Here is a 108,400-nt window from a genome sequence, read left to right as displayed (position 1 = left end):
CAATGTTTTACTACATTTAATTGTCATGTCATGCTCTAGTTTCCCTATTCTTGCCATGCTCCAATAAAAAATAAAGAATAAAAGACTAAAGTAATGTGTTTCTTTATGAAGTAATAATAATAATACAAAGGCAACTAAGTGTAAATACAGATAGGCCAGATGCTATTTACAGTAAGTAGCAACAAAAAGTTTCTTCTTTGCATTAAGTGTGAATAGTGTTAGATATTATTTGCACTCCCAATTAAATACTAACATGCAGTATAGGGGCATCTTTGCAGCATGTTTATTGTGTTTATTTAGAGTCCCATATGCCTTACCCCAAAACCTAACCTTAAACTTACAAAATTAACCATGGATTTACTGCAGCAACCATATATTACCATGGTATTTTGTAGCAAAGTAACCACAAAATTAAACAATGTGTCATGCGACATTGATTTGAAACTTTTTTTAAATTTTTTTCATAATTCTTTGATTTCTTTAAAGAATAGTTGTAAAGCTGACATCTCTTAACATCTCAAAATTATCCGTGTCTTCTAAAAGACATCTCTTCTTTTGTAAAAAAAAAAATTAAAAATTGAAGATTTAAGTTGTATATGTGATAGATAAGTGATGCAGACATGTAAAATTTGTGGTATAAGGCTGTTAGTGCATTAATAATGTATTCCCTTGAACTTTGCTTTGTATTGATTTTTTTTAAGGTTTACACAATAAAAATAAAAAATACAAAAATGTATCTGCTTCATAAAAACAAATCATCACCGTCTTTACACACACTTTGTTATGTACCCACACTGTTACATTATGGTCTGGCATTTTATGTTGTTTCATTCAGTGTTATATGAACCCGAATTTTGTTTTCAGTTTTACAAATGTGATTTCAAATGCAGGGAGGGCTTATCTGCATTTTTAAAATCAAATGTCAGTCGAGTTTTGCCCTTCATTCCAATGGGATACTATATCTTACATGATATAACTGATGCAACAAATAGCCAAATTCAACTCTTTGTGTTTTAATTGATGCAATACTAACATTCCTAAAGTAGGTTAAGCTATAATTATATTAAAACGATCCATTTTGATCTATATAGTAATATAGATGTGGTAAATCCATGTAAAATACCATACATATGTTAAGAGCTGAAAGGTTCTCATGTTTATGCAATGATCAATTTGAATGAAGATATCCCCATCCACATTCTTACTAGTTCCTTTTGTTGTTGGAGATATCTCCAAATTTCAGATACTAGTCCTTATTCTGCTTTTGATATTAACTGTTCACTTCTGACTAGTATGAATTTTGATAGATACTAGTGCTTATTTATTAGATACTAGTACTTATTCATTAGGTACTAGTGCCTATTTATTAGACACTAGTGTCTTTTCTTGTTGTTACTAGTAAAATTTCTTATCTTACTAGTAACAATTGTTTTTTTCCCATCAAATGCAATGACTAGTCAGAATGGCGACTGAAGTGTAGAATTAAAAATCTTACTAGTACAATAAAATATCGTACTAGTAACATTTGGAATAAGTACTAGTATCTATTGAATAAGTACTAGTATCTAATGAATAAGTACTAGTATCTAATGAATAAGTACTAGTATCCATTGAATAAGTACTAGTATCCATTGAATAAGTACTAGTATCTAATGAATAAGTACTAGTATCTATTGAATAAATACTAGTATCTAATGAATAAGTACTAGCATTTATTGAATAAGTACTAGTATCTAATGAATAAGTACTAGTATCTATTGAATAAGTACTAGTATCTATTGAAGTACTAGTACCTAATGAATAAGTACTAGCATTTATTGAATAAGTACTAGTACCTAATGAATAAGCACTAGTACTTACTGAATAAGTACTAGTACCTAATGGATAAGTCTAGTACCTAATGAATAAGTACAAGTATCTATTGAATAAGTACTAGTGCCTAATGAATAAATACTAGTAAATATTGAATAAGTAATAATACCTAATGAATAAGTACTAGTATCTATTGAATAAACACTAGTATCTAATGAATAAGTACTAGTATCTATTGAATAAGTACTAGTATCTATGAAATAAGAACTAGTATCTATTGAATAAGTACTAATACCTAATGAATAAGTACTAGTATCTATTGGATAAGTACTAGTGCCTAATGAATAATACTAGTATCTATTGAATAATACTAGTATTTATTGAATAAGTACTAGTGCCTAATGAATAAGTACTAATACCTAATGAATAAGTACTAGTATCTATTGAATAAGTACTAGTGCCTAATGAATAATACTAGTATCTATTGAATAAGTACTAGTGCCTAATGAATAATACTAGTATCTATTGAATAAGTACTAATACCTAATGAATAAGTACTAGCATCTATTGAATACGTACTAATACCTAATGAATAAGTACTAATACCTAATGAATAAGTACTAGTATCTATTGAATAAGTACTAGTGCCTAATGAATAATACTAGTATCTATTGAATAAGTACTAATACCTAATGAATAATACTAGTATCTATTGAATAAGTACTAATACCTAATGAATAAGTACTAGCATCTATTGAATACGTACTAGTGCCTAATGAATAATACTAGTATCTATTGAATAAGTACTAGTGCCTAATGAATAATACTAGTATCTATTGAATAAGTACTAATACCTAATGAATAATACTAGTATCTATTGAATAAGTACTAATACCTAATGAATAAGTACTAGTATCTATTGAATAAGTACTAGTGCCTAATGATTAATACTAGTATCTATTGAATAAGTACTAGTGCCTAATGAATAATACTAGTATCTATTGAATAAGTACTAATACCTAATGAATAATACTAGTATCTATTGAATAAGTACTAATACCTAATGAATAAGTACTAATACCTAATGAATAAGTACTAATACCTAATGAATAAGTACTAGTATCTATTGAATAAGTACTAGTGCCTAATGAATAAGTACTAATACCTAATGAATATGTACTAGTATCTATTGAATAAGTACTAGTGCCTAATGAATAATACTAGTATCTATTGAATAAGTACTAGTGCCTAATGAATAATACTAGTATCTATTGAATAAGTACTAATACCTAATGAATAATACTAGTATCTATTGAATAAGTACTAATACCTAATGAATAAGTACTAGCATCTGTTGAATACATACTAATACCTAATGAATAAGTACTAGTATGTATTGAATAAGTACTAGTGCCTAATGAATAATACTAGTACTTTTTGAAAAAGTACTAGTACCTAATGAATAAGTACAAGTATTTATTGAATAAGTGCTAGTATCTATTGAATAAGTACTAATACCTAATGAATAAGTACTAGCATCTATTGAATATGTACTAATACCTAATGAATAAGTACTAATACCTAATGAATAAGTACTAGTATCTATTGAATAAGCATTAGTGCCTAATGAATAATACTAGTACTTTTTGAAAAGGTACTAGTACCTAATGAATAAGTACAAGTATTTATTGAATAAGTACTAGTATCTATTGAATAAGTACTAGTATCTATTGAATAAGTACTAGTATCTAATGGAATAGTTACTAATCACTAAAAAATAAGTACTTGTAACATAAAAATAGATTCTAGTAAGTTTTAAGTATTAAATGTCAAAACAGCTTGCCATAATTGGTAAGGTATCCGCAAACGGTGATTTACTGTTGTAACACGTTAGTTGACCGATATGTTCATAGATTTCTATCTGTGGTTATGCTCTCTCCTGTGGTAGAGCCGCAGAGGTTGTTACGCATGTCCTAACTCTGTCAGTTTATTTTGTAAAAGGGAAAATACACTTTAATCTGACAATAATGGCAAAAGGTCCCAATCGCAGTAAACGTTTAAATTGTAATGGAATTGATCTAAAGGGCAAGATAGAAATCTGATGGCATTGTTTCTATGACAAAATGACAGTTAACTTTAAGTAATTTTTCTAGCTTTATCATGTTTTAAGCAATGTTTTAACGCACACGTTGTAATTTGAAGTTTTATTTGTCCCGTTCGAAAGTAAAATAACTTAAAAATGCGCTAAAAAAGAAAAAAAGAAATAACAAGAAAGAAAAAGAAAAGAAAGAAAAAAGGTAGCAACTGAAACTGAAAAGGTTGCAGTACTCTTAACAATCACAAGAAGTCAGTGTCTTCAGAAATGTTTTTTAAAAGTGCACATAACAGAAATTATTTATAATTAAAGGCTAAAGGCTAGATTTGGGGCTAAAGAATGAATTCTATTTAGATCTCTACCTCTAAGATCTTGGGTTATTCTAAAAATAATAATAATTAAAAAAAAATTTTTAAAAAAACTTTTCAACTTACAAATTTTTTGCCCATAAATGCTGAGGGTAAAAATAAAAAAATAACATCTTGACATTATTTTTATTCATACAAGACAACTTGGCTGTTGTTTTTAATTTTATAATTTACCCTGGCTTTACGAATGAAGCCAGGGTTGTAACATCAGTGACAAATTCTCTTAAAATATAAATTTTCTAAGATGGTGTCAATAGCATCACAAAACATATACCACTGATCAGACTAAAATCAATATATCATACCATTAAATCATTTGTTTACATTTTTTCAATTAACATCTTTCACATGAATATTAAACTGTAACACCAATGACATAAAAAAAAAAACATTAGCTGCAAGCAGCAATTTGTAACGTGTGCTGGCTGCTGACAATGATGGCAATGACGAAGATGACGTGAAGATGAAGAACCCAAGTGCAGTTTATTTACAAAAGTGAATGCCCTAACTATACACGTGAACTAAACAAACTTGACATAAACCTGACTTGATATAAACTTGGCTTGACATAAACGTGGCCTGACATCTACGATCACATCCAATACTTGACAACTAGACAATGAAAACACGAGGGCTTAAATACAAGACATGGGAGAACATAAACCAATGAACAAACAGAACTGATAAGATAATTAAACAATAAACCATTGAAAACATGATACATGAACATGGAGGGAAAACAAGACATCACATGACTAGGGAACAGGAACTAAACTTTTCAAAATAAAAAGACATGAATCAACAAAATACACCTGACATATCCCCCCCCCCCCACTAAGGCGTGGCAGAGTCCGTGGAGGGTGGAGCCAAGAGAGGCTTGTAGGGTGGAGCCATGGAAGGCGGAGCCGTGAGAGGTTCGTGGTGCCCGGAGAGTAGCCGAAGACTCGAAAGGCCAGGGTGGAGCCGATGGCAGGGAGGACCAAGGCGATGCTAGAGGCTCGGAGGAGCAAGGCGGAGTTGGGGGATCAGAAGACTGAGGCGGAGCCGGTGGGACTGAGGAACAAGGTGGAGCTGACAGATCGGAGGGACGAGACACAGCCAGAGGATTGGAGAGCCAAAGCGGAGCCAGGTGACCAACAGACCAAGGAGGAGCCGGAGGGACGAGGGACCCCGGCAAAGCCGACAGGCTGAAGGACCGCAGTGGAGCCGAGGGAACGCAGAGCTGAGGCAATGTCGAGGGACTGACAGGCCAAGGCGAAGTCCAGGGCCCGGAGGGTCCAGGCGGTGTCAGAGGGCCGAAAGTTCCCCTTGCCTGCTCAGGAGAACGAAGGATGGGTATAAGGGTGGGAACCATCTCCAGGTCCAAATGGTCAGGTGTTGCTGTGACGTGGCATGAAGCAGGCAGAGGCGTTGCTGTGACGTGGCGTGGAGCAGGCTGAGGCGTTGCTGTGACGTGGCGTGGAGCAGGCTGAGGCGTTGCTGTGACGTGGCGTGGAGCAAAAGATGGTGCTAGCTCAGCGACCATGACTAGGAACTCTGGATTGGCGGCCATGACGTGGACCTCTGGCTCGGCAGCGGCCATGTCATGGACCTCTGGCTCGGCGGCGGCCATTTCGTGGACCTCTGGCTCGGCATCCGCCTCCCCCACAGTGAACGTTGAACCAATGATCTGCAGGGCGAGGTCGATATACTGAGCGAGGGTAAGGGTAATCTTACCGCCTGGCATCAGAATGGAGATTGGCTCTCTCAGTCCAAACCGGAAACAGTCTTTGAGTGCAACCTCATTAAAGTCCACCTGGAAGGCCAGATCGCAACAGTCCTCCACATAGTCCTCCAAGGGACGATTCCCCTGATGTAGGCGCAGAAGCCGAACTGCTGGGTTCATGGTTGGGTCAAGTATTCTGTAACGTGTGCTGGCTGCTGACAATGATGGCAATGACGAAGATGACGTGAAGATGAAGAACCCAAGTGCAGTTTATTTACAAAAGTGAATGCCCTAACTATACACGTGAACTAAACATAAACATAAACATGAACTTGACATAAACCTGACTTGATATAAACTTGGCTTGACATAAACGTGGCCTGACATAAACATCTACGATCACATCCAATACTTGACAACTAGACAATGAAAACACGAGGGCTTAAATACAAGACATGGGAGAACATAAACCAATGAACAAACAGAACTGATAACAAGAAAATTAAACATAAACCAATGAAAACATGACACATGAACATGGAGGGAAAACAAGACATCATATGACTAAGGAACAGGAACTAAACTTTTCAAAATAAAAGACATGAATCAACAAAATACACCTGACACAATTAATGGGTTTCAAGCTATTAAGGTCCTTTAAGATTATATCCAACCAATATTAAGTATTAATTAGACAGTCCATTAGCACCTAAAACAATGATAAAAGTTTTTTTTTTTAAACTGCCCTATTATGACTCGAACATTACTATATTACAGCCTTTTTGGTTGAAGCATAATTTTCTGTAAAGCTGCTTTGAAATGATGTGTGTTGTGAAAAGCGCTATACAAATAAAAATGATGACTTGATAAAGTGTCTTAATTTCTCAGAACCATTGTGTTAGGTAGCACATACATATGGCATTTTTTACATTCATGACTGTTATAGCGCCACCAAGAGGCAGAGGTGCGCAGTTTTCATGGGCCCTCATATTGACGTCCTACATAAATGTCCAAAATTTAGTGAAAATATCTCATTCCGTTCAAGAGTTTTAACCATTTAAGTAAATGTGGCCATGCACACTTTAAACGTTTTGGCGTACCGTTGCAACGATGAATCGAAAGTTCAAACTTTGATATTGGGACTCCAAAGAATCTCTCTTCACTGGTTTGGTTCCGATTGGGTAAACGGCCTAGGACTAGTTAAAAAAAAAAGTAGGTTTTTTTTTAAATAATCTTAAATATTTAACAAATTATTTGATTCACACCAATGCTTCTTGAGGCAAAGCTGTTAAGAATGAGGAAATCTATCATATGTTATGAATACTTTGTGTCTGAGTGAAACACAGCAGTATATTCAACGATGTACACACATGAATAACATGATAGCACCTCCCGGTGGCCAATTTATTTATTTATTTTTTTTTACGATTTTGCACAAACCTCATTGACCAAAAGACAAATAGGCCTACCACGTTTCGTTCTGATCTGCCTTTTCTAACCCTATCTAATAGCTGCTAAAATTTGATTGGTCGATGGCGGCCATGTTTTTCAAGATATGCGACTGTCCTCATAGACATTGATGGCACATTGGACAAAGACACTGTATGCATAATTTCAAGTCGACCTGACCAACGGTTCCATAGTTAGAGCCATTTTTTATTTTTATTTGTTATTATAGCTCCACCAAGAGCCAGAGGTGTGCAGTTTTTTTTTTTTTTTTTTTTGTCCTCAGAATGACCCCATTCCTTTTATGAGTTATAACCATTTTAGTCATAGTGGCCACGCCCACTATGTACATTTTGGCGTACCGTTTGACGATGAATCGAAAGTTAAAAATTCCTTTTATAAGTTTTCATATTGGGACTCTGCTGAATCTTTCTGCACTGGTTTGGTTCCAAGCGGGCGAACGGCCTAGGACTAGTTTGTTTTTATTTTTTTCAAACAAACCAAAATAGCAGGAAAAGATTCGCCATGACGCAAGAAATCACAGAAAAAAACATTTTGTTCCTAGGCTTTACGGTTCAAGAGTTATGGCCAAAAGCATTTTATTTATTTTTATTTTTTCAGTGGCCTAATCAGGTTGTCAGATGTCTTAGGGGCTGTTCACACCAAACGCATTTTGTGTCTGAACATGCTGTTTTTCTTTTCTTTTCTTTTTTTTTCACCCAATTTGGAATGCCCAATTCCCAATGCACTTTTAAGTCCTCGTGGTCGCGTAGTGATTCACCTCAATCCGGGTGGCGGAGGGCGAATCACAGCTGCCTCGCGTCTGAGACCGCCAACCTATGGAAAGCCAAGAGGGTCAGAATTCACATGTTTTGTACCGCCGTATTAAGTTTTGAAACGCTGTTTTCTAAACGCTGTAAGACGTTAGATATTATATAAACGGCGTACACTGTCACGCGTCAAGTTAACGCGCGTTATTTTAGCGCCTCGCGTAACTTAATTAGCGCATTCATTTGCTCATGTACATAATTCCTCCTCTATCGCGTTTGAGGTATCTTCGGCAAGTCAGAGGATTCAAATAATTAACGGCAATGATTCAAAATAAAAAATCAAATCACTTTTATTGTCACACAACCATATACACAAGTGCAATAGTGGGTGAAAGTCTTGGGTGCAGTTCCGAGCAACATAGCAGACGTGACAGTGATGAGACATATACCAATTTACAATAAACTTCAGATTTACACAACACAATTTACACATCTAATATACACATAATTACACACAACACAATATAAAATAATAATATACAATGTACAGTATACAATACACACAATATAGAATACACATTATACAATAAAAATAGTATATATAGTATATATCAAATATACACTAGGTTTTATTGTAAAGTATTGACATTCAGGCTGTCGGTTGATAGTCAGTTGCCAGTGTGTTGTTAAGAGAGAATATAATTTAAGACAGTCCAGTGTGAGATAATAAGATTAATAAAGTGCAGTTCTGATGAATACTGATCGTGAGAGATCAAGAGTTCAGAAGTCTCTATTGAAGTCGGCTGGTGCGGGTCCTAATGCTGCGATATGGCCTGCCTGATGGTAGCAGTGAGAGCAGCCCATGGCTTGGGTGGTTGGAGTCTCTGATGATCCTCTGAGCTTTTTTCACACACCATCTGGTATATATGTCCTGGAGGGAGGGAAGCTCACCTCCGATGATGTGTCTGACAGTTCGCACCACCCTTTGCAGTGCTTTGCGGTTGTGGGCAGTGCTATTGCCGTACCAGGCAGTGATGCAGCCAGTCAGGATGCTCTCTACAGTGCTGGTGTAGAACAGTGTGAGGATGTGGTGGTTCATTCCAAACTTCCTCAGCCATCTCAGGAAGAAGAGGCGCTGATGAGCCTTCTTCACAACGGCCTCAGTGTGGACAGACCATGTGAGTTCCTCAGTGATTTGGACACCAAGGAACTTCACACACTCTCTCCACCGGTGCTCCATTGATGGTGATGGGACTGTGTTCTCTGTCTTTTCTCCTGAAGTCCACCACAAGCTCCTTTGTCTTGCTGACATTGAGGGAGAGGTTGTGCTCCTGACACCATTTACATTTATGCATTTGGCAGACGCTTTTATCCAAAGTGACTTACAGTGCCCTGATTACAGGGACAATCCCCCTGGAGCAACCTGGAGTTAAGTGCCTTGCTCAAGGACACAATGGTGGTGGCTGTGGGGATTGAACAACAACCTTCCGCTTATCAGTTCAGTGCTTTAGTCCACTTCACCACCACCACTCCCAGCGTGTCAGAGTGTGAACCTCCTCTCTGTAGGCCATTTCATCATTGTCAGTGATCAGACCTACCACCGTCGTATCATCAGCAAACTTAATGATGACATTGGAGCTATGTGTTGCCACACAGTCATGCGTGTACAGGGAATACAGGAGTGGGCTGAGAACACAGCCCTGCGGGGCTCCAGTGTTGAGGGTCAGTAATGAGGAGATGTTGCTGCCTATTCTAACCACCTGGCGTCTGCTTGACAGGAAGTCCAGGATCCAGCTGCACAGCGAGCTGTTTAAGCCCAGAGCCCGGAGATTCACATAAAGCTTGGAGGGCACTATGGTGTTGCTGCTGAGCTGTAGTCTACAAACAGCATTCTCACATAAGTGTTCCTTGTTTCCAGGTGGGAGAGTTGCAGTGTGTATTGTAGATGCAATGGCATCATCAGTGGAGCGGTTGTTGCGGTAAGCAAACTGCAATGGGTCCAGTGATGGAGGCAGCACAGAGCAGATGTAATCTCTGATTAGTCTCTCAAAGCATTTGCTGATGATGGGGGTCAGAGCAACAGGACACGAGTCATTTAAGCAAGTGATTTTGGATTGTTTTGGTACAGGCACAATGGTGGACGTTTTAAAGCATGTGGGGACCACAGACAAGGAGTGGGAAAGGTTGAAAATGTCCGTAAAAAACCAGCCAGTTGGTTCGCGCACGCTCTGGTGACCCAGCCCAGAATGCCGTCTGGACCCGCGGCTTTACGGATATTCACCTGTCGGAAGGATCGGGTTACATCTGCTACAGAGACGGAAAGTGAACTAACCTCTGTAGCTTCAGCCGCGAGAGCTCTCTCCATGAGGGCGGTGTTATTTCCCTCGAAACGAGCATAAAAATATTTAGCTCTTCCGGGAGAGTGGCAGCGGTGTTCATGGCGGAGTTTTTATTCCCTTTAAAGTCTGTGATGATATTAATTCCCTGCCACATGCTTCTGGAGTTGGTGGTGTCTTGTCCCTGTACTGGCATTTGGCTGCTCTGATAGTTTTGCGGAGTGCATAACTGGCTTGTTTATGCTCCTCCACGTTCCCGGAATTAAAAGCGGAGGTCCGCGCATCAAGTGCCACGCAAACATCGCTATTTATCCATGGCTTCTGGTTGGGGTAGATCTGTATTGTTTTTGTTGTAACAACATCCTCTATGCACTTTCTGATGAAACACGTTACGCTATCAGCGTAAAGCTCGATGTCGTCATCAGAGGCGGACTGAAACATCTCCCAGTCTGCGTGATCAAAACAGTATTGTAACGTGGAATCTGATTGGTCCGACCAGCACTGGATCGTTCTGAGGGTGGGTACTTCCTGTTTCAGTTTCTGCCTGTAAGCGGGCAGAAGCAGAATGGAAGAGTGGTCTGATTTGCCAAATGGTGGGCGGAGGAGGGATTGTAGCCATCCCAGTAGGGAGAGTAGCAATGGTCCAAAACCCGGTCCCCTCGTGTGTTGAAACTGATGTGTTGGTGGTATTTTGGTGCAACTGATTTAAAATTGGCTTTGTTAAAGTCCCCGGTCACAATGAACGCAGCCTCAGGGTGCGCTGTTTCCTGCTTGCTTATACTCCCTTACAGTTCCTTGAGTGCCTGGTCTGTGTCGGCTTGTGGCGGGATGTACACAGCAGTGATAATGACCGCTGTGAATTCCCTCGGTAGCCAGAATGGTCGACACAGAAGCATGAGAAATTCCAGATCAGGAGAGCAGAAAGACTTGAGAGAATGTACGTTCCTCTGATCACACCAGGATTTGTTGATCATAAAACATACACCACCACCTCTGCTTTTACCTGAGAGGTCTTTCGCTCTGTCTGCTCTGTGATTTATTTTGTTTCACAGTGCAAACGCATATTAAATGACTGCACCTGACTTTTGTTGACACATAATCCACGACCTGATGTCCTTCTGTCATCACTTAATAGGTAAGGATTTTGTCTCCGCTGTCCAAAACTGATAATTCAACTACTCACACAGAATTTGACTCATGGTTTGAGTTCAGGTTTATCAGCTAGGTGACTAACTAAACTAGCTACTGGTTTTCACAAACTTTGCAAGCTAACTAAAATAGCAAATTCTTTCAAAACGTGAAAAAACATTCTTAGTGATTCCAAACTCCTGAAAAGTTGAGTGTGTGTGTTGCAAGTATTGGAAAAGCACTGATGTACTCATTCTCATAACTATTTTTACATTTTCAGAATTGAAACCATGCATAGGAGTCTGGAGTTGACAAGTTTTTATATTTTCAAAATACAAGTTTTCTAATATCAAAAACACCAATCACATGAAATCAATGGATAAACATTCTTTTTAAATGATTTAAGTGATTAATTACTTATTTTGTTTTGCTTTTTTGCACATTTGATAGGCCTTGCAATAGTGCTTGACCTGAGAAAACAAAATAAGTAAAAAGTAAACATAACTGTAAATGTCATAGAAGTGGTGCAACAAGTGAAGGGGTTGAGGGTTTTTTCAAGCAGTTGACTAATTTAAAAATATTTTCAAAACAATAGTCAAGAGTCAGAGCATTTCATATTATTTAATAAAAGGTTAGGTTATAGAAAGATGCCTTTTAAATGGAGTTTCTTGACTATTTTAAATCTTTTTCATGATTAAAACATCAAGGGACATATTTGTCACCATATTTTTTAACGAAATCCATATTCTGTCATCCAGGATGAATTCAGTGATGGTGGTAAACCCATTTAATGCAAGTTATGATTCATGCTTTTCACAGTTTTTCTTATGTCACATTGTCCCTCTTTGTTTTCACTTTCCTTCACCCAAACCGTATTCACGTGGTAACTCAGAATTAGCCAGAATTGTGCCAAGCTTGAGACCTGAATTATTTATTAAATTTTGTTAGGCTGACTGAACAGTGCATCTGCAATTTTTTTTCTGACATTCAAGGCCAGCACCATTACCACCATCCTAGTTTTTAAATATGTGTTTGAAAACTTAAAACTGTAAACATTTTAGGAATAGCACAAGGAGAAATCATTTAAATTTGTTTGTTTTGCTTCTGATAAATCTTTTGGATCCTGCCTGGGTCACCTCAAGAATATATCCACATAATAGATAATATAAAAATAAATAGATAGATAAATAAAATAGTTCCACTTTACAATAAGGTTCCATTTGTTAACATTAGTTAATGCATTAGGTATCATGAACTAACATTGATCAATATATTTTTACAGCATTTATTAATCTTTGTTAAAGGCAGTTAATAAAAATACTATTGCTTTTTGACAGTTCATGTTAGTTCATAGTGCATTTATGTTAACATATACAACTTTTGATTTTAAAAATGCATAATTATATGTTGAAATTAACATTAACCAAGATTAATAAATGCTGAAAAAGTATCGTTCATTGTTAGTTCATGTTAACAAATGGAACCTTATTGTAAAGTGTTACCAATAAAATAAATATAGAAATGAACAACATGATGGCATTAGGTTGACTGACATTAAAAGGTTAAAGGTTGGCTTTAAAATTACTGTCTAATGATAGGCTGTGTAGTTACAAGTAAACAAATCACAAAACAAAGGTTTTGCTTTAATGGTTTTAATAATTTTCATTCAATGCAAGCTCACAACACAAGCACATCACACAGAATAACCACTTGGACATCTGATGGCCCTTTGTTGCTCAATTTACAGGCACTAATGTTAATGGAAAGCATAGCTTGATAGCACCTAGAATGGTGTGTGCACAGCACATGTTTAGGATGACCCAGGAGGAGCACAGAACCAAGAGGCTGTATAATTTCACTGAGAGGGCTCTCACCCCTCTGGAGAGATTGGGACAGAATGATGGTTCACAAACAGATGACAATGATGGGCATGCTTCTGTCTGCATTCAACTCCTACAGTCCCAAAAGATGGACCTCAACTGTATGGTTAGCAGCATTTATCCCATTTCAATCATCAATATTATGTGAAAGGAAAGCAGGCAGTTTTAATTCTCTCTTTACATAAACAGACAGATATGGTACCACATTTGAACGTCGCTTCATTGAGAGCTGAGCAAGCTGAGCGTAAGTATGTTTCGATAGCATAATGCTCTACACGGTAACTATTACACTTCAAGAGAGACCATGCCTCAAATTGTTTAAAAACAGTTATGGCTGCCACTGCTGTTGAAAGAATTTAAAGGTGCTGAAAGTGATTTTAGCCATTGAGACTGAGCCGTTAAATTAGACTTTTCAAAACACCGCCCTCCAAAGATACCGTTGAAACCGTCATCAGAACCATAAAGCAGCATTGCCTCTCTTTACAGTTGTCAAACACAACAGTAGCAAAATTATTATGAATCTGAATATGACATTAAACGTGAATAAACTGCTTCAACAACAACACTATGAGAATGTGCAAAATGATTGACAGGCAGAAAGCACATCTGATTGGCTGATCAAAGAATGTGTCCGCGGCCCGCGGTCACATTTTTGTTTGCTGTTTACAGAGTCTAGTGCTGTCAGAGAGACCGCTGCGATATCTCTGGACACTTATTTCAGTGATATCTTTAAGGGAAAAGGTATATTTTCCACATAGCATTCCATAAAAAAAAAAATCACTTACAGCACCTTTAAATATTAGCTTTAATTTATCTAAATTCTTAAACGTAATACTGGAACTTGGTGCACTTGTTGACTAGTGTGATTCTCTTGATTGCTAATTTGTGGTCTTACATTCTGTCGCACAATCTTTAAACATGCAGTTTGGGAAGTTAAAACTTCTCGTGTTCACTGTAGATTGTATGTGAGGAATACTACATTATATGATCCAAATGTGTGTATTCAACAGTAGTGAAAAAATATGACATCTTAGTGTTTGAGCAATGCTATCGGTGCATCTAATTTGGTGTGATCCATATATTTCAAATGAAGTCCATGTCATGCATGAGACTGCTTGAAAGAAAGGACCATTATTGTTTACAGTAAATAGATTTCAATGCAAAATAAAGCAACAACCTTATCTTATATATAAGGCTTATGGCCATTTGCACAGAGGCAGCATGCAACAAGGTTCCATGAATGATCTTTGACACAGAGAAAGCTATTGATGCATATGGAAAGGGAGCAGAAGCAGGGCAAAAGCAAAAATAGATTCATAATAGACTGGACAGTCAAAGCAAATCAAGCTGACAAGCCTTGATTCACTACAGTAATAAAGTAAGTAAAGACACAGAAGGCAGGGCCATAAGAGTAAGGTAATGAACAAGGGGATAAGAGTCCTCTATTCTGTATCATAGCCTCCCTACCCCCCAACACAAAAGTGCACTTAATCTTTTGACTCAGCTAGTCTGTTGATCATTTCTTTGCTTTTCTTGGTGACCCCTCCCTCTGGCTGTGGCTCCTGGCTGCTCACTGAGGTTTTCTTCTTGGCAGTTTGACTCCCTGCGATTTGCTTCTTTTTTTCTTTTTTTACTGTTTTGCTATGGCTTGTTGTCTTTTTTGGCTTTGAAAGTGATACATTATGCCTCTCCACCTACAGGAACAAAAAAATGAGACATTTTGAAGCATTATTCCAAACTGCAAAACAACACTTTTTAAGCCGTCTTAGTTCCGGAAGTGTTTTTTCCCATTCATTTTTTCCATATGAATTTAATAAAATCCTTCATTAAAGAGTTCTAAGCCATGAACCAAACCAACCAGCTCCGTGGTGAATTACAAGATTACAAACTTTGATTTAAAGCAAAAATAGATTTGTAAATATGACAAAAAGGCGAAGGTACAACACTGTATACTTAAAGGGATAGTTCACCCAAAATAATTTACTCGCCCTCATGCCATTCCAGATGTGTATGACTTACTTTCTTCTGCTGAACACAAACTAAGATTTTTAGAAGAATATTTCAGCTCTGTTGGTCCATACAATGCAAGTGAATGGTGGCCAGAACATTGAAGGTTCAAAAAGCATATAAAGGAAGCATAAAAGTAATCCATAAGACTCCAGTGTTTTAATCCATATCTTCAGAAGCAATATGATAAGTTTGGGTGAGAAACAGATACATTTTTAAGTCCTTTTTTTAGTATAAATATTCACTTTCACATTCTTCTTCTTTTGTTTTAGGCAATTTGCATTATTTGTGCATATCACCACCTACTGGGCAGGGAGGATAATTGACTTAAATATTGATCTGTTTCTCACTCACACCTATCATATCGCTTCTGAAGATATGGATTTAACCACTGAAGTCGTATGGATTATTTTTATGCTGCCTTTATTTGCCTTTAGGAGCTGCAAAGTTCTGGTCACCATTCACTTGCATTGTATGAACCTACAGAGCTGAGATATTCTTCTAAAAATCTTTGTTTGTGTTCAGCAGAAGAAAGAAAGTCATACACATCTGGGATGGCATGAGTGTGAGTAAATGATGAATGTAATGAATTTTTATTTAACGTGAAGCATGAAGCATTGCAAATGACAAAATTATAATGACTGAAATTATAAGTATATATTTCGAGTGTATTGCAAAATATTCTAATATATGCTCACGGTAGGTCTGCCTTTTAAAGTTTATATAGTAGGTTCGTTGATTGGGAAAAATTAATGGGATTTTTACTTCTGGAAACCATCAGTTGTGCTCAATTGAATATTCTCTATTACATATTTAAAGGTGAAGTGTCTAATCACCAAACAGAAATGCAAATACTATCACTGTTTTCAAAGTGTGTCCTGAAAGCTCCCTCCGTTTGTCATTGTTTGCACAAACAGGTAGTCCCAACCTACTAATGCATTACTAAAGCTGTGAGAGAAAGTGCTTTAACATAAAAAAATTAATTACACACACCACCTTTAACTGTTTCTTGTTGATCTTATTCATTATTACTTTTACCATATAGTTTGTCATGTTTTGCTCATTTAAACTCAAACCCATATGGTAAGAAAAAAAATTAAAACAAATGAACAAACAAACAAACAAACTGGAAAATGTGTCATTTACAAACACAATCAGTGGGCCTCCAGTGCACACTGTACAGTTTAAAAAGATCATCAGAATAATTTAGAAAATGTGAATCATGTTATAATTAGTATTGTGGCATCCAAGTTAGTATATGATGACAGAAATTTGTGTTAGGATGTGATATTTGTTCCCTATTGAAAGTCCTAAATACAGATGATATTTTCAACAAAAGAGAAGGTGATTTGTTCTGCATACTCAAAATAAGAGATGCAGGTCATTTTTAGTGACAGCTTTATCTAAGCCAAGTCCTTTAAATCAAGCTAAATTTGATCAAAAATTATATACGTAATGTATAACATATATAATGTGTGTGTGTACCGGTAGCTATGTCTATGCCATTCCACTATTTTATGCACATATAAATTGGGTGTAACTGTATACATGGGTCTAATACCATATTTACCTCTACCTCTAGGCTATGGAGGATTTCTGCTATCTTGCAATGTTAAGGATGCCATGTTCTAGCAACTCTGAGGTTCATTCAAATGCCTTGCACAACAGCTTGATCGCAGTGATCAGTGAAAGGTTAGTTTTGATACTAATGGGGTGATGCCCTATTAGTATCCATTGGCACTTAACCCCTTATGTTCCATGTTTCACAAGATAAGAGTGAATAACCTTGCATAAATCATTTGCATTCCGTTACAATGGAAGCCAATTAGAGCCTCTCTTGATAGTGAAGATACTATATTGTTTCATGCAAAAAAATTATAGTATTCAGCAAATCCTCATTGTAAAGAGGACTTTATCAGAATTGGTCCCAGTGAGGATCTCTGTGATAGTGCAATTATTGTATGGTGAAACACTCTAGATCCATGCTTTCCAAAAAAAAGCACTGAACACACCTGACTACAGAACAGAGCTGCTGTCACTGTCAGAACAGTCCTATGAGAGTGAGAGAGGTAGGGGCTACATCAACACATTACATGCACACATATTATAAAATGTTTCTATGCATGCACACTAACACATCTTGCTGGAGCACTCAGTAATTTTGTATTTATTTATTTGACAAATATGTTTAAAATCCAGTTATTTCTGTAAACTATTAAGAGCTGTTTTATTGTACGTTGAGCGGGTCGCCTCATGACGGCCGCCATGTTGAGATCACATAAACTACAACTCATTTTATCTCGGTAACCATCCTGTTATCGGACACTTTCACTCAAAGAATGAATTAATCGCAGTTGACTATGAATAGTGCTTTTCTACAATAGCATAAATGACTGAAAACTGATGCTTTTGCATGATGCTATACATCGAAGCCCTTAGGTGTCAGTATATGCCCAAGACTGCCATATAGATTTGTGCAACATAAAGGAAAAGATTACTGAGTGCACCTTTAAAAGAGGTGTTATTTATCTCCACTCTTTTACACTGCATTTTTCAACCTAGTCTCATAGAATGAACGTTACTATAACTACATTTCTGCAAACTTGACTTTTATGTGCTGCATTCCATGTTTACACAAATCACGACTGCACTATTACTCACACACTGCTATGTTATGATATCGAAACACTTGTACTCTAAGACATTATTTGAAAAACTATAAATTTGAATGCTTATATTACAGACCCACCTACATTAACACACTAATTTCAGTGTGATTAACTTCTGCGGTAGCTCACCAGATAGAGTGTTGGACTTTGGACTCGGAAGATCGTGGTTTGAGATCAATCAAGCACGCAAACTGACACGTGCTTCAGAAGATGTGCTTTTCATTTCTCATTTTGTTTTTGGACACTATTTTAATCATTGAAACCTTCATCTAATATTCACCTTAAATACCTTGTCTGATTACGACACCATTTCACTCGCTTTTGGTGCCCCCCAGAGGACATTTCACTGGGAAACTGCAGCCAAATGTGTAACAAGGCATGTAATTTCGTTTTGCAAAAATGTTGTCACAGTCACATAGTTTTCATGAGACCAGGCTGGCATTTTTATACCTCGGAATTTATAGTATTTAGGATTAACTCTCCTGTTAGACTGACATAAGATGGAGCTCTGTATTACATAAGGCATTTCAGCAAAAAATGCACTCTTGTGTTGCAATTTTAACACTCACACTTGAATAAAATTTGTATTATCACTGTCATACTTTAAGTTGTTAATACTATTGCTATGGTAATACGATGGGGTACATATATACAGTATATTATATCTTTAGAATCTCACATATTGTGTGATCAGACAATAAAACTGATGATCTGAATGAGCATACTGTACCTTGCTGGATTCTTTGCTAGGTTCACTATACAGGCTTCGTATCCGACGGCGATCCATTAGCTTGTTATCTGTGGCCTGAGGTTTGACCTGCTCTCCTTTATAGGTGGCACTGTAACTGGTCTCCAGGTTGGTTTTTTCCTCTACTAGGAGTTTGTACTGAGATTTTGCTTTGATGGGTTTCACAGGTTTGACATCTGTGTAAGCCTTAAACTCCGTCCTGTGGAAACACACCATGGATTTTGTAAAGAACTCAAATTATAGGCTACTAGCATTATACATAGTGTTGGGCAGGAAACTTCTGAAATATAATCTGGTACTGATTACAAATTACACAACTCTAAATTGGAAACAGTAATGTAATCTTTTAGATTACACTTTTCTAAGGTAATATTTGCGATTTTAGTATTATTGTAATTTGTATGTAATCATGTAATCCACAAGCGGTAATAGTAACTGTAATCTGATTATGCACATTAAAAAATGTAATGTCATCTAATTAATCTGATACAGATTCCAGATTACATGTAATACATTACTACCCAACACTGTATTCATATAGAGAGTGGCAGAGTTATGTTTTGTGGTGCATTAACAAAAGACCTATGCAGACAAAAAAATAACAGATATATGTCAACATCCAAAACTGCTAGGAGAGAGAGAACTGACAACCATGTTGCATTATATTCCTGATTCAGAGTACAGTTCTACATGCTCTGACCTGATTAAAGAGATTACAATCAATACTCACCATTATTACTCAACCAAAACTGACACCTTGTAAAGAAAAAGGACAAACAAATTGGGAAATTGGGGTGCATCTGTTGTTTTACAGCTGTATGCAGAGTGAGTGCACCCAATGGAAATGCTCTGAAAATTCAGGAATGACTCAACATATTTCAGGGTAAAACAAAAAAGGCCACAGAAACCCATAGGTAGGAAATTACTTGATATTTTTCTAAGACTGGATCTAAATCTTAGCTTTTTATCTTGTTCCTACAAAAGTTTATTTATTGCATTTGTGTTGTATTTTATAAGCTACATTAGCTAGAGAGATGTTAAATTTATAACAGGTGCAATTCCTTTTTCCATTTATATAAGTATATACTGAATTTATACTTCTATATATTTTGTCATACAGAAATAAAGGTACACACTTACACACCATTTGGCCAACCATTTAAAAAAAAAAAAAAAAATTTATTCAGGCATCATTAAGAAGAGCTTCAAATGTAATACTAATGAAGGTTTGCTAAAAGGTGTACGGCAAGGGTTTTCAAAGTGGGCTCCAGGCACTCAGGGACATTTCTGAGTATATGAGGTCCCTAACCAAATTTATACTTGGAGCCCCCCTCCCTCCACCCCCTCCTGGATCCAGGCCCACCCAAGAATGACACCACAACAATTTCTTCAACAAATTTTAATATATTAAAGGTGCACTCAGTAATTTTTTCCTCATTAAAAAGTTTAACTTCTAAAGACATGAATTGTAATTTTGCAGTATATGGAGGAAATCATGACCACTCACATTAAAATGAAGACTCCAGTCATTTCAGTAACCTTATAAAAGCTGTTATATTCTACATGGAGAGGGTCTGAGCATGAGGGCTGCCATGTTAGAATCACGTGACCAGCCGGATACTACTCGCTTAATCTCAGTTCCGTCCTGTTATTTGACACTTTCACTCACTGATTAAAGTGATGGCTGACTGTGAATGCAAAATTTCTACAGAGGCATCAGAAACTGAAAACTATTTTAAATGATGCTACATTAAAGCCGCTGGTATCAGTGTATGTCCAAGATGACACAAAGACAAAAGATACTGAGTGCACATTTAAAACTGGAATATATAAATTACACAAAACACAAAAAAAATTAACTATAAATTAACCAAAAAATAACAATAAATTACCAATAAAGAACTATACAAATGAACAATAAATTACTTTAAAAATAAATAAATAATTACATACAAAAAATAAATAAAAAAATAACGACCTTTCTTTTTTGGGGCCCCCTGCTGGCTCGGAATTGCTTTGCGGGCATCCCCAGGGGGCCACAAAGGTGCTGATATTAATATTTGATTCTTCTTTATAAAAACTATAAACACATTTGTACTGAATTGAAAATGTTTGGATTCAGGTTTATACATGTCACATTACTCTAATAGTAGGCAGGAAAAAGATGCATTGTCAAGTAAATACAAAGTAATTATTTTGCATATATTTTAATAATTTCTTTTGGTTTTAGTACAATAACAATCTAAAAGCCTGTAGTTTAACTTTGCAAACACCATGTTGTCTTTATGATATCACACTTACTATTTTTCTCACACAGTATAAAAGGGGTTTAATGCATGAAAATTTAAAGCTGCCTTCATATTTTAGGGAGGGGGTCCCTTGCAAGGGAATCATCAAATCTGGGAGTCCCTGGCATCAGCAAGATGTTTGAAAACCCCTGGTGTATGGGATTGAAATAATTGGACAAAGATTTGTTTTTAGCTTATTGATTATCAATTCTGCTAATATGTATGGGCAACTGCTGAAAGATTAAGTACGTTTTATATATAGCTTTGATGCATACAAATGTGCATGTGACTAGTAAATGTTACTGAATAGATTGCATGCAGTGTGTGTATACAATATGGTAATCAATAAATCAAATGAATTTACAGACCATTTTGGGTGATATTATCTACTCCCATTAGAAATGTATAACATAACTGTATATTTACCTATATGAGCTTCCAGATTTGACTTCCTTGATCTGCCTGTTCAGTGCATCTGCTGCTGACCTCCTCTTTCCTTCCACTACATGGTCTGTTGGCCCTTGCTCCACTTTGACAGCCTCTGGGACCTTTTCTTTCGTATCTAACTTCTTTCTCGGTTCTTTACTCTCTTTTTCATGCAGCTTCTCTTCGATTTCACATTTCTCCATGCCAGTTTCAACGTCAGAAGTGGCCTGCTCTTGTTTTGAGAACTTGCTCTCAGCTTTAACGGATGCAGCAGAAGTGGGAGTGGGTTTGGGAATCCATGGATGGTCTCCCCTTCTCGGAATGGGCCACGGTTTATAATCTTTCTGATACTGAGTTTGATTGTTGAAAGGGGTCTTGGATGGCTGATAATCGTTTCTGGGTTTACAGCTTCTCTCAGGACGCACACTCCATGCTTTGAAATCCTCTCGCATCACAGAAGCGCTTGACCCATCTTGAGATGCTGCTGATGCTGATGCGGCTTTGGCCGACGCCTCCTGATCAGCGCTATGGGCAGGCTGGCTTTCTGTAGTGACCGGTGGCTTCTGTGAAATTAACGTTTTTGGTTGCGGGTGCAGGTGTTGCACCTCGGCCACATCTGAATAATTGGTGAAAACCAAAGGCACTGCAATGTCACCTTTGTCCAGCTCACTCCAGAAGCGGTTGATGCAGCAAGCCCTGGTGATACAGGGCCATGCCATGATCGATAACGACGAGCCGAAGACTTGAATTTGAAGAGAAACGATGCAGAAATGATCAATACAAAGCTTGAAACCTCCTCTTTTGTCAAAACAGCGATGGTCCTCTCCTTATGTGTTTCTTGAGACGCAAAGAAATGCGAGGAATCCTTCGCGATGCTTGAGATTCCCTGAGATTGAGATTCGTTTCACACGCGCTTGCGCACCGCTGTCAGCTGCGACAAAGTATTTTCTATTTAATTGTTTTATCTCAGTTAGAAATATAAGTTAAGTAATTTCCTCAAAAGACACGGTTCAGACAGCTTCATAAAGACCCCGCCCGGCTCTCGTGTATCCTCAGAAAATGCCCGGGGTCTGCGGAGTGAACTATCACCTGCAGGCATCCGCGTCTGGGCAGCATCGGGTGGAGACGCCACTCATTTAACCATTTAAAGACTGTCACGTGTCGCATCACCCCAGTGCATTACAGTTTCTTCGTACTGTCTGCAGTAGCTCATAAATATAGCACGAAGCACGTAATAATGGGCATTATTATATGACACAAGTCCTCTGGAATTCACTGAAATAATAGTGAAGATATTTGCATTCATAGGTCTGTTTGGGTTAAATATGAAAATAGATACTACTGAGGTAGATTACATTTTTTTTTATTTACCATGAGTTAGGGATGCACTGACATGAACATATTTGGCTGATACCGAAAAAAAAAACCAAACAAAAAAATAAAAAACTATAAGCTGATAACTGGAAGTATTTTAACGACGAATGTCTTTAAAAACAAAAGCATGCTGAATTGCACTATTTAAAAAAATAAACACATTGCATTAAGAGTGCTTGCATATTTTAGGGATGCAATAGGCCTATCATATGGTTTTATATTTAAGCTTTGAATATTTTAATTGAAAATATTTCACACAAAATTTTATCATTAAAAATTCTGTAATAAATATTCACCTTCCAAAGTTGAGTCTGAAATATTCAGTGAAGATTGTGCACGGGCACTGGTTTTCCTGCAATGCAACAATGTCCAAGACTGAATTTCCAACGGAATTTTAACCACTGAAATTTTAGATGCGATTTTGCAAAGCGAGATATAATGTACCACACATTACCTGTCAAATAATAAAGATAATTTAAAAAAAAAAATTATTTCCAAAAAAAAATTAATTCCAGCCAGGTCTCCTAAGCAACCAAATTGGCCCTGTTGCTAGGGAGGGTAGAGTCACATGGGGTAACCTCCTCGTGGTCGCTATAATGTGGTTTGTTCTCGGTGGGGCGTGTGGTGAATTGAGCATAGTTGCTGTGGTGGATGGCGTGAAGCCTCCACACGCGCTATGTCTCCGTGGCAACGCGCTCAACAAGCCACGTGATAAGATGCGCGGGTTGACGGTCTCAGACGCGGAGGCAACTGGGATTCATCCTCCGCCACCCGGACTGAAGCGAATCAATACGCGACCACGAGGACTTAGAGCGCATTGGGAACTGGGCATTCCAAATTGGGAGAAAAAGGGGACCCCCCCCCCCCCCCCCTTAAAATAAATAAAATAATAATTATTAATAATAATAATATGTTGGAACTGAACTTTGGAAGGTGAATATTTATTACTTTTAATATTTTTAATGATGAAATTGTCTTAAATATTTTCAATTTAAATATTCACATCTTAAATATACAACCATATCAAACTGCATCCCCCCCAAAAATGCAAGCACTCTTAATGCAATGCATTTGTTTTTCAGAGTGTGTTCAGCAATTCAATGTGCATTTTTTGTTTCAAATATACTTTCACGATATTTTGCCACTTACCTTATTTTGTCATCAGATCACTGTTTTACTTAGGAATGCAAACCAAATTTATAAAGAGGTACAAAAGCTTTTTTTTTTTTTACTGTTGTAACAATAAATTATTTCCAATATAATTTTCGATATATCAGAAGTCAAAGTCTGCTGGTTTCAAAGCGTTATGGATGATTGTTTCTCTTCATGAGGCCAATATGAAAGCGCTGCTTTCACAACTGTCATGTCCATTAATGGCGTGAGAATGAGAAAGAATACAAATTCAATATTACATGTTCTTAGGACTGCCAACCCTTCTAGATATTGCGGCTATTGTTATTTCTGTGTTGTGCATTTGAATTCATTGATTCTTTTACAAAGTGTGTTACTGATCAATTGTAAATAAACCATTGGATTTCTTATTGCCGTTTTTCATGCTTATTATATATACCGATGGTTTTAATTTGGTCAATAATTGGCTGATAAATATCGCCAGCCGATACATCGGTGCTTCCTTGACTTCAACTTGTTGATCTACTGATGGTGGGGCTGCATTATTTTGATCAAATAGCCTATTCAACAGTCTTCCTAATTTCAAAATGTAAACAACTAAATGGAATTGGTAAGATAGGCCCATTCAGTTGAGCATATTGCAAAAACACAAGCTCATTTTAAAATTCCAACACTTTCTCACCTTAAATGCATGTATGCTTTTTTTTATTATTTATTTTTGAGTAATTGGACCCACCCTGCATGAAAGAAGCTACTTCCTTTCTTTGGTTTCATTCTGTGGAACTCATACCATCTAGTGGTGTAGTGCAATGATAGCAGTATGTCTTGTACATGTGTGGGTGGGGTCGATATGGTCAGCTCAGTATCATGTCTTGTTATTCTAATGTGTTCTGCATTAAACTGGACATTGTATGGCAAATTTATTCAAAAGGCACATAAAACTTCTGGTTTTTGATATTTTGGAGTATCTCATCTAATAACTTATTATATAAACTGGTTTCAAAGCATACAGTCTCCTTAAAACACCACCATGGTTTTGTGTTTTTTCCATCCCAATATTTTCAAGAGGGTCAGTATCAGAATCGGCTATATTTGGATACAAAGTAATTCCAGAAGCAAACTAGAAACAAAAGTGATAAGTGAGGGGGAAAAAACTTGATATCAGAAACCTCATCTCCACCCTTATTGATGGAGATTTTGGATGACAGTTAGAGTGGATGTAGCATTTGGCATCTGTTTGGCCTGATGTTCAGTATCCTCATGTTTCCATTCTTCTGCTTTACAGAGATCATGTTCCTCTTTCTCCCTCTAATCTCTAGACTTAGGGATGCTAAAATTCTCTCATCATTTACTCACCCTCATGCCATACCAGATGTTTATGACTTTCTTTCTCCTGCTGTACACAAAGAATTTTAGAAGAATATCTTAGTAGGTCCATACAGTGCAAGTTAATGGTGACCAGAACTTTGAAGGTCCAAAAAGGAAATAAAGGCAGCATAAAAGTAATCCATAAGACTCCAGTGGTTAAATCCATATCTTTAGAAGTCATATGATTGGTGTGGGTGATAAACAGATCAATATTTAAGTAATATATTTATTATAAATTATTCTCCCTGTCAAGAAGGTGGCAATATGCATGAAGAATGTGAATCGGCAAAATACAAGAAAAATGTGAAAGTGAAAATTTTTAAGAAAAAAAGGACTTAAATATACGTTTCTCACCCACACCCATCATATAACTTCTGAAGATATGGATTAAACCACTGGAGTCATATGGATTACTTCTATCTGCTTTTTGGACCTTCAAAGTTCTGGACACCATTTACTTGCATTGTATGGACCTACAGAGCTGAGATATTCTTCCAAAAAACTTTGTGTCCAGCAGAAAAGAGAAAGTCATACACATCTGGGATTGCATGAGGGTGAGTAAATGATGAGAGAATTTTAATTTTTGGGAGAACTATCCCTTTAATACTAACTATTACTTTACCAAACAGTAAAAAAGTATATAGCCACATAGCATTAGTAGGGTATAACTGCAACAGTACATACATAACAACACCAGTTAATTAAATAACAATTCAAGAAAGAACAACTCACATTTTATTTACACTTTGGACTGTGCCGTACTCAAACATTTCAAGTTCTTACAAAGGTAATTGTCTGTAAAGGTTGACCCTTAATGTCGATTTATCAGACAACTGTCATGCAAGACAGTCAGCCAAACGAAACATTGCAAGATCCCTCTTTCTGAAGTAGATACTTTTATGGTGAACATTTCTGAAGGTCCTCACAAATGTAAAAATAACACTATTTCTTCAAGAAAAAAATAATGCAGTTATAGATGTAAAGCAATTCAGAGTACTTTCAAAATAGAATGCAGAACAATTTTAAAATATTTAATTTTCCTTCCAGTTCAAAGGAGTGTTGGAGGGTTAATCATTCTCGCTTACTTCTGGGTAACTTTTTATGTAACACTGAACCATTTCTTCAAAGTCTGTTTTTATATGATAATTGATGTTTAGCACAGCCAAACTCTTACACCTCTTGTTTACTGTGGTGTCTTTGAGGTAAGCTTGTAAGCGTTTTTGGGCAGTTTCACCCAGACTTCCATCAAGCTTCAGCACTGGCAACGTGGCTAAAATTTTCAGAAACGCATTAACGTTAGGGAAGAATTTTACATCAGAGTGGTGTAGAGTTTCGTGAATGGTGCACGGCAAGCTCACTTCCTTGCTTCTGTGTTTCCATTTTATCCTCCAACAGTGTAGCTCAGCAGGCAAAGTGTCGGGATGGGGTAGATCACTCCTGTAGATATCCGCATGGCTCTCCTCTGACGTATTGAACTTCATTTGTCCCATGACTTGTGGGACAAGAGACAAGCACTTGAGAGCCTTCAAATGATTTTCAGAGAAGATGTCCTGCACCTCCTGTGTGACATACTCCATAACTGGGAGTGTAAGGTAGTCTTTAAAGAAAGACTCTGCCTGTATTTCCATGGTTTCCATAGTCTGTTGCTTCCGGAGGAACAACCTTGGGACCTTCACTGGGATCTCCATTGCCATAGCCAAATTGACAGCCTCTTCAAACCAGAATTCGTGGTATACTTCAAGATTGTGTAGTACCTCATGCAACGAATGCAATACTGCTGTTAGGCTGTTAGCTGCGAAAAAGACGTCAAGGGTTTCTCCTTGTAGGTTCTTGCCAAATGCTCTCGTGAAAGACAGAGCATTCTTCAATACAACCAACGTCACAACAAACTCAAAGTCTGCCAGAGCTTCTGAAATGATGTAGGCATCACTGGTGATTTGGTCGTTCCATTTTAGATCTTCATTGTCGTGTATGCTGTCCATACAAAGCAGAAGAGGCTCCATCATATCGACAGCCATCTCAAACACATTATGAAGCTCAGTCCAGGTTGAATGTGAGAGCTCTTTGAGATCATTCTCTTTTTCCATGTTTCCCTGATAGAGAATGGAAATGGCGTTATCAAGCTCAGCCTGCAGCAACGGAGATCCTTTAAAAAATGCATTCGTCTTTTTCAGAACCGACATCACAACCTGCACTCCGGTCAGTGACATGCCATTAGCAAGGTGAACGTTAAGTGCACATGTAGAACTGGGGGTTATTACTGCCGTGGGATATTTCTCCTTTAGCTTGGCAGCAATAACTTTCATCTTGGTGGCAAGTATTCCAGAACCTGCATGCACTTGCCCTCTGCAGTGCTCCATGCTCAGGCCCCATTCCTTCGTGATCTGAGACTCCAACCTCTCAGCAACAGAGACCTCCTCTCCTTCAAATGAGAGGAATTCTATGAATTCCTCCCTAAGAGTGCTGTCTTGGTCTACATAGCGCAGAAATATTGGAAGGTGCTCTCCCTCTGGGAACTCCACCAACTCCCCGGTGACAATTGAAAAGAAACGGCATTCTCGTACTTGCTGTAGAATCTCTTCACGGAAACATCTCTTACAGACCTCTATAATTTGCTTCTGCTGGATAGCCGGGCAATATTCCTCATTAACAGCCGCTGTCTCAAACCTTCTTCTAAGAAATTCATCGCCCGCATTGATGCGGTTTTCCAATAACTCCTGAACTGTACTGGCAGAAAAGTGCTGTCCCTGCTCTTTAGCACTTATTTCATCTTCTTTTGAATTCCAACTGAATGGAAAGTTTTGTTTTCCTATTAAAACCAGGACTTCAAACAAAGACCTTAAGAACTCTCTCAGATCTTTTTGTTCAGGTGTCAGACGAGGAATATCATCAGTGGTCTCGCTGTCATCCTGAGTTTCGCATTCTTTTTTTGCGAGCAACAGTTCCATTGAAGCCTCCACTAGAGAGAGACAAAATATCATGATAAATTGATCTGTTGCTATATTGGTAATGTTTTTTCAACTGTATACCATACTTACATCGTCTTTCTTTGATTTTCTGAACCTCTTCATCTGTCTGCAAGGAAGATAGGAATGGGAAATATTAATTGAATTAGTCCAGCTGTAACATAAATATATCAAAATGAACCACATACGATGTTTAAGGGATAGTTCACCCAAAAATGAAAATTCTCTCATCATTTACTCACTCTCATGTCATCCCAGATGTGTATGACTTTGAAGGTCCAAAAAGCATATAAAGGCAGCATAAAAGTAATCCATATGACTCAAATGGTTAAATCTGTTTTTAAAAGCAATATGATCAGAATCAGCTTTATTGCCAAGGATGCTTACACATACAAGGAATTTGTCTTGGTGACAGGAGCTTCCAGTGCACAACAATACAAAACAGCAACAAGACATAGATAATAAAAAAATATATAAAAAAATGTGAATTAAAAAAAACAAATAATGATAATAATAATAAATAAAAATTGAATTGAAAATAAAGTATATATATAGAATACACAATAAGACACATACATATATACATATACATACACACACATACACAGTGCAAATCTAAATACTAATCTGAAATATACAGTGCAAGGGAATGTAATGGCAGAAGAGGTTGGATGTGTTGGATAAATATAAAAAAGACTAAACTGTGTGTTGCAGTTATTGCTCAATGGGGCAATTTTAACTGCTCATGAGATGGATAGCCTGAGGGAAAAAATTGTTCCTGTGCCTGACGGTTCTGGTGCTCAGAGCTCTGAAGTGTCAGCCAGAAGGCAACAGTTCAAAAAGGTAGTGGGCAGGGTAAGTGGGGTCCAGAGTGATTTTTCCAGCCTTTTTGATCACTCTGGAAGTGTATAGTTCTTGAAGGGAGGGCAGGGGGTAACCAATAATCCTCTCAGCAGTTCGAACTGACCTTTGTAGACTTCTGCTATCAGATTTCGTAGCTGAACCAAACCAGACAGTTATTGAAGTGCAGAGGACAGACTCAATGACCGCTGAGTAGAACTGGATTAGCAGCGCCTGTGGCAGGTTGAACTTCTTCAACTGGCGAAGGAAGTACAACCTCTGCTAGGCCTTTTTCGCAAACTTCAGGAGCTTGACAGAGGGGTCCTTGGCGATGCAGTCGCTGATGTAGAGGGAGAAGAGTAGTGGGGAGAGCACACATCCCTGGGGGGCAACCAGTGCTGATTGTATCGGTGCTGGAAGTGAATTTCCCCTGTCTCACAAGCTGCTGCCTGTCCATCAGAAAGCTGGGAATCCACTGACAGATTGATATGGGAATAGAGAGTTGGTGTAATTTAGTCCGGAGAATAGCTGGGATTATGGTGTTGAAAGCCGAACTGAAGTCCACAAAAAGATCCTTGTATATGTCCCTGGTCTGTCCAGATGTTGCAGGATATGATGCAATCCCATGTTGACTGCATCATCCACAGACCTGTTTGCTCAATAAGCAAATTGAAGGAGATATAGAAAGGGTCCAGTGATGTCCTTCAGGTGGGCCAACACCAGTCTCTCAAATGACTTCATGACCACAGACGTCAGGGCGAAAGGTCTGTAGTCATTAAGTCCTGTGATTTTTGATTTCTTTGGGATGGGGATGATAGTGGAACGTTTGAAGCAGCATGGGACTTCACACTGCTCCAGTGATCTATTGAAGATCTGTGTGAAGATGGGGGCCAGCTGGTTAGCACAGAATCTAAGACATGCAGGTGAATGCCTGTAGGTTGGAAGAAGATGAACCAGTCAGTCATCAGAGAGTCCCAAAGCTGCTCTAGGGACAAAGTGCAAAGATATGCATCCTTTACTGTTGTGTAGCAGTGGTCTAGTATGTTCCTGTCTCTGGTGGGGCATGTAATGTGCTGTTTGTATTTGGGCAGTTCACGTGTGAGGTTTGCTTTGTTAAAATCCCCAAAAATAATAATAACTGAGTCCGGGTATTGTTGTTCCGTGTCTGTGATCCGATCAGCCAGCTGTTGCAGAGCGGCACTCACGCACGCGTTTGGCGCGATATACACACTCACCAGAATAGACGCGTAGAACGCCTTACAGTTAATAAAGAGCGCTTCCAAATTAGGACAGCACATCTTCTTTAACATTGTTACATCTGTACACCAACTTTCATTGATGTAAAAGCATGTTCCACCGCCTCTCGTTTTCCCCGTTAACTGCGCGATGCGATCTGCTCTGAACAGCTGGAAGCCCGGCAGATGTAACGCGCTGTCCGGAATGGCTTCACTCAGCCTGGTTTCTGTGAAGCACAAGGCAGCAGAGTTTGAAAAGTCCTTGTTTGTGAGGGTGAGGAAATACAGTTCGTCCGTTTTGTTAGGAAGAGAGCGGAGATTCGCTAGATGAATGCTCGGCAGCACTGTTCGAAAGCCGCGTCGACGGAGCTTGACCAGCGCGCCTGCGTCTCTTGAACAGCAAAGCTGCGCCTCCGACTAAAATGTCCAGCAAAGCGTCCGAATATTCAAAAACCGGGAAAAGATTGTCTGGTATATGCTGTCGAATGTTCAGCAGTTCGTCCCTGGTAAAACTGACTGGAAAAAGATTACTAAACACAGGACAAACAAACAAAAACAACAAAAGAACTGAAGCGCTCCACACTGAGGCGGCCATCCACATAATATGATAGGTGTGGGTAAGAAACAGATCAATATTTAAACCCTTTTTACTATCAATCTCCACTTTCACTTTCTTCTTTTGTTTTTGGCAATTCACATTCTTTGTGCATATCGCCACCTACTGGGCATGGAGGAGAACTTATAGTAAAAAGGACTTAAATATTGATTTGCTTCTAAAGACATGTATGTAACCACTGGAGTCGTATGAATTACTTTTATGCTGCCTTTATGTGCTTTTTGGACCTTCAAAGTTCTGGCCACCATTCACTTGAATTGTATGGACCTACAGAGCTGAAATATTCTTCTAAAAATCTTCATTTGTGTTCTGCTGAAGACAGAAAGTAATACACATCTGGGATGGCATGAGGACGAGTAAATTATGAGAGAATTTTCATTTTTGGGTGAACTATCCCTTTAACTACGCAATTAATTAATAACTACTAGACGCACAAATAACTGCTGTGCAGATTTATCACACTACATTTTTTGATTTATAAACTGGCTTGCACTAAAAATGTGAATCAAATGTGAAATGAGACACTAAATCCATAAATCAATTATGTTATTATTATTTAGTTGGTAATTATAACTTTACAAAACTCCTACAGTTCCACAATAGTGAAACATGTGAAATATGATTTTTTTTCAGAAAGAAAACTTAGAGAAAAACATATTCTACCAGAACTTTGATGCGTTTGCGATGTCTGCTGTGCGGGTTGCTGAGGTGGCTGGTTAAATCAAATATAGTGGGAATAGCAGTGTCCCTTAGTACTGTCCTATAAGGGCTCTGAAAAACAACAGCAAAAAACCGTTACTGTTAACTAGACTTTGTGGATTCAAAGGAGGCTATTCAAAGACATGACATATATACTGTATATTCAGAAGCCTGCTGTATTTTTAAATAACTTGCTTTGACAGTTTAGTTTAGCATTACCGTTTTGCATATCATCGCTGGTTCAAAGTGCTTTGCACATAGCCGGTAGTGCTTGTTCAATTGATCAGGAGTTTTCTCCTCAAGATCTGCACGCCGACAGTTCTCCACCCACAGCCTACATCTGTGCAAATAAAAAACAAGCATGTTAAAGGAATATTACGGGTTCAATACAAGTTAAGCTCAGTCGACAGCATTTGTGGCATAATGTTGAAAACTACAAAAAATAATTGACTTATCCTACCTTTTCTTTAAAAAAAAAAAAAAGAAAAAAATCGAGGTTACATTGAGACACTTACAATGGAAGTGTAAAGACAAAAATGTGAAGCTTGTATAATTTTATAGAAGCACTTAGATTAATTGTTCTGTTAAAACTCATGTATTATTTGAGTTGTTTATATTACAGTTTTTACAGTAGTTTAAGTGTTGTTGACATTACATCATCATGGCAACGAAGTTGTAAAATTGGCTATAGCTTTACACAGAAAAGGTTAGTAAGTGATTTTATCACACTAAAATCATTTACACACATATTGTTTATATATTGTGGTTACACTTGAGATAGTGAGTATTTTAACGTTTACGGACTGGCCCCCATTCACTTCCATTGTAAGTGCCTTATTGGAACCCTGATTTGAGCTTTTTTTAAAGAAAAAGAGGGACGGTAATAAATATTATGGCACAAATTCTGTTGATTGAGCTTAACTTGTATTGAAACCAGAATATTCCTTTAAATTTCACAATAGTAATTTAATGCATTATATTAAATAAAGTGTGAATAACATTCAAGTACTGTGCTGTATTTAAGAAGTATTTGAGGCAGTTGGTTGCCTTATAAACTATTATACAGTAGTACTGCTGTTCTAATGTTATTTATAACTAGACAACATCAGTTATTAGCAACATTTGCACAAACCATGTATGAGGAACCAATCAATTTGAATACAAAAACAGTTTAAGTATAATGTGTGGAGCTGACACACTGAGGAGAGAAGTACAAACCAGAGGAACATGGAATTCATATTTTGTAAATCATGAGCTGACTACACATGCCCGTGACAATTTACAGGGTGGCTACCTAACTTCTGTTGACAACTTATGCATGCATACAAATCTAATTCATCAAACAGCAAGCACAAACAGACTTATTATTCGAAATACCCCTGTAAACCATCGTAACACTGATTCAGTATCATGTTATCTCTGGTCTCAACATGCACGAACTTCACTTGTTGTCATTTGTATTCAAGGATCATCATTATTGGCGCGCACATGCAACTTTGGATTACCTTGCTCGGTAAGGGTTAGTTTCAAAATAATCGTCTGCTTATATAAACGACATTAAGATCAGCGATAATGCTATAGCAGGAATAAAGCCATACCTCTCAGGATCCCTTGGAAACCTAAAGAAAGCTAAATCGGATTGGGTGCTTTTCCTGGTACAGTTCGGAGCGGCACAGAAATTAGGCATTGTGCATTTAATGTCTGATGAAAAGCTTTATGGCCTCCCTATTAGCTATGTACGCGCTTTGACAAGATCGTTGTTTTCAACACGTTATTATACCGCCGCAACATTACAGGTTGAACACAGCGCGCAAATATGAAGCACTAGTATTATTGGCATGCCTTCCCACAATGCAGTTCGCTTCTATCCCACAATGCATCTCGCATACTACTACAACAACTATAACGTCACATTGCTACAGTATCAGAGTCCACGCGCTTAGCATAAAATAACATAACGCAGCGCTCCCATTGACAGTCTATGGGCGGTACACGAGGAGACTAGAGGCCGTTCTTTTTGAATGGATGTCTATGGAGGAGATGCTTCAGTGTACTGAATAATCTGCTTTAGTGAGGAGCTCATCACTTAATCAATTGATCGCCTGTCCGCTTATCTTAAACATGTTTTAAACTAAACAATCCTTTTGGAGTGAACTATGTGTGGTGTTTACTACGATAAAATAGCTGTTTTATAAGAGAAATCGCGGACGATTTTGCGACAGGTAGGTGTCAGTTTACGACTCTCCTCATTCGTTTGAACGGTATCCGCAGCTGTGTTTCGTTTGGAAGGCCGAGTTCTCCGGAGGTAGCATTTTTCGGCCGCATACGTCATCGAGGCTGTCTCGTTTCAGAAAAGCGAGTAGGACACTTCAAATGCGACCTCCTTTCATTGGAATTCGGAGGATCCATGAGGTGTATCCTTCGTGGGCACTCACAACCCACAATTCTTTGCTTCAACGGAAATGTCTAAAAAAAAAAAAAAAAAAATGACGCCAATTTGCCCGTAAATATGATGTTCAAACGCAAGTAATGTTAATTCCCAAGTTGAAGTACCTCAGTAGATGGGTGCAGAGTATATAAAATGTATAATTATATTAATATATAATTAAAATAAAGTATTAGACTAAAAGTACACCTGTAAAATCTATTTTCTTTTCTCTTTACATCTCAACATGGTTGCTATGACAGTGGTGTGCTGTCATAGCAACCAAGTTACGTTCTGTTTGTCCTATGAAGGCCTTCTCGTTTAAACGAGGATTGTTTAAAGGAGGACGCTCGGTATACTGCAGCCTTCAAAAGACGCGTCCTACCTAGCTCGCAGCCTTCGAACGAAACACAGCCGGTGATTACTGTTGGATCACGCTAGTTGACCGTTACGCTCTCGCCTATGGTAAAAACGCGGAGGTTATCTTAGTATAGAAGATCTGATAGAATGCTTAGAGAAGCAGATGCCATTATTCGTCATGGGATATTTTTATAGAACGCGTCGGGTTCTAAATGAGTATTAACGATGATGTATTAAATGATGATGAAACGTCTGGGCTTGTCCGGGATTTGAACTTGGGACTCTCGCACCCGAAGCGAGAATTATACTCCTAGACCAGCGTAACTAGAAAGTACATGCTACTTTATAAAGGACATTTTATTTTTTGTATGTGTGTTAACCGCCTACAATCTACACAAAACCTCTTGAATATGTTTGTTATTTGGTATCGTCGACACTACATACACAGGTAGTCCTTTAGACTTCAGCTATGTAGTGTGGAAGCAACAAGCCAGGGAATAAATGAAGAAAAAAAGCCAAGAGCGCATCAATTACGTTATTTTTTATATATCATACATAAGACTGTTTGAATATAATACAAAGGGCATTTTCATATACACAGCAAAATCTTGACTTGATCTTACAATCTGTGGACACTTATCCCTTTCCCCATGCTGTCCAATTATATAGTGCATGTTGCATGAAAAGGGTCAAGAAATTCTGAAAAGAAAAAAGACAGAAGAATGTTTTAATTAAAATTCATGATCTTGTGTATCAGTGACATTTCCCTTTAATGCATTTAAGAAAAAAAAGGGGGAGCAACAAACCCTTCAAACCATGAGCATTGCATTATAAAAAAAGTGTGGACATACATGCATCATACCCTGTGAAAGAATTCTTTAGGTACAAGTTCTAGCCTTTTCTCCCAAGTATAAGCCCTACCATTAGTGTTGTTCTGGACCAAAAAGCAATTCTGGTCCAATAACCAAGACAAGGAGGGTTAAAAAAAAAAAAAGAAAAAAAGAACAAATTAAAAACAGATAATTGAACACATGGCAATGCAATTGACATACCAGCAGGAGCAATGTAGTGAGTTCTATACTTCCTTTATTTAAAAAAATATAAATATATACATAAATTCTATTTCAACTATTAAAAAGGGGCTGCATTTCATGAAAACTGCACTAAATCAGATCTCATTTAGTAACAGCTGAAACAGGTGCACTCTTTAAAATTTTCTGTAATTTTTCAAATTTAGATTTTTGGAATGTTTGTCGTCATCTTCAGAAACTTGCACTCAAAATGTTTTTATGTATAAAAACATTTTAAAATCGAGCTAACATTCAGCTAAACCTCTTTCTGATTACCGCTAGCCACTGTGAGATTTGTAAATATATCAAACATGATTCTGGTTATAAGTGATGTCTTTGCACATAAAAACAAAACAAAAAAAGAACTGCAGAAGTTAACATCACACACTTTCTGGCAGGATAGTGTCCCACTTGTCTGTGAAGAACTGCTAGATGTACATTGATTTCAAAACTTGAGACCTGGTGCAAGTGAGAAGCTCGGTGGGGGAGCTCACAAAACGTTAGAAAAATCAGAGTGAGCTTAGTTGTCCTTAACATGACTGAATAGTGACTATAAACACTTATCCTCTTCAAATCAACATGCATGTGCCCAGTGTCTGTGTGGCAGCACTTCACCTCCAGTTTCCCTTTGAATAGTATATTTGAGGCAAGCATTGAGCCAATCACTTGATGGTAAATTCAACTCAGACTCAGAGGTCACAGTAGCTACAGTAGACTGCCTGAATAAATAAATTGAAGTAGCCACTTAGATTTAAAAAGGTAGAAATTAGCATGTTCATCAAATTAGGTATAAAAGGCAGCATCACTGACTGACAGACCAGGTAAATACAAAACAAAACGCTTTTCTCTCCTCAGAATAATTTGTGATCTCTCAGCTACTCTGTAGCCTGCAGAGTAACTGTCACTGTCCTTTTCCTCCCCAGACATATTCCTTGACAGGAAAAAGTCACAAATAAGGGAGGTTTATCCATATATTAACCAATTTCAGTATTTAGTTAACATTAAAACATGACGTTCAGCAAAAGTTCCAGTTTAAGAGTATACAGACTAAAATGGACTTTGATGAACCTTGGGCTGAAGTGGTGAACTGCTACATTATTTCTTACAGACACCTAGTGCTATAAAAACAACTGCTTTGGTATATCAAAAGAAAAGAAAAGACAATAATAAAGAAGAAAAACTAATCTGTGTAAAATTCACAGCATAATTCAAGAGGAGAAAAAAGGCAGTCACAAATTTCAGTAAATATCTTCTGTGTTCAACACAAAGAGGCAAATTTGTGCAGAATGGCAACCACATGCTTTACAGAAAAATAATTATGCCAATTAATGAAGTGTCTTAAATGGGAATGATTACCTTCTATGTGAAATTCCACTTCGGCAAAAGAGAATTTTAGGAAGTTAGGGACATCTGAACAAGACCCTGCAATTAGAAATCTTTGCTAAATAAAGGCCTCTGAATAACCATTCTTATTTAACTTTCCCTAACCAATTAAGGACTCTATAAATCTTAAAAACAGAGGACAGCCATCTCTATTTAATAATAAAGTCCAGCTCCTTTTCAGTCAAGGTCCAAAAGTCATAAGGCCAAAGGGTCGAACTGGATCTGTCCCCCTTGTTGCTCTTCAGCGCATCTCCTCCTCAGTTGCTGCATGTAGTCAAAGCCGCCTGGTCTGGAGGACTTCAGGCCTGAAGAGTACTGCACCTGCCTGTCTAAGCCCTAACCGAAGCTCCACAGCTATGTGCCCCTTCTTGAAGAGTTACACAATACCGACAACACGAAATACCACTGCAAGTACTGCTTCCTTGATACGCTACAGGTTTAAACACACAGCTCTTTAGAGAAGTTTCACTTAAAGGGTAAATGAAAGAACAACCAGCAAAATTATAACTGTCCAATGTTTCACTTGTTTGAAACAAAAATGTTTTGAATTGCTTTACATATAAAAAGCTGTATGACAGCTCACAGCTCTGAAATGCTCACTGTATTGAAAAAAGGGAATAACCAACAAATAAAAAAAAAATCTCCTAGTTTCCAATGTAACAGATGGTAAATAAGTACTATATGCAGATGAGTGAATCAGCAGATGGATGTCTCAGTTTCACTATGGTTATTTGCAGTTCTACTAACTTATCTAGAAATTGAAAAACATTAAAATGGAAAATACATATATACTTTTTAAATACTCTTCAATTTGTAGCGGTTCAGTGATATCCCCCTCAGAAGTGAGCAGCTTTTATTCTCTATGCACCTTTTGAAAAACAGGAGAAAAATAACACCATAAAAAAAATAAAAAAGGAAAACAAAACAAAATAACCAAACAAACCCATTTCAGCTAAAGTCATAAGCTGGCCATTGAGCTCTGCTGAACACAGACTCCAGTCATCGGAGAATCTTCCCCATCAATGCCTTGTCTCATGCCCAGGTGTCCCTCTGATATAAAGTGACCAGTTCCTGTGTTTGTGGCAACAGGGTATGAAGAGTGTCCAGCCATACCAGTCTCTTGGCGAGGATTTGAGAAGGCACCCAAACCCATATTCAAACTTCCATTTTGGCTAAAGTCCAGGGTGTTGGCAGGAAGCTGGCGAAGCTGGTAAGCCTGGTTGCCTTGGTTTCCTGTGGAAGAGGAAGATGTGGAGGAAGAGGATGCGGAGGAAGACAGCGATGTCATGGACAGATGACCATGCACCACCTCCATGGAATCTTGTGTGGAGGCGCTGTTGGTGGGCGAGTTGTAGAGTCGCGGTCGTGGTCGCGTTGCTATGACCTGTCCACGGTGGTGATGATGGTGATGGGGGTGCAATGCTTTGGGATGCTGGGGAGGCACATGAAAAGTGGTTTCCTGGACTGGATGAGTCTCTACAGTGACAGGTTCTGGTCCTACAATTCCAGGCCATACTACTGGTGGATGGTAAGGCGGTCTTGTCTGCTGGGGACATGCACACAAAATGAAGGTAGATCAGCAAATTACTTTACAACACAGTGGTGATGGGGGTGTAAAAAAATATTGTATCATACTGTATTGTACGATACGACGCTCACCATAGAATACCATATGTATCATATGATACATAAACACACTATAGTGTAATTAAAACCAATCAGCGCAACATTGAGAGCTGCAAAACAGTCTTCTTCCTGGAGAGGCGGCGCTGAGCGCTCACAGAAAATCAGAGCAACACACTTACAGTACATTAGGCAAGAAGATCAATGCCAAACACCAAGTAGATTGTAGTGTTACAGTTTGTCAAATTTGCCAAACAACTGTGTCATGTCCTGGTGCCGGTCAAGTTCACATGCAAAGTGAAACGGGGAAGAGGGCAAAACAAAATTATGTGTGCCGATCGGTTTTTGCTCAAGCCCAGGGCTCCAGACTAAAAAAAGTGACTTGGGAGACATTGGCTCCTAAACTGAAACATTAAGGAGCCAAATGACTGTTTTTAGTTGCCAAATCACAGAATTGCTCGGTTTAGAAAGCCAAAGAAAAGGAAAACAGTATATACAGTATACAGTTTAAGTCAGAAATGTACATACACTTAGGTTGAAATCATTAAAACAAATTTTTTAGGGGGGCCTGGGTAGCTCAGTGGTAAAAGACGCTGGCTTCCACCCCTGGAGTTCGCTAGTTCAAATCCCAGGGCATGCTGAGTGACTTCAGCCAGGTCTCCTAAGCAACCAAATTGGCCCGGTTGCTAGGGAGGGTAAAGTCAAAAGGGGTAACCTCCTCATGGTCGCTATAATGTGCTTCGTTCTCGGTGGGGCGCGTGGCGAGTTGGGCGCGTATGCCGCGGTGGATGGCGTGAAGCCTCCACATGCGCTATGTCTCCGTGGCAAAGCGCTCAACAAGCCACGTGATAAGATGCGTGGGTGGATGGTCTCAGATGCGGAGGCAACTGCGATTCATCCTCCGCCACCCGGATTGAGGCGAATCACTACGCGACCACGAGGACTTAAAAAATTAGTTCAAAAGTTTACATACACCAAGTTAACTGTGCCTTTAAGCTGCTTGGAAAATTCCAGAAAATGATGTCAAGCCTTTAGGCTTCTGATAGGCTAATTGGAGTCAGCTGGAGGTATTTTAAGGCCTACCTTCAAACTCAGTGCCTCTTTGCTTGACATCATGGGAAAATCAAAAGAAATCAGACAAGACCTCAGAAAAAAAAAAAGAATCGTGGACCTCCACTAGTGTATTGCGCTACTCCAATCCCAATCAATTATTACCAGAAGAAGAAAAAGTGGTACACAATACGGGACTTCCGAAATACACATGGGACTCTTATTTTGAAATGTCTGCGCTCCCAGTTGTGAGGTCACTGACACCTGAGAAAGTGAATCAAACTGCTAACCAGAGCTCCTGAGTTAAAACCCTCAGTTCTTTTCGGGTAATTCATGAAAAAGACCTAATTCAAAAGAGTCACTTGTCCACGACTCTTTTGCGCTGGGTTTGTTGTTGTGTGCGGTCCAGTGAGCTCGTCAGAAACAGAATGGGTGAAAAGCGGCACGAGACACACTGGTGCGCGCTCTAAAGATGTATTCAATAACCCAACCATTTTAGTCGCAGTCTGGAGCCCAATATTGGATTATGTACATATATAGTGGAACCAGAGGTCAGGTTCCTCTCAAGTTTTTTTTTTCACCATTAAATAACATTGAAAGGAGTTTTTTCCTTGCTACAGTCACTTTAGTTTGTTCACAGGGGGCTTTCAGACAACAAGGCATGATTTTCTATAAAGCTGCTTTAAAACTGTGTATTGTGAAAAGTACTATACAAATATAAATGTGTAGACAATTTTTCTCAAGAAAAACATGAATATTGTGAGTTCATATTTAGGGTTGCAACGATATGAGATTTTCACAGTACGATAACTGTCTCAGAAAATATCATGGTTTCACGGTATCATGGTATTATGCAATTATTATTATCAGTTACAATGACCCTTAAAGGAGTGAAAACAGAAGTTTTTTTTTTTTTTTTGGTTGAACAAACGCTTTATTATAATTGAAACTTGAAACCATTATTTTTTTGTAATGGAAGTATGTGTAAAAAAAAAAAGTCTCCCTTTTGAAAATAAATAGAATAAATAAGAAAGCTAACAGAATTATAATAATAAACCGAATTATAAACATGATAAAAAAAAAATAGCATGTAACTATAACATGTTATATAACTAAAGCATGTTAGTTTACATGTTAGCATAGCATGTTAAATTAACTACTAAATGAAAAATAACATCAGCTGTGTGAGCTTTTAAAGTAATGTCCTATGATTATTAATAATTAAAATATACTGTAAGTGCGTGACAGCGCAGCCAGACTGCTCCTGTCTGTACCTTTAACTCAGTGGTTCTCAACTGGTTTTGCTTCAGGACCAGATTTTACATTGAAAATCAAGTCGTGACCCACCATAGTAAAAACATAACCTGTATTTAATGTATCCTGGGTCGCATTTCCTTTTATGTTGCATAGTTTTGTTCATGGTTTTCAAGTACAAGGATATGCATCAAGTGACATTATTTTTGTTGACATCAACAACAAAAGCGACAGGAAGTTTTCTCTCCCCCCTTTTAAAAATTGAAGAGCATATTTACTTACACTACCAGTCAAAAGTTTTGAAACACTTACTCATTCTTTATTATAATATTTTTCACATTTTAGAATAATAGTAAAGTCATCAAAACTATGGAATAACATAAATGGAAATATGGGAATTATGTTGTGACTAAACAAAATCCAAAATAAATCAAAACTATGTTATATTTTAGCATCTTCAGAGTAGTCACCCTTTACCTAGAATTTGCAGAAATGTACTCTTGACATTTTCTCAACCAACTTCTTGAGGTATCATCCTGGGATGCTTTTTAAACAGTATTGAAGGAGTTCCCATCTATGTTGGGCACTTATTGGCAGCTTTTCTTCATTATTTGGTCCAAGTCATCAATTTCAAAAAGTTCTTTTTTTTATTTTATTTTTTTTATAAAATTTTAGTTTTATAATGAAATAAATTAAGATGGTGGCACAATTATATTTTTGTCTACAAAACTAATTTCAAACATTTAAGCATACGCCTTCAGATCAAAAGATTTTTAAGATCATGAGAAACATTTCAGTCGTGTTTCAAAAGTTTTGACCGGTAGTGTATATGAGCCCATTATCCCATTTGTTTCCTAATTTCAAACATAATTCAAACAGAACATACATATTACACAGGAGGAAAGGCTCCTCATTACCATGGTTAGGTCAGCGTAGCTAGTCTTAAATAATAATAGTAATAATAATAATAACAAATTATAGTATTTATGAAAAAATAAATACTAGCTGAAACACATCTTGAAACTTTAACTACAACTGTCACTGTTGATATAAAATGAGGTCTAATAGATTCTACCTATAGATTATTTCATAAGAAACTATAACATTTTGTCAAAATATAACAGTTACTTTTACTCATGTAAAATCGTGAAACAATTTTGTAAAGGTGATGTATAATTCATTATAAATAATTATTTAATAATAATTATTATAAATTAAAGATAATAATTATTATAAATGATTAATTATAAAAATTATTATTAATTATTAATTAAAAATATTATTATTATAAAATTATAATTATAATTATTAATTATTATTATTATAATGAAAAAATTTTTTTGCACATAGCACAGTGTTGCTCTTTTCCTCCTCAGTGCTATTTGGCATGTCAGGGCTGCCTACTGTTTGAGAGGTTCAACTTGACTTCCTCCGTAACGCTTTAAACTAGAAAAGTCTCACTAGAATTGAAATTGGTCACATCAGTTTTGAGGTCTGCGCTCCGCAATATCGAGGGAAGCCCAGTTGTTGCACACGTGCACCAGAGAGAAGAGCAGATCGTGATCGCGTGCTGGTTCCATTACACTCTGCAGATGAGAAGCCTTTATCTGATTGCGAGATTATCATTAAATCACTTACGCGGCCGCCAAAATATCTTCAATGGGAGAACCATGGCATTGTTCTTTCCCTGCTGTCTGCGACCCAGTCCGAATAGACTTACGACCCACAAGTTGAGAAACACTGCTTTAACTCACACACACACACACACACACACACACTTATGTCAGACCCCCTCGCCTCACTTCTCTCTGGCATCTGCTCTGCTGCGTGTGTGTGTGTGTGTGTGTGTGTGTGTGTGTGTGTGTGTCGCAAGTTGACGAGTCTGACAGGCAGTCAAGGAGGACAGGAGATGTGCACGCGCAGGTGAGATTCTCCATCCGGTTGCATTTTTTTTCTCAATACCGTAGATAAGCAAATGTACATGGTATGAAAAACGTCAATTTTCATACCGTGGTATATTGTGAAACTGGTATACCGTTGCAACACTATTCATATTAGTTTTTCTCAGCAATCAAACAAAATAAATGCGGTGATGTTAAGTTACTTAGAGCTCTGCTTTTTGTTGCCAATGTCAGATACTTATATGGTATTTACGATTTAAAAGACATTTATGTCGAATCCTTGAATAAGTTTGAGCGAAACATTTGTGGGTGGTCGTATCGTATTGTATCATATTGTATCGTGAGGCTTTGCATCGTATCATGAAATCTGTATATCGTTACATGCCTGTGCAATGTGGTGACTGCAATATCTGTGTTCTTTCTTCTAGGAGAACATTCATTTTTAACTAAAACACCATCATCTAAAAACACATGGCACAGATGACTCAAAATAGCATCAGCACGCAGTCTTTTTTTAAAAATTCACTCCACAATGACATGAATATAAGAGTAGATGGCTTACAGGGAAAAACAACTTTGATTTCAGGGTAAAATATCTGAATGACTCGGGCTTTGTTTTGGTTCATCCTCAACAGAAAAAGAAGTTCTTGATATTGATACCCATGTGTACTCAAAAACTCTAGTTTTCTGGATACAATGACATGACATCATATAAAAATAAATATCTTGCCTCCAAAATATCCAGAAGCAAAAATGAACCAATTACCAATTATCTTAAAACATAATTCATTAATAAAGGCCAAACACGTTTAAAGGAATATTCCGGGTTCAATACAAGTTAAGCTCAATCGACAGCATTTGTGGCATAATATTATCACAAAAATAAATGTTGACTTGACCATACTTTAAAAAAAAAAAAAAAAGCACAAATATGGGTTACAGTGAGGAACTTACAATGGAAGTAAATGGGGGCTAAGCCGTAAATGTTAAAATACTCACTGTTTCAAAAGTATAGCCACGAGACATAAACAATATGCATGTTAACATGATTTTAGCATCATTAAAAAACAATTATATGTCTTTTCTGCTTAAAGTTATAGCCAATTTTACAACTTCATTGCCATGCCAATGTAATGTCAACAAACCCTAAAATGACTGTAAAAATTAAAATGTAAACAACTTTAAAAGAATAATTAATGTAAGTGCTTTTATAAAATTATAAACTTCACGTTTCTGCCTTTAAACCCTCCAACAATTGGCCCCATTCCCTTCCATTGTAAGTGTCTCACTGTAACCTCGATTTTTACTTTTTTTTCTCTTTTTTTAAAGAAAAGGAGGGATGAGTCTAAATAATTTTTTTGTGGTAATCAACATTATACCACAAATGCTGTCGACTGACCTTAACTTGTATTGAACTCAGAATATTCCTTTAACTATTTGGTAAGTCAGAGAGATTCACCTGAGGGCAAAGGTTGTCACAGTCTATGGCTGGCATGACTGTGCCGAAATGCCCGCCACTGTGCCGATGGTGGTGAGTTGGATCAGATCTTGCTCTGCCACTGGTGCTTGTTCCAGATGATCCTCCTAAAGCAAAATGAAAGAAACTGCATGAAGCTTTATGCTTTACTCCCTGAAACACAATAACAGTCTAAATTAACATATCTTACAGTTACCCATCCAGTATGCTTAAAGTACATAGATTAGAAACTAGTAGGGTGATTCTCACGAAACCTGTAAAGAAAAAGTCCTGGTCATATTTTAAAAAATTGGCTTCATTTTCTACATGCAAAATATAATTTCTTATTTGTTTTTTGGTAATAAAATTGGACCAGGACATTTTCTTGACAGGTTTCTTGAGAATTACCCAGTATTCAATTCTCAAAAAGATTAAAACTTCAAAGAACCTGAGCTTGAGGATGTACTAGAAGTGGTCCCTGATGACTGTGACGCCTCAAGTGCAGGACTTGTTGACACACTACTGCTTGTATTGGTTCCTTCATCTGCTGTTTTCTTAAAGAAACTGTGCTGGAGGGCATAGTAGGGCTGAATTCGCGTCTTGGGGTCATAGTCCAGCATTCTGAGGATGAGGTCCTTGAACTTCAAGTAGTCAGCTACTGCATGGCCAGATTCTCCCGCACGACGACCACCTGGTCCACCACACTCCACTCCCAAGATGGCATGGAGTTTTCGAGATGCCGGAGGTTTGTACTGATCACAGGAAATCAAGAGACTTATATAACTTACAAGCGTTCCCAAAAAAATGCACAACAGTGTACAGTATACAGTCTGCTACATTTATTTATATAATTCTGCTAAAATGTAGTACAATTTGTATAGCAAAATTCCAGTAGTATTTAAACACAACTACAACTGATCAGTAACACATACCCTTTTTCCATCTTTGGTCTTCTTAATACTCCATGTCCCATCTGACAACTTCTCAAAAAACTTCCTGGCTTTTGGTGCTAAGTCCATGATGTGACTGGGCGGGATCCCAAGTACTTCAACTATTTTGTTCATTTGGTCCACCTGATGGGGTAACATTTAAAGAATTAATTTGATATGTCAGCCCATTCCTTATTAAAACAGTCAGTTCCCATTATGCAGGATTGTCCGTCGTCAACCATTTGAATCAGACATGGGTTAAAAGCACAGATGCTATCCTTTAAGGAAGGGGTAAAGGCCTATTCACAACAAGTCCATTTTTCGGTACGAATGTTCGCTCCAAACAAGCTTTTGGATTGGAACAATGGATTCCCAAGGTGCTATTTACAACATGTCCGACAAATCGCCCGCAGACAATCTGAAGGTTTTTCTTTTTACGGAGAGCAGTCGATGAAAACTGACTGACCAATGAGATAAAAGCTGTCACTTTTCCAGAGTTGCTGCAGCTGCTCAATCTAGTGCATTGGTGGCACTAATCAACTGGAAAACACAGGTGCTGTGCACTTTTACTCATCTCACACACAAAAACTCAATGCAAATATGCAATAAATAAAATAATATAGAAGCTGTAAAAACATTATTTTTAGAATATCTATGTAATGTGCTGATACCTCAAATTTGATATTATATCTGGTGTTTTGTCTTAATGTACATTATTTAATGTGTATCACTGTGCCTTTTAGATTATCCTGGCAATAAAAATAGCAACGAGGTTCAGCAATTTGTTTGGACTAAACTCGTAGTAAAATAACACATTAAAAGACTTACATGCAATATTTAATTACAAGTGTAGACAAACAAATTGCAGAACCTCTCTGCTATTATTATTGCAAGGATAATAACAAAGTACTCCTGTAACAGTGCTCTTTTCCTTACCATGCACAAGAAACCCTGAATTCAATACAAATATGCAATTATTAAATATGGAAAAGACCATGAGCCAGTGTTTTCTTTTATATTATTGGTAATATTATGCATCATATTTTATACTATACCTGTAATTCTTATTGTACACTATTCCACATATATCACTATACCTTGTGTTATATTATCCAGGCATTTTAAAAAGAGAAGTTGGGTTCGGGAGTCCATTTGGAATATACTCGTAGCAAAATACATGTGCAAATATAAAGACACCGGACGTTTATTTATGAAAAATTGTTCTTTACTCATCTCACTCGCACAATAAACACAGATTCTATATTCCTCAAAATACATCAAAAACGTGGAAAGAACATAACAAAACAGTTATGCCAAATTAGGTAAATAAATTCTTTAACAGTGTTCAATATATTAATCGCTAACATTGACAGTGGAATGGGTAACAGTAAAGGGTCCGGGCAGGAAACTAGTATAAATGTGTTTGTAGAACGGCAACAGCACCTCCTACTGTACAGGGGTGAAATAGTTTTTTTGTTTCATTCATTATGGTCTCACTGTGAATAGGCCTTTATGTTATGATATGTTAGTGATAATTTAATATAGCTCTATTTTACCTCATTTGCTCCACTAAACAGAGGCTCTCCAGTATGCATTTCCACCAGAATACATCCCAGTGACCACATATCTATTGCCAGATCGTATGGCATTCCCAATAAAACTTCAGGGGAGCGGTAGAATCGACTCTGGATGTACTGATATATCTAAAAGAGAAGAAAGAACAAATAATCAATGTTCTGTACATTTGTACACACTTTCCACACCCACAATAAGGCACAATGGTTACTATACCCTTTGTCCAAGCTGGCAGGAGCTCCCAAAGTCCACTATTTTGATGGCACTTCTCTTGGGGTTACACAGCAGGATGTTTTCTGGTTTTAGGTCACAGTGGATGATGCTGAGCTCAGGAGTAGCAAGAAACAGTAGTGCTGTACACAACTGCTGGGCAAACTTCCGTGTCAGATTCAAAGAGACACCTCTGAAGTTCGTATTTCGTAACAAGTCATACAGGTTGTATGACAACATTTCAAATACTAAGCAAAGATGATTCCGGAACATGAAGTGCCGTTTCAAGTGTACTGAGAAGAAACAATTTGGCAAGATACATTTAATAAAGTCACCAACTAAAAATTAAGGAGTGTATGCATGTAAAGACCTCAAAATTAAAAAATTCTTACCTATATAGTATTTCATCTCTGTGTCATGCTTGTTCATGAGCTCGAGAAGCCGTACTTCAATCTGAGCTTGATTGAGAAAGGCCTTCTTGTTCTTGATGATCTTAATTGCTACCCACTCTTGCTCAGCTCGGTCATAAGCTTTTACAACCTAAAACACGTGACACGACAAAAAATAAATAAATAAACACAATTACTTTAGGGTTCATGTGCTTGTTCTTTGGACAAATAAATTGGTCATTCACTTGTCCGAGTAAAAAAGTTACTTGTCCAGAGATAAAAACAAAAGAAAGGATGTAAGAAGCAAAAAGCCTCCATTATCATCATTTACACCTAATAAGGATTAAGAACACAGTGCAGTTAGACGGTAAATCATTACTCACCCTCAAGCCTGTATGAATTTCTCTCTTCTGAGGAACACGAAATTATATTGTTGGCAGAATGTTAGTCACAGTCACTATTCACTGTGTGTTTTTTTTTTCTTTCCATAAAATAGAAGTGGATTGAGACTGAAACTAACATTCTCATTAACATTAACCAAGATTAATAAATTATATAAAGTGGTGTTTATTGTTAGTTCATGTTAACTATCATTAACAAATGGAACCTTTTTGTAAAGTGTTACCAAATTTTCACTTTTGGGTAAATCATCTCTGAGATGAGAGTACAAGTCAATTCTCACCAGTTGCATTAAAAACGGCTGTTTAATATTGACAAAATGCATTGAAAATGTTAACAGATCAAATCCTGAGAGAACCTTGCTGCTAAATCAGTTATGTTGTATATTCAAAACAGATATGCATATTAAAGATATATAATATGTTTTCATTGTGTGTAATTTATTAATGTTATAGTATTAATATTAATATTATTATAATATATACTGTTATATACTTATTCAATTTGACTGATAAATATGGCAGAGAAAATACCTTGGAAACATACATTAGATGGAGCTCTAGAAAGATGAGATGTAACGCATTTCTCTTCACTCTACAGATGGAATTATTACACAAAGCGTTTTTGCAATTTCTGCCTCTCTTGCTGTATTATGAGGGAGTGCCACGATGTGACGAGACAGAATTAGATCTCTGTCCAACGTTGCTCGCTTGCGATGAAGACAGCTTTGTTGATTATAAACAGAAGCAATAGTTTTATCACATCGTTCGCTTATAGTGACGTGGTACAACACCATTCGCATGATCAATAAACAGGTTTATACTTGTTTATATACAGTTGTGCTCAAAAGTTTGCATACCCTTGGAGAATTGGTAATATATGTACCATTTTTAAAGAAAACATGAGTGAGCAGGCAAAACATATTTCTTTTATTTCTTATGGGATTCATATTCAACAATAGGTTATAACAGAATGGCACAATCATAAAACAAAACATGGCAACAAAGAAAAAAATGAAATGACCCCTGTTCAAAAGTCTGCATACCCTTTGTTCTTAATACTGTGTATTGCCCCCTTTAGCATCAATGACAGCGTGCAGTCTTTCGTAATAGTTGTCTATGAGGCCCCAAATTCTTGCAGGTGGTATACCTGCCCATTCGTCTTAGCAAAATGCCTCCAGGTCATGCAAAGTCTTTGGTCGTCTTGCATGAACCGCACGTTTGAGATCTCCCCAGAGTGGCTCGATGATATTAAGGTCAGGAGACTGTGATGGCCACTCCAGAACCTTCACCTTTTTCTGCTGTAACCACTGGAGGGTTAACTTGGCCTAGTGCTTAGGGTCATTGTCATGCTGGAAAGTCCAAGAGCGTCCCATGTGCAGCGTTCGTGCAGAAGAATGCAAATTGTCTGCCAGTATTTTCTGATAATATACTGCATTCATCTTGCCATCAATTTTCACAAGATTCCCTTGCCTTTACAGCTCACACACCCCCAAAACATCAGTGAGCCACCACCATGCTTCACAGTGGGGATGGTATTCTTTTCGCTATAGGCCTTGTTGACCCCTCTCCAAACATAACGCTTAGGTTGTGACCATAAAGCTCTATTTTGGTCTCGTCACTCCAAACTACAGTGTGCCAGAAGCTGTGAGGCGTGTCAAGGTGTTCTTTGCTTCTTTCTGGAAACTCAACCATGCAGCTCATTTTTGTTCAAGTATCGTCGTATTGTGCTCCTTGAAACAACCACACCGTCTTTTTCCAGAGCAGCCTGTATTTCTCCTGAGGTTACCTGTGGGTTTTTCTTTGTATCCCGAACAATTCTTCTGGCAGTTGTGGCTGAAATCTTTCTTGGTCTACCTGACCTTGGTTTGGTATCAAGAGATTCCAGAATTTTCCACTTCTTAATAAGTGATTGAACAGTACTGACTGGCATTTTCAAGGCTTTGGATATCTTTTTATATCCTTTTTCATCTTTATAAAGTTCCATTACCTTGTTACGCAGGTCTTTTGACAGTTCTTTTCTGCTCCCCATGGCTCAGTATCTAGCCTGCTCAGTGCATCCACATGAGAGCTAAAATACTCATTGACTATTTATACACAGACACTAATTGCAATTTAAAAAGCCACAGGTGTGGGAAATTAACATTTAATTGCCATTTAAACCTGTGTGTGTCACCTTGTGTGTCTGTAACTAGGCCAAACATTCAAGGGTATGTAAACTTTTGATCAGGGCCATTTGGGTGATTTCTGTTATCATTATGATTTAATCAGGAGCCAAAAAACTATGTGATAATAAATGGCTTCATATGATCACTATCCTTAAATAAAAGACTTTAGACTTCTAAAAAGTTTTTTTGCATGATCAGTCATATTTTCAAAATCAATGCCAAAATTTCACAATTTCTGCCAGGGTATACAAACTTTTGAGCACAACTGTATGTAAAATCTAAAGTTCAGTAAATATGCGCTTCCCCACTGCTCGCACTCACAAGCTGCTCAACTGCACCACAAGTGAAGGTGAGAGGGAGAAAGGGCGATGTGATAAGAGGGTATTCCCCGCATTTTGAAAGTAAAACACGCGGGAATGATTAAAATTGTGCTCAATCCCACGCTATTGAGCCAACATTCAATACTGAGATTTTAATCAGGCTACTTGTCTGGTGGGGCAAGTAAAATTCTCTTTAACTTGCCCGTTCAAAATTCCACTTGTCCCAGAAAAGTGTTAATGTCGAGCCCTGTGCTTATTCCTTTTCTATACTGAAAAGTGTTTAACACTTTACACAAATTTTACCATTGCTCTGGACATTTATTTAAAGGATGTGCAAAATTTTGATAAGCACCTCCATCTGGGGGCCCAAGACATTATACCTGTCCAAATGATCCTTTTCCAATTAAGGAGTCAATTTCATAGCGGTCCATCCACTTTTCCCCATTCTTGACAATGTAGTCGTAGTTCTCATCATCATAGCCATCATTGAAGACTTTCCTTTCCTTCTTGTGGCTGGAGTCCTCACCTTGACCCTGTTGATGCCGTCGTTTCTTTTTTGCATAATACACCTACACAAAGGAAAGCACTCAATCAAATACAAAGTCTTAGTTCAAATCACAACTTTCTCATGTTAATACATGAGAAAGTCTGAGAACTTAATAGCAGTAAATTTGACTTCTCAGGTGACACTATAGGCCCCCATATACTTCAAGTAAAATCAAAGAACGAGCGAGTGTGACATCTTTTTTAAAATCTAGCCAAAAAGGTGTTTTTGAGTTCATTTTGGTGGTTTGAAACCGCTTGCCATCGCAAACTCTCAGGAAATTTTTGTATTGGCTGCTAAATCCCTTCATACTGCCATTGGTCCACTTTGTCTGTTGGTGTAACACGGTGCTCCTCCTACTTTGAGGCTGACAACTAATTCAGGTTATATTCTTCAGTCGGTTAGATCGGTCAACATGAACACACCAGTGTGCAGTTACCAAGTTGTACACCTGTCTGGCACCCTGTTATACACCAATATACTATTGCAGAAGTATCAAAGTCATCATAAAATACAATAAAAGTTGGTAACCAGTGCATATTGTGTACTTTAAACTGCATTTAGTGCTTTTTCAAAACTGAATTTAGTATTAGAACAACTGCAAGCATAGCAATCATACTGTATATGATATTGTATGTTGTTATTAAGGATGTGCACGGTTACCGTTTGTAATATTCGATTAACCACGAGGGTTCACAAATGGTCATTTGGTTTTTCGTCTGGAATAAAGTCACAGTGAGCTTAAATAGCACAATACAAAGATCTTCAAATGATTAAATCACTCACATTAAAGTAAAAACAAAAAATTCCAACCATCACCGCCTGCAACACTGTATTCTTAAAAAAACGGAAAGTTCGTAATTTTAGTGCTAAACATGATATGTGCTCTGCCCGGTCAGGTTCACATTTACATTAGGCAGGGAATGCTAGTATTGTCACTGCTGTGATTTATTAGCCTCTTTGAAATGCTTTGATTTTTAAATGGTTTAGCATTTAAACTGTGGAATTATTGTCTGTACACCACAGCAAAAGGGAAAAAACATTGGCTTACAAAAACTCGAACGAACAGCCCATAACTACTTGAAAAACTATATAACCAATGACTATACTTGAAAAAATGACCTGAACCTAGCCGAAAACCCGGCAGCTTTGGTCAGGCTGCAGACCTCTATTGCATGTGTAGCATTCGCATACAGGTGCGCTCACCAAACAACGACTGTGCACTAGGGCTGCAAAATTAATCAAAATAAAATCGAAACCACGATATGACCCCTAGGAGTGTAACGATCCATCGATCTGGATTGATGCATCGATCCAACGACCAACGATCCAATGTTATCGATACAACACATAAATATCGATATAGCCGTTTTTTTTTTTATTTGAATACTCTCATGTCAGCCACATCCGTACGCATTTCCATCAGGCAATGAAGCAACCTTATTACATTCATTTGACTTTATGTGCACTAAATATGCTTTTCATGTGGGACGCAGATGTGCGCAGGGTCTTTGAAGCCAAATTGTACTCTGCTATCCGTGCGGCGTGCGCACGCGTCAACCGGGCAATCCTTAAAATGTGAGCTCTTGTGACAAAAGCAGAGCGGCTCACATGCATGATTAATTCGGGCTTCCATTGATATCGTTGCGCATGTGGCCCATTTGAATTTTACATGAGAATTTGCTATTTTAAAGTACCATGGAGAAGTTCAACCATGTGAAACATCTTGACAACACTTCTGAACAGCACTTTACACATCAACACCCTTACTAACATTTATCCCAGTTAAATGCAACAGAATTTTTCATTACAACTGTTTTTGCTGTAGCCAAGAAAACCACGGATAGCACGTATAGTTGGAAACAAGTCATGGGTATGTAAGTATTCTGAACTGGACTAAACTGAAAAATTAGCCGTCATCAAACTAGTGATGATCACTTATGTATGACTTTATTTTTTATATTATTTATCTGTATAATCTGAGATACCTTACTTTGTTGTGGATGTCCCAATGTGTATACATAGAGCTGAATATAATAATAAAATTATACTTTGGTTGCATTTGAGGGCAAAAAAAAAATATGTAATTGATTGTGTAAAATAGGCACATAATATCAGAATATTGATTGCAGGCCCCTGAATCAAATCGTGGCAGACTTTGAAGTATCTGCAAATATCGGATCGCAGGCCAAGAGAATGGATTCAAGATTGTATCTTGATGAAACTTCCGATTCACACCCCTAATTACCTTGTATGATTATTAAATCGTAAAGTGCTGCGATTTAAATAAATAAATAAATAGTCTACTCGTTTCAAAGATTATTTGCGCTGCTCTGTCCAGTCTATATTAAGTTAGAGCATTATTACAGTGTCTTCAAAGCAGTCTGTGCTCCACAACTCTATCTCATGCTCAAGAGTAACAGAAGTGGTCAAAGTTCAGTTCTGTTTGCTTACGTGCGCTAAGCACTTTATTTACATTAATCCGGCATGTCCTGTGAAGTGGTTTGTTATTATCATCCGCAGTAGCAGCATCTCAGTCTCCGCCAGGCACAGGTATCATAATAATAATGCGGAATACAAGATGGGGTATAATTCAAACATCTTTATTACATGATTGCTGAGCAAACAGCATTAACAGTAGCACCTGTATAATCCAGAAACATGCGCTCTTCCTCCATTCTCCTGTCATTTGATTACTTCACGAGAGAGCGTGTCGCCCTTATTACACTCCCAGAGGCAACAAGTTAAGCGGAACTAATATTACCAACATTCAACAAAATGAAAAGGAAGGAACGTACATATACTAAATCTATATAAATTAATTAGATACTATCATATAATGCATTGTTAAATTATATAATAAAATAATGAATACAAATAATTAAATGGTGACAAACTAACCAAAACTTTCACTTTAAGTTTAATTACACCAATGGGTTATCAGTTCAACTTCAGTTTGAATTTATATACAGTAGAGAATAGTTTGTATAAGTCTACTTGTTTTAAAGTCCTAGAGTAAAGTGTAAAATGGAATATTTTGTGTTTATTTAATTATTCAACCAACCAACTGTATTTTTGACAGCAAAAACAAGGCAACAACTATGGTATTACCAACAGGGAAATTCAGTTAACAGTGACATTGAGCAGAATGCTTACATAACCAGTTTTGACAGAGCTGCTGATAAAATGTTAAATGCTCAGCATTGGACGATTAGATGAAAAGAAAATTGGTGATCGGTCTCGGATGTTAAAATCCTGATTGAAGCATCCCTAATAATCAAGCTGACTGGTTTTCAAAAATTAATGATGATGATTAGTCTGCTGAGACCCTATCATAAAATGGACAAAACAGGTACACGTGGATGGGTACAATTTGAATATTAAGAATGCTGTTTTCTTTGTACACTGTTTATATATTTATTTGTTTGTGGGTGAACTGAAAAAAGGTCTTCAGTTTGGTTCTTTTTAAGAGGACTCAATTGTGAAAACCCCAGTAGCCTTTTGGCAGTTGAACATGTGAAAAACATTACCATTTTTTTTGTTGTTGTCTATCATAATCGCAGTTCAAATTACAATCGCAATATTTTTCAAAATAATCGCAAACTGAATTTGTGTCCAAATCGTGCAGCCCTACCGTGCACATATGTAGTTGTTATACATAACAAAATACAGAAATGAGAACAAAATATCTTCACAATATGCACGGAAAGTCAAGTAATCAGAGCACACTTTACCTCATTGATGTGTTTGTAGGTTTTGATCAGGTCTATGGAGAGCTTCCTAAGAGGAGCTAAAGTGGGGTCACGAAAGCACTGGGGCATGTGCCTCTGCAATAAGAAGGGAAACACACAAAAGGACTTCATAATTGGCACATTTCTATATTTATTAACAAATCCAAATAATAAAAACAATTTAAGTTAAAATAGGTTTAATTAATTTGACAAAAATACAATTACTTAGTGTGCTCAATCCATGTTTAAATTCACGATGCAAAAGTTGAGTAGATGAACAAGAGCAGAGCATCCAGTACCTGGCTGGCAGTGAGTGCTTGTGTCTGATCACTGTATGGCAGTACAGTGACAGACTGGTCTGTACTCTGCTGGTGACAGTCACTGTACTGCTGGTGCGAATGAGGCATGGGAGCAGCCATCTGAAGACCAGCAGCATGGAAAGAAAGAGAGGGTGCAAGCCGGACAGACGAGGGTTTGCATGCTGAGGTCTCTCCCCCTGGAGAAAATTTAAGCTAAATTAGCGTGTTACAACAAAATTCTCCTCCATCTTTTTCTCTCCTTTATATGACAGCAAAACACATCACTGAGATTTTTATGTAATCAAATGAAGCTTAGGCTTATAACAGCACTGCAATTCTACATGCTTTTCTCCCCAAAACATTTTCTTTTCAGATTTGTACAAATGTATTTATTATTGGAATAAACAACAAATAACACAATAAATGTAAAGGCACAATAAAGAATAGTGAATGTATAACTTTAATCTAAATAGAAAAATTATTAATTTAAAAACTGAATAAACAAGACTGCAAATTTCATGTCAAGTACAAAATCTTTTAGTGAGAAATTTGTCCTCTTTTAGCTGTAAATTCTGATAATTATAAGGAGCTTGCTCATATATCAGCATCTCTTGCCAGGCAACACAATGCAGCACAGCACCACAGAATCCCACCACTATTCAGAATCCCAGCAACAGCACTTAATTAGCATAGCCTATCACCAAGAAGATACAGTGTGATTTGGCAAGCCCATCAATGTTCAAGCCAATCACAGAAGAGTATGCAAATAGCCTACTTTTGTTGCCAGGGCAGAGCTGCTCCCATTTTCCAATAAGAAAACAAGAAATAAACAAGAAATAAAATTGAACTTTGGCACACTTAGATGAAGCATCCACCACATTGGAGCCTGACAGCAAAATAGCAGCTTAGACCCCACTCATGGTGTAGGAGCGGAGAATGATTCAGCTGACCCAACTAAGGCAGGGCAAAGAATTCTTGTGATCCACAAAATATCAGAGGATGGAAGCACTTTAAAATCTAAGACAAAAGGATATGAAATAAGAATACATTTTTCATATTTTTAAACCAATATAAAGCACGCAGGGAAAATTAAAAATTGATGCTGTGAATTAAAGAAAAATTAGTAAGATATCATTCAGATGCTTCTAATTATTACCCGTTTTGTAAAATATTTCTTAATGAAAAAAATAAATAAAAAGAATCACTAAGCTTGATGATTCATGTTGTCAAGGACTGTATGAAATTCACCAAAAGAAATAATGGTGCATGTCATATTACAAACAGAAACTACACTACATTATGCACCTCAGAAGAAATAGACACATATTCCAGAGCTGCTTTTGTTTTTATTATGGTCTGATTTAGAGGATACCATTAAAATTCAAAGAAGAAATGTATATATTATTATTAAAAATGATTAAGTCAGTAACTTACAAATTCAAATATTCAACATGACCCCTCAAAACACAGGTTGTGTTGGGTAACATATAGCCTATATTTATGAATTTGATGAATGTACAAAATTAAACTTTTTTTTTTTTTTTAGTGTATGAGTACAACCCATCAATATTTTTGTCCTATAAAATGTCAAAAATCAAACTAATTAGGACATAAAATAAGACGCACGATTAGTTTGTTTTTAACAAGTTGTGAGGACTAGTTGTAACTAATAAATAATAAGATATACTACAATATTAAAAATGAATCTCACATCCTGAACAGATGAGTAGAGAGATAATGTTGATCATTAAAAGAAACAAGTAACTGCAGAGATTTTTGACACTTAATGCTAAACTCTTTTTTTATTTAGTATATTTGATTCCACTGCAGGTCAGGTTGTGGTAGGGTTAGTTACAAAAATCATAATTGCTGATTCTTTCCTTTAATATTGTAATTGCGATTATTAATATAGATTAACAGAATTTACATTAAAATACTTATTTTGTATGGGGCAGTTGTTTGTCATATTCTTTATGTAGGCTATGCATCAAAACAACTTGAGAACTATGTTCCTGAATTGCTTTAATATTTGAATTGCATGATAACCAAAGTGTTATCCATATTTTGAAAAAAAACTGTACACAGTATAATTTAGATAGTAAGAATTACTGATATGCATTAAGACTAATTTAAACGTGTCAGATTTGCCTTTGCATGAATGCACGCACACGGATCAAAAATCTGTTTTAAATAGAAAATTTTGGTGCAATGGGAGTACACCTAAATGGAATGCCGTAATTGACACTTTTTGTGATTATATAATTACGACAGCTGTAATTGTAATCTCGTTAATTTTTTTGGTTAATTGTGCAGCCCTAGGTTGAGAGACTATTTAGCAGAGACGTGCCACTTTTATTAAAATGAATGGGAGAAATTAGAATGCCCAACAGTCAACGAATGTAGAAAGGGAAGTCCCGCCTTTCATGTACAAGAGCCAATCACCTTTTAGATACAGACATCGCCGGTCAATAAACTCGAGAATGTGCATGCGCATTAGCTACACAAGCTAATTTTTTTTTTTTTAGCACAATCTGAGGTAAAGAAGCACAATTTATGATACCAGAGTATTCAGATTTTACTGCTGATTTGAAATATGTTCTTTGATCGTAACCTTGACCAACTGTTTTGGAGATTTCGATCTTTCCTCATTGAAGTAGATTGAAGCTGCACTTTCATGACTGGAAATAGCTTCCCGGAAGCCTTCCAAAGATGGCCGCCAGTGGACTGACTTGCTAGAAAGACTGTGTTTAAAATAATGGATTTCCATCAAACATTTGCCAATAATCAACTAATAAATAATCATAAGAAACAATAACAAAATAGTGTAATAATGGGCCAGTTCCTTGTACTTGAATAGCTTTCAAGATCAACAATTTTATTCCCCAAGTTTGACCCTCTAGTTACAATTTCTCGAATGGATGTGTTGTGTGTCCCAGGAATTACGCCTCTTATTTTGTATGAAGCACAAAACAAGTAGGTGCAGCAAACAAAGAAAAACTTCTGAATACTGCCATACTTAACACTGTTAAACTTTTACAGTTATTTTACACTGCAACATATGCATACCACATTTGATACCTTAGCCAACTACTATAGGAAACAATCTCTGCTCCACAACAAGAATAGATAACCACAGCTAACTAGTGTGCATTATCGTCAGCTTTATTTCAAGTTTAAATCACTTGTAAAAAGGCTAAATTTGCTTTGTGTGTCACCAGTAAAGTGAAGTTTCTATAGTGACCTACATCATGGATGTATTAGGAGGGCTGCAAATAAACATTCTGACACACAGCCTAACAAAAAAACATCACAAGAAAAGGAATAATTAAAAGAAATGACTACATCTCTTCTCTATATTCACTGAGCAGCACTTCATTTTCTGTTTGCTTGTGTTTTTCCATTTAGAACTTTGGTAACATTATATTCAGAGACTTCAAGTAGGCCTAAAGGCCAAAGTATACTTCGGCTGTCTGCGTTGACGCAAATGTAGTCATCAGCACGGTTACCACGGCAAAGCGGAAGCGGTCGCTGTCTGTGTGCATTGACGGCGCATGCGCCGGCCATTGACTGTACTCACAGTGGCTATTCTCAATGTGCATTCTTTTGTGTTCTTACATTCTCATTGACTCATTTGACGGCATCATCCACTGCCGTAGTTCAATTCCAATACTCAAGAACCAAGAATACATAAAATTACCCAGATGTGTTCTTGATCAGGCCGAATATCGAGAATGAATCAGATGGTGACTTGTACGCAAGAACTCATTTGAAGTCCCAGAAGTCATAGAGGCACTATGGTGGCAGACGAAGGACATTTATCATGGTGTTTTCCCTCAAGAGTTTCCCGCCGTAAGCTTGCAAAAGTCTGACGGCTGGTGTGAGCCGTTATACTCCGCCAACATTTGTTGTTTTGTTGGGCATGATTTGAACAAAGTAATAAACACATGGAGAAAAAAATTAGTGTTTACAGACTTTATTCTTTTAACGGGTCACTAGCCCTGCAAAGCCTCACTGGTGTGATGATGATGATGATAATAATGCTGTCACTGATGTGTGATAATGCCAGTAGTTTTCTCGCTGGCTTCAAATGTGCTATGATGGTTAATTGGGCAATAGGAAGATTGCACCACATCTCAAAGCTCGCAATATACATTCTACGTCCTCCTGTCTTTCAGAGTCTTCATACACAAGAATGTTCTCTGCATTGAGAAACAGCCAGAGTATTACAAAGTGGTTGTAGCGGGCATGCGTTGAACGCAACACAGAAAAACGAAGTGTACACGGGCCTTCAGTTCTAAGTTTTCTCAAAGTCTAAGTTAACCAACCATACTTCTACAAAGACCATTGGTAGTGGCTGTCGTTTTCCACAAAACAATTTTCTCAAGAACCAAGTTATAATCAATCTAAATGGTGTTCTGGCTCATTTTCCAAACATCTGGTCAAAAAGAGACCCTCAAATGATGCTACAGCAAACAGTATTTACCAGTAGCAGGATTTCAGGACTCCTAAAACTCCTTGGTTAATAATAGAACAATAAAAAATAAAAATGGTATATAAATGGTGCATCCTGGTCCCTTTGTGCAAGAAGGCCTATTCCTTCATATCTTGCTAATATGCAGACAAATTGTTCTTACGGTGTAAATAAAATAAAGCTTGTGCAAAACAATAAATAAACTGCATCATGGTAAAGGTAAAATTGAATAATGTGCCATCACTCGCAGATTTAATCTAGCCTAGTATGTTTGTTTTTGAGTTAGTGATTAAAAAAAAAAAAAAAAGTGGCATCTGGAATAGATCTACCAACAAGGAACTTTCAGAATAAAAGTTTACCTCAGGGAAACAGAGGTGACAAGTCTTATTTTTATTCAAGTGACATTTTACTTTAAAAGCTTTACATTCATGTCATGTACATTTATTAGGGCCTCAGGTATGACAGCACCATGCGACTTGAACCCTCAGATGCCAGCTTACTGTGGGGTAAATCTTACAGCCTGTCCTGCATTTACCTGCTCAGACAAACATATGATCAATATTCAGCTTGCCAAGACAAAAGCATCCCTCTGACATTACAAAGATTAACTAATAACAATCTGAGCAGTTATGATGCGTGCCTTCAGTTCCTTCACATGAACTATAAACAACTTGACATAAGCCCTTGAACACTGAGATAGCCAGATAATCGCGTGATGGTGACAGGTAAAAGCGGACCTTACCTTTCTAGCTGGCATAGCCATTCATCGGGCTCGATTGGACTCGCTTTACGCCTCCCTCGTCATGCTAAACCCCGTACTACATGACTGAGCAATGTTTGCAGGATAACTATGTTTAGAGCCCGAGTGGAGGCATCACATCGCTGGCTAATGTCAGCCCCCCTCCCCCGACAGGAAACCAGCCTGATGGCTAACTGACAACACGCTAGTCATGGGGCTTCATCACCATCACAGTTACCAGCCAAACACTCCCATCAGATTGATGTGATGATACACTTCCCTAAGCACCCAGCTGGCTGACTTTCTGTTGGTGTATAAAATCGTTAGGCTGAGCTAACGAGACACATTTGCTCTGGCAGTCTGTCCTAGCAGAGCTACATGTAGGGTTTTTCCTGTTAAACGAGTGTCAAGACTATGTATTCTTAAAATCAGCACAACTGTTCACTGCATTGCTTCTGGAAGATAAAAGCAGGTGTATTCAATCGGATATGCTTTTTAATATATCAACAAATGCTGCTTACGAATGGAAGGGAAGATATTAATCGGTTAGCCAGCTAGGCCAAGCTAGCTTCTAACCAACAGACAAACGCTATCTCCACCAAACAAACCGTTTGTAAACAAAACAACACATACAGAACACATCTTTCATTTAGACCTCAACATTTTTTTCCTAACTTGACTGCTTTGCCAAAAACTCACCTTTGATGGTGTGATCTTCATTTAGAGTCCCAGATCCAGTAAAGAGAAGCGACTTATCCAGTTTCTCTACTTCAGCTTCCAACACCCCTAATGTACCGAGCCAGACAGTGCCAAATGCAGTCCTATTTTAATTGACAGGTAAACCAGCGGCTTTCCAGTCCAGTTTTACCCGTGTCAGACGTCTTATGCGCTTTCACCATGGTTTAATAGTGGTGAAGTGAAGGCTAGCGGCTAGTTAGCACTCTGTCTGAGTGACTTTAACCAGCTCGCGCTCGCACGGCAACGCGCGTTCACGGATCGATCGTTTTCTGCACAGCTGGGGACGGAAATTAATGATCTTCAGGACCACAAATAAGGGTGGAAAACGAAAGGCGTGTAGTTATTATAAAAACATCTTCGTTAAAATGCATCTCTTTTCCGTTGAGGTTTTTTGTCAGTTTTCACAAAATGGCGCGCGATCCAAACCTGCGCAGCGGACCGGCCCGGCGGACCCGAGACACGGACTACTAGCCCTCTAAATATATTCCTGACATTCCGATTCTTTGTCCCGGTGTTGTTTTCAGTCCGACGCAGCTGACGGATCCTGTCCAGAACGGTCGCTGTTACGAGCGGGTGACTGCATTATTCCGGCGGGAAGCGAAAACATTTGAAAGATTAAAAAAGCCACCGACAAAATGGCGACGGCCTGGCTGTTGCTAGGGCAACTGTCAATCAAGCAAAAAAAAACAAAAAAAAAGAACAGTTTGATTGGAGTAATATGAATGACTTCTTCACACCTCACAAGTATTGTATTTCAAATAAAGTGAAAGAGGTTTAGGGATGGCGATACCACTTATTTTCTTTTCGATCCGATACCAATAATTTCAAGTCCAATATCGTCGATACCGATACTTCTATTATTATTATTATTATTTTTATTTTTTTTGCGTGATTTCTTGGGATAAAATGGGTAATTTAAGATATTGTTTTGTAATAATTAATCATTATTATTATTAATATATATATATATATATATATATATATATATATATATATATATATATATATATATATATATATATATATATATAATTATTATTTTTTTTACATTTGTGAGCCTAAACAGAAAATTATTAGACTTCTGTTTTGTTTACCCTTACAAAAATTAACTATAGGTTCACTACAGTAGGCTAACTATAGTTTAACCATGGAATTTAGTTAAACCATAGTTACCACACATTTAACCATGGTTACTACTATAATATTACTGTAGTAAAACCATGGTTTCAGCCCCCTGTTTTTGAACAATTCAAAACTGACATTAAAACATATTTAGAAACTGTTTCTAAAAGTACAACTCTGAAAGCAATACGAACCATGCAATTATTTACTATGTACAAACTCTTTTTTTTTTTTTTTTTTTTTGGTTGCTTTTTTCATGTAATATCTAATATAAACCCCTGACATGTATTGTTTTATGTACTCTTGTTGTACATGTTCCAATGACGATTTTGAATGGGGGACAGGGTAGCTGCACGTAATGTGTCAATCAAGTAAATCAGTCACAAAAACTTTATAAAGACTCTCATTTGATCATTATGGAAATGCTTAACCCCCGACACAAACATGCACTACAGTGGTCATAAATAATTAGAACATAAAAATAAAAAAGTATACTTTCAAAAAACAATAAGAATACACATACACATTTAAACTACAAATCCTTCTCCACTACCCCTCCCCGAGAACCCTCCAAAAAAGCCAAATATCTACCCCACTTCCTGTTAAACAAATCTCATTTTCCCAGCCTTCTATAAATTACCTCCTTGAATGCCGCCACGCCGCCCATCTCTTTGCACCACTCCTGAAATGAGGGTGCTCCAGCCAACTTCCATCCCCTGAGAATGATCCGTCTGCCGATCATAACTCCGGCTAGGACCCAACTTTTTAAATGTCTTTCCCTTATATTAATGACCACTCCATCGCCTAAGATAGAGATGAAAAATTAAATGAAAATTGAGTGTCCAATACGTCACACATAAAGCTCTGAACCCTCAACTAAAATTCTTGGATGTTAACACGCCACGTGTGTCCCGTCTTCTGATTGGCATCACCAGCAGGTGGGTGTGTCATTAAGACCAAGCCTATACAATCTAGAAGGGGTCCAATAGAATCAATGTAAATCTTAAATTGCATTAGATGCACCCTTGCATCTCTAGATGTAGACTTGATGTTTTTTAGAATCCTAGTCCACACTCCTTCCTCCAACACCAAGTTTAAATCTTTCTCCCATAATCTCTTGATAGAAGTTAAAGCTCCGTCCCCCAGACTCTGAATTAGCAGGGAGTAATACACTGATGCCTCATGACCTTTTCCAAAAGTAGTAATCACCACTCCCAGAGTATCTGCCGTTATAGGGGGTGGTGTATGCTACTCCCAAAAATAGTACAGAGCAGGTGGCGCAGCTGTAAATACCTAAACAATTTAGATCTGTGAATCCTAAAATGCTGAACCATATTTTCAAAGGATCTCAACACTCCACTCTCATATAGGTCACCGAGTGTATTAACCTCCCTCACAATCCACTCTGACCAGCAGAAAGGGGATTTATTAATCCATAATTTTGGGTTCAGCCATATGCTCGAGGCAACATTTAAATAAATGTCCGAATTAAACATTCTGGACACTTTTGTCCATACTGAGTGCAAATATGAGATAACGGGGTGTAACTTAACTTCTCCGGTTAGTTTAATAGAAAGGCTTTGCAATGGCAAAATAGGGGCAAGACCTTCCTATTCAGTACAAAACCAGGGAGGGGCTCTCTCAGGTGGAAGCGACCAATGAGCCAAATGTCTGAGATCGAATGCATAATAATAAAATCTTGGGTAGGCCTAGCCCACCTTTGTCAATCGGCCTATGTAACTTATTGAAATGTAATCTGGAATGTTTACCATTCCAAATGAAGGACTTCGCTATGCTATCAAATTGCTTGAAATAAGAGAGGGGGACATCTACAGGGAGAGATTGTAGCAGGTAGTTGAATTTTGGAATACATTTCATTTTAATAACATTAACCTTCCAAATCATAGATAAATGAAATGAAGCCCACCTGCCCACATTGCTCGAAAACCTTTTTATTAAGGGGTCAAAATGAACTAAATCACACAAATTTGCTGGGAATAAAATGCCCAAATACTTAATGCCTTGTTTGGGCCATTGGAAGGCGCCCAGCTGAAAAGCTGTTACTGGGCAGTACGCTGTCAGAGCCAAAGCTTCAGATTTAGACCAATTGACTCCTGTATCCTGAGAACTTAGAAAAGGAATTAATAATTCTGTGGAGGCAAGGCATAGCTCTAGTGGGGTCAGAGACTAATAATAAAATATCATCTGCGTAAAGCAAAAGCTTATGCACCATACCTCCCACTACCACCCCCGGAAAATCATCTTCCTTTCTTATCGCGGCTCTAATGTTTCCAGGGCAAGACAGAACAATAATGAGGAAAGAGGGCAATCCTGCCGGCTGCCTCTATCCAGAGTAAAATAATCTGAAATAATCTGAAAATAATCTGAAATTAATCCATTTGTTTGTACCACCCCTATCGGGTGTCTATAAAGTAACTTAATCCATCCAATAAAAGTATTCCCGAACCCGTATATTTCCAAAATCTTAAAAAGATAATCCCATTCTACTATATCAAACACCTTTTCGGCATCAAGTGAGATTGCAGCAACCAGAATCTGATCATTCGCCACTGACCACATGATATTGATGAAAAGCCTAATGTTATCAGAAGAGCTGTGGCCCTGAATAAACCCCAGCTTATCTATATGTATAAGAGATGTCATAACTTAATCAGTTAGCCAAAATTTTTGACAATATTTTTATGTTTAGCTGGATCAGGGAAATATGACAGTAACTCTTACACACGCTTGGATCTTTGTCCTTTTTAAGAATCAGGCTTGTGTCATGGTTGGCGGAAGCTTTCCATTCTTTAATGATTTCTTATAAACTTCTAACAAAAGTGGAGCCAGTTTTGTAGCAAAAGATCTAAAAAATTTAGAGGCAAAGCCGTCTGGCCCCGGAGCCTTGCCTTTAGGCAAGGCCTTAATTACCTCACCAAGCTCCTCCAAGGTTATCTCAGAATTAAGAGAATTTTTTTGCTCAGTCGTCAGTTTAGGGAGTTCTAATGGTTCCACAATGTTTCTAATATCTTCATCAGTAGACGAAGACGTGGAACTATAGAGATCAAGATAGAATTCTTTAAAAGCATTATTAATATGGGGGGGCCTGGGTAGCTCAGTGGTAAAATACGCTGGCTACCACCCCTGGAGTTCGCTAGTTCGCTAGTTTGAATCACAGGGTGTGCTGAGTGACTCCAGCCAGGTCTCCTAAGCAACCAAATTGGCCCGGTTGCTAGGGAGGGTAGAGTCACATGGGGTAACCTCCTCGTGGTCGCTATAATGTGATTTGTTCTCGGTGGGGTGCATGGTGAATTGAGCGTGGTTGCCGCGGTGGATGGCGTGAAGCCTCCACATGCGCTATGTCTCCGTGGCAACACGCTCAACAAGCCACATGATAAGATGCGCGGAGGCAACTGGGATTCGTCCTCCGCCACCTGGACTGAGGCGAATCACTATGCGACCACGAGGACTTAGAGCGCATTGGGAATTGGGCATTCCAAATTGGGAGAAAAATGGGAAAAATCCCCCCCCCCCAAAAAAAGCATTATTAATATCAATGGCTGAGGTAAATATTTCACCACAAGCAGATTTCACTGAGGGAATGGTAGAAAAAGACTCTCTCTGTTTTATATATCTAGCCAAAAGCTTCCCTGCATTGTCTCCCGACTCAAAGTATGACTGTCTTGCCCTGAATAACCAAAACTCCACCTTCAGCAACAAAATAGTATTATATCTGTATTTCAATCGGGTCAGTTCTCTGAGGCCATCAGATGACAGTCGGCGCTTCAGCTCTGTTTCGGTACTTTTAATATTCTCTTCCAACTCCATGAGTTCTCGTGCTTTGGATTTTTTGCATATGATGTAATCCTTCCAATATCCTATAAAAAATACTCCACAAAACAAATTCCAGCCAATAGGAGGCACAAGCACAAAGAATGAGCAGATTCATCCACAACTGTCCCGAAGGAGTGTTATTCCACAAAACAAACTCCAGCCTCTAGGTGGAACCAGTACAAAAAGAAACAAAGAAGGCGCTCAGCTTCCTCGGACAACAAAGTGTATATATGGCAAGACAAACTCACTCGAGGGGCACATGAGAAACATCAAATGGCTTACCCAGTCTATTGCCTCTATGAAGGACATTGCTTGTTGTCGGCATGTAAATACATTGCGGCCATCCTTAGTATCTATTCTTAACTTGGCCAGGAACATCAGTGCAAAAGTTATCTTCCATTGATGTAAGAGTTTCTTGCATTCCTTGAATCGATCACGTTTCTCTCTTGTCGAATTCACAAAGTCTGAGAACAAGAAAATGTTGTGATTTTTCCAAGAAAGCTTTCCTTTGCTCCTCGCCTCGCGTAACACAAGATCTTTATTGGATGATCTCAGAATTTTGGCCAAAATTGATCGGGGCCTGTCTCCCTCAGCTGATCTCAGAGCCGGAACTCTGTGAGCTCGCTCGATTTCCAGCTTGTGGCCTGTTATGTCGAGCAGACCTTGGAAGAGATCGTCTAGGAATTTTACCATATTTCTGCCTTCCTCATGCTGAGGAATTCCAACAATTTGGACGTTATTTCGCCTACTGCGGTTCTCCAAGTCCTTCAACTTCTCCTAGACGTGCTCCAAATCCACCTTGGTCGCTAGCGGATTAGCAGCTAATTCCCTCTCCAATGACTCCAGATAATCGATCAGTTTCTCGACATCCCCCACTCTTGTAACCACCTCAGTGAATTTCGTCTCCATGGCAGTGATCGATTGACGTATTACAGCAAGATCCTTCAACGACCTTCGTCAGCATTGCCGACACGTTCAACAATTCATGCCGAATTTCCCTCACTTCTCCGGCCAAATCGGCTCCCAGGCTTACAGCCTGCTCGGGGGCGTCAGCTTGAGCACATAAGTGTCTTTTAATGTCTCCAGAGCCTGAGGATTTTGAATTCTTTGACATATTGTCTTCCTAGAACAGTTAAGGATCAGGGTGTATCGAATCTCACCAGTTTATGACATAAAAAGTATTAAAACTAGCAAAGTGCGCAGAGCTCACCGTTCACATCTCTGAACCTCGCATGTAGTCACGTGACTCCCAGCTAATTTGTTTTTATGCCAGTGTGCAACTTAGAGTTTGTTGAGAGTTTTCTACATTATGTAAAAGTGTTATGGTGTGAGTTGCAGTTACTCAAGAATGACATCTGAACACCAATTAATGTAAAGTCTAATTATTTCATCTTGGACTCACACTGACTCCTAGCGGCTTGGATGCAGCATCATTAAAAATCAATAGTTTTCCATATCAGATGCCATTGTAGAAATTAGCATTCACAGTCTTCCATGATTACTTTAATAAATGATTTAAAGAGTCAAATAACAAGGCGTTTACTGAGATTAAGCGAGTAGTATTCGGCTGGTCATGTGATTCTAACATGGCAGCCCCCATGTGCGGACCCTCTCCATGTAGAATAAAACAGCTTTATAAAGTTACTGAAATGACTTCATTTTAGTCTTCATTTTAGTGTGAGTGGTCATGATTTCCTAAATATATTGCAAAAATACAATTCATGTCTTTAGGAGTTAAACCTTTTTAATGAGGAATAAAATTACTGAGTGCACCTTTAATGTATGAACATTTTTAACACTAAATACAGTGTATACTGTAAACTTTAGGTTATTTCATAGTAAAGTTTTTAAACACCAACTACGGCATTCCAGGTGTCATTAAGTTTGCTGGTGGTGCACCTGATTCACTTGCTGAAGATCTGACTGTATTATGTGGAAAGTCGAATAAAACTTTCAGCACAATTTGACTGAGAAGTGTTTTTCTCAGGCCTGTGTGATTTCTCATCCTGCTCATTTAGAATTTGTCTCACTTATTTATTTATTTTTACAGCCGTTTGATTCTCTAGAAAAGGTCTGGCCCTAGTGAGGTAGTGAGCTTGGTGATTGTGTTTGTATTGACCTGAAATATCATAATCTTTGCTGTCTATTACAGCACCATGGACAGCAACAGCTGCACCGGGGAGCAAAAACTGTGGCGCAATGCTTGATGATAACTATTTGAATGCATTTCTTTCAACATTTTCAAATTTATATGATGATGACCCATTTATTACTCCAATAAAAATGCTGATTAATGATTGACAGAAAATTAAAAAGTTTACAAATCCATTGAACCCAGCTGTCCCTTGCCAATTTGTTGCTTCTAGCCATGCGATCATACTCATGACAAAACCAAAGAGTCTTAATGTTGTTGCTGATTCCAGTAGTCACTACGCAACTTCTTAAAGGGATAGTTCACCCAAAAAGGAAAATTCTCTCATCATTCACTCACTCCGTATGCCATCCCAGATGTGAATTACTTTCTTTCTTCTGCTGAACCCAAATTAAGATTTTTAGCTCTGTAGGTCAATACAGTGGAAGTGAATGGTGACCAGAACTTTGAAGGTCTAAAAAGCACATAAAGGCAGTGTAAAAGTAATCCATAAGACTCCAGTGGTTTAATCCATGTCATCAGAAGTGATATGATAAGTGTGGGTGAGAAACAGATCAATATTTGGAATCAGTATGGAAGAGGTATTAGGGAGGCCAGCAGGGGTTGCTCACCCTGCAGTCTGTGTGGTTCACTGTTTAAAGTGCTTTGATTGTAATGCCAGAAAAAGCGCTGTATAGATGTATCATTCAATATTTAAGTCCTTTTTTACTATAAATCTCCACTTCCACTCTCGCATTCTTCTTTTGTTTTTGGCGTTTCATATTCTTTGTGCATATGATATAGCCACCTACTGGGCAGGAAGGAGATTTTATTAGTTTTTTGTTATTTTGGGGAAAAAAGTGCTGTATAATAAAAAGCTTTAAATTGACGGGGGTTTTTTTTTATTATTATTTTCAATGAAGTAGTCAAATCTCCATCGATGATAATATATATATATATATATATATATATATATATATATATTATGACATATGGAACTGGTCAGATATGGTTTGCAACATTTATTTTAAAGTGTTATATTCGGTAGTACATGGTGGAATGTTTATGTACTTGAATGTGTAATGGATAAATTGACATGATAACTTTATCTTCCTGAAAATATGTAACAATAAGTACAATATGTAACAATTTTCTGTTGTTAATGTCTCTGTGGTGGTCTGATTGTTCCCACAAAGCGAGTTTTCACTTGAATGCCCTTGTGTACTCTCATTATTTTCACTAAATAATCAATTAGATTTTGGCTTGTATCTCACCAAACCTTATCATATTCCTTCTAAACAAGACATGAGTCACATTGAATAATTTACTTCTAATTATACTTTTGCATCCTTTTGAATCTTGAAGAGGTGGTCATCATAAACTGCCATAGTAGGACTTCACTGAGCACATTTTTACAAAATGTCTCCCTTTGTGTACCAAAAAGTCATATAGGTTTATAACAACACGGGGGTAAGTAAATCATGGCTGAATTTTTATTTTTGGGTGAACTATCCCTTTAATATAAGGATATCAATATGCATTTTCTAAGGGACAAAGTGATGATCCAAAATGTATTCTGTATCTTCACGTTATTTTGTTTTCAATAGAAGAGCATGCAAATAATATTGTTAGTTCACATGAAATATGTCATGACTGATCATCCAAACATTTGTACTATTAATAATCACATCAATTAATTTCTTTGATTTATATGAATAAGTTCCATTAAAGAATTCTTAAATAAACTGCATGAAAAGTGCAACAAATATCCTTTGTAGAGATTCTATAGTGATTTTATATGTAGTTAAAGTGTAATTGTAGGGATACAAAGCAGAGGCGTAGTCAATAAAACTGGAACAAATTAAAACAATGAAAAACTCTTCCCTAAAAATGTACACTTTATTTGAACTAAAAGTACAAAACAATGGTCAGTATGTACAATACTTGCATGGCCTCATTCAACCTCTTTGGTCTCGAGGATGGTTTGAATTCACTCTGAAGAAGCACTGAACTGTGGAAATGCAGAAATACCACTAAGCAAAACGGAAAGCTGGAAGATTAAACTTCACAATTTCAAAGCCTACAAGTAAATACCACAGATTGTACTGTACCGTTCAACAGAAATTGAGTTTTTCTAGGAATAATTACTAAAACTAACATTGTTAAAACACTGCCACTTAGCTAAACCTTACAAATATAAATAGAACATAAAACAACAACAACAAAATGTTTACCATATTTACAAGTAATGTGTAAACCACATACAATTCTGCTGCAAAACTATAAGAAATACTACAAGAAAAAGGGAGTGGGAATGTACAGTACAGAGAGCAGAGTTTTCCATTTTCCAGAAAAAAAGAAAATGTGTTAAAAGCAATGTATCAACAAAAATGTTGTAATATGATTCTAATTTAACACGGGGTTTTTTTGTCATTAAAAAAAAAAATAATAATAAAAAAAAAAAAAAAATCAAAACAATCCAAGCAAAGGGCATGGGTTTCATAATCAAACATTGGTCCCTGTATTATATCTTCAATAACTTCCAAAATCAAAAACATTGTCCTTCTGCATCGAAATTTTAAAGGTTACAGTCTTTATAACACAGCTTATAAGGTCTAGGTAAACAGGTAAATAATTGTTTTATACATCCTGATAGGTATAATATTGGGAAGTCAGTTTTGCTTCTTTTCACAGTTTGACTTTTCATGGGCTTGTTAAGGCCAGAAAACTACCCAAGTGCTCAGTATAGCTGCGAAAATCATGCCACGCATCATGCCACAGATTAGGTACTGTATGAAATTACAAAAGAAAAGAGACTAATGGCCACTATGTTTCTACACATCATGTGACATCATACACATCAATGTACTGAATAATTGGGGCACATAAAAAAAAGAAGAAAAAAAAAGAACTTTTTTCCACAGGGACCAAACCAATATTAGATGAACCAACAATATGAATGAACACTTTACAGACACAGGTTTCTGACTTGATCTTCAATGCAAAAGAATAATATATTTTACAACATAATTCATTAAATCCCCATTCATAGGTGAGGCAAAGACACATTACAGACGATGGTGCAGACACAGCTACTCAGGCTCTCCATTACAGCTCTTTATTGTTTTCACAGATTTGACAAACTGCTCCCTTCTACCGTGGAACAAAGGGACTGTATTCAAATAAATCCTGAGAAAAGAGAACATTTTTAAACATAAAAAAATAAAATAATTATTGGTTAAAACATCAACTGTTCTGTTCCTGAATTCACACAGAGCTGGTTTCACAAATCTCTTACTGTCTCACCCTGAATGGCTCATTTGACATTACACGTCTGTTTTTTGGCTCTGATTTTCTTCCAGTTTCTTGCTCTCCTCCGCTGATCCATCCTCCTTTTCTCCAGTTTTCCAGGTGCCTTGCCTACGTACAGATTTAAGATTACACGTTATCGTTAAAGTTCACCCGAAAATAAAAATCCTTTCATGATTTACTTCATACCCTCATGCCATCCAAAGATTTTTAGAAGAATATCTCAGCTTTGTAGGTCCATACAATGCAAATGAAGGGTGGCCAAAACTTTGAAGGTTCAAAAAGCACATAAAGGCAGAATAAAAGTAATCCATATTGACAGTGGTTAAATCAATATCTTCAAAAGCGATATGATAGGTGTGGGTGAGAAACAGATAAATATTTAAGTCCTTTTTTACAATAAATTCTCCTTCCCACCCAGTAGGTGGCGATATGCGCAAAGAATGCAAATCACTAAAAACAAAAGAACAACAATGTGAAAGTGCAAATTGATAGTAAAAAAGGACTTAAATATTGATCTGTTTCTCACCCACACCTATCATATCGCTTCAGAAGACATGGATTAAACCACTGGAGTTGTATGGATTACTTTTGTGCTGCCTTTATTTGCATTTTGGAGCTTCAAAGTTCTGGCCACCATTCACTTGCATTGTATGGACCAACAGAGCTGAAATATTCTTCTAAAAATCTTCATTAGTGTTCTGCAGAAGAAAGAAAGTCATAAACATCTGAGATGGCATAAGGGTGAGTGAATGATGAGAGAATTTGCATTTTTGGATGAATTATCTCTTTAATGAAAAACTAAAATGCAGAAAAAAATTACAAATTCAAACCTATAACAACCCTAGTTTACACAATCCACCTCTTTTAATGTTAAACATTTTAAAGTATCACAAGACATAAGAAATGTGAAAGTTATAAATGTTTATGTCTTTGCTGTTTAATGAAAAGCAGATGCTAAGTACCTGAACTTTTTCAAATACATCCAATAGGCGAGCCCTATTGCAAGTGTGGCCAGTATCAGGCCAACAACAATGCCAACAGCCAGTGCCATCTGGTCACTATGTTCATCTTTCTGATCTTCTAAAAAAAAAAAAAAATACACACAGAGGTTAAACAATTAGAAGAGAACATGAACAGCTGGTGAAAAGGGGAAGACAGACAATTGTTGGAGTACTGAAAACAAAATATCCATTATCAATAACTAAACAAAAGCAAACAAAAGACTGATGGCTGATACAGTATTTGTCAGGATGCTGGGCATGTCAGCACCTTTAACTTTCTTAAAATAGACATGTATCCTTCTCCACTCAACACTTAAAATACATCATACATAAACTGAATAGTTGGCACAATGTTCTTTTAAAGATTAGCCCCAATTGTAGATAACAGCTCAGTGTCTTACCTCTTTTGTCCATAGTCACGTCATCAACAACTGTAATCAGATATGAAATCATATTAACTTCCAATTGTTTTGAATTCACATGGAATTAAATTTCCCACTGCATAACACACAGTATTCAAAAAGTCATTTTAGCCACACAAGCAAAACATTGAAAAAATAGGGTTGTTTCAAATTGTAAAACAATAGATCTATTGTTAAAAATAAGACAAATGTATTGAGGGGACACAAATTTGTAAAGTACATCCACTAAAAATGACATTGAGACCATTTGGTTTAAAGTTATTGCTCAGAAGAGTGAAGTTAGTTCTGAAAAAAGTTGTAGCATAATTTGTATGCAGATGCCACTTGGTTGGATATTTTGTTATCTAATGCAATGTCATTCATACATTTTTATTTATTACATTTTGCCTTCAGTGTCCACAATTGTCCAAACAATTTTTGGAGTCATCGTATTTTCTTTTTCTTTCTTTTGTTCCCCCCAACCGACCTCAAATGAATCTCTTGAAACAACAATGCATGTGATTACAGAAAACCAGATACTTATTGGTTATATAATAAAACATTTTTTGTCTAGGGTTAGTGGAAAGATATTTCTATCATGCAATGTGAGAGCAAGTGTAAGAATCAGAGAGAAAATAGACCAGCATCCCGACAAACAGAACATAAATAGAAAAGGAGGAAAAGTGAGCTTTAATCAAGATCCAAGAGGCTTAAATGGTATAATTTACCCAAAAATGAGAATTCTTTCATCATTTACTCACCCTCATACCATCCCAGATGTGTATGACTTTCTTTCTTCTGCAGAACATAAATGAAGGTTCTTAGAAGAATATCTCAGCTCTGTAGGTCCATACAATGCAAGTGAATGGTGACCAAAACTTTGAAGCTCCAGAAAGCACATAAGACTGCATTAAAGGAGTCTTATTGATTACTTTTATGCTGCCTTGTTGTGCTTTCTGGAGCTTCAAAGTTTTGGTCACCATTCACCTGCATTGTAAGGACCTACAGAGCTGAGATATTCTTCTAAAAATTTTAATTTGTGTTCAGCAGAAGAAAGAAAGTCTTATACATCTGGGACGGCATGAGGGTGAGGAAATAATGAAAGAATTCTCATTTTTGGGTGGAATTATCCCTTTAAATATTGTTTGATCTGTTGTAATGTTATATTACCTATACTAAGAGGTAAATGCCAACAAAATTAGGAGAAATCTTGTGATGCGTAACAATTTCCAAAGTCAGATAAGAGCAAAGATGAAGTGAAGGAGTGGGGAGGGGTTACACTTACGTGTTGACACATTAATGCTCTTAATGTCAGAGCCCAAGACATTAGAGACAGTGCAGGACACAGTGAGATTAACCTTTGGAACAATAGTGATGCTGTACGTGATTTTGCCATCCACATAAGCAGTCTCAGCGACCTGGAATTACACCACATCACATTCATTACATTACATTACAAATCAGCTTTAAACATCATATATATGTTATATACAATGACATAGTTAATACAATATTCCAAGCAATATTATAGTATGCATGTGCTGGTTAACAGGCTCCACAAGAAGGCGCTATTGCTCTACCTTCTTCCCCTTGTATGCCAAATTATATCCCTTTTAAGGGAGCATGTACTTACACAAAGAGACAGCAGACTGTTCGCTCATAATAAGGTTTGTAATGCACTTCAGTTGCACTGACAGCTCATTTTGTGCCATTACTAAACAACATGATACAGGAAATATGCATAACGCTCATCATCTCATGACATTAACTGCTTCCTTTGTACGCACCCACTCGGACACACAAGTCATTTGGTTTGTTTGAACATTGAGCTAAACCTAGTGCTTACAGATATAGGTACAATAGGCGCTGTCTAACAACCTATGTGGGAACCTACGGCTCACATTCGGCGACAATGTTTCTGAGGTCATTGACGGAGACGCTGTGAGAACATCTTTATCATTTTAAAAATGTGTTGCTGCCTATAAAAAATTAGCAGTTTTTCCTGTTTCAAATTCTTTTATTGCTAGAAAGGGCATTCTAAAACAGCTCAGATGCTCTGAAATTTCATATTAAGAGCTGTATGGATGGCTCTGGTTCAGTCTCTAATTAAAAAGGATACCTAAAGGAAAGGAAGTTCCCTGTTAACTCTTGTGACATGCAATAGAACAGGAATGGTTAAAACTGCATCTGTAAATTTATCCACTTTAAAACACAGCTGTTCAAGTGGTTCATATTAACATTAAGACATGCATTTTTGGCTGTTGTGTCACACCTTGCGCAGTTTTTTGAGTCTTGAATCCAGCCACGAGTGTTGCATTTTTAAGATAACGTGACAAGCATTTTAAAATGTGTGTTGAGACACCTGCGGTCTATTCCACTCTGTTGCTCTTCATCTTCAGTTTTGTAAACACCCTCTAAGACAGTGTTTGCTGTAAGTACCCCCACAGCACCATCAGTAAGGCTCAAGTACCCCTTCATCGTCACAAATGTTAGCTTGGTACATTAGGAAATATTAATTTTACACATTTTATTTATCATTAGTTTTTCGTCTTTTTGGTAGACAGTATATTAACATGTTTAAACAATAAACATAATATTATATATATTGTTAGGCCTGCATTAGCATTGTTTACATGCACAATTTTACTATTTAGAAGTATTTACACTGATATTTAGAACAAATGCTAAAATGGTACTGTCTCTTTAAGAAAACCAGCAGTTCAACGTTTTGTTTTGTTTAAGTGAATTTAAATGAGTGTGGAGTGGCATGGCTTCTTTATTATGATTAAATGTTTATTTTTTGTTGTGTTTGTGTTTGCAGTGAGAGCTGAGAGGGATAAAAGGGGCAGTCCAAACTGCCGGAGGGGAGAGAGAGCTACGCTTCAAACGCCTGAGTGTGTGTGCATTTAAGTGTCTGTGCTGAAAAGTCACGTTTATTGTAAATAAACGGCTTCATTGAGAAAAGAATATGCCGAGTCCCACTTCCTCCTTCCGACAGATCCAGTGACTTGTTACATGTTGATTTTGATCAACAACTGAGTGTAAAGAATGCAATATTAAGAAAGACATAATTAATGACAAATGGATTGCATGGATCTCGTCTTTGGACACATGCACGGAGCGAGTCAAACCAAACTGAAATGGGATTCACTGCTCTAAGAAACACATCCGTTTAGGTGAACCAAAACTAGCCTAATTACACAGTGCTTCCTGAACATCGATTGCAACCGACCAACTAGGCAAATTTGAGAATATGTAGTTTCAGTAGTTCGCAAGTTAATGTAATACTGTGTTAAGGTGTTTGTCCTGGGGGGGAGGAGAGAAAGTCATGTTATTGTCTAGAGATGAGTAGAAGTTTGTAGAAGCGCTTGCTTCATAGTTATCGGGGCTGCGCAGCGAGACGAGCTCGAATACTGTGGGGAGGTGGGCACGTTTGCGGAGTGATTAAGAATAAGTTGGACGCGGCACACGATCCGCATCTTGCAGAGCCGAATTCGGCTCGTGTCTGTTCGGATAGAGGCTGTGTATAGCTGTAGTGAGCTGTAGAATTGTCAGAGCGGGTGCTGCTGCGGCAGCGAGCTTGCGCTAAAATGTCTGCATTGATTTGAAAAGATGTTGTAATTAGAGTAGCAGTCATTTGGAAGGAGATCGCTTGTTGCATGATTGCCCCTGTGTTCCAAATGGAATAAATCACGCTCTGAAGGACGCTTTGAAGGGAGAACAATCGTGATAGTCATGTTGGAAGATGACTTCAAAACGGAATCGCTGAATGGAGCACGCCCTAAACAAGCTGCGCAACAAGGTAGTGAGGCTGACAGGAATCACCTGTGCGGGAGAACCAGACTGAAACGCTGGGAAGCATTGGAATGATGATTGGATTAAATAGATAATCTTTGTTTTCCTTGCGTTCAATTAAAGCTGTAATAGAGCTCAAGTGGCATGATGCTGGAGCGGCGCCCGTACGTGAAGGCAGGCTCACGCAACGGACAAACGGGTGGAAAGTTTAGAAGAGAGAACATATGAACAGTCATAGGGAGCTGTTTCACATGTATACGGCACCGAAGCAGCCAGTTGCGGAAGCAGCTTCACGCAATGATCTACTTTGGCGGGTAGAGATTAGGAAGGAAGACAGAGTAAAAGTAGCACTTAAAGTGGTAGCGGTCACTGCTGTAAAAACAAATGAGCTGCTGCGGCAGCTTCTGTTGAAAAACTAGATGATTTAGACGGAAGAGCTGTTCTGATGAGGGCGAATGCTTTGCAGTGAAGTCGCATCCGACGATCCGAGTCTCTCGCACAGGTCTGTTCGTGGGCAATGGGTGGGGCCGAATGCCGGATACACTCAATGCCACGTAGAGGTAAGCAGCTATTTATATACTCTTACTCTGGGAGTGTGATTGGTCGGATTAAATGAACTTGCTCCTCCCGAACCTTGTTAATGAAACTTAATTTTGCAATTCCCTAGTCAGAGAGTTCAGACTTACATTTGTGCCATTGACACTCCACTGTACAGTGGGTTTTGGAGAGCCTTCAGCCTCACATCTCAAGATCTTGGTCATGCTTTCATCACTGCGCTTCTTGATTAGGTTCTTGATCACTGGACGACCTGCAAACAGATTCATGTCATCAGCTATAAATAAATATATAGAAGATACTCTAAAATTCCTCAGCTAATTCAGATTTCTCTAATTAACTTTGCCCAATGGTTTCAAGGGATAGTTTACTCAAATTAAAATTCTGTCATCATTTACTCATACTAATGTTGTTCCAAAGCCATGTGACTTTCTTTCTTCCCTGGAAAACGAATATTAGGCAGAATGTTTGGGACTGACAGCCTCAATCACCATTCACTTTCACTGCACGTTTTTTGGAATGGGTAAAAATATCGATTTTATGATGCACCGCGATCTTCGTTTGAACGATCTCAATTTCAATTCGCACTCACACCTTCTCTCATTATATGCGATTACTGGCTGATGCAGGTAGTCTTCAAGAGACAGTACACATTTAACATGTGTTCTACATATCAATGTAAATACTTGTAAATAGTACAAATTATGCAAGTCATTGTAATAATAAACATGTAACAAAAATACAAATGCAATTTCAAGAAATATTTTGATGTATTAGACGAATTTGTTTTTTTAAAAAAAGCTAAAGTGTGACCAATATGATGAAAAACTAATGCTAAAATATAATTTGTAAAATTGATATTTTCGAATTGTACCTAGAAGTTTGGAAGGTCCCCTGTATAATTGAGAGCATTAGTTGAGAGATAAAATAGGAATCGAAATATCTGTATTAATACCCAGTACTCCTAGTGACAGAGACTGTCAGGCCCTTATGTTCTGCCTATTTATATCTGCTTCAGAACAACATGAGGGTGAGTAAATGATGTAAGAATTTTCATTTTAGGGAGAGCTATCCCTTTAAGAGTATTTATACATACAGGTGCTGGTCATATAATTAGAATATCATCAAAAAGTTGATTTATTTCACTAATTCCATTCAAAAAGTGAAACTTGTATATTATATTCATTCATTACACACAGACTGATATATTTCAAATGTTTATTTCTTTTAATTTTGATGATTATAACTGACAACTAAGGAAAATCCCAAATTCAGTATCTCAGAAAATTAGAATATTGTGAAAAGGTTCAATATTGAAGACACCTGGTGCCACACTCTAATCAGCTAATTAACTCAAAACACCTGCAAAGGCCTTTAAATGGTCTCTCAGTCTAGTTCCGTATGCTACACAATCATGGGGAAGACTGCTGACTTGACAGTTGTCCAAAAGACGACCATTGACACGTTGCACAAGGAGGGCAAGACACAAAAGGTCATTGCAAAAGAGGCTGGCTGTTCACAGAGCTCTGTGTCCAAGCAAATTAACAGAGAGGCGAAGGGAAGGAAAAGATGTGGTATAAAAAAATGTACAAGCAATAGGGATAACCGCACCCTGGAGAGGACTGTGAAACAAAACCCATTCAAAAATGTGGGGGAGAACCACTACGCACAGACGTATGCAAGACATGGGTTTCAGCTGTCGCATTCCTTGTGTCAAGCCACTCTTGAACAACAGACAGTGTCTGAAGCGTCTCGCCTGGGCTAAAGACAAAAAGGACTGGACTGCTGCTGAGTGGTCCAAAGTTATATTCTCTGATGAAAGTAAATTTTGCATTTCCTTTGGAAATCAGGGTCCCAGAGTCTGGAGGAAGAGAAGAGAGGCACACAATCCACGTTGCTTGAGGTCCAGTGTAAAGTTTCCAGTCAGTGATGGTTTGGGGTGCCATGTCATCTGCTGGTGTTGGTCCACTGTGTTTTCTGAGGTCCAAGGTCAACGCAGCCGTATACCAGGAAGTTTTAGAGCACTTCATGCTTCCTGCTGCTGACCAACTTTTATGGAGATGCAGATTTCATTTTCCAACAGGAATTGGCACCTGAACACACTCGCCAAAGCAACCAGTATCTGGTTTAAGGACCATGGTATCCCTGTTCTTAATTGGCCACCAAACTCGCCTGACCTTAACCCCATAGAAAATCTATGGGGTATTGTGAAGAGGAAGATGCGATATGCCAGACCCAACAATGCAGAAGAGCTGAAGGCCACTATCAGAGCAACCTGGGCTCTCATAACACCTGAGCAGTGCCACAGACTGATCGACTCCATGCCACACCGCATTGCTGCAGTAATTCAGGCAAAAGGAGCCCCAACTAAGTATTGAGTGCTGTACATGCTCATACTTTTCATGTTCATACTTCTCAGTTGGCCAAGATTTCTAAAAATCCTTTCTTTGTATTGGTCTTAAGTAATATTCTAATTTTCTGAGATACTGAATTTGGGATTTTCCTTGGTTCTCAGTTATAATCATCAAATTAAAAGAAATAAACATCTGAAATATATCAGTCTGTGTGTAATGAATGAATATAATATACAAGTTTCACTTTTTGAATGGAATTAGTGAAATAAATCAACTTTTTGATGATATTCTAATTATATGACCAGCACCTGTAGATAAATGATGTACAAATAGTACTGCAAACTTACCTTCAACTATCAATTCAAATGTACGTGTTTTCTGGAGGCCAGCCATGGAAACAATACACTCATACACTCCTGCGTCAGAGTACTTCAACTTGTAAAACTTGGGTAGGAGGATATCCAGCTTGGAATTGCCCTAAAACAGATTTTCAGTATTTATGAATGATGGAAAGTCATCACAAAGTTACATTTTTTAATGCTTTGGATTTTATAGAGATATTTGTTTTCTACCTTTCTCCAGGATATTTGATGCTTTCCTGAGGCACTGACATTTAGAGCAGTCTCAAAGCTCTCGCCAAGTTTCTTTGAAACTTTACCAGTGGTGTCGAGGAACACGTCAAGATCTTTGGGGGAAAGAGACAATTCACATTGTTAGCTTTGAAAAACAATGCATGTGAAGTCAAGTATGTTAATGAAACATTTCCTTACAGTCAACTGTGATGAATGCAGAATCTGTCAAATCTTCATTGTCCACCAGTGAGCATTTGATTTCCCCAGTGCTAGCCCGAGTGAGGTGGGTCAAGGTGTATGTGTTGGAGTTCTCCACAGTCTTTTTCTCCCCCTGCAGAGAAAAAGAGGCACACTCAGCAAAGCTTTATCAGGCCAGCAGGAAAGGGCTGGAAAGAGACCCTAAGCAGACATACCTTGATATAGAAGCTGTAGCTTTTAGGTGGGGGGTTTCCATCTGCTGTGCATTTAAGGGTCACATTGTCCCCTTCCTTAAAAGGACCCTGGGACATTACCTGGAGACTGACCTTCTCGGTGGGGTCTGTGGAAAGAGGGCATGTGTGAAGCAGGAAGAGCAGCACAGAGAGGGAGATTAAATCCCTGGTAGAGCTAATGCAGATAAGAGCACTTCAGAGAACCTCCTTATGAGCCAGAAGAGGCCCTTCAGCTCAGTAGTTGAGGCTTTGAGTGTGCTCTCGTGGTGAGAAATGCTTCTGAGAGTTAGTAGTGGAGCTAGTTCCTTCACAATAATGCCCAGAGGCAGGACAAAATGGTCTTGCTCAAGAAAGCCAAAAGGTCTTTTTTTTTTTTTTTTTGAAATAGGCACTTTAAATGGTCGTTCTGAATAATCCTGTGAATTATCTCAAACATTAGGCCATTAACCACTTCAGTTTTGAATACATTAATTCACAATGCTGTTGTTTGGTAGAGAGTTACGGAGGAAAAGAATAAAGCATTAGGAGGAAAACACAATTTTAGCATGTTAAATGTCCCAGATAGGAATAACACTGTCCAAAGACTTTCTATTTGCAGTGAAAGAAAGAAACGTACAGATCACAGTGAGGTTAACAGCTGCAGACTCCATTTCAGCAGACCTGATGTGTTGAACTCGACAGGTAAACTGGGCATCAATGTCTTCCTTCACTGCAGCATAATCAAGCTTAGAGGTTGTGGTGGACAGTCCTGTCTCACTATCAACATCCACAACTGTGGTGATTTTAATGGCTGCAATGAACAGAAAAACCCACTACTGGTTAATAAAAACAAAATACCTAAGCTTTTCATAACATTCAATGGGCATGAACTATAGTGTATCAATAATGAATTTCTACCGGTTTCATCAGGCATGAGTGGAGTTTTGTTCTTGAACCATGTGATGTTGGCAGCTGGATTTGCACCTGTAGTATGGCACTGCGCTAGCTGAAGAAACAATGAAAAAACGTTTGATCATTAATTTCCTGTCATAAAAACATGGTCGGTCTCTTAACATATACAGTATATTGGTATCTTTTCCTCAAGTTAAGAGCCAGTAAATTAAAACCAACAGAAAATAAGTCTAGAAGTAAACTTTGTTCAAGGAGAATACTACATATGACAAAAAAGCTTGATTCAAAAGGGGTATATAATACAGGATTCATTCATCCAGAAGTAAAAATGTCTTTCTTTCTTATGCAGAACACAAAAGGAATTTTTTAATGAACATAGCAGTCTATCTTTTCAATTCAATAGCAGTTGTTTTGGTGAAAAACAACCCAAAACTTAAGTTGTTTTTCAAATCAAGGCACGTGTTTCAAAGAGGCACGTGTTTACGCCAGAACTTACATTGATTGTAGCACTAAAAACAATGCAAGCTTTGTGTTAACACGTGTGCTACTGTAAATGACTTTCTCTCATAGCACTCATGAATGCTTTTCACTCAAAAATTACTTACATTTTCTGTTGTTTCTCACCAAAACCTGTCAGATGCCATTAGAACACCTGGAATATGATGCACGAGTCGCATGGACTACTTTGACGAATCTTTTAGGTCCTTAAGATTTAAAGGGATAGTTCAAAAATGAAAATTCTCTCATCATTTACTCACCCTCATGCCATCCCAGATGTGTATGACTTTCTTTCTTCTGCTGAATGCAAACAAAGATTTATTTTTATTTTATTTTTATCCCCTTTTCTCCCCAATTTGGAATGCCCAAATCCCACTACTTAGTAGGTCCTTGTGGTGGCGCGGTTACTCGCCTCAATCCGGGTGGCAGAGGACAAGTCTCAGTTGCCTCCGCTTCTGAGACATTCAATCCGTGCATCTTATCACATGGCTCACTGTGCATGACACCGCCGAGACGCACAGCACGTGGAGGCTCATGCTATTCTCCGCGATCCACGCACAACTTACCACGCGCCCCATTGAGAGCAAGAACCACTAATCGCGACCACGATGATGTTACCCCACGTGACTCTACTCTCCCTAGAAACTGGGCCAATTTGGTTGCTTAGGAGACCTGGCTTGAGTTACTCAGCACACCCTGGATTCGAACTCGTGACTCCAGGGGTACAAACAAAGATTTTTAAAAGAATATTTCAGCTCTGTAGGTCCAAACAATGCAAGTTAATGGGGTCCAAAACTTTGAAGCTCCAAAAAGCACATAAATGCAGCATAAAAGCAATCAATTTGACTCCAGTGGTTTAATCCATGTCTTCTGAAGCGATTCAATCAATTTTGTGTGAGAACAGTCCAAAATATAACTCATTTTTCACTATAAATCTTGATATCAGCAGTCTCCTAGGCGATGATGATTTCAATCTCGATTACACTTCCTAGTGCCATCTAACGCTTTGCGCATGCATCAAACCCTAGGAAAGTGTAATCGTTACATTTTGGTCTGTTCTCACCCAAAACCGACTGGATTGCTTTAGAAGACATTGATTTAACCACTGGAGTCGTATGGATTACTTTTATGTGGCCATTATGTGCTTTTTGGAGCTTCAAAATTTTGGTAACCATTCACTTGCATTGTATGGACCTACAGAGCTGAGATATTCTCCTAAAAATGTTTGTGTTCTGCAGAAGAAAGTCATTCTCCTAAAAATGTTTGTCATACACATCTGGGATGGCATGAGGGTGAGTAAACGATGAGAAAATTTTCATTTTTGGGTGACCTATCCCTTTAATGTGAGCCCACTGTATTGAAAAGACGGCCCTTTTGTGTTTTGTACAAGAAAGAAAGACATACAGGTTTGGAACAACCTGAGGGTGAGTAAAATATGTTCGAATTTTTGTTTTTGGGTGAGCTATTCCTTTAATAATAGAATATATTAGACCATATATATACATATAATTGGTTATGTGCAGAATTCAATCCCAGAACCCACCGTAGTTAGTTTGCCAATCTCCATCACAGTTGCTTGCTTTGCAATCTTAGGTTGCGAAGGAGCCTCTGAAGAGAGATAAAAAAATTTTGGTAGTGTAATAGATAAATGCATCCTTTTATTTAATCCTTAACAATTACATTTGTTTATTAGAACTTATCATTAGAAATATGAAAAAATTCAAGGTTTTTGGTCACAGCTATTGTAGACTTACTATAAATCACCAGTTGAACAGAGTTTTCCAAAATGTCTTCGCCTACCACCACCATGCAAGTAAAGGTTTTCTGATCAGCCATTGTCACTTGCGTAATGACGAGACTGAAGTCCTCTTTAATACTGGCTCTGTTTTTGTACTTCACATCCTCTGAAAGACTGGCATTCTGACCCGCCTGTTTCACCAGTATGTTGCCATCGCTGCCCTAGTAAACAAACAAAAAAAGTCACGCTTAACGTAGCAGTTTATCAAAGACAACTATAAGTAAGTGTAAACACTGTGGCTCTGAGGTGTTTTTAAAACATCATCCTGTTTGAGGAGACATGGCAAACTCTGGCTCAGCCAATGGTGTGAGTCTGGGACGGGACTACTTGTAATTAGCTGTTTAGCAGGGAATTGACTAGGGAAGTAGGAATGTTTGGGATACCAGTCATTATTTTTGCAATTCCATTTGGTGAAATGACAGACTGTACCTTTAGATTCACTAAAATACAACTTTTGAAAAAAATAAAAGTACCGGTAGTGAGCCTCAAACTTACATATTTCCATTTGGCCATCATGACAGCCTGTGGTTTGTCACGTCCATTCTTGCATGGGATTTCAACAGTCTCTCCATACTTGCCATTGACAATTTCCAAGCCACTCACTAAAATATGCAATAAAAAAAACAGCAAAACAGTGACAGTTAATATATATGCCGTCAAGTTGCAAGAGATACATTGTAGTCAGGAAAAGCCTTAAAGTGAACATATTCACATTCACATACAGTTTGAACACCAATATTTTCATCATCATCATCATCATCATCATCATCATCATCATAAGGTTTTAGGTTAAATTTTGTATTGTGTGACTGAAATCAAGACTTTGGGGTGACCTCTGATACTGTACTTCAGAAGTGTGCTTTTAATTCTAAACCTTAAAATTTGAATATTATTTGAATCACATTAATTTTGTTTGGTTTCCAGGCAAAGCAGGCTAAAATTTTGAATATTCAAATAGAGCCAAGCACACATGTTTTTCAAGTATAAATGTTTGTATTTCACTCACATACAGTGACTCCACACTAAATAATGCAGTTGATTCAGAATCCAATTTGTGTACAAACTGGTTAAAACTTCATACAACTCCAATTCTGAAGAAGGGACGTCAACAGTTTACGGATAACTGTCAACATAACACCTGATAAAAGTTATATGAGATTACAAGAATTTGGATTAACAAAACCACATCTATTTCACAAAATTCCATAGAAACTTGTGATGAAAGGTTAAGCATGACTGAACCTGTCACAAAACTCACTATTTAGGATTCAGACATGTAGTTAAGGAAACCTGTGGAAGTTTGTGATGATGTAAAATAACATACCAATGGAAGAACCAAACACGCTTACTGACTCTGGCAATACTGCTATAATTCTCATATAGCCTATTGTTTTATATGCATAAACCAGAAAACCATCTGTATACATTTCTCTATATCAAAGTCTCTTCTCATGTCCAGAGAAGTAAAAAACTCAATAGAAAACACTTCTCAGCATAGGCCAACAGGTTAAACAGACCACTGGAAAAGAACTGAATGCACTCAAAGTCCTTCCTGCAGCCTTTGGCCACACAAGTAGGTTCAATGATGAAGCTCTGTTTCATTGCACACAGTGAAAATGGTTCTACTAATTTACCTGTACAGGCCTGTCATAAAACAGCTTTCTGTCCTTGTTCCTTTACAAAAAGGACATACCAGATCCAAAGGAAGTAAACACAACATGCTTTCAGTCCTTCTTCTTCACCATATGGAGTGTTTACTTGGATGTTAATTCAAACCAAAGAGTAAATATTCATGCTAGCAACATTGATTATTATGATATATATCAATGAAGGCTGGGAAATTTAACACATTAATTTCTGTGATTGTCTGTTTAACACATTCAAAAGATTCTATGCAATTAATGCAGGATCTATTTTTTTTTTCTTCACTTCTTGAAACCTCACTAATGTTTTCGCCCACTTCCTGTGGCATTTATACATTTCCAAGAGGCTGACTGAATCAATTGCATATCCTACCACAGAAACTGACTGTGTGGTGCAGTGCATACTTATTAATTATGCTTGATGCATGTCCCGGCCATAATAAATAGGGCTGGGTACTGATAAAGATTTCCCAATTCGATTCGATTCCGATCTCGATTCCATTTAATATAGATTCCTATGGGTACATTTCTGTTACAATATCCATTTTGCTTACATGTAAAAGAAATTCTCTCTCAGCTAATGCTCTTAATTATAAAGCAACCTTCTAGGTAACCCTTCTAGGTACAATTCAAAAATATAAATTTTACTAACTATATTTTATTTAATTACATTTTCATCACATTTTAGCTTTTAAAAATGTTCAAATTTAGTCTATTTCATCAATTATTTTCTTGTAACTTCATATATTATGTTGCATACATATATATATATATATATATATATATATATATATATATATATATATATATATATTTATTTATTTATTTATTTATTTTATTTGCAATTTTATTGCATAATTTACTTGCATAATTTGTACTATTTACAAGTATTTACATTGATATGTAGAACACGAGCTTAATCGGTACTGTCTCTTTAAGATTAGTGGCATCAGCCAATGAGCACATATAATGAGAGAAGACGTGCGTCATTTCTTAAGCGAATCTATATGTGATTAGAGATAAATGTTTCTTTTTTTTTTTTTTTTTTTGCTTTTACTTACAACTGACTGTAAAATACAGAAAGGGTATTAAAAGAGACATTATTCAATTACATGGATCCGTGGATCTCTTCTTTGGACACACAGAACGAGTTAAACCAAACTTTTACTCTCAACATGCAGTGGAAAGATCTCGGTGCTAATAACTTCTCCACTATACTACTCAATCACTGGAGAGTGAAATCTGAACAAGTAGCTTATCGTAGACATGTGGTGAGATTTGGTTGCACATGCAAGTGATTTACTTGCATTATACATGGTTGCCATAGACTGAAAGATCAATACTGGGATTTAAGAATCAATATTGAAATCATTCAAACGAAGATCGTGATGCATCGAAAAATCTATATTTTTACCCAGCTCTAATAATAAACACGGAAGCGGATTTACTGTATGGAGAATGGAGACTTCACCCGCAAGCAGTGAGCCAGGTGTAGGAGAGATATGGGCAAGCTGCCGTATCTCTTCGCATTTCCCAAAAACACTCACTTACTGTCATCGGAGTAGTATTGGTGCATCTCTACTATCTACAAATATTTTAAACAGCATTTTGCAAATTCTTGACTAAAAACTAAAAGGGATAGTACACTCAAAAATGAACATTTTGTCATGATTTACTCACCCTTATGTTGGTCCAAATCTGTATGACTTTCTATCCATGGAATTCAAAGGAGATGTTACAGAAAGCAGAATGTTAGGGACTGATAGCCTCGGTCAACATTGTGGTGACTGAGACTGAACAGTCTAACATCTGCTTTTGTGTTCCACAGAGGAAAGAAAATCATTCAGGTTTGGAATAATGAGGGTGAGTACTTTATGACAGAATTGTTATTTCAAGTTGAACTATACATTTAAGAGAAACAGAGACCAATCACAAGACTTTCCCTTATATATTCATTTAAATTGTAACCTAAATCTTGATGTGGATCATGAAAGAGTCTATGGACACCTTATGTGTTAACTCCCAAATACAGAATGGGAAGGATCGCATCTACACACATTTTCTCGGCTACAGCTGTCTGTTTTGAACATGATTTATAACATGTTTTCTTGTGTGACACTGAAGCTTTAGTTGGAGTAGCAAAAAAGAAAACGAAAGGTGGCTGACACACTAAGATAAAAGGATTGTATGTCAGTGTGCCGTCAGAGCTTACAAACCATCAGCAGGTGAAGTAAACAAATGACATTGCTCTACCCCACCCCCAGTCCCTGTACTCTTTGTTGCATGAACAGGTGATCTGCTGAAGCAGCTTCTTCATGCACCTGTTACAGGGTTCATACAGCTTTTTAAGAGTGAAATTTTCAAGGTACCTTAATCATCTTTTTCAAGTACCTCAAAGCTTTAAATATAGAGCAAAACTTGCGTGATTCAGTCGGGTTTCGATATCGCGGAGATCACAAAACGTATGTGACCCATTTGAATTCTACAAAGAACGTTCTAGTTAAAAGCTCTATATGGAGGAAGTCAAACCTCTCAAACTGTTAGACAGCCCTGACATTATAAACAGCACTGACGAGGTAAAGAGATAACAGTGTGCCATGCATCAACATCGATTACAAGTTTTTTTAAATACACCTTATCATCCAAACTAAAATGTTTTTACAGCAGTGACACTATCTGGTAACTGGTATAGATGCATATTAAATAGATTAGGGGCGAATCTACAGTATAAGATTTCTTTTTTATTATTAATAATTATTCTGTCATCATTCAGTCACCTTTTTCTTGATCCAAACCCTTAGGACTTTCTTCCATGAATGGAAAAAAAAATATGTATTTTTCCATTAATGGAAAAAGATGCAATGAAAGTAAATGACTTTAATCTACCTAACATCTCCATTTTATTATCCATTTTGTACTCCATGGAATTATTAACTGTGAAAGTTGTAGTAAAGGTTTCTAAATATGTTTAGGCTCTTTACTATTGTTGATATTTTTTAGGAAGACTATCTGTAACCATAGTAGCCATAGTAATGTGGAGCCATCAATGGCCTTACCTGTGGCAATGGCTTTATCATTACAAATGCCACTGTTACAAAATGGAAGAACAATGGTAAACTTCCATAAAGGCAAGTACATTTTAGAATGATTAAAGGGGTTAAAATCTGGACTTCTTTAGACCAATAGACAAATTATTGACAAAGTTTTCCTCCTGTTCTCTCCTACTCCAGTTAACTGGTCATGTTTGCCTTTAGATATTCTAAGAGATGACTTAAATCATTAGGCTTGTGTCCTGCTGAACTCATATAATTCTTGTTCAAATAAAATGTCCAAAACAAATGCATGCAGTTACAGTCTCCAGCTAGTTTCATCACTTTTTGTGGGATGGGGTTAGTGACTTTGGAACACCACTAGCCACAGTGTCCAGTTAGCCAAAAAGTGAATGTTAAGCCCTGTACACAATGCACATCTGCAGCTGAAATAAATTTAGTGTGAAGGGATTGTTCCCCCCACACCAGTATAAGATGTGACTGTAATTATCAGATTGATTTGAAGAATATTATGTAATTATGAGTGATTTCAGATGTTCTGACAGCTAAAATATGTAAAGGGTAAATGTATTCACCCAGGCTGGGTCACACATTCAAAATGGCCTTTGAACATGTAACACTGCTTATAAGTAAAACAGGGTTTCTGCAAGTTTAATCATGTTTTGTTCATGGAAGAATAGTATTCATCATATATATATACATTTGTGTTTATCATATTAAAATTTGTAAATGTACCAACATATCAATACATAGCCGATGAATAAACAACAATATTTACCTACAAATTATATAAAATTATTTATTGTAAAAAATCATGTGGAGACGTCTGTGATAATTAAGAGATTTCACAAGCAAACTGTAATAATATATTACTGTAATGTAATATTAAATCATTATTACTGAATGTTAATTTTTTTGTAGTACAACAGTAATATTTGTCGTAGTTTCATTACATTCACACAGCATTGGTACTATTAAACCCTCAAACCTTTTTTAACAGTAAATTGAAGACATTTGTATTTTTGCTTTTTTCTAGTGTACCCATAATTCAAATCACTTAAAAAAAAAAACATACTAAATGACGTTTTTTTGAAAATGTAAAAATGCAGAAAGTTTTTTGTGAGGGTTAGGTTTAGGGGTAGGGTTAGGGGATAGAATCTGTAGTTCGTACAGTCTATGGAGAGTCTTCATAAGGACAGCCGGACCAACGTGTGTGTGTGTGTTTGGTGGTGTGTGTGTGTGTGTCTGTGTGTGTGTGTGGGGGGGGGGGGGGGGTGTGGCGCCAATGTTGCAAACCCCTCAACAAATGTGCAGTTGCACCCCTGATTCAGCCCTAGATTTAACCAGTGTTGGGTGTAATGCATTACTAAGTAATTAATTACTGTTATTAAATTACTATTTCAATTAAAAAGTAAAGTAAGGGATTACTCTTACTTTTTCAGTTATTTAATTAGTTACTTCTGATGTAATTGTGTTAAATACTGTATAGACTATAGAACAATTCTATATAAAACAATAGTGAATTATTTTTTTCTACCCAATTTGGAATGCCCAATTCCCAGTGTGCTTTTTAAGTCCTCATGGTCGCGTAGTGATTTGCCTCAATCTGGGTGGCAGAGGACAAATCCCAGTTGCCCAGTCTATCCCACGCATCTTATCACGTGGCTTGTTGAGCGCGTTGCCACTGAGACATAGTGTGTGTGGAGGCTTCCAGCCCCCTTAAATTCTTTGGCCAGTTCATGAATAATTTATTTTATTTTATATTATTTATTTGAAAGAATTAAAAGAATAGTTTCATGTCTATCCTTGTATTTTTCATCTGGTCGAGGTTGATAAGGGTTTAAGAAAGTAATTAGTAATAAGTAATGCAATTACATTTCAGACAGAGTAATTAGTACAGTAATTAGTAGTTAGTAATTAATTCCTTTTTTAGAGTAACTTACCCAACACTGGATTTAGCATATTTAATTTAACACATATGTTGACTTTCTGCCCTACTTAAGTATTCATGTGATACTACTTATTGTATTATTGATTGTAAATAATTCCAAAGTAAATTCAATTTTTTTTTTTAATCTTTGTCTCATCTCATACCTTCAGAATGGCTTAGTGCTGATAAGTGCCAAAATAGAGACGTCATTTGTTTTCTTTGCACACTTATTGTTGATCGCTCCTCTGCATAGTGATATTTTATGTCTCCTCTTCCAGCCAGCTGTCATTGAAATGGCACACCAGATAGAGTGGATGGAAGCAGGAAATGCAAGTATAATTTCTTTGGCGCCAATCTACCACAGTGAGAAATGCAGTACTTCAGTGTGTGCGCAACATCAAAACAAGATGCGGATTGGCGCACGTGTGCTCTTGCGCTCACGTGACACCACAAACATAACTGTTTAATATCTATTTCAAATTCAAAATAATTTTAGATCTTTTATAACTGTCAACAAACATTTTCAAGGAACATTCAAAATTCAAGCATATTTCAAACCTTGAAAACCTAACTGTCACTCTGTCAGTCTGAGTTTTTGTCTGACAGGACCGTGGCATTATCATCCCATTTCTGTCTTGTGTTTCGTTGTCTGTCTTTGTGTGAGCGCATGGTTTCGGTGCACCCTTTGGTCTGTCTTGTTTCATGTCCGGAGCATGGTGTCTGGATCCTGACTTCCTGTCTGGTTTGGTTTCGGACTGTGTCGGGATCCGGACACTCATGCTCCATGTTCTGTCTGTTATCGATGTGGGTGCATCGCGCTTAGGTCATCTTGGCGGCATGCACTCGCGTCAATAGTTTACGTCTGTCTCTCGCGAACACGGATGCGCCTTGCGTTGCGCGCCCAGGTTGCGAGCTGTCTTCAGGTTGTGCTGAGGTTTGGTCACTTCGGTCTGAGATTTCGGGTTTGTGTGTGGCTGAACTTTCGCACAGGTGTCCTGTCTTGTTTTTGTCGCCTGTTGCGTGCATCATGTGGCGTCTGCCTTGCGATGTATGCTCAGGTTTCGTTTAGAGTGAGAATGTGTGGCATCGCTTTGTTTGCCGTTGCTACGAATTCTCTTGTCTTATTTGTCGGTTGGCATGAGCGTATATTGCCTTACTGTCTTGGTGATGTGCGCTCATGCCATTCGGATGTTTTGTTGTCTTGTAAGAGCACGTGGCTTTGTTTAGTTTCTGCATCGCTGTGTGTCTCTCTGTCTTATGTCATACCCCGCCTCCTTGTTTGCTTATTATTAGTTAACTTGCCTCACCTGTCACCTGTTAACCCGTTTGATTTCTCTCCCTAATTTAGCCTCCTCATGTGTGCTGTCCAGTGCCAGTTTGTCTTGTGTGTATTGTGTGTATTCCAGTCGGTCTTGTTGGCCATGTTAATTGGTCTTGTTTCCTGTCTCGTGTCGGTCCTGTTAATCACCCCATCCCTACCCGGTCCGGTCGGTCCTATATCCTGTTTTCCCTACCCCACCCTGGATACCCTTTTACCCCTTTGGGGTAATTTATGTTTATTGTTTTTCCCTCTTGTGGGAGTTTGAGTATTTTCCCCTTTATTTTTGTATTTAATAAATTCCTGTTTTTTTTTTTAACTCTGCTATTGGGTCCTGCCTCTGCATTCGTGACACTAACAGGGAAAATCAAGCATTTTCACAACTTTCAAGACTCTGTACGAACCCTGCTGTTATTAAAGCTCTTGAACATCAAGCACTGTAGCTTTTGGTTCGGTAACAAGTAATTTGTTAACAACATATGGTAAACGGGGCTTTCAACTGTTCTCACACTGTTGTAAAAATAAAGTGAAATTCTGTTCTGAAGTACGCGTCCAGCTGCCGTTTATGAGTGTCATGAAAAAGCTTATTATTTTTTAGCACTAAACAACATGAAAAAAATCTAAAATCTATATTAAACATTTATATTTAGCACCAAACCTATGAATCTCATAGAGGAAGTGATATACAAAGAGGTTCAGAACAGCTCTCACAGGATGAGAGAATGTTCGCAAACCATTAACATGAGGATGAGTCAGTTCAGTGATTGTGTGTGTATGTGTGTCCGCTGTAGCCAGGGACACACAGGGAGTGGTTTAATTCTTTACAGACTGCCACCATATCCAGGAGACAAAGACAGCCCAGGAATTGATTTGGAGTCAGCCTTATTACACTGAATGTTCTCCTTTACTCATGCAAGAGCCATTACGCTCCCTTGAAAATGACATAAATTTAGTCTAAGATGGGCCTGAAATTGCTCTCAAAACAAAACTCATCAAGAAGGTTCGTCTAATAAATGATAAGTGCACTCAGAGATCACATCCATTAAGTTCTAAATTATGTATTTCATTGCAGGGGCCCCCAGGGGCCTTAAACAATGTCTGGGTCTGATGTGCCGATCATGCCAGATTCAATACTGGCCCAGAGGATTCGCAGAGGCAGATCCCATTTGCGAGCAGCTATTAAACTAAAATGGAGACCTATTAACAAAATACAGAAAAGCAGCTTCCGCTGTGGTCCATTAACCCTGAATGCTATTTATGAGCTCAGAATTATGACTGACTGTTCATTCTGCTGTCACTGCAGAAACTCGGATTACATCACCTAAGTTATGACTCAGAACATTAAACAAATTTAGGTCAAAACTATTGCTGCAAGGTGCCATGTTCATCTGGGTTATCACTTAACTAAGTTCCTTTTATGAATGTACTTAGTGACAGTTCACACATGATGCATTCATGTGTGTGTCTGTGCTATTTTTTGCATTGTTAGTCTATGTTAACATGCGCTAGACAGAGACATTTTTGGTCGTTACACCTCGCTGTTATTTTAGGGTCTAGTGCAATGAACACTGTTTTTAATACACCAAAAAAATTAAAAATAATTAACTTCTGAATCAGTGCAGAGGATCAGTGTCAGTTGGACCAATCAGATTAATCTGGGGGTGGGATGAGTATAATAACATATAGACAAGCGTATTGAGTGTTTATATTATTAATGGCACATGGGAGCTAATGCACCAATCAAAACGCCTTCTGTTTAATTCTGTTACACTCCGTCTAATCTGTTTTTAAACACAAGAACGTGTCCTGTTCGAAGGGCCCCTTTGATGTCTTATATACCCTTTGAACAACTACTGTATATGTATGTTGTGGCAATCAAAGAGTCGACTTCAGATCTTCACAATTTATGTACTTTAACATGTAAAACTACTGAGTTTGTTTTTGGAGTCAAAGAGACTTGACTTCAGATCTTTACAACTTGTGTACTTCTATTTGTAAACCCATAGAGTTTGTTGAGGGAGTCAAAGATACTTGACTTCAGATATTTACAATTTGTGTACTTTTACATGTAAAACTACAGAGTTTGTTGTGGGAGTCAATTAGTCTTTAGATCTTGACAATTTGTGTACCTTTACATGTAAAACTACAGAGTTTGTTGTAGGAGTCAAAGAGTCTTAACTTCAGATCTTCACAATTTGTGAACTTTTACATGTAGAACTATAGAGTTTGTTGTAGGAGTCAAAGAGACTTGACAATTTATGTTTGAGCAATTAGACGGCACAGGGAATTTGTGTGGTCTTTGATTAACAACATTCCAAACATCAAAGTCATCCTGTTGAACACAGATATTAAACCACTGCATCAGACAGTGAGGTGTCTTATGTTTTGAGTAGATAGGGACTGCGCCTTTATCTCTTCCACAAACCAGTTTCCCTGCTCCCAGATGCCTCGGGGCTATTGGCATTAGCATTCCACTGGGTCCTGCAGGGCCCCTTGTGTTCATAACATCAGCATTTGCTCGCAGGCACTGAGATACCAATCAAATTTGGTGCCAAAACACAGAGGTCAGCTAGCTTGTTTTAAGAGTTAAATAAGCTCTTTCTCTTCACTCAGCTTTGAAACAGGCCCCCTCCCATGTTGTGTGAGGGCCCATAACAATTCGGCCCAGTATATAGACCACATTTATCTGTGCTAACAAAAGCAGAGCAAATATTGATTTCAGAAAGCATGGCTGGTGGGTGTGTGCAGCACAACAGTTAGCTACCCTAGGCAGAGAGTAAAAAAAAATAAAAAATGAAACAGCAGAACTTTGGGAGTACAGCTACCTCAAGGTTTTTTCTATCTGAGATGTCAAAATATGAAAGCTTCCGAATGTCACTGCTAATGAGCCAGCTGCGGTATATCACAGAGGCCGATAAATTGGTCGATGCCGATAATTAAAAAAAGTCAGAATATCGGCCGATTTATCAGCCTCGGCGATAAATCGGTCGACCCCTAGTGCAGACAAAGTGAGAGAACTGGCTCATTAGCAGTGACATTCGGTAGCTATCATGACTGAGTGTTTTAAAGATAGCATCATTCATTTGATGAAATATGCTATCTTTAAAACTCTCAGTCATGATAGCTTCCGAATGTCACTGCTAATGAGCCAGTTCTCTCGCTTTGTCTGCACTAGTGGTCGACCGATATATCACAGAGGCCGATAATTTAAAAAGTCAGAATATCCTAGTGCACACAAAGCGAGAGAACTGGCTCATTAACAGTGACATTCGGAAGCTATCATGACTGAGAGTTTTAAAGATAGCATAATTCATTTGATTTTGACATCTCAGATAGAAAAAAACCTTGATAAATCGGCCGATATTCTGACTTTATTCTGATACTTATTCTGATAAATTTTCCCGTATGGCCGATTTGTTTCTTGACTGCGCTGAGAATCGCCTGCTTGCATGTAAAGCAACTGAGACATGTAAATGACCAGTCACGGTTTGTTTTCTTGTTACGTGCCATCATGTTACTACAATAATAGACCGGTGTGCAACACAGTGTCATTTAAACGGTCCGCATAGCAGAGCTGTGGCAGATGCGTTTGAGCTCATAATGTTAAAGTGCTCGCCTGTTTCATTCTCCCTCTCTCTCCTCAACAGTTCCCTGTAACTTTTAACTGTCTTGTCTAATGGTAAAATGGCAAATATCAATTAAACTAATATCATATTTCGCCTACAAATATGCACATATCTCGTTTAAATAGATGTAATATCCCAAACTCACAGAACTTCAGCAAATCCAACATCCTATGGAGCACTTAATTATTTATCTCTAAAGCACGTATTCTATCAGACTCACCTCAACAGTTCCCTGTAACTTTTAACTTTCTTTTCTAATGATAAAAGGCAAATATCAATAAAACTTGTATTATTTACCATTTGCAAATATGCAGATATCTTGTTTAAGCTGATGTAATTCACGAACCTCACGAAGATCCAGCGTTTTCTTTCCGTCGAGCAAAAGTTCCTCTGATTCACAAATCATGATGGTCAGTCCTTAACAATTCAAACAGGCGATCCAGGCTGTTTAAACTGTCAGGAGATTGCTGCTCACGCTGGATCCACACGAGCATGTGAGTGCAACTTCAAAGTAAAAGCGCTTCACGTGTGCTATAAGTAAATGTCTTATTCACTATGCACTGTATGTACAGTTGGTTTGATTCTGTATTTTTGGAGAAAATGCAATTGTTAATGCGCACATGCCATTCATGGTTGCTGGACTACTGTGTGTACTGCTATTTCCTTCTTCCTAATATATTAACAATTTCTTCATGTGCAAATAAATGGAGGAACTATGGAGGAACTCTTTTAAGTACTCCATAAAAATAACATTTTGCACTAAATAGACTTGTTTTTTCTGGCTGATATGACATTGGTCTCGGACTTCACATTGGCACCCAATGTTATGGATGCAGCATTAAACAAAAGCAAATGTTTTTGGATACCAGTGCTATTGTAGAAATACCCCATTTACAAATGCATTTGTCACTCTTGATTAATTTATTTTAATGTATTTTTTTACAACAACAAATAAAAAATGTTTACTGCACATTTAAAGTGTCTCAGATGGAGTTTGTTGATTAACTACCAGAACAGAGACTTTTCTCCCTACAATGAGAGAAGTGATTATACTAGACTGTCCTTCTTTAGTCAGTCAAAATCACCCCCTAGTTTATTATTTTGCAAATGTATAACTTCAACGAATGACCCACATCCCTTATCCAGGAAGTGCAGACTGGAACACCCAGTTGAACTCCAATGCTCTTTGACCTCCCCTAAAATCTACCAGTTAAAACATGGTGCTCTTGATGACACTAGAAATCTGTGCCATTTTAGAAAGCCACCAGGTACGGCTCTCATGCCATCAGAGAGCACAGCCACCTGGCTGTGGTTTATTCCAACTTGTGTAGGCTTGCCAGCTCAAAGCAGATGACATCAAAGTTCCCACAATAGAAAGACAACTAAATACGAGCATAAGCTAGACTTCAAAGTAATCATGTCAAAAGTTAGGCTAAGAACTTGATTTACAAAGAGCAAAGCCACAGGTAATTTCAGTGTCTGCATGTGTGATTGTATAAAAGGAGCAGAGAGATATAGAGTAAAAAACACTGTGCAGGTTTATTTTTAGACAGGTTTGAGCCTGAAGCTCAAAATGAATTACTGATGAATATGATAAATAGAAAGACAAATGTCAACAACAAGTCGAATTTTTCAATTGATAACAAACAGGTTGAAATCAATTTTCTTTTTTAAATCGCAATGTTATTAAGCTAATTTTTAAAACATTAAATCTTAGAGACCATTGCACATAGAAACTAACACTGTTGCTAAACTCTTTCTGCAAAAGCACAAAAAACAGATTCCTTCTGTGTTTGTTTCAAGAACTTAATCTCACCTTAAATACAGACCATTATGAACACAAACCTACAAATCTTTGACCTACTACAAGATCTCTACAATGTTCACAAATATGTCAAATCCTGGTCACAGAACAGAGTTAAAAAACTAATGTTAAAAAACTCAAGATGTAGGGAAATAATGGGGTTTAAGGGGGATAATGGTTGACTCTGTACATGAATGTTTTGTTGTGTTATGTGTCATGCTTGAGGAGCAACCAATAAAAATTTTAATCTGAGAAAAACTCAAGATGCACTGGATGTTTGTGTACAAGGTATAAACTTTGAGGTTATAAAGGCTATTGCTGAAGACTTAATATCAGAACATTCAGCTGAGGATATTAAAATTAGATCCACATCGTGGCAATCCATGAACCCATAAGAGACTATATATGACATCACAGGCTGATTATGGTAGCCTGCACTCTTTTGCTGCTCAACATAGTACACTTGCTTTCCAATAAAAATATTTAAACATTCTTAAAACAAGATACATTTATTTGAGAAGCAAAATGACATAAGATGTATGTCTTGTTGTCAGAGAAATCTAATAAAATTTAGTACCATTTATGCTTATTACAAGAAAAAACTATTTGCCAAAAAAAAAACTCGATTCAAAGGGAAAACAAGTAAATTCTTCTTAGCCCATTGGCAAATAGTTTTTTCTTATTTTAAACATGGATCACACCAAATTGTGTTCGATTTCTCTGAAAACTAGACTTAATATGTCTGCTTCTCAAGTCATTTTTTCTTGTTAAGGATGTTTAGATAATTTGACTGGAAAATAAGACAAAAATGCTAGGTCAGAATCTTTTTTTTTTTTTTTTGAAGAGTACCATCAAAGAGTCAAATGTTTCAAACGTAGTGATCTAACTGATTCACCTTCTCAGTTCTGACAGTACTGGTGAGAAAAATACATATAGTCTATGCACAGGAAGACACATGGAATATGTGTCTTTCAACCACTGAGATAATTTAAGCATTTCTGCATTCTGCAATAGAAAACAAACACGTTTCAATAAATTTGCATTACCGGTAATCTCTTAGGTTAAAGGGTAAGGGTTAGGTTAAACCGTATGACTTGTTTTCCTCAGTGAAACACAAAAGGAGATGTTAAGCATAATGTTAGCCTCAGTCACCATCCACTTTCATTGCATCTTTTGCATTTTTTCTCCATTCAATGAAAGTTAAGGGTGACTGAGACTAACATTCTACTTAACATCTCATTTTGGGTTCCACAGAAGAAAGTCAAACAGGTTTGTAACAACATGAGGGTGAGTACATAACAAAATAATTTTCATCTTTATTCCTTAAGGGTATTTTGAAGAAAATGTGTCACATAAAGGAACAAGCAGAAAAGAAGGATGAGTAAAAATTATTTAAGATTCTGCCTCTGGCCTCACGTTCCCTGAGACAGAGATAGAGAGGTGGTGGGGGGGGGGGGGCAGAAGGCGGGAAAGGGGGGAGGTGGCTTTATTGTAATAGCCAGTTTCATTTCCTGAGTCAGTGTGGGATTAAGAGCTTTCAGTTGTTCATATATACAGTACAGGTCCTTCCTCTCAGCTAGTTCATGCTATTATGAAAAAAACAAACAATCCAACTACCTCTATAACAAAACAACAACAACAACAAATCTTACAAAATCACTTACAAAAAACACAACTATTTGGACTGGTTTAAGAAGGCCTCCCAGCTTGGCCAGCTCAAATATGCCCAAAACCCCTTTAAAAGCTGACCAAGCTGGGAGACCAACTAAGACCAGCCAACCAGCTGTTTTTTTTTTTTAACAGGGCAGGTTCTAGACTGAGTATATTGGTGATTTACAGGTGATAGTCATGCATGCATTTGCAAAGCAAACCCAGTCGCAGCAACCTCAAATGGGGTTTGCTAATACGTAGCTCGACTCAATATTTTAGTCTCAGTGGTCTTTTTAAAATGTATGATTTGAAAAGAGGTATGATCTGCAGCCATTCAAATGGTAACCTAAGAGAAGGGCATGTAAAGTAAAAGGAGTTGGGGCAGACAATGGCCTCTCAGTGGGGAGTATACTGTTGAATTTAATTACAAATGGAGAAGAGTCCGTGGGAGATGTCGCAATCGTACACGCATTAGTTAAAGAAAACCTGCCGAACAATAGACAGCAGGGGTCCAGAGGAGGTCTTAGAGAAACTGACTAACAACAGACAAACAACCTGACTTTTTGTCCGAAAACCAGGGTGGATCCAAGCAAGTGCACTGGAGGTTACAGAGAGCCATGGGGGACATCATACATCTCAATGGAAGCATTTCGGCAATGCAAGAGCGCCACTGCTAAGCACACACATGCCTACCCTGTTGTAAAACAATGTGTCTCCCTCTCTTTTAACACGAGACAATTGCTCTGTTGTCTTCCCTGATGACAGATAAACTGGTTCTTATGAAGGCTACACTGAAGAAAAGAGATACTCTGCTCTGGAGGAGAAGAGAATTCAAGACACAATAGTGCTTTCAATGAGGGAGAAACATAAAAAATGCTTTGGTTGATGAGTCCTCGGTGAATCACACTCAATTCTTCTAATCTAACCAAACACTCTTTTGTTGTGTTATATTTGCTTTCTTTTTGAATGGCACTACAAAATGAATGTTTTTAGACTGTGCAATGGGGCAGACAGGTAACTCTCTACCAGCTACAAAGTGGGTGATTTAGGAACTCTGAAAAATAAAGTCTAAAATGACATTATTAAAACATGAATACAACATAACTTTGAGTGCTTTTCCATTTGTCTTTACAATAAATTTCCTTCCATGGTCCAGATTTACTTGGGATAGGAATTTCAAATAAGTAATTAAATTGAGATAGAAATTCAAAATTAGATTCAGAAATAGACCTTTCATTTATATTATAAGTGGGGTACGCAAGAACACAGTACGAGTCAAACATTTACAATTACGAATGAGAATATGCAAACTAGATCTATTATTAAAAAAAGGCCAATCAATCCATGAAAATGCAATGTTGACTAGGGACAATTTCTCAGTGTGATTACAGTAAGTGTGTCTTACAACTGAAGGTTAAACTCAGCCCAACATCTAAACCAATATTTGTTCTCAAAGCAATGTTTGTCTAGAAGAAGGACAGATTTCTCAGAAGAAAAAAAAAAAGATTACAATAGTGCAGCAAAGTGACAGAAACCCACCAGCTAAACTAGTAATACGGGGTGTGACACTGCAAATGGTGTGGTTGAGGGGGATATTGGGGGAGGGGGGTGGTGAGAGTGCTGTAAGGACAAAAAACAGATGCTTCACTATCTACTATTAGTTGAAAAACTCAGTTTGGCTCTCAAACCCTTATCTATTAGACAAATGGTCACAGTCTTAAATGAAACAGCCTTACTAAGATTCACTCAAATGCCCACTCAAATAGAGGTAAGACCCATAGAATGACCAATTAAGTGACATTTTAGTAATTCACTAAGATTACAAGGAGAACTGGTTACAGAACTAGCCTAGTGGGATTGAACAGGGAGAAAATGTACATTTTAAAGATGGTGGTATCGAAGCAAAATATTGTCTCACAAACTTAAACACAGACTCACTCCTACTCCTACATTAGGAGTCCTGTATAAGTTCAAACTCATTTAGCACTTGTATAAAGAATCTCAGTTGTATCTCTCTGTCTCATAACTGATGGCAGGAGAAGACCGTCACAACACGTTGAAGTTTGTTCCAACCAAAAACAATCACTCAGCGCGCGACACATTATCATTATGTCGTCGTTTTTCCTGCCCAAAAGGCAAATGTCTCGCTTTGAAGTTCTATTGACAGACGGAATGGGGCTCACGGTACCTTACAATAACACGTTTCATATTTCATTTTCACCGGGCGTAAACGTCCCCGTATGTCTTTCGCATCTTCCAATACTCGCAAAGAGACAGTAAAAGAGAGGCACAAACAGAAAAGCTCATATGAATTATTTAAAGCTGGTTCAACAATCTGTGCTAAATAGTTTATCCAACACACTGATGCATGTGTTGTTTTTATAGGAACGGAACAGGTGCAAGTAAAAGAAGGTAGAGGGAGGGGGCGGGGGCACAAAAGTATATAGACTATGTAACTTTAGATTGAAATATATGAAGCTTTTTAAAGGTATTTTTGGAGCAGATCATAGTTAATTTGTATTTTGTTCCTGTTAAAGATTGTAAAGAATGATTCCATGAAAGCAGTCCATTGAAATAAGTTCCAAGGTCTAATAATTCGGCCACGCATTTATTCAATGTATCATTTAAATTCAAAAGGTATGTAAACTTGTTCATGCTTAATATGTGTTGAGCATTTTTGTTCGATAAAACAGCAAATTGTCTTTAAAAAGTGTTATGACCCACCATAACATGCACGATCACTGTCTATAACGCAGTACTGGAGCTACTACAGTTAATATAAAACCAGTTAAAATAGCCCAGTTATTTATTAACTAAATGTAAACAGAGACATTCTCAAATAACGGTTTCAAGCGTTCTAAAATTCAAAAATTCGAATTTTCGTGTTACCTTTATTCATCTAAATTTAAACAGAAACATACTAACATTACTTACTCGAATGTTCTAAAATTCAAAAATTCGAATCTACACGTTACCTTGCTTCATCAGGGATAAGGTGAGTAAACACGTTAACAAAGCGCTCCAATGCATCCTTTTGCAGTCAGGAATTGTGTTGTTGCACTCAGTCGCTACAAATCTTGTGAAATAATATCCTTGAGTTAGAATATATACTGGATAATATTCTATGGTTTACAGCTCACACCGCATGCGTCATTAAATTCAAACTTGGGGGTTGTTCTCCACGTGTCTCTTTTAACTCTTCTTTCTTCAGTCTGTTGAAGCTGTGATGATCGGTTATAGGTCTGTCCTTAAGCTCCTCCCCTGTTTTGTGTCTTAGAAAATATAAACTAATTTAACCAACTATACATTTGATTACACTCATCCTATCTTGTTGTGTGATCTACAGTATCATTTTCTTAAGGTAAGATCAGGCAAAAATGAAACAGGCTGTGTTGGGTTCATTTGAAAGGCAAAACCAATTTATATCCATGGAGAACTGCATGGAACTGCATGTAGGAATTGATTCAGAAAGTCTATAGAGATATTCAGGAAAACACAAGCTTTATAGCATGGTAACAGTATCTCCTTGCTTGTAGCTAACTCAAAGTTTGTCTCTTTTACACTGATACAGTAAGCTGCTCAACAAGTCTAGGTTTTATTTTAAAAAGCAGTCAAAAATCTCTTCAGTAGTTCAACAAGCGCAAAAAAACATTTCCAAGTGCATTTTTCACCTGTCTTGATATGCATTTTTCTTTTATCCCCTTTTTCTTCCAATTTGGAATGCCCAATTCCCACTACTTAGTAGGTCCTCGTGGTGGTGCGGTCCTCCGCTTCTGAGACCGTCAATCCGCGCATCTTATCACGTGGCTCGCTGTGCATGACACCGCGGAGACTCACAGCATTGGAGGCTCATGCTACTCTCCGCGATCCACACACAACTTACCACACGCCCCATTGAGAGGGAGAACCCCTAATCGCAATCACGAGGAGGTTACCCCATGTGACTCTACCCTCCCTAGTAACTGGGCCAATTTGGTTGCTTAGGAGACCTGGCTGGAGTCACTCAGCATGCCCTGGATTCGAACTCACAACTCCAGGGGTGGTAGTCAGCCTCAATACTCGCTGAGAAACCCAGGCCCCCTTGATATGCATTTTAAAACTTGCTGACATATAGCTGTATGCCAAAGAATACAATAATCTAGAAACGTAATAATGTTTTACATTTCATTTATCAAATTAGTTAAATAAATTCAAAACTACATGTAAAGGCTGTTTGACTGAACAGGAGAATCTCCACCAAAGCCTGATCACTAATAGCATGAACCGGGTGCATCTAAAGATGAACTAAATCATTTGCATCTCTCTTTCTCTCTCCCTCTATTATTACTCCCTCCACCCTGTCAGCCACCAAACCCCTTTTCTTCTCCTCCTTTGCATTTTATTGCCCCAATATTAGCTGAAACCCCCGTCACGCACACATCTCAGTGGCAGGTGGGCGCATGGGGTGGGGTGTTCCCTCATCTCATTCAGTTTGCATTGTACTTCCTTACACCTCCTAATGGCCTGCCTGATAGATACGAGACTGAATGCCCAAAGAACAAAGGCAAACCATGACAATTCTGAGGATAAAGAAGTTAAAGATAAAGGAGTACCTACTACAGCTCAGAGAGAGAGAGTTCATAAACAGGGCACAGTATTTCTCTAAATGCACATTGTTACCTAGTTTTAGTGTTGTTGCTAATATACTGTAGTAAGGGGCCCCTTGCTAAGAGACAACATTTTAAAATAATTATGTTCATGTTTATTGGATGCATTCATTTATATTAAATTCACCAGTTTATTTTGAATAAGAGTGAAAAAGGGTTATTTAATCAGCCAGCAAAATCTCATGAAGTATGATTTGCCTCTCAGACCACAGAAGCAAATTAACAAAACACATGAAATTCTGCATTTAAGACCAGAATGTAGATAGACTGGCATTTGAGTACACACATACAGACACACATTTAATTTAGCTATCTAATGAGGGCATTCTATAGACTTCTATTATTTTTATATCAAGCTAATTATACAGTAAATACTATAGACAGACTCAAACCCTTACCCTACTTCTAAAAGAAAACTTTTTGCTTGTCACCACATATCCAAAAGGGAAGTTTTGTCCTAAAAAGTAATCCAAAATGAATGTAGTTCTACATGTTGTCCTAAAATGTTGACCAAAACTATGACAGGGAGAAATTATGCTAATGAGAAGTATTTGCCTCAAATAAGTCCAAACCAAGACCCTCCTAACAAGACTTTATCAATGCTGTTCTTACAATCAGGGGACCAAAAACATGTCTGGGCTTCACAAAAGACCATCAGTTCAATTAAAGTGGTGAAGTGGTGAAGCTCTCCTTCAGTATGCTCAAAGGGACATTATTTCACCCATTCCACTGAGGTTGAATGAGAATTTCTATTAGCAGCAGAGCCTCATTATACTGAAAGCAAAAAAGAGTGTATGGATGCTGAGAGTGGAGGGTGACACTATGACCCTGGTGTAATCTGCAGAAGGTGTGGATCCCCTTAATGACCAGCTCAGAGTGTCAATCAGTAACCAAATTCAAATGCATGAATGCTTCATTAGTTCATCTGAATGTGTTTGGCAGTGAGAACATAAGACTGGCTTGGTCTTCACCTTGTACTTGCTGTTAATGTTGTTTGGGCATATATATATATATATATATATATTTATTACACTATTACAATTAAAGCTGAAGTATGTTATTTCTGCGACACTAGCACCACCAAATGAAATTGCAAAAATAAACAATGTTTTCATAACAGCTTTCTAAATATGCCCCTCATCTGCCATTGGTCAAACAAAGAGATAGTCCTGCCCCCAACTCACACCACTGTTTGAATAACACTTTGGGACGGGTCTAAGCAGGTCGCTCAAAACAAATACAGGAATTTTCATAGAGTCACAAAGACAGTGTTTACAGTTTTCGAGAAAATTAACCTACGAATGGCTTACTTATAGTTGTTTCTGCATATTAAGCTGTTATGTTCTGAGCCCTGAGGAAGTCTGGTTCCAAGATCTGGTCCAGGTGAGACTTGAATCACAGATTACTGGCTATAGCCTTTGGGAATGATATCAAGACATTCCAGTTTCTGTTTTAAACTGCAGTGTATAAGAGAGCGCCTGGACGAGAATGACTCACAGCCCCAAGCTTTGAATAACAAGGTGGTGTGTCCTGCGTGCATGTGCTCCCTATAGCAATGTTGGGCTTTTTTTTAACATACAGTTTGCAAACAATCATTAGTATGTTAATGACAAATATGCTGAAAAAACTGGAATGTTAGAGAGGTCAGAGTGTTCAGTATTTTTTACCCTATTAAAAGTTTTATACATAAAGCAATGAATAGTAATTGTGACTTTTTTACTTTATCTCTGTAACCCCTGTTATTGGACATTTTTACTCATGGAATAATTTAATCATGGCTGACTGTGAGTAGCCCATTTCGACTACAGACCTTATTCACAGTAGCAGCATCTTTCATTTTTGATGGAAATGAAAATGAGGCTTTGAGGGATAGACTTACCGGGCCCTAAGAGCAGCATTATGCCTTAAGTTATAAGCGAAAAGTCAATAGACATGGCCATACATTTTTAATTCTTTCGTGCAAGCATGCGCTAAGTCTAGGCGCAAGTGGGTTTGGTTCTTTTCCGGTTATTGAACCGTCTGTGTTCTATTATAAATTTAATTTCTTGTCAAGCACCGGTGATATAAACAAAGACAGCACATTCATAAGTTGGTAGTGTAAATGGACTGTATGCAATGAATTAGAATAGAAATAGAATAGAAAATTATGTTCTTTTCTATGACAGTGACACTCTCCTTTTATTCGCATGGAAAATGTGATTCTCATCAGAATCCTCATCAGAACATCTGTTAAATTATAGAGTATGTAAGTATAAAGAATAATTTTCATCTACTGACACACAAATCATGGCAAGTATTAACAGTGATTGTATCGGTATGCACTTCACTAGGTCGGTTATGATTTTGAAAAACAAAATTCATTTATTGAAACACGAAAAAATTAAACCAAACATATTTCTAAATTCAAATTACACTTCAAATGAAATCAAAATATAATCAAAATAACAAAGTGGTCAAAAAATTCATACCAAATCCAAACATTTTACCCTCCCCAACTTCTTCCACCGGCCCCTTTTGCAATGACTTAAAAATCACTCTAAAACAACAGGTGGAAATATAAATTAGATCCTAAATACAATTGTGAATATAAACATAATAATAATAATTTAAAAATAAACCATGACCTGTATATAATTTAACACAAATCGACTAATTTCATAAAACGGCTATAGCTGTGATCGTCAGGGACATAATTTTATGTTTCACTATATTTTCAACGTTTGGGCATGAACTTTATTACCATCTGCTGGTGGAATCGCCAAACTGCAAATGTAGGAACTGAATTTAGACTTTGCGCTGAAAACAGATGTGGAACTGAAACATCTTAGCTCAATGACCTATTTCTCAGGAAAATAGAAAACTGCGCAATTTACCCACAGATAGCGCAAAAATTCCCACCCACGCTGACTTGCACTTTGCGCTGGCATGAAAACTGCGCTTAGAATTAGCGCTCTTACGAAAATTTAATAAGCACGATCATTGCATGTAGCATTGTGCTTTGTGCACTCACAAAAAAGTAGCCCACTGTCTCTTCAACTACATGCACTGTATAAAGCTATCAAAAAGCTCCTAGATCACATCTAATTTTCCACAACTCATGTGGTCTGGAGTTTTTTTGTCTACTGGAATTTCTTATATATATTCTTTCAATGTTTTGTCAGCGGAACAATCCAAAAACACTTTAAACAACTGTACAACCCATTGAAGAGACTGTACATCTATCCCTCACAGCCTTGTTTTCATTCCCATCAAAAACCAAAGATGGCGCTGCTATGAATAAGGTCTGTGGTACTGGAAACGGAAAACATAGTTTTTTGCATGATGCTGCATCCACGCCCTTAGGTGTCAGTGTAAATCCAAAATCACTGTCATATCAGCAGCGCAAAATAAACAAATTATTCAGTGCACCTTTAAATCTAAAGCAATTACAAATATATATATATATATATATATATATATATATATATATACACTATATTGCCAAAAGTATTCGCTCACCCATCCAAATAATTGAATTCAGGTGTTCCAATCACTTCCATGGCCACAGGTGTATAAAATGAAGCACCTAGGCATGCAGACTGCTTCTACAAACATTTGTGAAAGAATGGGCCACTCTCAGGAGCTCAGTGAATTCCAGTGTGGTACTGTGATAAGATGCCACCTGTGCAACAAGTCCAGTCGTGAAATTTCCTCGCTACTAAATATTCCACAGTCAACTGTCAGTGGTATTATAACAAAGTGGAAGCGATTGGGAATGACAGCAACTCGCCACGTAAAATGACAGAGCGGGGTCAACGGATGCTGAGGCCCATAGTGCGCAGAGGTCGCCAACTTTCTGCAGAGTCAATCGCTACAGACCTCCAAAATTCATGTGGCCTTCAGATTAGCTCAAGAACAGTGCATAGAGAGCTTCATGGAATGGGTTTCCATGGCCAAGCAGCTGCATCCAAGCCATACATCACCAAGTGCAATGCAAAGCGTCGGATGCAGTGGTGTAAAGCACGCCGCCACTGGACTCTAGAGCAGTGGAGACGCGTTCTCTGGAGTGACGAATCACGCTTCTCCATCTGGCAATCTGATGGACGAGTCTGGGTTTGGCGGTTGCCAGGAGAACGGTACTTGTCTGACTGCATTGTGCCAACTGTGAAGTTTGGTGGAGGGGGGATTATGGTGTGGGGTTGTTTTTCAGGAGCTGGGCTTGGCCCCTTAGTTCCAGTGAAAGGAACTCTGAATGCTTCAGCATACCAAGAGATTTTGGACAATTCCATGCTCCCAACTTTGTGGGAACAGTTTGGGGATGGCCCCTTCCTATTCCAACATGACTGCGCACCAGTGCACAAAGCAAGGTCCATAAAGACATGGATGAGCGAGTTTGGTGTGGAAGAACTTGACTGGCCTGCACAGAGTCCTGACCTCAACCCGATAGAGCACCTTTGGGATGAATTAGACCGAAGACTGCGAGCCAGGCCTTCTCGTCCAACATCAGTGTCTGACCTCACAAATGCGCTTCTGGAAGAATGGTCAAAAATTCCCATAAACACACTCCTAAACCTTGTGGAAAGCCTTCCCAGAAGAGTTGAAGCTGTTATAGCTGCATAGGGTGGGCCGATGTCATATTAAACCCTATGGATTAAGAATGGGATGTCACTTAAGTTCATATGCGTCTAAAGGCAGATGAGCGAATACTTTTGGCAATATAGTGTATATATATATATATATACACACACACACACTACGTGCCTAATTATTAGGCAAGTGAGTATTCTGATCTTATCATTATTTCCATGCACATTTTCCAACTCCAAACCATATAAACTTGAATCCTTATTGGATTCAATCATTTTCAGGTGGTATGTATTTGTGTAATGAGGGAGGGTGTGGCGAAAGTGACTAACACCTTATATCAAGGTGTGCATAATTATTAGGCAGCTTCATTACCTCAGGTAAAATGGGCCAAAAAAGAGATTTAACTGACACTGAAAAGTCAAATATTGTAAAATGCCTTTCAGATGGATGCAACACTCTTGAAATAGCTAAACTATTGAGGTGTGACTACCAGACAATCAAACGTTTTGTTGCGAATAGTCAACTGGGGTGC

General features: G+C 37.6%; 4 protein-coding genes across 9 annotated transcripts; all 4 read right to left on the bottom strand.

Moving 5' to 3' along the window:
• Positions 1–13,302: 13,302 nt before the first annotated feature.
• On the bottom strand, positions 13,303–22,768 carry LOC127422658 (microtubule-associated protein 6 homolog). Of its 2 annotated transcripts, XM_051666425.1 has the most exons (4): positions 21,679–22,768; positions 18,947–19,163; positions 17,560–17,599; positions 15,104–15,234 (listed from the first exon to the last, which is right to left on the bottom strand). In XM_051666425.1, the coding sequence occupies exons 1-3, from the start codon at positions 22,395–22,397 to the stop codon at positions 17,564–17,566; spliced, it is 972 nt and encodes a 323-aa protein (XP_051522385.1). In that variant the 5' UTR covers positions 22,398–22,768; the 3' UTR covers positions 15,104–15,234; positions 17,560–17,563. The 2 variants fall into 2 exon arrangements, with proteins under 2 accessions (XP_051522384.1, XP_051522385.1); XM_051666424.1 differs by lacking the exon at positions 17,560–17,599 and having other exon boundaries at positions 13,303–15,234.
• A 3,500-nt stretch (positions 22,769–26,268) lies between these two features.
• LOC127422654 (52 kDa repressor of the inhibitor of the protein kinase-like) lies at positions 26,269–34,373 on the bottom strand. The gene is made up of 5 exons (XM_051666415.1): positions 33,506–34,373; positions 32,127–32,247; positions 31,872–31,979; positions 28,590–28,626; positions 26,269–28,510 (listed from the first exon to the last, which is right to left on the bottom strand). Exons 1-5 carry the CDS (start codon positions 33,592–33,594, stop codon positions 26,619–26,621), a joined length of 2,247 nt encoding a protein of 748 aa, XP_051522375.1. The 5' UTR covers positions 33,595–34,373; the 3' UTR covers positions 26,269–26,618.
• An 845-nt stretch (positions 34,374–35,218) lies between these two features.
• LOC127422655 (dual specificity tyrosine-phosphorylation-regulated kinase 1A-like) lies at positions 35,219–61,571 on the bottom strand. 4 transcript variants are annotated; one of them, XM_051666419.1, is made up of 12 exons: positions 60,902–61,571; positions 54,993–55,189; positions 54,697–54,789; positions 50,799–50,987; positions 47,536–47,683; positions 47,150–47,436; positions 46,915–47,061; positions 45,362–45,502; positions 44,878–45,181; positions 44,433–44,557; positions 38,089–38,691; positions 35,219–35,391 (listed from the first exon to the last, which is right to left on the bottom strand). In XM_051666419.1, the coding sequence occupies exons 2-11, from the start codon at positions 55,110–55,112 to the stop codon at positions 38,104–38,106; spliced, it is 2,142 nt and encodes a 713-aa protein (XP_051522379.1). In that variant the 5' UTR covers positions 55,113–55,189; positions 60,902–61,571; the 3' UTR covers positions 35,219–35,391; positions 38,089–38,103. The 4 variants fall into 4 exon arrangements, with proteins under 4 accessions (XP_051522379.1, XP_051522376.1, XP_051522380.1 ...); XM_051666416.1 differs by having other exon boundaries at positions 35,219–38,691; XM_051666420.1 differs by having other exon boundaries at positions 35,219–38,688.
• Positions 61,572–69,912: 8,341 nt separating this feature from the next.
• Positions 69,913–101,853, bottom strand: LOC127422524 (CD166 antigen homolog A-like). Of its 2 annotated transcripts, none has more exons than XM_051666116.1 (16): positions 101,632–101,853; positions 84,131–84,237; positions 83,592–83,796; positions 83,381–83,445; positions 81,346–81,433; positions 81,065–81,238; positions 80,431–80,555; positions 80,216–80,348; positions 80,018–80,130; positions 79,793–79,922; positions 77,223–77,344; positions 74,027–74,159; positions 72,742–72,771; positions 72,302–72,419; positions 71,334–71,447; positions 69,913–71,216 (listed from the first exon to the last, which is right to left on the bottom strand). In XM_051666116.1, the coding sequence occupies exons 1-15, from the start codon at positions 101,684–101,686 to the stop codon at positions 71,354–71,356; spliced, it is 1,692 nt and encodes a 563-aa protein (XP_051522076.1). In that variant the 5' UTR covers positions 101,687–101,853; the 3' UTR covers positions 69,913–71,216; positions 71,334–71,353. The 2 variants fall into 2 exon arrangements, with proteins under 2 accessions (XP_051522076.1, XP_051522077.1); XM_051666117.1 differs by having other exon boundaries at positions 72,302–72,416.
• Positions 101,854–108,400: the final 6,547 nt, after the last annotated feature.

This window comes from Myxocyprinus asiaticus, chromosome 31 (assembly GCF_019703515.2).
Source record: "Myxocyprinus asiaticus isolate MX2 ecotype Aquarium Trade chromosome 31, UBuf_Myxa_2, whole genome shotgun sequence".
In the NCBI taxonomy this organism is placed as follows: Eukaryota; Metazoa; Chordata; class Actinopteri; order Cypriniformes; family Catostomidae; genus Myxocyprinus; species Myxocyprinus asiaticus.
Note: the sequence above shows the minus strand (reverse complement) of the source record. Positions and strands in the feature narration are given on the sequence as shown.

Coding starts and splice junctions, on each gene's coding strand:
- LOC127422658 (XM_051666424.1), bottom strand. CDS start 22,397: ATGGCATGGCCCTGTATCACCAGGGCTTGCTGCATCAACCGCTTCTGG. Junction 19,164..21,678: donor AAATCTGGAAGCTCATATAG/GTAAATATACAG, acceptor GTGTTTCCACAG/GACGGAGTTTAAGGCTTACA. Junction 15,235..18,946: donor CTAGCAAAGAATCCAGCAAG/GTACAGTATGCT, acceptor TTGTTCCTGTAG/GTGGAGAGGCATAATGTATC.
- LOC127422654 (XM_051666415.1), bottom strand. CDS start 33,594: ATGCCTAATTTCTGTGCCGCTCCGAACTGTACCAGGAAAAGCACCCAA. Junction 28,627..31,871: donor GCAAACGCATCAAAGTTCTG/GTAGAATATGTT, acceptor TCTTCCTTGCAG/ACAGATGAAGAGGTTCAGAA. Junction 28,511..28,589: donor GAAAATCAAAGAAAGACGAT/GTAAGTATGGTA, acceptor GTCTCTCTCTAG/TGGAGGCTTCAATGGAACTG.
- LOC127422655 (XM_051666416.1), bottom strand. CDS start 55,112: ATGGCTGCTCCCATGCCTCATTCGCACCAGCAGTACAGTGACTGTCAC. Junction 50,988..54,696: donor CCTACAAACACATCAATGAG/GTAAAGTGTGCT, acceptor TCCTTTGTGTAG/GTGTATTATGCAAAAAAGAA. Junction 47,684..50,798: donor GAAAAGGATCATTTGGACAG/GTATAATGTCTT, acceptor CACGTGTTTTAG/GTTGTAAAAGCTTATGACCG.
- LOC127422524 (XM_051666116.1), bottom strand. CDS start 101,686: ATGCATTGGAGCGCTTTGTTAACGTGTTTACTCACCTTATCCCTGATG. Junction 81,434..83,380: donor AGATTGGCAAACTAACTACG/GTGGGTTCTGGG, acceptor TTGTTTCTTCAG/CTAGCGCAGTGCCATACTAC. Junction 80,131..80,215: donor TGCATTCATCACAGTTGACT/GTAAGGAAATGT, acceptor TTTCCCCCAAAG/ATCTTGACGTGTTCCTCGAC.